The sequence below is a fragment of the Arachis ipaensis genome, chromosome B4 (assembly GCF_059453495.1).
Source record: "Arachis ipaensis isolate K30076 ecotype BB chromosome B4, ASM5945349v1, whole genome shotgun sequence".
NCBI lineage: Eukaryota > Viridiplantae > Streptophyta > Magnoliopsida > Fabales > Fabaceae > Arachis > Arachis ipaensis.
In genome coordinates, this window is record NC_142439.1 from 25162209 (window position 1) to 25306387 (window position 144179).

General features: G+C 34.9%; 9 protein-coding genes and 3 long non-coding RNA genes across 13 annotated transcripts; 9 read left to right on the plus strand and 3 right to left on the minus strand.

The window, feature by feature from the left end:
- Window positions 1-19502: 19502 nt before the first annotated feature.
- On the plus strand, window positions 19503-22929 carry LOC107636328 (ATP-dependent DNA helicase RRM3-like). Its single transcript, XM_016339847.1, has 6 exons — window positions 19503-20334; window positions 20448-20607; window positions 20766-21480; window positions 21619-22068; window positions 22658-22711; window positions 22828-22929. The coding sequence occupies exons 1-6, from the start codon at window positions 19503-19505 to the stop codon at window positions 22927-22929; spliced, it is 2313 nt and encodes a 770-aa protein (XP_016195333.1).
- Window positions 22930-25990: 3061 nt separating this feature from the next.
- LOC107642085 (uncharacterized) lies at window positions 25991-28804 on the plus strand. The gene is made up of 11 exons (XM_088483010.1): window positions 25991-26140; window positions 26341-26608; window positions 26706-26802; window positions 26936-27057; window positions 27170-27254; window positions 27364-27496; window positions 27628-27782; window positions 27929-28079; window positions 28171-28338; window positions 28432-28550; window positions 28750-28804. Exons 1-11 carry the CDS (start codon window positions 25991-25993, stop codon window positions 28802-28804), a joined length of 1503 nt encoding a protein of 500 aa, XP_088339136.1.
- Window positions 28805-46325: 17521 nt separating this feature from the next.
- LOC148566957 (uncharacterized) lies at window positions 46326-48670 on the plus strand. The gene is made up of 4 exons (XR_015880728.1): window positions 46326-46419; window positions 47322-47470; window positions 48227-48272; window positions 48509-48670. It is a non-coding gene; the product is annotated as an uncharacterized LOC148566957 (long non-coding RNA).
- Window positions 48671-50700: 2030 nt separating this feature from the next.
- Window positions 50701-53861, plus strand: LOC107638214 (uncharacterized). Of its 2 annotated transcripts, none has more exons than XR_001619762.3 (5): window positions 50701-51065; window positions 51416-51469; window positions 51969-52069; window positions 52473-52548; window positions 53384-53861. It is a non-coding gene; the product is annotated as an uncharacterized LOC107638214 (long non-coding RNA). The 2 variants fall into 2 exon arrangements; XR_015881420.1 differs by having other exon boundaries at window positions 51422-51469.
- A 12837-nt stretch (window positions 53862-66698) lies between these two features.
- Window positions 66699-67382, plus strand: LOC107637719 (uncharacterized). The gene has a single exon (XM_016341076.3). The coding sequence runs from the start codon at window positions 66779-66781 to the stop codon at window positions 67202-67204; it is 426 nt and encodes a 141-aa protein (XP_016196562.1). The 5' UTR covers window positions 66699-66778; the 3' UTR covers window positions 67205-67382.
- A 5409-nt stretch (window positions 67383-72791) lies between these two features.
- Window positions 72792-74882, plus strand: LOC148566958 (uncharacterized). The gene is made up of 2 exons (XM_088483542.1): window positions 72792-73695; window positions 73780-74882. Exons 1-2 carry the CDS (start codon window positions 72792-72794, stop codon window positions 74880-74882), a joined length of 2007 nt encoding a protein of 668 aa, XP_088339668.1.
- A 53-nt stretch (window positions 74883-74935) lies between these two features.
- Window positions 74936-76755, plus strand: LOC148566959 (uncharacterized). Its single transcript, XM_088483545.1, has 3 exons — window positions 74936-75835; window positions 75933-76121; window positions 76216-76755. The coding sequence occupies exons 1-3, from the start codon at window positions 74936-74938 to the stop codon at window positions 76753-76755; spliced, it is 1629 nt and encodes a 542-aa protein (XP_088339671.1).
- Window positions 76756-78423: 1668 nt separating this feature from the next.
- LOC110271465 (serine/threonine-protein phosphatase 7 long form homolog) lies at window positions 78424-84505 on the plus strand. Its single transcript, XM_021122389.2, has 4 exons — window positions 78424-78501; window positions 83010-83725; window positions 83810-83900; window positions 84020-84505. The coding sequence occupies exons 1-4, from the start codon at window positions 78424-78426 to the stop codon at window positions 84503-84505; spliced, it is 1371 nt and encodes a 456-aa protein (XP_020978048.2).
- A 1421-nt stretch (window positions 84506-85926) lies between these two features.
- LOC148566960 (uncharacterized) lies at window positions 85927-89054 on the minus strand. Its single transcript, XM_088485756.1, has 3 exons — window positions 88466-89054; window positions 86851-87843; window positions 85927-86750 (listed from the first exon to the last, which is right to left on the minus strand). The coding sequence occupies exons 1-3, from the start codon at window positions 89052-89054 to the stop codon at window positions 85927-85929; spliced, it is 2406 nt and encodes an 801-aa protein (XP_088341882.1).
- Window positions 89055-99726: 10672 nt separating this feature from the next.
- LOC148566961 (uncharacterized) lies at window positions 99727-100720 on the minus strand. The gene is made up of 4 exons (XR_015880742.1): window positions 100494-100720; window positions 100301-100398; window positions 100027-100124; window positions 99727-99948 (listed from the first exon to the last, which is right to left on the minus strand). It is a non-coding gene; the product is annotated as an uncharacterized LOC148566961 (long non-coding RNA).
- Window positions 100721-123591: 22871 nt separating this feature from the next.
- LOC107636326 (uncharacterized) lies at window positions 123592-124038 on the minus strand. Its single transcript, XM_016339845.1, has one exon. The coding sequence runs from the start codon at window positions 124036-124038 to the stop codon at window positions 123592-123594; it is 447 nt and encodes a 148-aa protein (XP_016195331.1).
- A 10092-nt stretch (window positions 124039-134130) lies between these two features.
- Window positions 134131-135130, plus strand: LOC148566962 (uncharacterized). Its single transcript, XM_088484499.1, has 2 exons — window positions 134131-134583; window positions 134939-135130. The coding sequence occupies exons 1-2, from the start codon at window positions 134131-134133 to the stop codon at window positions 135128-135130; spliced, it is 645 nt and encodes a 214-aa protein (XP_088340625.1).
- Window positions 135131-144179: the final 9049 nt, after the last annotated feature.

The following is a 144179-nucleotide window of genomic DNA, read 5'->3' on the forward strand; positions in this document are numbered from 1 at the left end:
TGAGTTACCACTATAGGTAGTTTCCTTCTTTTCCATACTCTTCTACATTTTATTTTGATTAATAGGTTGTTGTAGTGTGTTTTCATTAGTTTAGATTGTTGTTAAAGAAGGTTACTTGAAGTGCAAGTTGTGTTTGTTTTGTTTTTGTAAATTTTTCAAAAACTTAAAGATTTTGTTAAATTTGAATTTTGGTTGCTTTAGGATGTTTATAGCTTAGGAGAGTGTTAAATTCTGTGCTTAGGCTTCTAAAAAAAAAAGAGAAGAAAAGGGGGTGAAGGGCGCGCGCGCTCGCCGTACGCGCACGCGTCCATAAGCGGATGCAGCCCCTATAGATTTTCCAGAGAGTTGGGCCTCTCTTGTGCAAATGTTGAGCTTTTAGCCCAACTCGTCCCTGCAACGTTAAGGGGAAACACGCGAGCGCGTACATCGCGCCCGCGCACACCTACACCAGATGGCCAAGCACACGGATGCATGCATTGCGCGGACGCGTCCTTCAGCGGCTGGCCCCAGCCCATACTTCGTCCAGAGAGTTATGCTGGTGCTGGGCTAGCACTGAGCCCTCAGCCCAACTCTTCGTACGCGCGCGCACACATTACGCGTGCGCGTCCTTGCTAGTTCCACAAGTCACGCCTGAGTGCACATTACGCTCCCACGTCCATCCCCAAAAATCTTCAATGCACGCGGACGCGCACGGTGCGCGCCCGCGTCGATAATAAAATAGGATAACCCTAAGGCGCGATGAACAATCGCGCAGACGCACCATCAACCCACCTTTCTTCTCCTTCCACCCCTTTCACCCCCATCCCACCTCTGACCACCGCGTCGGCGCGCCTCCGCCGCCATCGCCTCCTACCCTTCTTCCTCCTCCCTCACCCCGTTTTCTCTCTCTCTCTCTCATTCCTCTTTTCTCACTCCCTCGCTCTCTCTGTCTTCTCTCAACCGCCACCGCACCGGCCCCTGCTGCGCCGCCGTGGGGTCGCTGCCGCCACCACCTGAGGTGGGAACTGCATTTCCGTCCTCCCAGCCTCACTACTGCCTACCCCCCCATTCCATTCCTGCATATTCCTGGTCTGCTCCCAGGTAGCTCCCCTGTGCCCCCTTATTTCACTCTTTCTTCGTTCTTAGTTTACTGTTGATTTATTGTTAATTAGAATTTAATTTTCTTTTCGTTACATGTTAGGATAGCTAGAGATATCTGCTGTTAGGTAGTTAGGTTCTGGATAGAGGATTCTAGGCCTGATTTTTTGTGCCATATTTGTTTACCTATCTGAGCTTATTTTGCTTGATTGCTGCGTGATATTGATTGCTTTGCTGAGTGATAATTGCGCCTGTTGCATTTCATATTCTGTAATCCTTTTGCTGCTGCCTGGCTTTGCGACTTCCATTGGGCGCACGACCATTATTTTTTCTGCTACTATTTGGTTATGCCTCTTGCTTCTTAGATTCATGTGACTCTCCTACTGATTAGTTGTTGTCCGGAAACGTCCTCATTACTGCCGAAATGCTGCCCAATTTTCTAGAATTGCTTTGCTTTCAAACATCTTGCTTATGATTGAACTTGTTGGCTTTGAAATTGCTTATTCACCAAGCTACATCAAGTTCAATTCTTAGGTATCCTTGGGTCAGTTTTTCCATATTTCATACATTTTCTATGACTTACTTTCAACCATCCCTTGTTTACACTTTTCAAGTTAGTTGAATGTCTTATTCTTGTGCTTCACTCCCTATTCAATCTAACTTGTAATTTTGTGCACATGGTTCTTGCATTGCAATTAGTTGATGAATTCTACTTGTGTAACTTTTTAACCTTGCCATATCAACTATTGCAAAGAATTGATTGATGACTTGTTTTCAATTAATTGCATCATTCGCAATTTCATATTTCATCATCAATGACTGCACTTCCCTCATGAGTGTGAACGTGCTTGTGTACACATTTTGCTATTCTCTTTCAATTAAGCCGTTTTCCATCATATCACTAACTACGAATCTCATTTTTTTAACTCACTAACTAGTTTAACTTCCTAACTTCAATTTTCATTTTATTTAACTGTTTAACCATTCTTTTGAGTTATGATGGTGAATGTGCCTAATAGACTCACTTCATGACTATCCCATTGCTTGCTTGTTATCTCTCTACTTGGTTAAGTGCTTATATATCCTATTTGATTTTCAGGATGGCCAATAGAGGAATAGAAAAGTCCACCACCTCCAAAAAGAGAAAGAAATCTCAAGCTCTTACACTTTCCCCTTATGTCAATTATGCCAAGAATCCGATTAATAAGGTGGATAAGGAGAATCAGCTGAAACCACCCACCGATACATACATGTTCCCAAATCTCTACTGTGAGCTCCGTCTTCCCACCTATCGGAAGACGGGCCTGAATATTGAGAATAAATTGGCCTTACCCGATGACCTGAAGGAACCCATTGAGGCCCGCATTCAGGGATTGGGCCTTGGCTTTATTGATAGGGATTTGGGCCGGATCAACACTTCCTGGGTCAAGGAGTTTTATTGTAACTTCTTTCAAGAGACCCTGGAGTCAGTGCACCTGCGGGGTGGGCAGATTTTGATCCTTGAGGCAGACATTGAGAGTGTTTTACAGTGCTTACCTCGAACTGGTGATATTTGTGCATATCAGGAGGCAGAGACTGCCATAAACACTATGACTTTTGATTATGAAGCGCTGAAGAGCGTCATTGCCACACCGGACGCCTCTTGGGTCATGGAGTCCACCAACATCAGGCCCAAGGGGATGTTATTCACCTATCTGACTAAGGAGGCTAGGACCTGGCAGTAGATATTCGCGCACTATGTCCTGCCTACTACACATTTTTCTGAGATCCCGATGGATATGCTTCTTCTGATTGGCTGTGTCATGGAAGGGAAGGAAGTATATTTCTCCCGGCTGATCAGGAGAAGCATGTGGCGCGCTCACATCCGTGGCCTTTTGCCATTTCTCACCATGATCATTAGGATGATTGAGTTAGCTGGCGCCCCATGGAGGGATGATGATGCGATTCCACCGCCCCAGACGAAGATGAGAAGGAAGTTACTATCCCATGGGGCGGGTGAGTGCACGAGAAGCCCCCTTCTAGGCGCCGCTCTCGAGCTCGAGTAGTAGTCGAGGCAGCTAGACCCTCATCTTCCACAGCAGCAGCAGGACCATTGATGAGCGGATAATTTATACGCTTTTTGGCACTGTTTTTAGTATATTTTTAGTATATTTTAGTTACTTTTTATTATATTTTTATTAGTTTTTATTTAAAATTCACTTTTCTGGACTTTACTATGAGTTTGTGTGTTTTTCTGTGATTTCAGGTATTTTCTGGCTGAAATTGAGGGACCTGAGCAAAAATCTGATTCAGAGGCTGAAAAAGGACTGCAGATGCTGTTGGATTCTGACCTTCCTGCACTCGAAGTGGATTTTCTGGAGCTACAGAAGCCCAATTGGCACGCTCTTAATTGCGTTGGAAAGTAGATATCTTGGGCTTTCCAGCAATATATAATAGTCCATACTTTACTCAAGATTTGATGGCCCAAACCGGCGTTCCAAGTCAGCTTAAGAATTCTGGCGTTTAACGCCAGAACTGGCATAAAAGCTGGAGTTAAACGCCCAAACTGGCACAAAAGCTAGCGTTTAACTCCAAGAAAAGTCTCTACACATGAAAACTTCAATGCTCAGCCCAAGCACACACAAAGTGGGCCCCGAAAGTGGATTTTTACACTAAACACCCTAGCTTACTCATTTTCTGTAACCCTAGGTCACTAGTTTACTATAAAAACTACTTTTAGTGATTCATCTTGTACCTTGTGATATTCTACACGTTTCATATTGTATCTTCTATGGTATAAGTATCTAAACCCCATTGTTGGGGGTGAGGAGCTCTGCTGTTCTTCATGAATTAATGCAATTACTACTGTTTTCCATTCTATCATGCTTGCTTCTATTCTAAGATATTCATTCACACTTCAACCTGATGAATGTGATGATCCATGACACTCATCATCATTCTCACCTATGAACGCGTGCTTGACAACCACCTCCGTTCTATCTTAGATTGAATGCATATCTCTTAGCCTTATGATTCAGATCAGAGTCTTCGTGGTATAAGCTAGAATTATTGGCGGCCATTCCTGAGATCCGGAACGTCTAAACCTTGTCTGTGGTATTCTGAGTAGAATCTAGGAAGGGATGACTGTGACGAGCTTCAAACTCGCGAGTGTTGGGCGTAGTTACAGACGCAAAAGGATCAATGGATTCTATTCCGACATGATCGTGAACCGACAGATGATTAGCCGTGCGGTGACAGCGCATTTGGAACATTTTCACTGAGAGGACGGGAAGTAGCTATTGACAACGGTGATGGCCAACTTAAAGCTTGCCATGGAAGGAGCCTTGCGTGCATGAAGAAGAAGATAGTAGGAAAGCAGAGATTCAGAAGACAAAGCATCTCCAAAGCCTCAACCTGTTCTTCATTACTGCATAACAAGTATTTATTTCATGTTCTTTTACTTTTTACAATTAAATCTGAGAATTGTTAATATCCTAACTAAGAGTTACAAGATAACCATAGCTTGCTTCAAGCCGACAATCTCCGTGGGATCGACCCTTACTCACGTAAGGTATTACTTGGACGACCCAGTGCACTTTCTGGTTAGTTGTGCGGAGTTGCAAAAGTGTGATTGTAATTTTGTGCACCAAGCTTTTGGCGCCGTTGCCGGGGATTGTTCGAGTTTGGACAACTGACGGTTATTCTTGTTGCTTAGATTAGGAATATTTTATTTTTGTTGGTTTAGAGTCTTTTATTTGAGTTTAGTTTTATATTTTAAGTTTGGTGTCAATTGCATGATTTTATTTTCTTTTAATTTTTTGAAATTGCATGTCCTTAGTTCGTTCTTGATCTTTAAAAATTCTAAGTTTGGTGTCTTCTTTGTGTTTTCCTTTAAATTTTCGAAAAGTTGTGTTTGATTTTCTAAAAATTTTAAGTTTGGTGTGTTTTGTGCTTTTATTTACTAAAAATTTTTCAAAAATTTGTTCTTGGTGTTCATCTTGATCTTCAAAGTGTTCTTGCTATTCATCTTGACATTCAAAGTTTCTTGTTGTTCCCTTTGTTTTTATCTAAAATTTCTACGTTTAGTGTCATTTTGTTGTTTTTCTCTTTCCTCATTAAAATTCAAAAATCAAAAAAATATCTTTTCCTTATTTTACTCATAATTTTCAAAATTTGGCATTAAAGTAGTCAAAGATTTTCAAAATCATATCTTTTCTTTTTAGTCAAGTCAAAATTCCAATTTCAAAAATTGATCTTTTCAAATCTTTTTCAAAAATCAAATCTTTTTAATTTCTTCAATCATATCTTTTCAATCACATCTTTATTTTTTTTTAAATTGCAATCATATCTTCTCAATCATATCTTTTTCAACATAATTTTCAATCATATCTTTTTTATTGCTAATTTCAAAATCTTTTTAATTAAATTAATTAATTTAGTTTTCAATTTGCTTTTATTTTCTTTTCTTTTTTTTCGAAATTTTATTTTATTTTCCATTTATTTTATTCTATTTTAATTTTGGTCACTTTAATTAAATAAATAAAAATAAAAATATAATTTATTTGCAATTCATATCAATTCCCTTTTCTCCCTCATGGACATAAGTGGAAATGAACAGTCCAGAAGGACTTTGGGGTCATATGCTAACCCCATTACAGCTGCATATGGGAGTAGCATTCGTATACCTCCCATCAAAGCAAGCAGCTTTGAGCTAAATCCTCAGCTCATTATCATGGTACAGCAAAATTGCCAGTATTCCGGTCTTCCACAAGAAGAACCTACTGAGTTTCTAGCACAATTCTTACAAATTGCTGACACAGTTCGTGATAAAGAAGTGGATCAGGATGTCTACAGATTATTATTATTTCCATTTGCTGTAAAAGATCAAGCTAAGAGGTGGTTAAATAACTAACCTACAGCAAGCATAAAAACATGGAGACAGTTGACAGACAAGTTCCTGAATCAATTTTACCCTTCAAAAAGGATGACACAGCTAAGGCTAGACATCCAAGGCTTTAAACAAGAGGATCATGAATCCCTTTATAATGCCTGGAAAAGGTACATAGGGATGCTAAGGAAATGGCCATCTGAAATGTTTTCAGAGTGGGTACAGTTAGACATCTTCTACTATGGGCTTACAGAAAGAGCTCAAATGTCCCTAGACCACTTTGCTGGTGGATCTATACACATGAGAAAGACAATTGAAGAAGCTCAAGAACTCATAGATACAGTTGCTAGAAATCAACATCTGTACTCAAGCAGTGAGCCCTCCATAAAAGAAGAAGTTATGACAGTAACTACTGATCATAATCCTCAAGAACATATTGTTGAACTTAATCAGCAATTACTCCATATGACAAAACAATTAGCAGAATTTAAAGAGATACTCCAAGACACTAAAAATTCTAACAAAAATATAGAAGCACAATTGAATCAGACAAGACAACAGCTATCTAAACAGATAACAGAAGAATGCCAAGCTGTCCAACTAAGGAGCGGGAAGACATTGAATAATTCAGTTCAAGGTAGCAAAAAGTCAAACAAGGAACAAATGACAGAGGATGATCAAACCACTGCCCAAAATCCCTCTGAGGACAGCAAGAGCCCATAGAGGAATAATTATGGCGTTCAAACGCCAGAAAAGGGAGAAAAGTTGGCGTTAAACGCCCATTCCTTGCCCAGTGCTGGCGTTCAAACGCCAATGAGGGATCAGACACCTGCAAGTGCTGATGGCAATCCCTCTAAAAAGGCTTCTCCAACCACCTCTGTAGGAAATAAACCTGCAGCAACCAAGGTTGAGGAATACAAAGCAAAGATGCCTTATCCTCAGAAACTCCGCCAAGCGGAACAGGATAAACAATTTGCCCGCTTTGCAGACTATCTCAGGACTCTTGAAATAAAGATCCCGTTTGCAGAGGCACTTGAGCAAATACCCTCTTATGCTAAGTTCATGAAAGAGATCTTAAGTCATAAGAAGGATTGGAGAGAAACTGAAAAAGTGTTTCTCACTGAAGAATGCAGTGCAGTCATTCTGAAAAGCTTACCAGAAAAGCTTCAAGATCCAAGAAGCTTTATGATACCATGCACATTAGAGGGTGCTTGTACCAAGACAGCTCTATGTGACCTTGGAGCAAGTATCAACCTAATACCTGCATCCACTATCAGAAAGCTTGGGTTGACTGAAGAAGTCAAACCAACCTGGATATGTCTTCAACTTGCTGATGGCTCCATTAAATATCCATCAGGCATAATTGAGGATATGATTGTCAAGGTTGGGCCATTTACCTTTTCCACTGACTTTGTAGTGCTGGAAATGGAAGAGCACAAGAGTGCATCTCTCATTCTAGGAAGACCTTTCCTAGCAACTGGACGAACTCTTATTGATGTACAAAAAGGGGAAGCGACCCTGAGAGTCAATGAGGATGAGTTCAAGTTGAATGCTGTCAAAGCTATGCAGCATCCAGACACATCAAATGACTGCATGAGCACTGATATTATTGACTCTTTAGTGGAAGAGATCAATATGACTGAGAATCTTGAATCAGAGCTAGAGGACATCTTTAAAGATGTTCAGCCTGATCTGGAGGAACCAGAGGAAATAAAAGAACCTCTAAAAATCCCTCAGGAAGAGGAGAAACCTCCTAAACCCGAGCTCAAACCACTACTACCATCCCTGAAATATGCATTTTTGGGAGAGGGTGACACTTTTCCAGTGATCATAAGCTCTGCTTTAGATCCACAGGAAGAGAAAGCACTAATTCAAGTGCTAAGGACACATAAGATAGCTCTTGGGTAGTCCATAAGTGATCTTAAGGGCATTAGCCCAGCAAGATGCATGCACAAGATCCTATTGGAGGATGATGCTAAGCCAGTGGTTCAACCACAGAGGCGGCTAAATCCAGCCATGAAGGAGGTGGTGCAGAAAGAGGTCACTAAGTTACTAGAGGCGGGGATTATTTATCCTATTTCTGATAGTCCCTGGGTGAGCCCTGTCCAAGTTGTCCCCAAGAAGGGAGGCATGACAGTGGTTCATAATAAAAAATGAACTGGTTCCCACAAGGACAGTTACAGGGTAGCGCATGTGTATTGATTACAGAAGGCTCAATACAGCCACCAGAAAGGATCATTTTCCTTTACCATTCATAAACCAAATGCTAGAGAGACTAGCAGGTCATGACTATTACTGCTTTTTGGATGGCTATTTAGGTTACAACCAAATTGCAGTAGATCCTCAGGACCAAGAGAAAACAGCATTCACATGTCCATCTGGAGTATTTGCCTACAGAAGAATGCCTTTTGGTCTGTGCAATGCACCTACAACCTTTCAGAGGTGCATGCTCTCTATCTTCTCTGATATGGTAGAGAAGTTCCTGGAAGTCTTCAGGGATGACTTCTCAGTATTTGGAGACTCATTCAGCTCCTGTCTTGATCATCTAGCACTTGTCCTGAAAAGGTGCCAAGAGAGTAACCTGGTCTTAAACTGGGAAAAATGTCACTTTATGGTGACTGAAGGAATTGTCCTTGGGCACAAAATTTCAAGCAAGGGAATAGAGGTGGATCAAGCCAAGGTAGAAGTAATTGAAAAATTACCACCACCTGCCAATGTTAAGGCAATCAGAAGCTTTCTGGGGCATGCAGGATTCTATAGGAGGTTCATAAAGGATTTTTCAAAAATTGCAAAACCTCTGAGCAACCTGCTAGCTGCTGACACGCCATTTGTGTTTGACACAGAGTGTCTGCAGGCGTTTGAGACCCTGAAAGCTAAGCTGGTCACAGCACCAGTCATCTCTGCACCAGACTGGACATTACCATTCGAACTAATGTGTGATGCCAGTGACCATGCCATTGGTGCAGTGTTGGGACACAGGCATAACAAGCTTCTGCACGTCATTTACTATGCCAGTCATGTTCTAAATGACGCACAGAAGAATTACACAACCACAGGAAAAGAACTGCTTGCAGTGGTGTATGCCATTGACAAATTTAGATCCTATTTAGTAGGATCAAAAGTGATTGTGTACACTGACCATGTTGCTCTTAAATATCTACTTACAAAGCAGGATTCAAAACCCAGGCTCATAAGATGGGTGTTGCTTCTGCAAGAGTTTGATATAGAAATAAGAGACAGAAAAGGGACAGAGAACCAGGTAGCTGATCACCTGTCCCGGATAGAACCAGTAGCTGGGGCGTCCCTCCCTTCTACTGAGATCTCTGAAACCTTTCTGGATGAGCAACTCTTTGCCATTCAGGAAGCACCATGGTTTACAGACAATGCAAATTATAAAGCTGTGAGGTTCATACACCAGGAGTACAGTAGGGTGCAAAAAAAAAAACTAATTTCTAATGCAAAGTACTACTTATGGGATGAACCATATCTCTTTAAGAGATGTGCAGACGGGATGATCCGCAGATGCGTCCCTAGAGAGGAGGCACAGAAGATCCTGTGGCATTGCCATGGATCACAGTATGGAGGACATTTCGGAAGTGAGCGCACAGCCACTAAAGTCCTCCAATGTGGCTTCGACTGGCCTACTCTCTATAGAGATGCCTGAGAGTTTATGCGTAACTGTGACAGTTGCCAAGGAGCTGGTAACTTGCCTCATGGTTACGCAATGCCTCAACAAGGAATCTTAGAGATTGAGTTGTTTGATGTATGGGTTATTGACTTCATGGGTCCTTTCCCACCATCATACTCAAACACTTACATTCTGGTGGCAGTAGACTACGTATCTAAATGGGTAGAAGCAATTGCCACACCCACTAATGATACTAAGACTGTGCTGAAGTTCCTCCAGAAACATATTTTTAGCAGATTCGGTGTTCCCAGAGTACTAATCAGTGATGGAGGCACTCATTTCTGCAATAAACAGCTTTACTCTGCTGTGGTGAGATATGGAATTAGCCACAAAGTGGCAACTCCGTATCATCCACAGACAAATGGGCAGGCTGAAGTCTCTAACAGAGAGCTAAAAAGAATCCTGGAATGGACTGTAATTGCCCGTAGAAAGGATTGGGCAAAGAGCTTGGATGATGCTCTGTGGGCATATAGAACAACATTCAAGACTCCTATAGGAACCTCTCCATACCAGCTTGTGTATGGTAAGGCCTGTCATCTGCCCGTGGAACTGGAACATAAAGCCTACTGGGCAACCAGATTCCTAAACATGGATGCTAAGTTAGCTGGTGAGAAAAGATTGCTCCAGCTAAATGAGCTAGAGGAGTTCAGACTCAATGCTTTTGAAAATGCAAAAATTTATAAGGAAAAAGCAAAAAAGTGGCATGACAAGAAATTGTCATCCAGAGTCTTTGAGCCAGGACAAAAAGTTCTGCTGCTCAACTCTAGGCTCAGATTATTCCCCGGGAAATTAAAATCCCGGTGGAGGGGACCATATGTGATTACAGGAGTGTCACCATATGGTTATGTTGAGCTTCAAGATATTGATTCTGACAAAAAGTTTATTGTTAATGGACAGAGAATCAAACATTATCTTGAAAGCAATTTTGAGCAAGAATGCTCAAAACTGAGGCTTGAATGAAGCTCAGTAAAGGTCCAACTAAAGACAATAAAGAAGCGCTTGCTGGGAGGCAACCCAGCCATTAGCAAGTTATTTGTTTTAATTAATACTTGTAGAAGTTTGACATACATTTTTTTCAAAGGTTAATCATCAAAATTGAAGGAATTCACAGAGTTACAGAAGGATTCAGTGCAAAAAGCAGAGAAAAGGAGTTTGCTGACAAGAAAACGCCAGTAAAAGGCATTTTGGGCGTTAAACGCCAGAATGGGTACCATTCTGGGCGTTTAACGCCAGAATTGCAGCATCCTGGGCATTCAGAAAAACGCCCAATGATAAAGGGGTTTCTGGCGTTTAACGCTAGCCAGGGTACCTGGCAGGGCATTAAACGCCCACAATGGCCAACAATTAGGCGTTAAACGCCAGAATGGATACCATTCTGGGCGTTTAACGCCAGAAAGGCAGGGGGAGGAGATTTTGTTTCCAACTTCAAATTTTTTCAAATTTTCATGTTTTGACCCATAATTTTCTGCATAAACATGTTTCAAACTTTCATCATTCACCCTCAATTTTCAAAAATTCAACAATTTTCTAAATCTCTTTTCAATTTTCTTTCAAATCCTTCTCAAATCTTCTTAAAAAACTCAATTATCTTCTTAATTTCTTTCCAAATCTTTTTCAACTCATCACACTTTAACCTCTTTATATCTTTTTCAATTGAAAATCTCATCTTTTTCATATCATGATTTTATTTTCTTCCACCAATCATATCTCTATGGAATATCTCTTTCAAAATTTTCGAAATCCCTCCGCTCCTCTTATAAATACACATTCGGCCATCCCCTCCTCTCCACCATTCGAATTTGCCTCTTCTCCTCTCTCTCCCCTTTCCCTTCTTTTGCTTGAGGACAAGCAAAACTCTAAGTTTGGTGTGTTTTTCCGTGATCACTGAGCTAAGACTCATCAAGATCATGGCACCTAAGGGAAAACAAACCAAATCAAGAGGCAAGAAAGAGAATACTCCAAAGAGTCTTTGGAATCAAGAGAGGTTCCTAACCAAAGAACATGCAGACCATTACCACAAAATAATGGGTCTGAGGTCAGTGATCCCGGAAGTTAAATTCAATCTGAAAGAAGATGAATATCCGGAGATCCAAGAGCAAATTCGAAATAGAGGATGGGAAATTCTAGCTAATCTTGAAACAAAGGTTGGAAGAAACATGGTTCAGGAATTCTACTCAAATCTGTGGCTAACAGATAAGCAGAGAATAACTGGAACCGCCTTTCACACCTACTGAAACATGGTCAGAGGAAGGCTTATTTACTTCCATCTGGACAAAATAAGAGAAGTCTTCAAACTGTCTCAACTACAAGATGATCCAGAATCCTTTAATAAGAGAATGGTGAGAGTAGATAAGGGGTTGGATCAAGTTCTAGAGGACATATGCCTCCCTGGAACTAAGTGGATAACCAATTCAAAAGGTGTCCCAAACCAACTCAAGAGGGGAGATCTCAAACCAGTTGCAAGAGGCTGGCTGGACTTCATTGGGTGTTCTATATTGCCCACTAGCAACCGCTCGGAGGTCACTGTCAAAAGAGCAGTGATGATTCATTGTATTATGCTTGGAAAAGAAGTGGAGATTCATCATCTGATTTCCTGTGAGATTTACACAATTGCAAACAAGAACTCCACTGAAGCCAAACTGGCCTACCCAAGCTTAATTTCTCTGCTATGTAAAGATGCTGGGGTGAGGATGGGAGTAGATGAATTCATCCCAATCGAACACCCAATCACCAAGAAGTCAATGGAAGGACAAGTGCAAGACAACTCCATCAAAAGGAGGGCGCAGGAGTTCCTCCCAGAAATTCCTGAAATTGACTACTGGACCCGCCTAGAAGCATCTGTTACCAAGATGCAAGAAGCTATGGAACAACTTAAGGAAGAACAGCAGAATCAGAACTGCATGCTTTGCAAACTGCTGAAGGAATAGGAGAAGCAGGGGCGTGAGCTACAGGAGCTGAAGCGCCAGAAGCTCTCCCTTGAAGGAGCAAGCACCCCACAGATTGAGGGAGCATCCACTTCTCAAAATCAAGGTTGTTGAGTCCTAACTCTGTGATAACCTTTATTATTAAGAGTCTATTTTAAGAGTCATTTATTTTTCTGCTTTTAATTTTCTGTCTTCTATTATTATGGGTCTGCTCTTATATTTATTTTTTAGTCTTATTTTTATTCCATAATCAATAAAAATTTAAAGTTTGTGTCTTAAAGCTATGAATGTCATATGAATCCATCACCTTTCTTAAATAAAAAGTGTTTTTAATTGAAAAAGAAAAAGAAGTACACGAATTTCGAATTTTAAAACAGTTTAATTATTTTGATGTGGTGGCAATACTCTTGTTTTCTGAATGAATGCTTGAACAGTGCATATTTTTTAATTTGTTGTTTATGAATGTTAAAATTGTTGGCTCTTGAAAGAATGATGGAAAAGGAGAAATGTTATTGATAATCTGAAAAATCATAAAATTGATTCTTGAAGCAAGAAAAAGCAGTGAATAGAAAAAAAAAAAGAGATGATGATATGCGAAAAAAAAGCAAAAAAAAAAAAATTAAAAGCAAGCAGAAAAAGCCAATAGCCCTTTAAACCAAAAGGCAATGGTAATAAAAAGGATCCAAGGCTTTGAGCATCAGTGGATAGGAGGGCCCACAAGAATGAAATCCTGGCCTAAGCGGCTAAACCAAGCTGTCCCTAACTATGTGCTTGTGGCGTGAAGGTGTCAAGTGAAGACTTGAGACTGAGCGGTTAAAGTCGTGGTCCAAGGTAAAAAGAGTGTGCTTAAGAGCTCTGGACACCTCTAATTGGGGACTCTAGCAAAGCTGAGTCACAATCTGAAAAGGTTCACCCAGTTATGTGTCTGTGGCATTTATGTATCCGGTGGTAATACTGGAAAACAAAATGCTTAGGGTCACGGCCAAGACTCATAAAGTAGCTGTGTTCAAGAATCAACATACTTAACTAGGAGAATCAATAACACTATCTGGATTCTGAGTTCCTATAGAAGCCAATCATTCTGAACTTCAAAGGATAAAGTGAGATGCCAAAATTGTTCAGAGGCAAAAAGCTAAAAGCCCCGCTCATCTAATTAATATTGATCTTCATAGACGTTTTTGGAATTCATTGTATATTCTCTTCTTTTTATCCTATTTGATTTTCAGTTGCTTGGGAACAAGCAACAATTTAAGTTTGGTGTTGTGATGAGCGGATAATTTATACGCTTTTTGGCACTGTTTTTAGTATGTTTTTAGTATATTTTAGTTAGTTTTTATTATATTTTATTAGTTTTTATTTAAAATTCACTTTTCTGGACTTTACTATGAGTTTGTGTATTTTTCTGTAATTTCAGGTATTTTCTGGCTGAAATTGAGGGAATTGAGCAAAAATCTGATTCAGAGGCTGAAAAAGGACTGCAGATGCTGTTGGATTCTGACCTCCCTGCACTCGAAGTGAATTTTTTGGAGCTACAGAAGCCCAATTGGTGCGCTCTTAATTGCGTTGAAAAGTAGATATCCTGGGCTTTCCAGCAATATATAATAGTCCATACTTTGCTCAAGATTTGATGGCCCAAACCGGCGTTCCAAGTCAGCTTAAGAATTCTGGCGTTTAATGCCAGAACTGGCATAAAAGCTGGAGTTAAACACCCAAACTGGCACAAAAGCTGGCGTTTAACTCCAAGAAAAGTCTCTACACATAAAAACTTCAATTCTCAGCCCAAGCACACACAAAGTGGGCCCCGAAAGTGGATTTTTACACTAAACACCCTAGCTTACTCATTTTTTGTAACCCTAGGTCACTAGTTTACTATAAAAACTACTTTTAGTGATTCATCTTGTACCTCGTGATATTCTACACGTTTCATATTGTATCTTCTACGGCATGAGTCTCTAAACCCCATTGTTGGGGGTGAGGAGCTCTGCTGTTCTTCATGAATTAATGCAATTACTACTATTTTCCATTCTATCACGCTTGCTTCTATTCTAAGATATTCATTCGTACTTCAACCTGATGAATGTGATGATCCGTGACACTCATCATCATTCTCACCTATGAACGCGTGCCTGACAACCACCTCCGTTCTACCTTAGATTGAATGCATATCTCTTAGCCTCATGATTCATATCAGAGTCTTCGTGGTATAAGCTAGAATTATTGGCGGCCATTCCTGAGATTCGGAACGTCTAAACCTTGTCTGTGGTATTCTAAGTAGGATCTGGGAAGGGATGACTGTGACGAGCTTCAAACTCGCGAGTGTTGGGCGTAGTGACAGACGTAAAAGGATCAATAGATCCTATTCCGACATGATCGAGAACCGACAGATGATTAGCCGTGCGGTGACAGCGCATTTGGAACATTTTCACTGTGAGGACGGGAAGTAGCCATTGACAACGGTGATGCCCAACTTAAAGCTTGCCATGGAAGGAGCCTTGCGTGCATGAAGAAGAAGATAGTAGGAAAGCAGAGATTCAGAAGACAAAGCATCTCCAAAGCCTCAACCTGTTCTTCATTACTGCATAACAAGTATTTATTTCATGTTCTTTTACTTTTTACAATTAAATCTGAGAATTGTTAATATCCTAACTAAGAGTTACAAAATAACCATAGCTTGCTTCAAGCCGACAATCTCCGTGGGATCGACCCTTACTCACGTAAGGTATTACTTGGACGACCCAGTGTACTTGCTGGTTAGTTGTGTGGAGTTGCAAAAGTGTGATTGTAATTTCGTGCACCTCAGCCAACCTACTTACTGGTTCAGCGTCTTTTTCGGTTCATGGAGCGCAGCCAGCGTCAGATCATGCGTCGCCTGGATCGGATTGACCAGATGTTTGTGGCCTAGGGCCTTGAGCTGCCCCCTCTCCCGGAGTCCCCCGGTTCAGATGTGGTGACCCACGAGGAGGAGCATGCGGATTTACATGATGAGGATACTCATGAGGAGGAGCCGGTTCATGTGGAGGCACCATCCCAGACCCAGGCTACTCAGGAGACACCTCAGCCACAGCCCCAGCCAGAGCCGGCCGGCGTACCTCTCCCTGAGCCTGAGGATTAGCATCGGGGACAATGCTTAATCTTAAGTGTGGGGAGGTTGCCGTTGGCACCATTAGTGGATCGGTGAACATTTTGGCATATTTCCTAGTTATATTCTCCTAGTTATCTTGTTTTTCACACTGTTGTATATATTGGCTGTTTTGGATACTTTTGCCTTAGTTGTTGCATACTTTGTCATTTTGGATGATGGATTTTATACTTTAGTTGGATTTTTCTTATATAGTTATCTTTTAGCTTATGGTTGTGATTAGAAATTGTTTTAGAATTGTTAAGACCTAGTTAACCCTTTTCATATAAAACCTGTTTTGATTGAAAAGAAAAGGGTGAACTAAGGAATTTTGATAAACTCTTAATCATAACATTGCATTAATAAGCTTAGTCAAAATGATGAAAATGAAATTTTCAAAAGAATCTATCTATAGAGCACACCCCAATTGATTGAAAATTTTTGTAACTTGCTTGAATTCATACTTTGTGAAGCATGTAGTGAGCCAAGAACACAAGCATGTGAGATTTGAGCCTATTGATGTGGTTACATTTTATAACCACCCATTTTCCATTCTTATGTGTGATTATCTCTTCCTATAATTGTGATCCTTGGTTTGCTTGATTCTATATGTCCATTTATTCCCTGTATTCATGCATTTATATGATTGAGGCCATTATTTCAATTAGCTCACTTACCCAAATAGTCTACCTTCTAGCATCCATTGTTAGCCAACTTTGAGCCTACGTTTGACCCACTTGTTCTTAATTTAGCACATTACAAGCTTAAAGCGAAAAACAATAAATATCCTAATTTGGGTCTTTGATTAGCTTAGGCTAGAGTGTGTGTATCATTCAAGTGTGGGAACCTTGGGACATTGATTGAATAAAAAGGGTAGTTTTGTATTTTGTTGTAAATATTGGGAATTGGGTACATGCTCATGTATTGATTAAATATATAGACCTTATGCATTGATGTTCTTGTTTATAGAAAAACAAAATGAGAAAAAAAACAAAAGAAAAAGAAAAGAAAAAGAAAAATAGCATGAAAAAGAAAAGAAAAGAAAAAAAAGTATATAAAAAAAAAGAAAGAAAAAGAAAAAGAAAAGGAATAAAAAGGGGACAAAATGCCCAAAAAACAAAGTAAAGCTCAATAAAATTAATACACAAGTGTTGCGAAATGAAAAGGAATACATGAGTATGTGAAAAAGTGAAAAAAATGGGTAGTTAGGTTAGATTAGAATTTCTATAGGTCATTGTATAGATTAGGTGGGAAGGTCTAGGTAATCAAAGATTCAAATCTCTAGCCCACTTAACCATATATGATCCTACCTTGACCCTAACCCCATTACAACCTATGAGAAAGACCTCACGATGAATGAATGCATATATTGAATGATTGTTGATTGTTAGATGAAGAACAAACTTTGGAAAACATGATTAGGGGAGAATTGAGTAAATCAACCCCTAAACACTTGAGTGAATAGAGCGGATACACACCCGGTGAGGGTTCGACTGCTCAAGTTACATGTATTCACCACTATCATCTATGTTCATGCAAGTTTGTAAATTCCTATGGTAATTCAATACAATTGTGGGTTGGATTCAACTTCCATTGTTTGAGCCCTTTGTGCTTACATGTATTCTTTTGGAATTTGATTTCTTTTGACCAAGCATTAGCATTCATATAGTTAGTTGCATTCATTTGGATCATTGCATATAGGTAGTTTAATTGCATTGAATAAATGTCATACCCCTTGCTTCATTCTTGGTTAAGCATGAGGACATGCTTGGTTTAAGTGTGGGGAGGTTGATAAACCCGCTTCGTAGGGTTTATCTTGTGTTGCATTTAGAGCATTTTGATAACCTTTCCTCACATTTATCCAATGAAATAGCATGGTTTTGTGATTGTCTCCATACTTGTGCTTAGATGTGAAAATATGCTTTTTAGACCTTTAATTTGATAATTTTGATTTGCCTTTTATTCCACTAGATGCCTTGATGTGTTTGCTAGTGATTTCAGGTTGAAAAGGGCTAGGAAGAGATCAAAGGAGTGAAAGGAAAGCATACAACATGGAGAAATCATGAAAAGCCAAAAGTTTGGAAAACCCCATGGGCGCGCACGCGCACTATGCGCTTACGCGCAGATGGCGAAATTCCCCAGGGGCGCGCGTGCACTGTGCGCGCACGCGCCGATGACCACACGTGATTTTTAAAGAGGAAAACGTGCCTGGCGATTTTGGAGGGTTTCCAACCCCATTTGGAGCTGAGCTTTTGGCAGGAAAGAGACTAAAAAAAAGACCAAAGAATGAAGGGGGAGGGGGATTATCAAACACAAGACACATTAGGCTAGTGGAGTTCTTTAGTTTTTAAAGAGAGGAGCTCTCACTTCTCTCTAGGATTAGAATTAGGATTAGGTTTAGTTCAATAATTTAGAGCTAGGGTTTCAATTCATACTTTCCTCTTCTTCTACCTTTCAATTCTATGTTGTTACATTCATCATTCTTCTATTGTTGTTATTTCTTTCTTCTATTTTGTTTGTAGATCTACTCTTGTTCATTCTATTTTCTTTTAATGCAATTTGAGGTAATTCATGTAGATCTTGTTTTCTTTGATTGTTGTTATTAATTCCTTGCAATAATTAGTTGTTAGATTTCATTGTTGTTATCAATTTACTTTGCTTTACTTTTATGCCTTCCAAGTATTTGATAAAATATTTGGTTGGATTTTAGAGTAGATTTTGTTCCTCTTGGCCTAGGTAGAGTAATTAGTGACGCTTGAGTTATCTAATTCCCTTGTTGATTGATAATTAGAAGTTGCTAATTGATTTGGATACCACTAAAGCTAGTCTTTCCCTTGGGAGTTGGCTAGGACTTGTGGAATCAAGTTGATTCATCCACTTGACTTTTCTACATATTTAGAGGTTAACTAAGTGGTAGCAATGGATAATTGTGGTCACAATTGAGGAGGATAACTAGGATAGGACTTCTAATTCTCATAACCTTGCTAAGAGCTTTCTAGTTGTTAGTTTACTTTCATTGCCATTTACTTTTCATGTTTAAAACCTCAAAACCCCAAACATAGCTCCATAACCAATAACAAGACACTCTATTGCAATTCCAAGGGAGAACGACCCGAGGTTCAATACTTCGGTTTATAAATTTAGGGGTTTGTTACTTGTGACAAACAATCTTTTGTATGAAAGGATTATTGTTGGTTTAGAAACTATACTTACAACGAGAATTCATTTATGAATTCTAGATCACACAAAAGTCCTTTCATCAATATCTCTTGCCGTTTTTTTCATGCTAAGTTGAAATGCCTGCTAAGTGATCTCAAGGAAGGTGTGTTTTTTGGTCCACTTAGTACAGGTATGTTATTTCTATCTTGGCATTTCAATTTTTGTTTGTTGTGCTCGGACATGTTGTTGTCTGGGTTCTTAATGATGCTTTTGTATTTTTTAGGTATGTATACTATTGAGTTCCAAAAAAGAGGTCTACCACATGCACACATGTTACTATGGCTTAACGGGAAAAGCAACTTACAAAGTGTTGAAATTGTTGATGAATTCATCTGTGCCGAGCTACCCAATCCCCTTAAATTTCCAGCTCTTTATAATGTCGTCACCAAGTACATGATCCATGGTCCCTGCGGTCGATTTAGACCGAGTTCTCCTTGCAAGAAAGATGATAAGTGCTCAAAATTTTATCCGAAAAGATTCGTTGATCAAATGAGCTTTGATGAAGATGGCTATCCGATATATAGACGTCGTAATATGGGTGTGACAGTGAAGATCAACGACGTTGATATTGACAACAGATTTGTTGTGCCTTAAAATCAACTGCTGTTAATGAAATATCAAGCTCACATAAATCTTGAGTTCTGTAACAAGTCAAACGTCATCAAGTATCTTTTTAAGTATATCAATAAGGGTTCGGATCGGGTGACTGCAACTGTTGGAGAAACATATCATGTTGGTGAATCTTCTCAGGTGGTTGATGAGATCAAGCAGTATTACGATTGTCGTTATTTATCACCGTCTGAATCCATGTGGAGAATTTTTGCTTATGATATTCATCATAGATGGCCGTCAGTACAGAGGTTGACTTTTCATTTGCCGAACCAGCAACATGTTGTATTCGATGATGCTGATATCATTACTCATGTTTATTTGCGCAACAAAGATTTACTGACAATGTTTACGAGTTGGATGATGGCTAAAAGGCGGTTCCCGGATGGGTGGTCTTTAACATATGTTGAATATCCGGGAAAATTTGTGTATTGTTCAAACAGTAGGGAGTGGAAGCCGAGACAGAGGGGATTCTCAATTGCAAGATTGAGTTTTGCTCATCCGTCATCTGGTGAACTTTTCTATATGCGGATGCTTTTGAATGTGCATAGAGGTTGTACCAGTTTTCGAAGTATAAGAACCGTGAATGGTGTTACTTATGATACATTTCAGGAGGCATGTTCTGCCATGGGATTCTTGATAGATGATAAGGAGTATATTTTTGCTATTAAGGAAGTCGCCGAGGTAGCGTCTGCTGCACAACTAAGGCGGCTTTTTGTGATGTTGTTGCTATCTGGTTCCATGGGAAGGCCTCTGTCAGTTTGGAAACAAACTTGGGCTTATTTGTCTGATGATATTCTTTATCGCAGAAGGCATGAGCTGCAATATCCTGGTAAGAATTTTGTTCATTGTGATTTTATTATATGACAAGCAGGCACACACGGACACAGACAGTGCAGACATTATATTATCGTGCTAATATTTATTAATTATCGTTAAACGTAGATCTAACAATGAGTCAGGATGAGTTGCAAACATTTTGTTTATTGGAGATTGAGAAACTATTGCAGAGTAATGGAAAATCATTGAGAAATTATGCTGGCATGCCAGTTCCTAATAAATCTTTAGTGTCTCAATTTAGCAACTTGATGTTGCTGCGTGAGTTGTAGTATGACAATGTTTCTTTGACTCGTGAGCATGATGCAAATGTCTTAAAGTTAAATGAAGAACAGAGGGTGGTCTACAATAAAATTATTGATTGCGTCGGCATGGATTCTTTTTTGTGTATGGGTTTGGTGGCACTAGAAAAACTTTTTTATACAGGGTTTTGTCGGCTAGATTGCGATCTGAGAAAAGGATTGTTATAAACGTTGCTTCTAGTGGTATTGCTTCTCTGTTGTTACCTGGTGGTAAGACGGCGCATTCTATGTTCAATATTCCTGTTGAGCTGACTGAAGATACTGTTTGTCGGATTAAGAAGGATAGTGCAAAAGCTGAGGTAGTCCGATTGGCCGATTTGATTATTTGGGATGAGGCACCGATGACTAATAAGTTGGCATTTGAAGCACTCGATAGGACGTTACGTGATATAATGGTTTCGGTCTCTGATAGGAATAAAGATTTACCTTTTGGTGGGAAGGTGGTCATTCTCGGTGGTGATTTCAGGCAGGTCTTACCAGTTATTCCGAAAGGTTCTCGTGTTGAGATTGTGATGGCTTCAATAAATTCTTCTGTCCTTTGGAAATATTGCAAAGTTTTGTGTCTGACGAAAAATATGAGGTTAACAATGGGATTGGAACAATCAACTCCTCAGGAGTTAAGGTCATTTTCAGATTGGATACTTCAAGTCGTAGAAGGTCGATGTAGAACAGTGGTCAGTGATAAACTTTTTGTTGATATTCCTTCTGATCTAATAATTCCTGTCTTGGAGAATCCAGTGGAAGATATTGTAAATACAATCTATCCGAATTTGGTTCAGAATTTTCGTGATCCAAGTTTTTTCCAGGATAGGGCAATTTTGGCTCCGACTGTCGACAATGTTTAAGAGATAAACAATTATATAGTTGACTTGTTGCCCGGGGAGGAGAAAAATTATCTCATTGCTGATTCGATATATGGTAGTGATGTCTATTCTGATGTTGATGTTGATTGGATAAATGTTGAATTCTTGAATCAGATTAGGTGTTCTAGTCTACCTAATCATTCGTTGAAGTTGAAAATAGGCATGCCTATTATTTTGTTGAGGAATATTGATCCAGCTGGGGGTTTGTGTAATGGGACTCGACTTGTTGTGCGAGATTTAGGGAGAAATGTGATCGGTGCGGATATTGTTTCTGGTAGCAATGTTGGGGATAAAGTTTTTATTAGTAGAATGAATATGATTCCCAGTGATACGGTTATACCGTTTAAATTCCAACACCGTCAGTTCCCGGTTTCTCTATCATTTGCGATGACAATAAACAAGAGCCAGGGTCAGACATTATTAACAGTCGGTTTATTCTTGCGTCGTCCTGTGTTTTGTCACGGTCAACTTTATGTAGCTGTTTCCCAAGTTAGGAATAGAAATGGTCTTAAGATTTTACTTTGTGATGATGGATTAGTTGATCCTATCAGGACTGAGAACGTTGTATTTACGGAAGTTTTTGATAAGATATAATGTAGTTTCTTCTTATACATTCCAATCTTATCTGTGTAATTTATAGTTTTGTTTTGGTGTATGTTTTCTTTAAAGAGGGACAGTTTCTTTGGGATATGTGTAAAATCGTCTCAACCATTTTGTGTGCACTAGATGCACCAATTTTTATGAACGTTAGATTCTATTAAATGAAAATCAAAGGATGTTATGAAAGAAGAGTATTCATACGATTTATAAATATAGAATATATTACTATATATTAGCATATGCGTGGTTTCATCTTCGATGTGGAGAGCTATCGGCGTTTCAGGCCCGTAGACATCCAAGCTGGACGTTCTTCTCCAGCGTGGATTCTCCTCATGAAGGGTGCATGTGATCCTCTTTGCTTTCGTCGTCAGTTGTCTTTTCTCGCGATTCCTTCACGCAAGCCCCTTTTTTCGCGGATTTAGTTGATTAGGTAATCATCAAATTGGACCCAAGCCCCTTTGTTTTCATCTCCTGATCTGCTTTCCTCTGCCCTACCAAACGTTGTCTACAGGCTCTGTTTCTTCGGTCTTTGGTTCCTTGTCATTCATTGCAGGTTAAGGATTTTCCCATAGAGTCTCAAATAGAAGATTTGCAACCAATCAATCAGGTACACTCTTCTGGCCCTTTTACTTCCAAACCTATTTTCGTCTTCATCTTTTTCCTTTTTGTTCATTGTCTATATCCTTGTGATGAAATTTTGTATCTCTTAGACTGTTAATCCAGGTTTTACTGTCTAGGGTTTGTGAATCTGCTAATTTGCGAATTGTCTATCTGGCTTCGTATGTTTCTGGGTTCATGTTCTTTTTTACATCCTTTGGAAGTTGATGTTAATTTGAATATGGTCTATCAATTGGATTCATCTTCTTCATCTTCATTGTTTGCAATTTCGTGTTAATTTGATTATCATTTCTCCTTTTGTTAGTTGTTGAGTTTTTTTTTTGTATGTGGTTTGTCTATTTTATCAATGTTTTGGTTTTTATAATGATTAGAAAGATGAAATTTCTACTTATGTTTTCTTATATTTATGGATCATGGTTTGCTTTTGTCAATCATTGTCTAGGTATCGGGTTTCTACCTAATCTACTTCCTCAGCAGTAATGTGATTGGCAGAGTTTTTCCAACAAAGTGAGTTTATGGATCCACCCTTTCCTATTCGAGTTTTGCATTTCGATTTTCCTTCTCATTCAATAATCCATTTAAATTGTTTGTTATATTGTTTAATTTAATTTTTTTAATAAAAACTATTTTATATTTCATCTGTTGCATTTCGTAGACATAAAGTTGTTTGCGCTGAGTTTAATAGCTTCATTGAGAAAGGAATGGGTGTTGTGACACCAAGTTGGCATCATGGTCCTTTGTTATCTTTCCCTAAAAATGTCTTCTGCACATATATTGATGTTCTTCCATATATTATGTGTCTTCTTGAAAATATTAAATTTTATTAAAAAATTTGATTATTTACTTTTTTAATTCTAATATTATTTTTTCCAAAAAAATAGAAAGAAATTATAATGTTAATATATTAATAAAAATAAAATATGACCATCTTATTAATGAAAAATAATTATTTATCTTCTTATAGCAAGAAAAGTCATATGATACCAATGCAAATTTTATTTTAATGTTATAAACAAAAAATTATTTTAATCTTAATTAGACTCGATCCATACAATTTTATTTTATTTTTTATTTCTAACATATATATTTAGGTAATATATATTATTAGTAGTAACTTTTTTATAATGTATCTATCAATTATTCTTGCTGCCTTTTGTCTTTTTTTTTTATTATTATTTTGGTTTTAATATTTAGTAAAAATTTTAATTTGATGTCTAAAGTTTTAAATGTTTTGTTTTAGTTCAAAATAATTTTGTACGAATTTAAGTATTGTTATAGTATTGTTACTTAAAGTACTTAATTATGCACTAAGATATTATGTATCTATTACAGTCTATCAATGTTCTTCTTTTATATTAACATTTGATCTCTATGTAATATAATCTAATGGTCTATACAAATATGGCATACTCTATAAGTACATAATTGTTGTTCTGATTTAAGATATACCCTCTTGTTTAATGAATACAATTGATGGTTCATATTTTACTTTGATTTTTTTCGTTTAAAAAAGTCAGTTTTTAAATACAGCTATTTTATCGACTATCAAAAAGTTAATTGGCTATGACCCAGTTTGGGTAAGCAACTTTTTCTTTTGATAAAATAACTTAAATAATAAATGACTATATTAAAAGTAACTTATAAATAGGTTATTTTGTGTTTGGATTTTTAACTCTAAAAGTGCTTATTTTATAGAAATGTGATGAAAAGTAAATGTATTATTAGAGAAGTCACTTTTTTTAACTTCTCTATAAGTTCCTAAATTGCTTTTTAGAAAGTTGCAATTTGGTTTTGAAAATTGCATCAGACATTAATATTACTGCTTTTCATAAGTTAAAAGCTAAAAAAAGTTGCTTCTAAAGTTTTGCAAACGGGCCCTATATCTTTATGAAAATATTAAATTTTATTCAAAAACTTGATTATTTACTTTTTAAATCTGATATTGTTTTTTCCAAATAAAATATATTGTTACTATTTTATATTTTATTCTTCTGAATTTATCCAAATCTCAATTTATTTTATTTTGTTCTTTCTTAGTTAAAATGTATCTGTTTTAATAGATGAACCAGATTTTTATTTTTAAAAAAATTCAATTTAAACTATCTTTTTTAATACATTGAATTTGCATAAAATAAAAAAGTTAAATATATAAAATTATTGATTTTCTTTTTTTTTTTACAGTCTAAAAAATACTTCGTTGCAGTTATTTGTTTTGATTAATATAATCATCTCAGTTAAATGATAAACTTAATTAAAGTGAGGTTATTCTAATTTATTTTCAGCAAAATCTTCACTTTTGGTTGATTAGGGATCCTAAAAGACGTTTCTACCTCACCCCATCTCCTCTATCCCTAACCCAATCTCCATCCGTTGCATGATGTCCGCACCCCCATCCTCGACTGGGATTTTGGCTTCCGTCGTCGGTTCTGGCCACATGCAGAGAAGCTATGGCTATCTCTGCGATTCGATTCGATCCCACCATGAGGGTGTTGTTCTCTTTGTTGTGTCTGTTCCCTCTCCCCAGGGTTGCTCTGTCTCTCTCTGTCGAGCATACCTCATTCTCCATCTCGATTTCTCGGTTTTCGATAGCAGATGTTGCCACTGCGGTTCAAGAGGTATATGTGGGCTATGGTTCCATTCTCCCCCTGTTCAATCTCTTTCTTGATTCCTTCTCCAGTTTCAATTTCTTTTTTGTGTTAATTGTTGCTGTTTTCTGGATCTATCATTTAATTTTGAGTTGTTTGATTTCTGATTTAATCATGGTGATTGTTACTTGTTTTTGTAAATCAATGGTTCTCTCCTATGTTTGTGCTGTTGGTGTTTCTGTGAAATAATTTACTTCTTGGGGGGTTTGCTCATTATAAATTATATAATTTTCTTTCTGCTATTGGACTGAAGTTAACTGTAGTGTTTGGTATAGTTGACTAATGAAATTCTGTTTTTGCTTTATTGTGAATTGTCAAATCAACTATATCGGGTAGGTATTTGGTAATTTGCAACAGGCCTCTTCCCATATTGTTTTTGCTCTTTTCCCATGAGTATTTGCTTACTTGTGATATCTTCCTAAATGATGTGTGTAGCCATATCAATCTATATATGCCTATTAGTCTATCTCTGCCCTATATGTGAAGCTTACATTGTAAGCTTTAGTGTTTCTTAAATTTGGGAGTTTATAACTCCAACTCATTTGTTTATCTTCTCATCTTAGTTCTGAGTTCTTCTCTGTATATTTTTTACTTTTGGTGTTCTTATCCTACATATTTTTGGAATGAATAACCGTGTTGATCTGGTGGAGAAAATCACTCCATGGAGAGAATCATGGAAAGTGCATGTTAAAGTTGTGAAGTTGTGGTACCACAAGAATCCTGCTTTGGATCCTTCTCAAAATCTGTTGCATATGGTCTTAATGGATGAGAAAGTGAGTTTTATTTTATGTTAGCATTTCCTTAGGTTGTTGCGAGTTTTCTTTTTTTTTTTTGTTTTTTTAATATGCAGAAGGGAAGGTTGGAAACTGATATGTTTTTGTTGTTTTATTTTCTTAATCAAGTGTTGTTATGCTGTTTGGATAGCTAAATAAGTTAATAAATTCAAAATATGAAGCATTTTTTTCAACTGCAGTTACACAAGATCCAGGCCACCATTAGAGATCAGCTTATATTAAAATTTTCCGTGTCTCTAAATGAAGGAGATGTGTACTTGATGACCCATTTTACAGTTGTACCAAACACTGCTTTGAACAGAGTGACGAAACATCGGTTTAGACTTTTGTTCCAATACAACACCTCTGTTGTTTCTGTGGTATCTCCAAGGATACCTCATTCCGGTCTGTGTTTTGCATCAATAGATGAAATTGATCAAATGACAAAGGAACATAATTTCCTTATTGGTTCGTACAACTTTCTTGCTCTTCCCTTTTACTATCATAGTATTATGTTTTAAAAAGTGTGGTTTCTGATTCAAATTTGTATTAATCTAATTATTAGACTTTGTTGGGATCATTACTGGTGTTCGAAAAGAAAGAGATGTGGCATCATATGGGAAGCTGGTCAAAGCAGTGGTGGTAGAAGTCTTTGCTGATGGATAATATCTCTCTAACTGTCTCCTATATCAGTAGTTATCTTCTATTAATTCTATTTTTTTCTTCCAGTCTTTATGTTTATAAGAATAAATATATAATTAGATCCTTCTGATCTTTTGAAACTTATCTGTTCAACAAAAGGGTACAATGCAATGTGTTTGGAAATGCTTGTGATCTGTTAGAATATGATAAATTACAAAAATATCCAAGATCTCCGCTGGTTGTCCTCGAGTCTTTTAAAATCAAAGTAATTAAAGGTTAGTTTCACCCATATTCAGCGAATTTTTACTCAAATATTTAGTGTTCTATTTTTTGACCTTTTAATCTAAATATGGTTTGAGGCTAATAGAATAGGATTCTTTCATGCAGGTGGGGTAATCCTACAGAATGTGATAAATGTCTCTAGGTTATTCATTAATTCTGACATTCCTGAGTCTGTTGAGTTCCTAAGCAGGTTAGTTGTGATCAAAATATTGAAAACCTAGAAGCTTCCATGCTTATTTTGTTGGTATTCATGTATATGTTTTGTGTTATGAAGATTAGTTATTGTATCTTGTGTGTAGATTTAGTGTAGCCAGTTATGGATTCTCAAGACTTGTGACCAATGACCTTGGATACTTAGTTTCTAAAGTTGATGGTGATTATTTCAATCCCAAAGAGATCACTAATATTCAAGATCTTCATTCAGATAATGGGGTACTATTTTAGATTGGAAAAGTCTTCATTTAATACTTAAACTTGAATTTCTTAAACATGTGTCTTGGGTTTTGTAATCTGGTTTGTTAATGATTATTGTATAGTATATCATTGTTTTTAAAATTTTACAGGATTCTCATTACTTTGTTATTGGGACAATTAAGGAAGTTATGGATGAACCAGATTGGTGGTACTACACATGTATGTGTGGTCATGCTGTTGTTGAGCATGAGGATCTCTACCTTTGTGATGCTTGTGGTTCATGTGTTGAACATATTATGGTCAAGTGAGCTTCATATGTAACTTTATTTTGGAATAGATTAATTAATAATCTTATGGATTTTTTGTTAGTTCTTTGTTATGCTCCACTCTATGTGTTGTTAAGCAGATTTCTTGGTTTTAGTTATCATTCTTGGTTGTTAATTGTGTTAGATATGGGATTCAGGTAAAGATTCAGGATGGTGGGTGTACTGGTTTGTTTGTTCTGCTTGATAATGCGGCAACAAAACTATTTGAAAGAACCTGTTCTGAAGCATTTCTCAGGATAGAAGAAGAATTTCCTGTTGATCCTAGTGTGCTTGCAGTATGAGCTCTTTCATACCAAACCTCATTTAATCTTTATTATTTATATTTTGTGTTCAAGTTTATTGATTCTTTTATATTAAACTCCTAAGGTCTGTCGGTCATATTCTCCACAAATGTTTGATGATGCTGTTGGAGAGGAGAAAGTTTTCAAGGTTGAAATTGATTCTGCAGTTGATCCAGATTACTCCAGCTGCTTTAAAATTGTAAATGTCTTTAGTCATAATCCGAAATCAGTTGTAGCCGATGATTATATCAATGTATGATTCCTCACCTTATGTTACAACATGTTCATGCAATTGTTTTTTTCTCAATCAATGCATTTGATACTTATTCTAACCAACTTATCCCAGGCAATGCTTTATGGTCCCATTTTTCCACCAATCTATGACAGCTACTTGCAGTATGCAACTGGCGAAGATTACAAGACTCAAGTAGTGTGTGATAATGCTATTCAATTAGAAACTATTGAAGATATTATCACTAATCTTATTTCACTGAACCGCTGTTATTCTGATGTTGAGAATGTATTTTTTTTCTCATTTGCAATAAAATCTCTTAGATCATTTATTTTTGTTAATCTTGTTATATCATAACTCGAAAAGTTAGTAAATGATAGTTTTGTAAATTTTTTGAAATTTTAAATGCTGTAATCCTTTTTTCTTTGCTGCAGGGTGGTTTCGTTTTTATTCTGGGAACTATATCATCTGTCTTGAAGAATCATAAGTGGTGGTTCTCAACTTGTTTATGTGGTTCTCTTGTGTCAACTAATAAAAATATTTTATCATGTGATCTATGTCAGCTTCAATGCATTGATGCTGTCCGAAGGTGTTTTGTTCTTTCATTTTATTCTATTTTGGTAACTAATTATTATTTCAATGTTAACTCAAATTTTCATTGTTTTCTCATGCTTTGGAAGGTTCTGCTTAAAGGTTGTGATGTCTCATTCAAATGGAAACAATATATTTGTTCTTAAAGATCATGAAGTTGTCCAAATAATAAAGACAAGATGCTCGAGCTTTTTGGATAATCACCCAGAGTTGAATCAGGTTGTCATCCAATTGTGGTTTTAATTAGTATATAAATATAGATATAGTAAATTTGTTTCTTTTGAAATTCCTAGAGAAAACATAAATTATTATTGATGTATTTGTTAAGTATTTTGTTTTGTTTTTTTGTTTTTTATTTTTTTTTTTGGCTTTTTAGGGATCTTATTGCAAAGTTGTTCCATTGAAACTCATTTCAAGTCTTTTGCACAAAAAAGTTGTCTTCATGGTTGATGCTAGGCCTGTAGGTTATGAGATGAATCGATCTGTGTATATTGTTCAACAAATCTGGGATGATGCCTCTGTTATTAATGTTTTTGAGGCTGCTACTGAGATGAATGAGCATAAGATTTGTTGTATATTTTTTATAATTTGTTCAATTATTAGTGTTTAAAAATATCAATAACTAAGAGGATTTCAATTTTCTTCAGATTCATGTTCTGGTTGATTCTATGCATGAAGTTGAAGATGCTTTTAGCCAATGTAGAAGCGATCATGAGGCTGTGGAGGATCTGCATGCTTTTTAGTTTAATGTGTTCACATACTACTTGAAATTGTTGTTTGATTTGTGATCTTTAGTGTCTGTTGAATTCTAATATGGATATAATTGTGATATTTATGTATTTAATGAAAGTTCTTTTTAATTACAAGAAAAGAAAATATTCGTTTATTTGATCAATTTCAAATGAACTGGCTCAATAATTAATTAATTATTACTCTGTTTATAAAAACAAGAAAAAATTATAATCGGCCAAAAAGATATAGATGCTGGTTAATAAAATGCTTTATAGTTACATTTTTAAATGTATTCAAGCTAAAGTTAAATTTAATTGTTATTAAAAAATATATATCTTGTTGTCATTTAAAAATTTATAAGATTTCAAATTGAAATATAAATATTTAAGCCAGTGCTGGTTGGCTAACTCCAAATACAGAATTGATGCTGTAGAAGAACTCTGGTGTTCATGAAAGGATTTTTTTTATGAGAATGCAGTCAAAAGACAAAATATATCGTAGTTACAACAAGTCTATTATCTTTTATTTAAATTATCCTCAACGTGTACGTAATAACATGGAAAATTAAAATACAAGTATATTTAAAGAATTATTTGTATTTATTTTTTGTCAATTTATTAAAAAAATAATTAAACTTTAAACTTATTGGTGTACTCTTTTCATGCTCACCTAAAAGATCTTATATAATGTTTATTGAATTGTAGTGTAAATTTTTTTTCATGGTATTTGAACCAAAAAAAAAAAAAAGAAAATCTTATTTTAATAAAAAACTCATAATATGTCTTTAAAACAAAATAATAATTTTTAAATATTCTTTTATAATAATATATAAATCTAATTAATATACATATATATACAATTTTAGTTAGTTTGCTTAGTGAGGTGAACGTCGTATCATTATCATAGGGTAGCGGTGTCGGTGGCGTGGTCGTCATGGTAGGGTGTTTTTGCATCAGCCGTCTCATCAATCACTAAAGCTATAATACAAAATAATATATATTTTAAATATTCTTATATATAACATAAAAACTTCTATTATTGTATTTACATTTAATATGATAATTTTGTTTTAGACAAAACAAAATTTATTTAAATTTTCATATTATATACCTAATATATATTTAATATTAATTTTTTTAAAGATTCTAATATATCTTTTTTTCATAATTTAGTACATAGATTTTCAATTTTTTTTCGTATATTATTTATTTTAGTTTTAAACACCAGTAATTTCTTTTGTTGTACAGATATGTTGATTTTAATATTTTTATACTATTTTATTTTTGTTTTGGACTTCAAGCTAATATTTGAAACTTATAAAAGAATTTAAAACATAAAAAAAATGCTTCATCTAATTAAGAGGTTAGGTTTTTAACCCAGATCATTCAAATAAGATATAGTAAATAAATAGTTCAGATTTAACCAATTAACAAAATGTACAGCACTCCATACTTAATAAGGAGTATTTAACGATGAGCTTTCATTGTTGTTGATTTTATTTGATTTTAATTACAATAGTATTGGATTAATAAAATATAATTATAATAATCTTCGAATGTTTAATATTGGTTTATTTTGGTTTCATTACTTTGTTCGTTGCTCAATGGGTGTTATGGAACATCAATAGTCATCTTCCTCATAACTTTCTCCTTCCTTACCGAGACCTCAGCCCTATCTTTCTCTTTTCTCCTTTTGCTAGCTGTTGCCACTCTCGCGTTCCTGCCTCTTTCTTCTCTGTGGTTGTTGTGACCCCGATTGGTCGCTCAGCATCCTCAACCCGTTTTCTTTATCCCCATGCAGTTCGTGTTTCTGGATCGTTTCTTGGATTATCTGAGTTTTCTCTCCGTCGGAAAACTGTGCATCAAGGTTACCCACTTCGGTCGACATTTTCGGTCCCAAACGTCTCCTCGGAACAGTATTCCTATCATCATCATGCTCTTTGTGATTTGTTTCCTTTTGTTTAAAATAGAATTCTAATTTACTAATTTTTATACTGTAATCTGTTGATAGATGAAGATGTATAAGAGATCAATTGAGAATGGAGGTGGTTTTGGATCTGAAATTGCAACCGGGTTCCACTGAAAATTGACATGGGGTCTGAAAATTTACAACAAATTTAAGTAAATAATTTTTCTTCTGAGCTATTTGTGTAGAAACTATGTTCAATTGTGATCGGTTTTTTTTTTATTTTTCTTACCAGCTGTTTTAGGTCATTTGTTTTCTTTGTGAGTGTAGGAGAGAAGGGATTCAAGTGGGAAGCATGCAAGGGACTATACCATTTATACAGGGGCTCTTGGGACAATATACTTCTTTTCATTTGTACAGTTTTTTCCGTGTTTGGTCTCAGGAAAATGGTGTCCTTAAAATCTATGGTGATAAGAATCAAACTAGGATGTCAACATTTCTTCAATTGAAATATCTCCAAAGCCTTTTGTTATTGGGAGCTCTACTATATTTAAAAGATAACAATTTGAAAAAGGGATATCATTTTTTAAGTTCATTTCTGTTTCAGGTTAAAAACAAAATTATGGACCACAAAACAAGTGATTTGTTGATTTTGAATTAGTCTGGGTTGGTTTGAAATTTATCTTTTTTTTTGGATGTAGTTTTTACTTTCTTTTTCAGCTCTCTTGGAGTTTCAGCTGAGCTCTTGGGGATGATTGATAAAAGTTTGTAGCTTTTATTTTATTTTTATTTGGGTGAATCTTGATCATGTGTTCTATCTCACCACTCATATTGGTGGGGAACAGTATAATTATATAGTCAAAGATATCATGAATCAATAGGTATGGTTGGTTTATAGATAGATAGATAGATAGATGTATATAGATTCATAGATAGGTTGATATGACATAGCTATATATAGAGGTATGAGTATATGTAATTTAATTAAGTATGGACACATTGAAAGTCATATGTCAATTAATCAATCAATCTATGCGAGGACTTCAACAGAAACGTATTCTACAAGCTTTGCGTTACAGGGTTGCTCATTTCTCTGCTATAAGTAGTGATGAGGTGATGGAGTATTGTGCTGATCTCTCAGAAGGTATCACTTGTTCCTTACTTGGTTCTCTTCTCTTGCATTCCCTTCCATTGAGATAAGACTCAGATCCGACACTTTTCTCTTGCCAACATTTTGCTTTCTGTTTTTTTCATCTACATTCTTTCATCTCTACTATTTATAAGATGAGTCTTGCTATTGATGCTCTTGGAAAAATCTCTCCATGGAAGGAAGCTTGGAGTATTGAGGCTAAGATCTTGACCATTTGGGAAGATGCTATGATTGTTGATGAAAATATGCAGAAACTCTTACACATGGTCTTGATGGATAAGCAGGTGAATATGTGTGTGTGTGTCTGTGTGTGTATGTGCGCGTATGTTCTATCAAAAACTCATTTTTTAGTTAACTAAATTCTGTTTTTTAAAATTCTATATGTGATCATTTTTAGCATGTAATGTCTGATGGTATAATATTTATAAAGGCTGAGGTGTTTTTTTTCCTGTTTTTTTTTCTTTCAGCACCACAAAATCCAAGCAACTTTTGAGGATGATTTTATTGCAACTTTTTTTTATCAGTTAAAAGAAGGAGAAGTGTTCATTATTTCCGATTTCAAAGTGATACCTAATCGTGGATTGGTCAGGGTTACAAGACATCGATTTCGCATCATTTTCAAGTGTAGTACTTCTGTTGTTGCTGCTATAAGTACAGTCATACCCAACCCTGGTTTAAGTGTAACTTATATGGACCAGATTCTTCAGAAGTGCGTTGATTATGAGTACTTAATAGGTAAGTTTTACTTTTTGAAATATGAACCATTATAAAGGTGTTTTAAATTGAAATTAATAAAAGTTCAAACAAATGTCTCATGGTATTCTATCTGAGGGTTTAATCTTGTCTTCTATAATTTTACTAAACAGATTTCGTTAGGGTCCTTTGTGGATTGAAAAAGAGAAGGGATGTTGAGTGTAATGGAAAGATATTGAAAGTTCTGACCCTTGAAGTTTTTGCTGATGGGTATCCATTATGTTTCTGTTTCTCATCCTTTTTTTAAATTACCTTGTGTTTGTTTTTCTTGTTTTTTTACTGCTCTTGAATTATTCTATTCTTGTCCATCCTTTCTTATAATCATTACCCAGGAAGAAAATCTCCTGCAATTTTGTTGGTGCTTGTCCTGCTCTTATAGACATGAATACTTTGAAAAGGTACCAGAGACCACCTGTTGTAATTCTGCAATCTTTCAAGATCAAAGTTAATGGAGGTGAAGAGTTGTCCATGTTGCACATGTCTCAGTTTGATTTGTTTAAATATTTTTTTATACCAACGAATACTTTCTTTATGAATTAATTTCTTCTTATTGTCTTTTCTAATTTGTAGATAAATTCAGTCTCCAAAATGTCATCAATATTTCCCGAGTTTTGATCAACCCTGATATGTAGGAAACTGTGAATTTTCTGACTCAGTTAGTTTTATTCAGTTTTCTTTAAGTTTTGCCTCTCTAAACTCGAAATTTGTGCCTCCCTCTCTATCACTCACTCACTCTCTATCTCTTTCTGTTTCTCTCTTTCTCTTTGTGTCCCTCTAAAACTCTCTTCCTGAAATTCTTTTATCCTAATATTAATTTTTTTTTTTGTTTTAAATAGATATGGTATTGCGAGCCACCATTTCAGTAGACTCCGTAGTAATGAGGTTGGGGATTTAGTATGTGTAATTGATGATGAATCTTTTGATTGAAAGCTAATACGCACTATTGATAATCTTAAGGCAAACAATGAGGTGCACACTATTAGTTTTTTAACATGTTTTAGTGCTATGTAAGAAGTACTCATGTTAATTGATTTTTGAAAATTGTAGACATCCCTTGCCGATTCAATTCATAATTTTTTTTCTAATAGGATGGACAATTCTTTGTGGTTGGAAAAATTAAGGAGATTGTTGAAGATCCGGAGTGGTATTTTTTTTCTTGTGTTTGCGGTCATCCTATTGTAGGTGATGATAATGTGTTCCATTGTCAGCTATGCAGCAGAGAGGTTCAGCATTTTATGATAAGGTAAATCCAGGTTATGATTTACAAATTTTCTTTCGTGTGTTCTGATTCAATAATATAAATAGCCTTCATGTATCAGCCTCTTCTTGGACTCAGAAATAGGTGAATCTCATATTTACTTTCTTTGTTATAGTTACAGGATTAAGATACTTGTTGAAGACGGTACTTCTTGTGGAATGTTTGTCTTGTTAGACAGCCCAGCCACTAAGCTATTAGGGAGAACCTGTTCTGATGTGTTTTTGTTGTTAGAAGATGAAATCGATGTATGGTTTATCCATTTATATTTTATTGCTGTATACTCTATGAATAAGTATTTCTTATATTTTATTTTTGTCCAATAATTAGTGATCACTTTTCAATATCTATGGCAGAGAATTGAGCACCGATACTGTCCATAATTTTTTTCATAAACTCCTTGGAAAAGAAATTATTTTCAAAGTTCAAGCAAAGAGGATTAGCACTCAGGGTTATTGTGGTACCTTTAAAGTCATCAATGTCATTAGTGATGCATGATTTTTCAACAAACTTCAGGTTGATCAGTGCATCAAGGTTAGTGCTCTTTCTTTATATTAGATATGGATGAATTGGAGGAATCATTTTTATATATAGTTTGTCGATCCCCATTTTCTAATTATTTGGCTGTTGTTTTGAATGGTTTCCTTTACATGCCAAGATGATTTTGCCTCATACTTTATAAAATTAGTTGCGTTTAATAATTCATGTTTTCTTTCCAAATTTTAAGGATGTTAGTTCTGATTCGGCCTTTAGCCCAATATTTGAAGACTTCTCTCGGTATGGACAACTTAGAAGTTATGATAACCAAGTCATATCTGGTGTTCCAATACAACTGCATGGCATTAAAGAGATGCTTGCTGGCATTCTTTGTGCTATGATATATTCTTCTGCATCAAGAAATGTTAGTATTTATGTTTTTGTTTTCAACCATCTGAACTGTGTTTCAAAATGTGTAGTATGATAAAAAAATGTATCATAATATACCAATTATTGTTTCTCTACAGGATCAAATTTGTTTTTTGATCGGTGAGATTATTGATGTGCTGAAACATCAGAAGTGGTGGTACTACTATTGTTTGTGTAATGCACATGTTTCTCATATTGGGAATGTATTTTATTGTTATCTGTGTAGAGTTGAGTGTGTTGATGCCATAAGAAGGTATCTATTTTATCTCTCGGAGTTGTTGGTACCAGTTTTCTTTTTGCTTTATGGCATCTTCTGCACATGTTTCTCATCGTATATTTTTTTTTCTTTACATTATTTAGGTATCGGATCAAAATTATTGTTTCCCATTCAAATGGCAGCAATATTTTCATACTTGAGGATGATGAGGTGATGCAAGTACTCAAAAAGAGTTATTCAGACTTTTTGATAGACGAAAGAAAATCCTCCCAAGTAATCATTTTGGTTTTAATTTAATTTAGTTGTCCTTCTTTTCGGTTTAATATTTATGGTTCAGGTATGTCAATTTTGCTAATGTACCTTCTCTTTTTTTTTTGTTTTTTCTTAGTCAACCGATGATTACACTGTTCCGAATGGGATGATTTCTCAGTTGATGAACAAGAAAATTGTGTTCATAGTGGATCCTAGACCTGTTGGGTATGAATTGAATACATCTCTTCACGTTGTTCGTGCAGTATGTGATGATGTTGAAATTGTGAAGTTTTTGGAGGACTCCAGCCATGATAATCAACAGCAGGTGATAAGATTATTAAGTGAATCTGATGTTGAGTTAGTCAAGTTTGTTTCTAATCAGGTCAACCTGAATTGGCTATATTGTTCTGTGTTTTCCATGTGTCATGTGTTAATGGTTACTGATGTTATTCCTTTTTTGTTCAATTTAGAAATTTGATCTGGATCCCTTTGTTCCTCGTTTTCCTTTTGAATTTAAGAATCCAGTTCAGTTTCACTCCAATGCAAGCATTCAGTGTTCATCGAGCTCAAGTCCTACAGTGGGTCAGGCTTCACCCATTTCTGTTCTCAACTGGAATTGTTGGGTATTTGTTGACCTAATTCACTTTGATTCTTTATCTCTTTTTAAACTATGTGAACAGTGATAGATATATTCCTACATATGTATCGCTTAAATTTTTTTACTTTATTTGTTTAATATTTGTTTTATTACTCTTCAAAGTTTCATCATACCTGGTTTCTTTCTCATCTTTTTTTATTTATTTTTTTTTTTGTGGCTTCTTCATTCGTTGTTCTTATATTTTGATGTGTTATCTGTAGACTGTTAACCATGATTTTCATGCAAGAATCTCATCCTCACAAGGTTCGAATTTATTTGGGAGTCATCAGCCTCTCACTATTAGGGAAGTGCTTCGGAGTGCTTTTGGATAATGTGAAAATACTGTCAAGGCTGTTGAAAGGATGGATGAGTGTAGTGGCTAATGAATTTGTTACATTACAATATATATAGATATCTATAATATAATTCCAACTATGTAAAGAATTGTCAGAACTTTGCTTAGTTGTGTTAAGTAGTTGGAAAATTGGTAAAATCTGTTGTCAATATATCTATTTTGGTATGTAATATCAAGTCATTTCTGGAGTTGTGATGTTTATGAAACTTATTGTACTCTTTCATATATTTAAATTTCTATGTGTGGGTATGTTTCTCTGTGTTATTGAATAAACCATGGTTATTATATATAGATGAAGAACTGAAGATTGATGGTTTAGAAGTTATAGTAAACACTCGTTGCAAGTATAGTTACTAAACCAAGTAATCAACCTTTCTTACAAACGTTTTGGTTGTCACAAGTAACAAACTCCTAAATAAATTGTAACCGAAGTATTTAAACCTCAGGTCGTCTTCTCAAGGAATTGCAGGGAGGTATGTTCTTATTATTGGCTATGAGTTTTGTAAATTGGGGGTTTTGAAGTAAGGAACAAGTAATTTAAATAACAAATAAAATAAATAAATAACTGTAAAATAAACTCTTGGCAAGGTATGAAAATTAGAAGTCCTATCCTAGTTATCCTTATCAATTGTGATGAGAATTGAATTTTTCTCCCACTTTGTTAACCTCTAACTATGAAGGTAAGTTAAGTGGATGAATTAATTTTGATTCCTCAGGTCCTAGTCTTTCCTTGGGAAATGCTAGAGTTATTGGAATTCAAATTAATTCTTAAAGAATTCTAATTTTTAGTCAACAATGAGTTTGATAACTCAAGTGTCTCCAATGACTCAACCAAAGCCAAAAGGAAAAAATTCAAATTATTTATATCATAAATAAAAGAGAGCGATCATAAATCTGAATTACCTCAAATTGCATTAAGTAAAGAAAATCAATCTAAATATAAAGAGTTCATAAACTAAATTGATAAAATAAATAAAAGGAACATTGAACCTGAGAAGAAGTTGAAATCCTAAATCCTTTAAGAGGAATCCTAATCCTAAATCCTAAGAGAGAGGAGAGAACCTCTCTCTCTAAACACTACATCTAAATCCTAAAATTGTGTATTGTGAGCTTATTCGATGAATGGATGCATTCCCCCACTTTATAGCCTCTAATCTGTGTGTTCTGGGCTGAAAACTGGGTCAAAAATAGCCCAGACATCACTCCCAGTAAATTCTGTTATGTTCAGGTCGCGGGAAAGCGACGCGGAGGCGTCGTCCATGTGTTCGCGCGATTGTAATTCGCAGATGCGACACGGGCGCGTCATTCACACGTTCGCGTCGCCTAACTTCGGGGCAGCTATGACAAATTATATATTGTTGTGAAGCCCCTAACGTTAGCTTTCCAACGCAACTGGAACTGCATCATTTGGACCTTTGTAGCTCAAGTTATGACCGTTTGAGTGCAGAGAGGTCAGGCTGGACAGCTTTAGCAGTTCCTTCAACTTCTTGTATTCCTTTCACTTTTGCATGCTTCCTTTCCATCCTCTGAGCCATTCCTGCCCTGTAATCCCTGAAATCACTTAACACACATATCAAGGCATCTAATGGTAATAAGAGAGGATTTAAACATAGGGAACTTAAGGTCAAAGAAGCATATTTTCAATCAAAGCACATAATTAGGAAGGCAAATGTAAAACCATGCAAATAGTATGAATAAGTGGGTAAAGAGTTGATAAAAACTACTCAATTGAGCACAAGATAAACCATAAAATAGTGGTTTATCAACCTCCCACACTTAAACATTAGCATGTCCTCATGCTAAGCTCAAGAGAAGCTATAAAAGAGTGAAGAGGAATGATAGAATGTATGAAATGCAACCTATCTATATGAATGCAACTACATGCAAAATGTTTCTACCTACTTGGTTAAAAATAAATAAGCTCTTCAAGACAAACATAAATCAGATTTCACTAATTCAAATCATACAATAAAAAGCAAATAAACTTGTAAGAAGATAGCTCATGAAAGCAGGGAACATAGAATTAAGCACTGAACCCTTACTGGTAGTGTATATGCACTCTAATCTCTCAAGTGTATAGGGTAATCACTCTACTCTTCTCTAATCATGCTTTCTAAACTTTGTTCTTCATCTAACCAATCAACAATATTTAATGTACCAATACAAACATCATGAGATCTTTTCAGGGTTGTAATGGGGCTGAGGTAAAGGTAAGGATGCATGTATGGCCAAGTGAGCTAAAATATGAATCTTTGACTAACCTAAGCTCTTACCTAACACACACATTATGTAACTTTAAAATCATACCTAGCTACCCATAATTCCCACTTTTGTATTACATGCTCATGTATCAACTTTTCTTTTTTTTATTTATCACATATGCATTGATCTTTCATTAACTTAACACTGGGGTAATTTTGTCCCCTTATTTATTTATTTATTTATTGAATATTTTTTTCTCTTTTTTTATTTTTTTTATTTTTTATTTTTTTATTTTTTTATTTTTATAGAAAAATAAACATAACTTATCAATGCACATGAATTTTTTATTTTTCTAGTCTCACATGAGTAGGTACCCAAATTTCCAATATTTTATCAGAGTAAAAACATAACACATTCCCTTATTAACCCATGTTCCCACAGTTTCCCCACACTTAGTTGATGCACAATCCCTATCTTAAGCTAACCAAAGATTCAATTGGGATATTTAATTGTTTTTCTGCTTAAGGCTAGTGATGTGGTAAAATATAGAATAAATGGGGGTTTACAAGGCTCAAAGTGGCTGACAAGGATGATTTAAAGGGTAGGCTTATTTGGGATAAGTGAGCTAAACAAGTAATGGCCTTAATCATATGCAAGCATATAAATACACTAAATATTGGACATATAGAATGGAACAAAGCAAAGATTGCAATCATAAAGAAGAAAACACACAAGAATAAAAATTTATGGTTAAATAATGTAACCATATAAATAAGCTCAAAATCTCACAGGTTGTGTGTTCTTAGCTTTTTTAACTATGTTCCAAATACAACTTCAAACAAATTTAACACAAAAATTTTGATTTTAAATTAGTGAAATTTTTTCAAAAAATAGGATCTTGAAAAGAAACTTATTATTTCTAAACCAAGCAGTAGCTAAATGCATAAAATCATGCAATGAAACATGCAAATGTAACAATGTACTAAATAAAATATTGGTGTTGAGAAGAAAATAACTAACCCATGGAGATCGGTATCAACCTCCCCACACTTAAAGATTGCACCGTCCTCGGTGCATGCTGAGATGTGCAGGTGGACGGGTTGTTCCAATTGATGCTTTTCTTCAAGGATTGTGCAGATGGACTTGTTTGTCTCCCCTTTTAGAAGTTTCTCCCTTTTTTCGTCTTCGGTGGCCAGCCTAAAAGAAGAGAAAAAGAAGAAAAGTAACCCAAAAGATAGAAAATAAATAAAATATGGGTATTAATGCCAGATGATAAGGGTCTCATTTACATGGAAGCTTTAACATGTTCGTGAGAAAACAATAGAAGCACATGGCATATCAGTGGTGCAGAAATTGCAACAAAGGGGAGGAGTGTGGGTAATAAAAATATCAATATAAGTTAATGTCAATGCAAATGAAGTGCAAGTATCATAAAAGATTGGCATTGGCAGATAATTAATATCATCCCACAGTGTAAAACAAGTCACTAAGCACCAAAGTAATTCAAGAAAAGATGCAACAGTTGAATAAGAACATTTAACACCAATGGTAAAATAATAAATTTAGAAAAGAAAAATAAAAATATGCACAAAATTAAAATGCAATGAAAGAAATATGCAAATAAATTAAGTAAAATAGAATGAAGGTGAAAAAGGATGAGAAGTTAAAAAGATGAAGAGAAAGAAAGTAAGAAAGGAGAGAGAAAGACATTTGGATTTGGGGAAGAAAAGATAAGATATTTTGGCTGATCTGAATATTCTGTGCGCCGCATGCGACGCGGACGCGTGAGTGACGCGGTCGCGTGGTGCGCGATAAGGTCAGGTGACGCAGACGCGTGGGTCACGCGATCACGTGGCATGATTTGTGCGATTGGCGCGAAGGCAGCCTCGCGGTCGCGCAACTCTCTGTTTAAATCTCATTTTGCCAAAAATTTGGGTGACGCGGTCGCGTGGTTGACGCGATCGCGTGGATGGCCATATTTTGAAAATGACGCGGACGCGTGGGGCACGCGTTCGCGTGGTAAGGCTTGTGCTTCTAGCACCGTTCCAGTCCCATTCCGGCCCAACTTACTGCCTTACACTCTTTTACATCGATTTCACAGAGTCACGCGTTCGCATGGGTGACGCGGACGCGTGGGAGGCATTTTTCCCACATGACGCGGACGCGTCAGCGACGCGGTCGCGTGGATCAATTTGTGCCAAAGGCACGCCTCCAGCCACGCTCTCGCATGACTCTCTGTTCACTTTTCTTTTCTTCCAAACGCACTGGTGACGCGGACGCGTCAGCGACGCTGCCGCGTCGCGTGCGTGTTTTTTTTTTATAATGCAGTATGCAGAATGCAATGCTAATATGAATGTTATGCAAAACTCCAGGTTCAATATAATAAAATAAAATAAAACTCGAAAACAAATAAAACTAAATAAAAAAATGAAAAAAGAGCGATCATACCATGGTGGGTTGTATCCCACCTAGCACTTTTAGTTAAAGTCCTTAAGTTGGACATTGGGTGAGCTCCCTGTTATGGTGGCTTATGCTTGTATTCATCCAGGAATCCCCACCAGTGTTTGTGCTTCTAGTAACTTCCGGGGTCCCAAACTAGGCGCAGAAAGCCTTCAAGCAAGTTGAAGCAAGTGATAAGGCCCCAAGAGTGTTGATTTCTAGACTGAATTCCGGGGTCCCAGACCTTGCTTTTGCACCCGTCTTCTTGTTGATCATTATGATTCCATCCGGGTGGCACGCAATTTGAATTCTCACTAAAGCGGCCAAACAACTTCCTAGACCCATTCAGTTGAGCTTTACACCAACCTTTGCGTTTAAATTTAAAGCTTCCAACCATAATGAACCTTGCAGGACAATTCTTACCACTGACCATCTTCCTCTTACTCTTTATGCCACAAAGAGCTCTAAGTTGACCATCTGTCTCCAGTAGCCCATATTCAAGTGGAATTAGAAAGCTAAGGGATATGAATTTTACCCACTTGAATGTTGTGAAGGATGATGGCAACTTAGGGGGAGGGGTCTCCAATAACTTCGGCAAGGTGATTTCAAGCTCCATTCCCCAGGGCTCTTCTTTAACAGCTTCCACCTCTTTGCAAGCTTCTTCAATTTCAACCTCTTCCTCTTGGTAGCTATCTTCCAATTCAATCTCTTCTTCATTGTTCACCAAGAGTGTGGGAGGTTGTGCTTTTTCTTCTTCCATCTCCATGTCAAGTTCAATGGGAGAGGATTCAATTGCGGATAAGAATTCATCAATGATTGAATCCATCTCTTGATCAACCTCTTCAAAGTCTTCAACCATGATATGTCTTGGAGGTTGTACACCCTCTTCAACATCAATTTTAAACGTCTTTGAAGGAGGCTCTATGTCTTGACTTTCCCAAGGAGGTTCAGCATCTCCTAAGTCTTCAACCACTTCTTCTTCTTCAATAATTCCGGCTTCTTCCACTTGTTCCAGTACAAATTCATGCTCCTTGTTGTCCACCGGAGTTTCTAATGTTTCCTTCATGCTACGTTCTTCATTAGATTGTCCACATGAAGCCATGGGGGTTCCTTGAATGTCCGACGTCGGGAAGCTAATTGATTTATCGCTTGATTCAATTGGTGAAGGGTTGCATGAAATCTTTCCACTGTTTCCTTGTGACGATCCTTTGATTCTTGTTGTGCTCGGCTATCATAAGTAGGATCATAGTGCTCTTGGATTGATGGATATGGAGATGGTGAATATTGAGGTGGTGGTTTTGGGCGTGGTTCATATGGTGGTTGGTGTGGTGGATAAGGATTAGGGTTATATGGTGGTGTTTGGTGGTAAGGGGCTTGTGAGTATGGTGGTTCAAAGTTGTGTTGAGGAGATGATTTATTGGCATATGATGGAGCTTGCTGGTAACTACAAGGGGGTCCACCATATCTATTGTCTTGGTATGCATTGTAGGATGGTCGTTGTCCATGGTATTTTGGAAGGTGATGTTGCCGAAAGGGTTGATCAGATCCTCGTGGCTCCTTCCATCTCTGATTGTTTTGACCTCAATGCATGTCCCTGTTATAATTTCCATTCCTTGCAACAACATTGGAACCAAACTCAAAGCGAGAGGGGTGAGAACTCATAATAGTAAATAAAAATTAAAAACGAAAATAAAAACAAATTTTAAATTAAAAGGTTATTTAAATTTTGAATTTGAAAATTAAATTTTTGAAATTTGAATTTTGAAATTTGAAATTTGAACATTTTTAAATTGAATTTTGAAAATTTTTAAATTTGAATTTTGAAATTTGATTTTTGAAATAAGATAAGATAACTAAATTTTTTAAAATTTTTTGAAAAAAAATTTTTTTTTTAATAACTAAATAAAAACCAATAACCTCTTAATTTATGAAAAAAAAAGCAAAAAAATAAAAACAAAAATAAAAACAAATAAACAAGCAAAAAGCAAATATTTACAATAACCAACAACGTTTGCAATTCCCCGGCAATGGCGCCATTTTGAAGAACTGAAGATCGATGGTTTAGAAGTTATAGTAAACACTCGTTGCAAGTATAGTTACTAAACCAAGCAATCAACCTTTCTTACAAATGTTTTGGTTGTCACAAGTAACAAACCCCTAAATAAATTGTAACTGAAGTATTTAAATCTCGAGTCGTCTTTTCAAGGAATTGCAGGGAGGTATGTTCTTATTATTGGCTATGAGTTTTGTAAATTGGGGGTTTTGAAGTAAGGAACAAGTAATTTAAATGACAAGTAAAATAAATAAATAACTGTAAAATAAACTCTTGGCAAGGTATGAAAATTAGAAGTCCTATCCTAGTTATCCTTATCAATTGTGATGAGAATTGGATTTTTCTCCCACTTTGTTAACCTCTAACTATGAAGGTAAGTTAAGTGGATGAATTAATTTTGATTCCTCAGGTCCTAGTCTTTCCTTGGGAACTGCTAGAGTTATTGAAATTCAAATTAATTCTTGAAGAATTCCAATTTTCAGTCAACAATGAGTTTGATAACTCAAGTGTCTCCAATGACTCAACCAAAGCCAAAAGGGAAAAATTCAAATTATTTATATCATAAATAAAAGAGAGCGATCATAAATCTGAATTACCTCAAATTGCATTAAGTAAAGAAAATCAATCTAAACATAAAGAGTTCATAAACTAAATTGATAAAATAAATAAAAGGAACATTGAACCTGAGAAGAAATTGAAATCCTAAATCCTTTAAGAGGAATCCTAATCCTAAATCCTAAGAGAGAGGAGAGAATATCTCTCTCTAAAAACTACATCTAAATCCTAAAATTGTGTATTGTGAGCTTATTCGATAAATGGATGCATTCTCCCACTTTATAGCCTCTAATCTGTGTGTTCTGGGTTGAAAACTGGGTCAAAAACAGCCCAGAAATCGCTCCCAGTAATTTCTGTTATGTTCAGGTCACGGGAAAGCGACGCGGAGGCGTCGTCCATGCGTTCGCACGGATTGCAATTCGCAGATGCGACGCAGGCGCGTCATTCACGCGTTCGCATCACCTAACTTCGGGGCAGCTATGGAAAATTATATATCGTTGTGAAGCCCCAAGTGTTAGCTTTCCAACGCAACTGGAACTGCATCATTTGGACCTCTGTAGCTCAAGTTATGACTGTTTGAGTGCAGAGAGGTCAGGCTGGACAGCTTTAGCAGTTCCTTCAACTTCTTGTATTCCTTCCACTTTTGCATGCTTCCTTTCCATCCTCTGAGCCATTCCTGCCCTATAATCCCTGAAATCACTTAACACACATATCAATGCATCTAATGGTAATAAGAGAGGATTTAAACATAGGGAACTTAAGGCCAAAGAAGCATGTTTTCAATCAAAGCACATAATTAGGAAGGCAAATGTAAAACCATGCAAATAATATGAATAAGTGGGTAAAGAGTTGATAAAAACCACTCAATTGAGCACAAGATAAACCATAAAATAGTGGTTTATCAATAGACATGTGCTTTGTTTGGTATATATATATATATATGATATCTTTTTTTTTTCCTTACAAGTTATTTAAATGTATGCAATAATATAAATAATGAACCCCAAAATCATTGAAAAAATGTATTTCTTTTCAATTGTGTTATAATTTGTACTTATTTCTACTTCCCTTTTTTATACAAAGAAAATTTTTTTTTCTATTAATAGAATGAAAATTGAAACATTCTAAATAACTATCACTCTTACATAAATTATTTTACTGAGTTTTAAAAAATAAAAAATATGTCTGTGTGTGTTTTCTTGTATTGTGACATTCTTTTTATGATTTCTTTCTTCCCTTTTTATCGAAAAAAATATATTTCCGCTTAATACATTTATAAATAATTAGTAAAAAAAATATTACTTTATGCATTTATAAATAACAATATATATATATATATATTAAAAAAATAATGAGTCAAATATATGTTAAACAAAATACAGACAGAATACAAAAAATAAAAAATTAAAAGAAAGAAGAAGAAGAAAAAAGAGAAAAAAGATTTATAAGAAAAATAAAAAAAAAGGATTTGAAACAGTAAAATGTAAATTTAGTAGTATACATTCCATTAATTTTTTTCATAAATTAAAAAATCATTTAACTTTTTTAATTTGGTCAAATTTAAAAAATGTGAAAAGTTTATATGTGAACAATTTGTTTCTATTCCATTATGCAAACTTTTTCGGTCACATATAATCTTTTCATGCTCACATTAATGGATTACATGCTCATATATAATCTTTTCACACTTTTTAAATTTGACCAAGTTAAAAAGGTTAAATGATTTTTGAATTTTTTAAAAAAAATTCATGGGATGTATATTACTAAATTTCTTTACTGTTTCTCATATTTTTTTAATTTTTTTTAAATCTTTTTTCTCTTTTTTCTTCTTCTTCTTTCTTTTAATTTTTTGTTTTTTTATTCTATCTCTATTTTGTTTAACATATATTTGACTCATTATTTTTTTAATATGTATGCATTTTGTTATATATTTTTTTTGTTATTTATAAATGCATAAAGTAATATTAGATGCATATTCCCTTTTTTTTTTTTGTTTAACATATTCCCTTTTTGAAACCATAACGCTTTGGCTCCTCGACACTCTTTGGCCCGGGGGGATCAGTCACAAGCTTCAATGGAGCCACCTCAATGTCACTATGAGTTCATGCTCTTTCTCTCTCTGTATCAAAAGCCTAGACTTTCTCTCTCTAGGAATCTTTTATTATCCCCCTTCTTTCATGTCTGGTTTTTTATTTTCTTTGCAAATCTATGGTTGATTTTCTCGCGTTCTGCGTTGGGCTCGATTTTGGCAGCTTGTGCAATCGTTTGTGTATGGTGTGGTGAATTTGGATACTGATTTTTAGGTGGAATTGTGCCGCGTTTTCGATCTTCTGCGTTTTGGGGATAAATTTGAGATTTACGAGTGATTTTAGGTTTTTGGGATGAGGTTAGTTGAGGGGTAAGTTGGGGGAAGGAGGTAGTAATTGGGGAATTTTTGTCTGTTCTATTTCGTCTCATTTCGATTAGAAGTGGGATATTTTTTAAGAGTTAAGTGAAATTGTGCATAATATTAGATTCTTGGGTTTCGTTGTGGTTTCCTCTTCTCTGTCTCTTAGTGCTTCATTAGGTGTCTCTTAGGTATAACTGTGTGCTTTTTGGGTTTCTGATGTACATGGATGAGAGTTTGAATTATTGCCATCCCGGTTGAAGTTAAGCTTGAGCACTTTCATATAACTATAACTTCGATATGCACTGTAAAGGAAATCCAGGAGAAAGCTTTTTTAGTGCAGATGTTTTAAAGTTAGTAGATTATAACGTTATGTGTAATGAGTAGATATTTTCTTCTCTTTAAATTTTATTTCCTGTGGATATGGATCCCTTGGAACAAATGGTGGGTTTTGATTATTATGTGTTTACAATCTTTGATGCTTTTATCTTCTGATTGTTAGTTAATCATGTGTTTTCAGAATAAATTTTATGCTTATTAGTTTGTAGGAATTCATCATTAACATTAATTAAACCTATGTTAGTATGTTTTCTAACTTATTTTTCTAATTATATAGGAAGGTGTTTCTCCTCTGTGATATTAAACATCACATGTCAATTGGTTTACTCATCCACCAAGAATCATGATTTTGAGCTGATTCTTTGATTAATGGGGTCTTCTCTTCTGATGGAGGCAGCAGGCTTGCTAGCAGCGCCCATGATAATAGTTTCTCTCTCTCTCTCTCTCTCTCTCTCTCTCTCTCTCTCTCTCTCTCTCTCTCTCTCTCATGTTTCCTTTAGTAATCAAAGTTATGTTATCTTTGGTATGGTAGGATAAAAATTGACTTATGTTCATATGTTTTCAGGAAGTTAATTAGTAAACTGATAAAGTAAGACTTTAATCAACCTCCTTCATGATTTTCTAATCTAGGTTCAGGTTGAAAGAAAATTATCCATGAGAAAAAAAGTGATTAGTTGATTTTGAATTAGTGTGGGTTCGTCTCAAATTTGTCTTTTTTTTTGGGTTTTGGTTTTATTTTGTTTTTCAAATTTCTTGAAGTTTTAGCCGAGCTCTTTTGCATGAGTGATAAAAGTTTATATTTTTTATTTTATTTTTATTTGGGTCAATCTTCATAATTGATGTGTTTAAATGAATTTTCTAGAGAAAATATTCTGATTCATTTCCAAATTGGGTTCTCGAATATTATGCTCTTGCTGGATCCATTTCCTATTAGTGTGATTTTGCAATTTGTGAGGCTTCATTTGGTTTGCAGCATGATATATTTTGCAGTGTGGTTCTTATTGTTTTCATTTCCCATTATTTGCCGATTGCATTATATAAAATTCACTTTTCATCGGTATTGAAGTTTCATTCTGGTTTTACTTATGTGGTGGAGAAAGATTCCTATGATCTTACCTTTGCTTTGACACTCTGGTTAACAGTTGATAACATGGTACTGACATAGACATCTTTGTATTTCAGGCACCACCCGTGATACTGTTCTCTTTTGCCAGTGCACGACTCGCAGGTAATTTTCTTGATCGTTGTTTAGCATGATTTATATATTCTTACACACTGGTTTGGTATCGGTTCAAGGTTGAGCCACTTTTGAATTTCTAAGTAAAGTTTCACAGAGACACAATAAGGTCTGTTCAAAAGTAAAGAAAGATCTGATTGTATGCTTATTAGTTTGTAGGAATTCATCATTAACATTAATTAAACCTATGTTAGTATGTTTTCTAACTTCTTCTTCTAATTATGTAGGAAGGTGTTTCCCCTCTGTGATATTAAACATCACAGGTCAATTGGTTTACTCATGCACTAAGAATCATGGTTTTTACCTGATTCTTTGTCTAATCGGGTCTTCTCTTCTTATGGAGGCAGCAGTCTTGCTCGCAGCGCCGATGATAATATTCTCTCTCTCTCTCTCTCTCTCTCTCTCTCGTAGGACAAAAATCCACTTATCTTCATATGTTTTCAGGAAGTTGGTAAAGTTTTAAAGTAAGACTTTAATGAACCTCCTTAATGATTTTCTAATCTAGGTTCAGGTTGAAAGAAAATTATCGATGAGAAAAAAGTTATTAGTTGATTTGAATTGTTGTGGGTTGGTCTCAAATTTGTCCTTTTTTTGGGTGTAGGATTTATTTTGTTTTTCAAATGTCTTGAAGTTTCAGCTAACCTCTTTTGCGTGATTGATAAAAGTTTGTGTTTTTTATTTGATTTTTATCTGGGTCAATCTTCATAATTGATGGGTTTAAATGAATTTTCTAGAGAAAACTTTCTTATTTATTTTTGAATTGGCTTCTCGAAAATTATGCTCTTGTTGGATCCATTACCTATTAGTGTCATTTTGCCATTTGTGGGCCTTCGTTCGGTTTGCAGCATCATATATTTTGAAGTGTGGTCCTTACTGTTTTCATTTTCCATTATTTGCAGATTGCATTATATAAAATTCATTTTTCATAGGTATTAAAGTTTCATTCTGGTTTTACTTATGTGGTGGAGAAAGATTCCTAGGATTTTACCTTTGCTTTGATACTCTGGTTACAAGTTGATAACATGGTACTGACATAGACATCTCTCGAGAAAGATTCCTAGGATGTTACCTTTGCTTTGATAAGGTCTGTTCAAAAGTAAAGAAAAATCTAATTGTTGGTAATTTGGGTAATAATTTTTAACTAAAATACTTTTCATTGTGGTCTATAGATTTTATTTGAATCATTAAGAAGTAAGTGTTGATTTTTTCAAGCTATAATTATGGTGAATATTAGTTGGTTCTAATTATCTTTGAGGTGATTAAAATTTTATAAAAATCTGTTAATCTTATTCCGTTCAAGATTATATCAAAACAATATCTAATTAAAAAGAGAGAAGTTGAGAATAGAAAAGGTCAGTTTTTTATTACTTGAACTCAAGATTATTAATTAAGTCTTATTAAAAAGAATTTGAATACCAAAATTAGTAACAATAATCAAAATTTTTTTTAACATGTATCGTATATTCTTACAGAGTAGTTTGCTATTGGTTCAAGGTTGAGGCACGTTTAACCTTTTTAGAAAATTTTTACATGAACACAATAATATCTGTTCAAAAGTGAAGAAAGAACTGATTGTTGGTGATTTTAGTCATAATTTTTAAGTAAAATATTTTTCATTCTGGTTTATAAATTTCATTTGAATCATTAAAAAGTAAATATTAATTTTTCAAACTATAATTATGGTGAATATTAGTTGGTTCTAATTTTCTTTGAGTTGATTAGAATTTTATAAAAATGTCTTATTGTTATTCTACTATAAGATTATATAAAAAAAATATCTAATTAAAAAGAGATTACAAGTTGAGAATAGAAAAGGTCAGTTTTTTATTACTTGAACTCAAGATCATTAATTAAGTCCTATTAAAAACACTTTTAGTACCAAATTTGTTAAGAATAATCAGCTTTTTGTTTTAACATCTATCATATTTATGAAGGAGCAAATATTTTAAAAAAAAAATAAATATATCCGTAATTATTTTTTATCTAATTTTCATAATTTGTATCTTAATGATTTTTGTGTCACGTAAAATTTTTATTAATAATTTAGTTTTTTATTGTTTTTTTTTTTTAGCATTTTGTGATTTTTCGTCATTTTTATGCGCATTAACAATAGAAAAACAATTGAAAAAAATGTGAACATTACTTAAAGTTTAGGATACATCAAATTTATTAATATAAAAAACTCAGAAATAAATAAAGAAAATAATTCATGATATATTTTTTCAAGATTTAACCCTTCTTTTTAATTGTGATAAATACTAAAAAAAATTAAGTGCTTCTTAAGAATTCGAATACTAAAAGTTTTTATCATCATTAGTAATTAATTCTTCATAATGGTCCAGTATAATCTTTTTTTAAAAAAAAATTAACTATCTTTTATTTTTGTGTTCTTTTAATTTTTTTTTAGGTATAAGAAGATCAACAGTAAACACCAGCAAAGAGTAAAAATCCAAAGGTCACGACCCACTCTTTCCACCTTTCCCCCAGCGAAAAAAAAAAAGAAAGAAACGCGACAACAACATACTTACTGAACCTCCTTCGTCTTTCTCTGTATCCTTTCACCTCGCTCAACCCGAAAAGTCTACCACCGGACTTTCTCATATTCAAAAGCCCATATCCTCCTACAAGGTACCAACCTGTCCTCATCTGCGGTGGCTCCCAGTGCTTCCAATCCGTGCGACAGACCAGTGTTGCTCGGTGACTCGGCGGATACTTCATTATCTTCAGGTTTTGACAGATCGAGACACTAAACTTCAGCCAAGTAACAACGGAGGTGCTGTTAAGGTAAATCCTTTAAAAACTAAAAATCAAGCATCAATTTCAGCTTTTGCTCTAATGGTTGCACTGGTAACTAAGTTTTCTGTTTTGTATTTTTTCTTTTCATTTTCTTTTCAGTTTTGCTAGCTTTCTTTGCCTTTAAACTTTTATTTTTTTTGGACATGCATGTATTATTCAGTGAAAGTTTAGCTGCAAATTTAAAGGGAAAGAAAGAAACAGTTGATTTTCAACACATGACATGTCTCATGCTTCCTTGAGCGCAACATCTGATTCTTATCAAGTTGTTTTTGTTCATGCTTTCTGTTAGCATGATTTTAATTTTACATTGAATTTTTTTTTTTTGTGTTCTCTACAAGGATCAGTTATTTTGGAAAGTACCCCAACTATTAATCCCAATTTCATATTCTCAGGTATGGCTTTATTCTTTTAGGTTTTGTAAACTCTTCCTCAGCTTAAAAAATATAATCATTGTTTACATATTTTATCGATTATTTTAAAATATAAAAAAGATTTTTTTGAAACCAGTTTTATCATATTTATTGATTTTTGAATATTCATTCTGGTCTTTTATATTTTAATATTGATCTAATTTTTGTATATTTTCTTTTTTTCATATCGTTTGTAATGCATATTCTAATTAACAAATTCACAATTCATGATTGTTTGTTTAAATTATTATTAGTAGTAGTGGTTAGCTTTCTGAAACTTCTCAACATTATAATTAGCATTAGTAGAAATTTAGTTTACTAGAATAAATAACCATATTTTTGTTCATCTATTTCTTCTTTTGTTTATCAATGGTTGCTGTTTGTTCTTTATGTTTCTGGATTCAATTTTATCACTTATTTTTATTGAATTTCTTGAAATCTTATATTAGGGTTTACTTTATTATAATACTCTCTTTTGCAGTAAGAGACAAGATCTTTTCTCTGTTCTTAAATCTTCATACAAAGTCTCTCTATCTGATAAGGCTGAATCGCGATGGATGCAAATAGAGAAGATCCAAACAGGTATGGTACTGACCATTAAAGAAGATGTTTTCTTTGCTGCATTTTCAATTCGATTGAAGTCTCATTTACTTTTCCATTCAATATATTTCAGATTAACTTTTGAAAATGTTAATGTCAATTAAATATCGATGTTATGCCATCTATAATTTTTTTTTAATTCTTTCTCAGATATTTTTCATGTTGTAATTTAATTTTATTGGCTTCTCATATATATGTAGGCCAGATTTCAGAAGTTGTTGTAATCTGTAAAATATGTTGTGTAGTAGTTTTCCAACATGGTCTCTTGCGTATTTTTCATTAATGTGCTTTTAATTTGTTACTTTTTTTTTGTATACTTAGTTAGTTGGTTTCTTGGTTAAAAGTCTCAGTCTTAAATTCTAATCGCACCGTTATGTGCTAATAGGAGGTTTTTAGCAACCCAGCAATACTGGCCCAATGGAAAAGAACTGGTTTTTAGATTTCGGCTTTTCAGTAAGCAGGTAACGAAATATATTATGGAATATTATATCATGCATGTTAACCGATTAAATAGGTGGGTTAAATCTTTAACTTCGAATGGTTTGTTTTTAATTTATATTCAGTTAGTGGTCTTTTCTACTTTCCTCCTCTTGATAGTTTCTTTTCCCTGTTAGATGAGTTTGATTAGCTAATTCTGTGTTCCTGATCTTTCTAATCTCAAATGGGTGTAGACTACAACAACTCTAAAAAGATTAGTTTTGATAAATTATCAATGCCCATTCAAAATAAATAATATAATGTTTACTAATCATACATATATTGATACTGACTTTAAAGATTCAACATTTATTAATACCTGAAAAGATGATTCGAAGTTCATGTACATGATTTGGTTTCAGAATCCATCCAAATAACAGAAATTTGTTTTTCATTGTTGAAATCTCTCAGTTTTCTCTTTGATTCTTAATAAGCTTGATGGCCAATGTGTAGTTTTGGGCAGTAGTATTAATCTCAATTAATTAGATTCCTGATTTGACTTTATGTTCTTTAATTTTTTATTTTCTGCATGTCTGAGAGTGATTGCTTTGCCCCTTTGTCACTTTTCTATGGATATTTTGTTTAAATTTATTGAGCTGTTTACTGAACTAGAATCTTCTCAATTATTTATGCTAAAGCTTTCTTCTCATTATAATGTTAGTTCATTTACGTGATTATTGTTCTCTTGTGTTGTTCAGTTGGTAATAATGGTAGATTTAAAATACCTCTCTTTGCTAAATAATTAGGTAAAATTATGTGAAGCTTTTTTAGCATGTTTTGTTACATATGAATTAACTTTGAGAAGAAATTTGAATATAGGGTGACAAAGCTCTTCCCCCAACTTTTGTTTCAACTCATGGGGAACGATTAAGGCCAATGTTCTATGTCATTGACGAGTTAGATAATTGTTTAGTGCTGGAAGTGATAAGAAAGAATGATTAGTTGCTCATAACTGACTCCTCATTTGAACAGATTAGAACTTTCTATCTTATCGATAGAGGGGCATCTGTTCAATTTAGGTATGTTGGTTTTGGAATTTTTTTATTTCATTGTGGGATAAGGACAACCAACCCATCCAAGTTCACCTTGATCATGACTGCTATGTTCCTGAGCTAATGGACCCAGAGACACTTGATAATGTATCAAGAGTGTTCCACATAAAGTATACCAGGATGGATGAGGACTCATCAGCTGATGTGATTGTTCTATCTGGGTCTGAACCATCGGATGATCAGTTTTCATCAGATGGTGATGAAGACAATGATCAAGATGGGGCACTGGTAGGGGATAATCCACATAATCCGATAGATTTGTCAATGAACAAAGTAACACGATAAATGAATTGGTTGATCCTAGGTAATGCTAGATGTAACTTTTTTCCTTGTGTTTTGGATTTTAATATCATGGGATAGCTTGCTATTTTTTAGTGTGGTGACTAACATATTCATATTATCCTGAATTAGATATACTCCACAGGTTTCTTATGAAAAGAACATCACAGCTTCAGATCTCGGACAATCTAGATTGGTAACTTGATCTCAAAAGAGTGTTTTCTTTTTTTTTTTTTCCTGCAAGCTTATTGGATGTTCTTCCTAAATCTGTTATTCATTGTGTATGAAAATATTATGTTTATGTTAACTATGAATTATTCATTGCAGTATTTGGCTTCAAAATTTACTGCGTATCTTAAACAATCTGGAGAAGGTTCGATTTGGACGATCACTGGTCCAAATTCCAATGTAGGGAAGAATGTGTTCTTTTTTCACTTACTGAATAGTGGAGGAAGACGTGGAGAATGGAAATTTGGGGTCGGATGGAGTGAATGTTGTAGAATATACAATTTAAAAGAGGGTGATATCATTACTTTGAAACCCAGCTCGATAGCTAACCGCCAGATAGAGTTATCGATTCAGCGACGTTAGGCCTCCTATGTATAACTCTATTTGATGGATATTTTGAATTATATGTTAAGTTGTCTTGGACATATTTTATTTTTTGTTTAATAAATAAATTTATATATGTTGTATATATTTTGTTTTGCTATCAGTAGGTATCTTGACGTTATGTGTTTTTAAGATAATACGTAATAGTAAACTACATCTTTGTTGGACTTCTTTTTTCTGTTTTTTTAGTGTCTAACAATTGTTTGAATATTTTATTATCTTTTATTATCTTACAAAATATGTTATACTATTTATTGACATATTGAATAATTGTTGTATTCTAATTTTTTATTTTAGTGTAGTGATAATTTTGTAATTATCCAAAATTAATACAACATATCTATTTTTATACAATACATTTTAGTTATATTCTTAGTATTTTTCTTTTAAAAAGGTTTAAATCTCGTGAATTCCGTGCATTGCACGGGTTATCACACTAGTATGTATGACTGTATGTGTTGCTTATTTGTTATGACACTAATGAATTTAATTAAAGTTACATTTTTACTTATTTACTGGTATTCACGATATGGAAGTTACATGTTGAGTTGAGTTGATTTTGTGATGCATGGAAGGAACCATGTCATTATTAGACATCTACCACCATGATTCAATTAATTCAATTTAGGTAAGGATGATGATTTGATTATTTCAACATAAAATATTGTGCATTATAGTTGTTGAATCTTCAAGTCATCACATGGATCAAATGGGAGATTGTAATTTATTTTATTAAAATAATCATGTTGGACACGTATTAACATCCTGTAAGCATGCAAGATGCATGTTGAATTACATTTTTTACACATCTATAATATTGTAATATACTTTAAATATCAATATTTAAAGAAAATACTATTTTTATCTCCACATTAAAAAATTTTCTATTATTATGTGGATAGGAAGTTAGAAAATTTTAGTTTATAAATTTAAACTAATTTTAATTAACAATGTATTTATCTAAAAATAAAAATATTTTTTAATTAAAAATAATTAAATAATATTATTTAAATTAAAAGACTGACCAAAGACTAAAATTTAAAGAATAAGTAGTATTTTTGTATCTAAAATAAACATCATACGATGTGATAAGAATAATCCAAGTGTCTACAAAAATACGATTGATTAATTTTTTTAACTAATTTCATATTCAATACTAATAACTTAATTATAATTAAGTAATAAAATAACTTAATTATATTTTATAATTAAGTAATTAAATAATTTAATGTAATTAAGTATTATAATTAAGTAACAAACTAATTTAATTAAAAAAAGCTGAATTTTACAGAAGTAATCATAAAATAATATTAATTAATAATATTCTAATATAATTAAATTTTCAATAAAAAAATGAACTTCATCTATAATTAATCACCTTTTATTGTTCACTCTTAAGTATTACTCCTTTATCTAAAGGATCTAAATAAATAAACATGTCAACTAATTAAATAAAAAAAGTTAAACTAACTAATTAAAACAAGGACAATTTACGAAAATAAAACATTTGAGTTATAAAATTATCGAAATACAATTTTTGCAGTTTGGATACGAAAATGCAACTTTCTACGAAACTATGTAAACCGTAAAAGGAGTCCCACGAATTTAAAATACACGTAAACCGCCGGAGGACCACGGTTTACGTTGATCACGCATTTGGGAAAAAACTGTGGTAGGGATTCCATGGTTTCTGTGAGGATGCAAAATATGAACGGGTCCAACGGTTTATGCATGCTCCGAGTTCTAAATGTATTCGTTGTTATGAAGATGCTTTCGGTAATTGAAGTTAATTTTTACACACAAGTTTTAGTGTGTTTGAATTACCGTTTACAAACGAGAGAGTTTGTATAAAATTAAGGGTAAAATATATTTTATAATTATGTTTGATTTACTTGTGTTGATGGTTGTTATTATGAAATTGTTGTTGAATCGGTCTTAAATAGATCTTATTAGTTAATTTTATAATAAAATTAATATTTACTTACTAAAATAAAAATAACATATAAAAATAGACAAAATATATTTTTAAAAGAATATTTAATCAAATATGTTACATTTTTTATTAACGTGAAAATGTTACTTTAGTATTTTTTACATCGTACTCTTATTTTAGTACTCTCAATAATCTTATTTTTAATATTATTTTGAAATCCAACGTGTATGATTTTATTATTATTTATAATTAATTTTTTATTTAATTTATCTTTTTTAATGGAATCATTATTTATATTATAGAAAACTATACTAAAACATAGTATACGAAAATTACAATTATAAAAGAGAGTACTAAAAATAATAAAAAAATTAAATATTTATTTTATAGTAATTGAAACAAATTTAAAAATTTTTGATGATCTTTTTGATATAATATATTTTTAGTATTTTTAATATTCTTTTTTAATATGCTATAATTTTTTTATTATTATTATTTACAGTTAATTTTCTAGCCTAGTTGCTAAGAAAAAGAAAAAGCAAAATTGACTTAACTACTAACAACTTAAATATTATAGAAATCAGACCAAAAGGCCAACTAAAAAGGTATGCCTTCAACAATCCAATTATGCACTCTGAATTATTTGTCCATTTTGAATTTGGTTTTAGCATAAGTTTTCTCATGCTATTTTTCAATGCATCCCTTCTTTTCTTTCTTTACACATGGCTAACATTGTGTCCGGAGACTGGATTTTTTGGGCTTTGCAACAATAGGGTGGATGCAATTGATTTTTACACAGACGAAATCGTTAAACTTTCAAAAGAAGCTAATATTACCAAGCCTTCTTGTACAATTTCATGTACTTCATAATTTCTTGTTTACTTGGTGGATCACATAATCTTGTGCCATTATTGTAAACATTTAATAATATTTCTCCATTTCATAATTTGATTGTAAACTTATTCTAAGTTGGTATATGTAGTGGGATTCGGTGCATACATAAATCGTAGAAGGAGTCTAACATTTTTATGTATATTTTGCATCTTCATAGAAATCGTAGAATTTCTACCACGGTTTCTTCCTAAATATGTGATCAACGTAAACCGTGAAATCTTCCAGCGATTTACGTGTATTTTAAATTTGTGGGACCCCTTCTACGGTTTATATAGTTTTATAAAAAATTGTATTTTGGTAATTTTAGAACTCAAATATTTTATTTTCATAAATTATTCTTAAAACAAGTTAAACACGACTAATATGTCTAACATGTACTCTAATTACTTAAATTGATTTTCTCTAATATGACAACTGATTAATTAAAACAAATTAATCTAACATATCATTATTCTAATAACATATTTTCTAGTTAATTAAATTAAATTATTTCAACATATCAATTAAAACTAAATAAATTAAAATATTCTAACATATTAATTAATTAATTAAAATAAAAAATAGACAAACGGTAAGGTCCCACATCGGTTGGGGAGAGGAACGAAGCATGCCTTATAAGGGTGTGATACCTCTCCCTAGAACGCGTTTTGACGAGTGAGTGTGGGGGCTTCGGCTATCATTCCTATCGTTAAAGACAAAACTGTGAGACCTTGTGTACCAAAATGAAAAATATCGTGCTAGCGGATGGTCTGAGCTTTTACACAAACCAACTCCAAAATCTAATACTTCAATTATGTGTTATGTCACATTTAGTCTATTAATATTTCCTGAGCATACTAAATCCCAATGAAACTATATATACTTTCAGAAAAATATCTTAAGTAAAGAAAGTATTTTTTAGTGTTCGGAGCATAAAAAAAAAGATTTCGTGATGGAAGGTCTAGATTGTTCCAAGCCAAAAATTGTTAGTATTATTAGGTTTGACCCATGATTTAATGTATTTGTGAACCAGCAGATAGTTTAGTCGGACCGACGATTTTATGTCCCTTTCTTTTTGAGATATTTAGTTTAGTGGCTTGAGTAATTGTTGGGACTTAAAGAACTTTAATAATCTAAAAATAGTTTAGTTGTTTTGGGCTTTAAAGAGATATAATAATGATAATAATAATAATATTATAATATTAAAAAAAATATTTTTATATTATTATTATAATTTTAATAAAAAAGAAGAAAAACATGCTTCTTCTCTTCATCTTTCTCTCTTCTTCGTTCACAATGACATTGCTTCCATTTTTTCAGCTTCAAACAAAGAAAAGGCAATAATTTTTGGAACTCTACTTTTTTTTTTCTCCAAAGTTCGAATCTTTTGTCCTTGTCATGTCAATTCAAGCAAAAGTCGAACCTGGGCTACCCCCAATTGTCTCATCAACCAGTAACAAAAGCTTGGAGACGATGAGCATTCCTGAACCAGCAGATAGTTTAGTGTATTTGTGAACCAGCAGATAGTTTAGTCGGACCGACGATTTTATGTCCCTTTCTTTTTGAGATATTTAGTTTAGTGGCTTGAGTAATTGTTGGGACTTAAAGAACTTTAATAATCTAAAAATAGTTTAGTTGTTTTGGGCTTTAAAGAGATATAATAATGATAATAATAATAATATTATAATATTAAAAAAAATATTTTTATATTATTATTATAATTTTAATAAAAAAGAAGAAAAACATGCTTCTTCTCTTCATCTTTCTCTCTTCCTCGTTCACAATGACATTGCTTCCATTTTTTCAGCTTCAAACAAAGAAAAGGCAATAATTTTTGGAACTCTACTTTTTTTTTTCTCCAAAGTTCGAATCTTTTGTCCTTGTCATGTCAATTCAAGCAAAAGTCGAACCTGGGCTACCCCCAATTGTCTCATCAACCAGTAACAAAAGCTTGGAGACGATGAGCATTCCTGAACCAGCAGATAGTTTAGTGTATTTGTGAACCAGCAGATAGTTTAGTCGGACCGACGATTTTATGTCCCTTTCTTTTTGAGATATTTAGTTTAGTGGCTTGAGTAATTGTTGGGACTTAAAGAACTTTAATAATCTAAAAATAGTTTAGTTGTTTTGGGCTTTAAAGAGATATAATAATGATAATAATAATAATATTATAATATTAAAAAAAATATTTTTATATTATTATTATAATTTTAATAAAAAAGAAGAAAAACATGCTTCTTCTCTTCATCTTTCTCTCTTCCTCGTTCACAATGACATTGCTTCCATTTTTTCAGCTTCAAACAAAGAAAAGGCAATAATTTTTGGAACTCTACTTTTTTTTTTCTCCAAAGTTCGAATCTTTTGTCCTTGTCATGTCAATTCAAGCAAAAGTCGAACCTGGGCTACCCCCAATTGTCTCATCAACCAGTAACAAAAGCTTGGAGACGATGAGCATTCCTGAACCAGCAGATAGTTTAGTGTATTTGTGAACCAGCAGATAGTTTAGTCGGACCGACGATTTTATGTCCCTTTCTTTTTGAGATATTTAGTTTAGTGGCTTGAGTAATTGTTGGGACTTAAAGAACTTTAATAATCTAAAAATAGTTTAGTTGTTTTGGGCTTTAAAGAGATATAATAATGATAATAATAATAATATTATAATATTAAAAAAAATATTTTTATATTATTATTATAATTTTAATAAAAAAGAAGAAAAACATGCTTCTTCTCTTCATCTTTCTCTCTTCCTCGTTCACAATGACATTGCTTCCATTTTTTCAGCTTCAAACAAAGAAAAGGCAATAATTTTTGGAACTCTACTTTTTTTTTTCTCCAAAGTTCGAATCTTTTGTCCTTGTCATGTCAATTCAAGCAAAAGTCGAACCTGGGCTACCCCCAATTGTCTCATCAACCAGTAACAAAAGCTTGGAGACGATGAGCATTCCTGAACTCATTAAAATTCTTCGAGTTAAGTGGCAAAAAGAAGATTATGACAGAGTTGAAGAGGTTTTGATAACAAGAGAAAAAAAAAAACCTAAAACCTAAGTTGGTCAACTTGAAGAGAAGTTTCAATTTCAAAGTCTAGCTACAATTGATGTTAAGGATAAATTGAAGAAGAAAGTGCAACAGTATGAAAAGGCATAGGAGCTTTATGAGACGTTGTTTAAGGGGGTGAAGAAAACTGGGTTAGGACAAAGAAATCATTGAGAATTTGAGGAAGAAGAACAAAGAGTTAGAGTGCGAAAATCTGAAGTTGTTGGAGTTGAAAAAAAAGGGTTAATACTCAAATTCATTTCTGAAAGATCACGCGATCTTCATTTTCATTCTCGAATGGTTTTTTTAATCAAATTAGTCGCTGAAAAATAAAATATAAGTCAAATTAGTCCTTCCGTCAGTTGGATGATGACGTGGCACGTCACATGACAGGTCAGTGACACGTGGCACGCCACGTGGTAGGTCAGTGACTTGACATGTTAAAAAAAATTTTATAATCAAAATAGTTTTTGAAAATCCAGACGTAAATCATTTTCATTCCTCAAATTTTAAAAATTAGTCAAACTAGTCCTTATATAATTTTTTTATAATATTAAATTTACAATATTTTTTTATACTACTAATTTTAATATTATTTTGTAAACCTTAATAAACAAAATTCTCTTTATATAAAATAATAAAAATAATTAAATTTTTATAAAGTTGTTTTGTCATTTGTATTTTAAAATTTTATATTTTTATATTGTAATTTTTTATGTGAATTTTTTTTTATTTAAATGTGTTTATCAAATTATTGTTGATTATATATTTAAAAATTTAATATTTTAAATTTTACTAAATAATATAGTAATTATTTTAAATTTTAAATCTTTTAAATTTTTTAAAATTATAATTTTTATTATTGTTTAATTTATATAGTAAAACTCAATAATTGAAAAAATGATTTATGGAATCACTTTTTGAATCTTAATATTCTAATATAATTTTTTAAATATTTCATTTAAAACTAAAGAAACTTTATTTTAATACAAAGCATATCTATTTATATAATGTACTAGTGCTGACTAGCATGTATTATGCATAGGTATAATGTTTTCTATTTTATTTTATCTCATTGATTTGTGAAATTAAAAGAAAAATTATATAATCTATCTCAAACATATGAAATAGTGGTATAACTTTGTTTAGGTTAACATACATAAATTTTGATTTTGAGCATATAACTTTGTTTAGGTTAATAAATACATACATTTCAATTTTATATATATTCCAGCAAAATGTAATAATGTAAGAAAAAAATTTTAGAATAGAAAAGAATAAGAGAGATTTTGAGAAGAATTAAAGGAGAGAGATAATTTTATTGAAAAAATTTTTAAGAAGAAAAGATACAATTACTAATGTTTTGTTTGTCAATTACATTTCTATTAAAATTAGTAGTATAAAAAAATATTTCAAATTTAATATTATGAAAAAAAATAAAAAAAATTATATAAGGACTAGTTTGACTAATTTTTAAAATTTGAGGGATGAAAATGACTTATGTCTGGACTTTCAAGGACTATTTTGACTATAAAAAACTTTTTTATATGTCAAGTGACACGTCATCATCCAACTGACGGAATGACTAATTTGGCTTATATTTTATTTTTCAAGGACTAATTTGATTAAAAAAATCATTCGAAGATGAAAATGAAGATCGCGTTTCAGAGACGAATTTAAGTATTAACCCTGGAAAAAAAATGAGGTTGATGGCAATACTTTTGAGTTGAATGATAAGAATGGGAAGTTGGTGAGTGAAAAATTGAAGGCTAGTTTTAAGTTTCTGGAATTACTTGATAGGGTTATGAAATTGGAGGAAAGTACAAAATTTTTTATGAGTAATGGAAACTTAGAAATTGATATGTCTAGCATTGACGTATAGTAAATAACAAAGTATACCCCAAATGTTATTTTTTATTATTTGTGAACTAATTTCTATATTTTTTTATTAATTGGTCCTTCAAAGTTTAAAAGATACTTTTCTCACAAAAAAAATTTTACTTTCAGTACTAACCTAAAAGGTGTGACCAAACTTTTTAAAATTTACAAAATCTCTTAAATGAACAAACTTTTTCTCTGCACCTATATATAGTCTGAGGAATTGTCTATGGTGGAGAAAGTATCTTCCAGTTCTTTAAGATCTAAAACAAATATTCTAAATGTGTGGTCATCGTTTGCCTCGTACAGGAATTGTTATTATCAAGGTTTTGAAAATTGGACCAGATCGGTCGGTTCGACTGAGTTAATCGAGAACCAGTTAGTTAGCCAGTTTGGTCAATGCTTAAAACTGGTCTGCAAAAAACTGGTAAAAAACTGGTCGAACCGGTGATTAACCAGTAAACCGAATGAACTGGCCAGTTTTTTTTTGAAGTCCGATTGTCCCCTTCAACATCAAACGTCGTCGTTTTGGTTTAATTAAAAAAAAAAACAAAAACAAAACGTGTAGCCCAAATGCCCCCAATCCCCTCTTCCTTCTCTCACTCTCAGTGTCACCAACATACCAAAATCAAAATCCCTAATTCAAAGGTTCTTTGGAGAGCAGTGGAAGAGTGAGCGGAGCGCTTGTCGGAGCACGGCAGCGGCGGAGGAAGGAAGCGGTGGAGCTGTGGTTGAAGTGCATGGCTCCCCGAGCTTCTCTGCTTCTCTCTTCTCTCTCACTCTCAGTCTCACCAAAATGGCAAAATTCTCCAATCTATCTCGCTATTAGTCTCAGACGCCGCCAGTCTTCTCTGTCGTCCCCGTCATCAGCCGCCTCTTTCTCGTCGTAAAAAATGCCTCTGTCTCCGAGACATCTCTCCTGTGTCTGTGTCGAGCACCTCTCTATCTGAAGTGCGAACGTACCTGTGCCGCCGTTGGCTCTTCGCCGTCGCCCGTGAGTTCTTCAATCTTCGTCGTCCCTCAACATCTTTGTGGTCTTGTTTATTTTCACTGATTTCTTTCCTTTTTCACTTTAGTTTTTTATTTGTTTCCTCTGTTGTGTTTGTTAATTTTATTTATTTTGATTTCTGAGTTGCTTCACTTGTTTATTGCTGATTTGTTTGATTCTCAGTTGATGGTGTTATGATGCATTACTTTACTACATTGTTTATGTTGAAATTTTTTCTAGTTTTGAGTTGTTTATGACTTTATGCTATCATTCTTATTTTGAATTGTTTGAGTTTATGCTGATTTTTTCTGATTTGGTGATTCTGCTTCTTGTTCTTTCTGATTCTGAGTTGATGTGCTGTGGTAGAGTATGAAATTTGTGTAAATTCTGAGGTGAATATGCTTCTTTTATTTTAATTTTTGTTAGTTACAAAATATGATGGTCGAAGTAATTTGTTAATTTTTAACTATAGTTTTAAATTTTATTAACCTAAAATTTATTAAATTTAAATATTTAAAATTATATATTAAATTTTTAATAATTTTAATATATATTTAGTTAAACCGGTTGAATTTCGGCTAAACCTCAATTAAACCTTTAAACCATTAAATCAGTCATTCTACCGGTTCATTGACCGGTCCGATTCTCACAACCTTAGTTATTATATCTACCTTAGCCCCAAAATTTTACTAATAAAAAATCGGTACCGATTTGACAAAGCATATAAACCATGTTTTTTTTATTTATAATAAACTATGATTTTGATTGCAATTATATGAAGTTACTAGTGAGTTGTTTATTGGGTTTGAATGAGTTTTGTTAATACAAAATATCTGTTATATACTTTATTATATATTATTAATTTTATAATAAAAATATATCATATAATACTTTTTAATTGTAATTAATTTTTTTAAATTAAAAAATTCTTTTTTTTTTCTTCTAACTTTTTCTCTTTATCACCTATTTTTATTTTATTTTTTAATTTTGATATTATAAAAATAATATTTTATAATATTATTAAAGTATAATGTGTTTAATTAGGATGTAAAGGATACAAATTTAATTAACAAATTTATCATTTAAACCACAAATCTAATCTTCATATATTTGTGTACTTGAATTTTTTAAATTTTTATAATATACAAATCTAACATTTAGATTTAGGAAAAATTATTGTAGAGGACCATTAGGAATATTTAATTATTAAAAAGGACTTTTAATATTAAAATTATTAAGAAGGACCAAATTTTTTTATAATATTTAAGAAGAAGAACCAAATCTTTCTATAAAGAAACAAATATATCTTTAATTATTTTTTAATTATTTTTTATAATTTTTCCTTAAATAATAAAAATTACTAAAATAATAATAAAAAATAAAATTTTAATAACAGTTTTACTAAATATTATTTTTTAAAATTAGTCATTTAAAATTTTAAATTAATAATTATTCTTCAGATACTTATACAATAATACTTATTTCGTGTTATGTATTATAGTAAATTGAGTTTATGAACTGATTCAATTTATCATGTATTTTCTATAATAATAAATTGAATTGGATTGATTAGATTTATTAAAGAATTTAGTGCAGATATAATTTTTCACTTATTTTAATAAATTGAAATGGCCTAATTCGATTTATTTAGATATTTTATCTTATTAATAAATTAAATTTATCTAATTTAATTTATATAGATATATTTAAAACAGATGTGTAATCAAATAATTTTATGTAGGATATCTGTATAATTTTAATCTCTATTTATTAACGTAAATTACCTTTAAATTTATATCATATTTTATTATTATAATTCAATGGCTAAATTAACATAAATGCTATACCCCAAAGAAAATATAAAATGCAGGGTCTCTAAAAATTATACTCTTTATGTTGATAAATTTTATTTCTCTTAAAATTTTAATAATTTTTATTAATAATTTTTATTTATTTTTTTATTTTTGTGATCTTTAGCCAAGAAGAAAAATAAAGCTAAAAGATCAGAAAAGTAAATAAATAAATAAATAAATAATAAAAATTACTAAAATTTTAGAAAAAATTGTTAATATAAAAATTATAAAAAAAAATAAAAAATAATTAAAGATATATTTATCTTTTTATAAAAAAATTTAGTTGTTCTTCTTTAATATTATAAAAAAATTTGGTCCTTCTTAATAATTTTAATATTAAAGATCCTTTTTAATAATTAAATCTTCTTAACGGTCCTTTACAATAATTTTCCCTTAGACTTATGTATAACGGTGCATACAAATCTAATTTTGATCCTTTAAGCACCACAAAATACTTTTTCCATTCAAAAACTCTCTATAGTCTGAATATGTATCTCGAATATTAAGACTCGAAAACCACTAAAAACTTATCCCGGGTGCATAGTTTTATTTTCGGTATTTATTTCATATCCCAAAATGTACCCAAAATCTGTAACATAAAGCAACATATCTCGATGATTGGACGTCCGGAATATATTTTTGTTGTGATATGAATTTTAGTATTCGGGAGGTAGGTATCACATAACGTATATAAATAAATATTTGACAATTTACACATTTTAATAAAAGTTATATCTTATTATTTAAATAAAAAATCCAAAACTAAATAGTGTTATTTATGTTCTATGAATAGTATAATATGAAAACTATTGGAGGAATAATAACTTACACTAATATATATTTAATATGAAAAATTTTAAAATCGAATAAATGCGGGCCAAAATTTCGAAATAAATTAGACTATATTTACAACAACTACACTCACATTTTTGTGTTTAACAAAAGTTTCTTCCTTTTTTTTTCGGCACATGTAAAATTACTATGCACAAACGTATTTTTATCTACCTTCTCTTTCAGAATTTTCCGGATAAACAGACATTAAAAAAAAAAAAAAACACACAAAAGAAGCTCAAGTATTTACCCATTTTTTTAATAATTACAAAATACATATAGCATTGTAATAATCATGAAATAGCCGGTGGGGTGGCCATCGCCCCCTTTTACTCTACTAACGAACTACTCCATTAGATAAACCAACTCTTGGATCTGTCCAACCCCCCTTCTTCCAAACATCTATCCTACAAAGTACAAATTAAATATTCTTTAAATTAAACAAGAAACCAGAAAACACTTTATCCTAGTAATAATATCTTTTTATTATTATTACGTAGAATAAAGCATCAGATCAGAAGTTGGTCATCCTACGTTTGAATATTTGTGTTCATCAATAAGAATATCTCTTACAAGTTACATATAGGAAACCAACCACCTCGTATCAACATCAATAAAGAAACATATATAATAAAAAACGATTTATTCAAAAATAGGAAGGTGAGCTAACAAAAACAATTAGTTCTCCAAACTTGAGTTATATGTTGAATAATTGAAATTTAAACATGTTATGTGTCCGCATATCACACTCTCTAGCAAGCCCTATATAAGACCATGCACCATCCTTTGGCTTCTCATCCAATGCAATCATAATCCAAAAGCAAATTAAATTAAATAACTTACACACACATACCTATATCCCATTCTCAGTTCATTGAAATCATGGCATCATCATCAAGAAGATCCATCATGGATTCATTCCTTGTTGCTCTCATCACCTTGTCAAGCATGAGCATGAGCCTAGCAGCTCGCCATCTCTTGCAAACAAGTGCAATACCGAATTTGCCCCCTGGCATCAATATTCCAACCTTGCCAAAACCAACAGCAACATTGCCACCTCTGCCCTCAATTCCAACATTGCCCTCAATTCAGGGCAACCTTCCTCCATTGCCCACCATTGTACCATCACTGCCACAGCCATCATCATCGCTACCGAAGCCGGTGACGACTTTGCCTCCTCTTCCTGCTGGCATCCCTACCATCCCAACAACAGTCCCACAGATGAGCCTTCCACCATTGCCAAACATGCCCTCAATCCCGACCAGCATTCCCTTCTTCTCCCCACCACCTTCACCTTCTGCCCATTAATTCAAATCTTCCATTTCTTACATGCAATATGGATGGTATTCCTTACGCATGGGGCTATGCATGTGAGAGTATTAGAATTTTATGATTGATGTTATCATTATTGTTATATCTTTGTTGTTTAATTTGGTGTAAGAAACACTATGTTCCTCTTTTTAATTTCATGAGTTTATTATATTGATATTGCTTTTGTACTTTTCTCTTATACATCATTAATTATATTTAGATTATGGCTTTATTATCATGAAATTATTATGATGATGTCTTCTCCTTTCAACTATTCAGATATTCTTTATTGATTAAATATGCCTTCCTATATTTGCTTATGATTTATGTTTCATCATTAAATGTTTGCAACCTATATTCATTGGGTCAATTATTTTAGAGTGAACATCTAAATTGATTGTATTATCAAGAAATTTTAGATAAACAATTTAATTTGTTCATTAATAATTTTTTATCATCTAGAAGTCTTTAAAAATTATTCTTGTCAAGCAAAAATTTTCTTAGATTAAGAGACTCCATAAATAATAATTTTATGGAATAAGTATTGTTTTGTTCCCTAACGTTGAGGGTTAGAATCGAAACCGTTCTGATGTAATTTTTGATTTAGAATCGTCCTTAATGTTGTATTACATTTTAAAATCGTCCTTTCTAATAATTTTTTTTTCTAAATGACAAAAATACCCTTTTTTTATAAAACGTCTTTTTTATTAAAAAAAAGATAAAATAAAATAAAAAGAAAAGATACGAGGGGAAGGGGGAGGGGGACGCCGCCAGCGAAGTTTGGAGCCGCCGTCGCTGTTGCCATCGCGAGCCAGGGAGAGAGCTTCTGCTTCTGCATCGCTGCTCCTCACCGCCGCGTTCTCGCCGCTACTCCTCGCCGCGTTCTCGCCGCCTCTGCTTCTTGCTTTGACTTCTATTTCTGCTTTCTCCTCTGCTTCTGCTATAACCAACTTCCTTTTTCCTCCTTCATTTCTTATTGACCAGTATTCTTCATACCTAGTTAGATCATTCTCAAGTTTTGTTAAGGTATCTCCTACTGTTTCTCTACAAACAAAGACAACTATTTGGAAAATACCATAAACTTGTAAAACCATTCAATGATGTTTTGTTTTGAATACAGGATTTGCATAAATTGGGAGATCTTCAGATTGTTGTGTTTGATATTTACAAGTCTCTCTGTGACCTTGTTCAATCCCCTTCAAAATTTGGTAAGATTGGAATACAATAATCTCATACATGGCATTCATGTCTTGCTGAAAAATCATGTTGTGTAATCTTTTAATTAACCCGTCTAATTTAAAATGTTCAACATAGGTTTTGCGGAAGCAAGGAAAGGCTGTTGTGGTATTGGGATAGTTGAGACAACATCCTTATTGTGCAATCCAAAATCACTAGGAGTTTGCTCCGATGCAACTCTGTTTCAGATTATGGGATTCATAAGTGTGACATTGGAAATGGATTTGGCGATTTTGGTGGTTTTTTTGGTGATGTAAGTTTGCCTAACTTTTGTGTCAACTATCATGTGCGCTGTGATTTTTATAAACATCTTCGTCCTCTCAATTTGTTGGTTTTGATCTTGTTCTTATTTTTGAATTTTTGGATTGCTGTTGTTTTTCTTTTATTTTTGGATTTCTTGTTTCTTCCTAATTTTTAGTCTTGTTCTTATATCACTACAACATTTTTGGCCTAAGATAACCCTTATTCGAAGCAACATTTAAGAAATGTTGTCTTAGATAGAAAAAGACAACATTTTTAACAAGTTGTCTTTGAGTAAGGCAAAGATAACAAAATTTTTAGCCACCCACCAAAATAGTTGTCTTTGATATCTAAAACAACACCTAAAAAATATTGCATTATACAAAATTTAAGACAACATTTTATAAGAGTTATAAAAAAAATTAGATAAATAACATTTATAAAAGTTGCCTAAAATTATTCATAACTAAAAATTTTAGAGAAAAACTTTTAATTATATTCCAACTAATTATTTTTCCAATCAAATAACTTAGGGAAAAAAAAGGTAAGGAAGAAATGTGCTTCAGTTCATCACTACCATAAGCTAGCCCTACCCTTCGAAAGCAATCCCAAACATCAACACACCCTTCACGATCGCAGCTCTCCTCCATGTACGACAGCAATGCTCTCCTCCATGGGCAACGGCGCGGTGCTCCCTTCCACGAGCGTCGATGCAGTGCTCTCCTCCACGGGTGTCGGCGCGGTCATCTTCTCCACGGCGACGGCGCGGGCGCTCTTCGTTTTGTGCCAAACCACCACCGTCGAGAAACCCCTCTCCCTTCTCTTCTCCTTCTTCCTCTTCTTCCTCTCTCTCACCTCCTCCTTTTCACGAGCTCTGACAACTCTACACGCAGCTGTAATCCCCCTCCTCCTCCTCTGCGTATTGGTAAGAAATGTCTAAACTTTACTATAGGAATAAAATTTCTGAATGCATTGATTCTGAATTTTAGTATGGAAATGGAATTTCTGAATGCTTTAATTCTGAATTTTAGTATGGAAATGTTCTGAATTTTAGTACGGGAATGAAATTTTTGAATGCATTGATTCTGAATTTTACTATGGGAATGGAATTTTTGAATGCATTGATTTTGAATTTTTGGGGCTTTTTGATAGTTCTGATTTTGGGGATTTTATTTCATTTTTTCTGAATTTTTTATGGTTCTGATTGTTGCTTCTTAGGGTTTTCTTTTTTATTTTGCATTTTGATTTTGATTTTGCGTCATTTTTTATAAGCATACATTCGACAAGATTCCTTTCATTGCTTAATGCCTATGAATATAAAACCATCATTTCTAGGGTTTTTACTTCCTGTTTTGAGGGAGTCTAATGGAGAAGGAGAAGAAAAACCTTCTTTTGTGTTCTTTCTTCTTTAATTTTCGACTTTATAACTGAAATTTACGCTTTACTTGAGCTTTTCACTCTTTTTTTGTTGTTGCTTTTCAATTTCGGTGGCAATTTGTGGTTCTGTTGACTTTTTTATTCATGTGATGAATTTCAGTGGCAATTTGCATAATATTGTTGGTAATTTAGACTTGCTTAAAGGGTTTGAACTGAATTATAAATTCAACCCAAAAATACACCCTTAATGGCTGTTTGGGCAATAATTCCAACTATGCTGAGTTTAACTGCACTCTTATATTTGCAACAATTTTGAAGTTTATTAAAAATAATCTTCCAGCTGTCACTATATACACTTCCCATTGGGATAAAAAGAAAAGCCTTTCTTCCTAGCAATGGTGTTATAATCAGGAATTTTTTTTCTCTGAGATTTTTGTCAGTGGTTGAACTCTAAAGAGCACATTGAATCGTGATTGAGTTAACTTATAGCACATTGAATCGCTAGTCTATTGGTCTGGCAACACGGCGACCACCCCTCAGTTGCAACCTCCTCACCTCTGTCTTCTTGTTACTCTATTCTTCAGTTTTCAGGTTTTTGGAAAAACTCATTTTGCTGTTCTCTGATTTAATTCATTACATTTTAGTTAGATTTTAATTTTTACTTAGTAATTTTATTTAGTCAATTTTATTTTTGCTGATTAGGTTAATTTAGATTAAAATTAGGATTTTCTTATCAATATTTGTCTTAGTTCATAGTTAATTAAGCATGCTATTATGATTCTTGAGTCTGAAATTTTAATTTGTTTGGACTGGCTTGATTGATATTTTGTTGAATTTCAGGTTTTTCACTGCTTTTCCAATGAGGTGCGATTCTCTACACTGGTTGTTGCTGATTCGGCAATTTCTGGTTTTCCACATTGATTCTGGTACTTTTCCCCTTTGATTTCTTCATTTTTAATGTAAATTACAGAATAATTAATTTTCATAATTCGCTGAGTTAACTATTTCATATAGAATCGATTATTGTTTTTTGTTTGTTTGTTCTGTTGGCCACTTTGATTAAGTTAAATAATTCATAGAGAATAATGTAAATTTTATTCTTTACTCCTTTATAGAGAAATATTGCCACTTTGTTAATTGTTATTGATTTTAATTTGTTAATGGTTAATTATTAGTACTGCTGCCAAGGTAGTTAGAATCGCGAGTTAACTTGCAAAATCATATGTGTTTGCGTTTCTATTCCTCCATTTCATAACGTTCTTGCTCTGCGTCTCAGAGAAGTAGTGTTCGCATAGAATCGACGAGTAAGCACACCAAATCGCCAGAATCGCATCTATGGTGGTGACTGATATCCAAGGTAGCAGGGTGGCGAGAAGTTACTGTCCATGCCCCAATTCAAAACCAAACTCAAATCCAAGCCGCAATCCTTTGAGAAGAAGGCTTGAACCGTAGGTTTATGTATGTTAAGCTTTATGTCTCCATTTTTTTCAGGACAATAGGTAACTGATTAACTGGTTATATAGATTTTATATTCCCTTGTTTGCTTTGTAACAATTTCTCTGATGTCTTTGATGAAGAGTAGTTCATTAATTCTTTAGCTAATGATGTAAAATTATTAACAAGCTACTTAAAACACTATTTCATGCTACCAACATGGTGATCCAGTTCAAAAGCTGGTCTGGTATGGAAATACTATAGGTAAAGTCATAACATTCAGAGAAATTGATGCTAGAATTTAGGTGCCTAAGTTAAATAATGTGACTAGTAATTATATGATGATGTATGTGAGAATAGTATTAGGCACCTCATAGATCATATATTCATATGGTTGAATTATCATGTATCAATATATGGTAATAAGCATCTTTATTTTTTTAGGTAGTGGCTTTTCTTTTCTTTTCTTTTTTTCTTCTTTCATTTATTCTGTGTGATATCTTTAAGCTCTTTCAGTAGGATTCAAGTTAAAGGGAAAAGAACAAGAAAGAAGGAACAAAAAGAGCAGTTTGTGACACTATTAAAATTTTAGTTTTCAAGGTGTCTGTTTTTTTTTCTTTAGTTTTCTTTTGAGTGCTATTTGATGTCATATATATCATTATTGTTGTCTGAGGTAATGACCAAATCAGTACCCGAAAGATTAAAACGCTGACATTGCGGTACCTGACTATTGTTAACGACAAAATGGTACCTGGATGATTTTAAAATCTGACAAACGTATCCATAACCTGGCCGGACCTAAGCTCCGGTGAGGAGAATGCCTACGTGATCACCGGATTATGCTGACATATCATGTTTTAATTGAGTTGTCATTTCTAATTAATTAAATTGCTAGCCTAGGTGGAAATTAGGTTAATTGGAATTCAATTTTCCCCTAAACCATTAGTCTTTGCCCTAATCCCAAATCAAACAAGTGTTGTTACTGCTGGGTGAGTTACTGTGACTTAGTGTTTCACTAAGAGTAAAACTGAAGGGTCACGTAAAGAGAGAGAGACGTTGCCCTGGTTACTTGGCGCGAAGAAGAACGAAGAGGATTTGAGAGACATTGTCGAAGTCGTAGCGTTAACAGGGAGGGGTTGGTAGTGGCATCATCACAACCCCAGTCTTCGCAAGGAAGAACGCTACGTAGAGGTAAGTTCACCTTCACTCCATCCTCTCATTTACGTGCCTTCTGTCGACAGCATTATTATCATGTTGATTGTTTTATTCATTGTATCTTTCCTCTACGATTTTTTAGATGGATCGTCTAGTTACCTTTGTTTATCATCACATGGGTGCCTTGAAAAGGGGTGTTGACGGTAATGTGATATACGACGGGGGTTTAGTAACTGAGATACACAGGGTGAATGTGGAGACATGTAACATGTTCTTTGTCGAGGGTTTATTTTTAGACTTGGGTTACCCTGGATACAGTGAGGTGTACTGGCTAGAACCTGGTTTAGAGTTAGGTAAGGGTCTTAGAGTGCTTAGGACAGATGCTGAAGTCATGAGAATGTGTGAGAGTGCGATGAAGAATGACAACACTGTACACCTATATTTTGATCACCCCATTGACGCAAACCCTGAAATCATAGATGAAGAAGTCTTTTCTGATGGTAGTAGTGATAGTGTGGTTGAAGTCAATCCAGATGGTGATAGTGTGAAGGAGGATGAAGTTACTAATAAGGTTGACGGTCATGCTAATGAGACGGAGAATGAAGGTGTGAATGAGACCAGTGGTGAGGTTAATGAATTGGAGATGGGGTTGAGTGTGGCTGTGAAGGAGAATATGAATGACGGTGTACCTGAGGCAACTGTTGATGTTAACGAGTCGAACAAAGGTGAGAGTGGTGCAGGGGAAGAAGCTGCCAATGACGGGAATGCGGAGAAGGACACTGAAGGAGCATCAGCTCCGAAAAAACCGGCTAAGAAGGTTAGAAAGAGACATCCAAGACCAGCCCCTAGTGGTTTACCCCGAGAAAGAAGAGCTGCCGAGAATGAGGGTGTAAATGAGAGTAACCATGGAGAAGCTGAAGCTGGGAATGAACCCACCGAGGAGACCAATGCTGATGATGTTGCTGGTCTCAATGGAGGTTCTGAATTTCGAGAACCTTTCGTGGATGAGGAAAGGGTAGAGGACCCTGTTACAGAAAACCCAACAGGTAAATTAGTTTTTTAATTTAGTTAGAGTAGATGTGAATAGAAATTGCTTCAATTCTCATGTATCTCAACTGACTTTACAGCAGATAATGTAACACAAACTAGTGGGAGGGATAATACAAGGAGAAATCATCCAAGGCCTCAACCATCTGGGCAAAGAATTGTACCTGGAAATGAGGATGAAGCACCAAGGGTAGAGGTGCCTAACCCGAATAGAGAAGATGGTGATAGTGAACCTGAGATGTACCAATATGAATTCGAAGAACTCTGTAGCCCCCCTGCAACTGATGACGAAGAGGAAACTGTATTTCCTCAACATAATCCCAACACGCCATATGGAAAAATAACTCTGGAGTTGAATATGGAGTTTGAGACCATGGAGCAGTTCAAAGCAGCAGTGCAGAAGTACAACATACAAATTGGGAGACAGGTGTTCTACCTTAGGAATGAGAGGAAGAGGTGTAGGGTGATCTGCTATGATCCAGACTGCCCTTGGTTGTGCTACTGTGCCAGGACCAACTACCCAGCATCCTTTCAGATAAAGACATTTGTGGATGAGCATACGTGCCCCAGGAGTAACAAAAGTAAATCTGTTTCATGTGCTTGGGTTGCTGAGGAACTGGTCCCAAAGCTGAGGATCCATCCCAACATGCTGCAGAGAGAGGCACAGGAATGGTTTAAAGTGGAGTATGACATCTCAGTCAACGAGAGGATGATGTATAAGGCTATGGTCAAAGCCAAGGAAGTTATCGAGGGAACAGAGAAAGATCAATACCTAAGGCTCAGAGACTACCTTAACGAAATCATGAAGGCAAATCCTGGTTCAAGAGCCAACATGGGGACTACTCCACATCCAGAGGGGTTGCCTAAGTTCAGAAACTTGTACATCTATTTGGCTGCTTGCAAAAATGGCTTTAGAGCAGGGTGTAGGCCATTTATTGTTTTGGATGGAACGTTTCTGAAAGGGTACTTTGGAGGGCAATTATTAACAGCAGTTGGTCAGGATGCGAACAATCAGCTGTTTCCAATAGCGTATGGGGTTGTTGATGCAGAAACTAGGGAAAATTGGAGATTCTTTTTGGAGGAGTTGCACACAGACATTGGGGACTTCAATGAGAATGGCTGGGTTTTTATGTCAGACCAGCAAAAGGTGATGTGGACTATCTTAATGTTTTTTGAGTTCCTGTAAGTATACATAAATTAGTTTTCAAATGTCCTCTAATTCATTGTGGTTACCATTCAATGCAGGGTTTAATCCCAGCATTACAGGACGTCATGCCAGGGGTGAAGCACAGATTCTGTTGTATGCATATGTGGAGAAATCTGAACAAGAGATGGAAGGATAAGGAACTTAAGGCAACATTTTGGCAATGTGCAAAGGCAACTACTGATCAGGAATTTAATGATGCAATGGGAGCTGTGAAACGGATCAACAAACAGGCTTGGGAGTATTTGTCAAAGTTTGAACAAGAACAGTGGTCGAGATCAAGGTTTTCAGACTGGCCAAAGGTAGACAGTTTGACAAGCAACAACTGTGAATCATTTAACTCAACAATTGTGGGACTTCGGGGGAAGAGCATTTTGACAATGCTTGAGGAGCTTAGGTTCTACATCATGAAGACAATGGCAACTCACAAAGACTCACTGATGGCTTATACTGGACAAATAGCCCCTGCACAGGTCAGTAGGTTAGAGAAAGAAAAAAGACAAGCCAATTACTGGGAAGCACAATGGTGTGGTGATGATGAGCACAATCAGTTTGAAGTAACAAAATGGCAGCATAGAGTCAGAGTCAATACACGAGAGAGGACATGCTCATGCAGAAAATGGCAGCTCACTGGACTACCATGCTGTCATGGGATTGCAGCAATCCAAAGAAAGAATGAGAAACCTGAAGACTATGTCCATCACAAACTCACTATCGAGGCTTATAATAGAACTTATATGTTTCACATTAATAGCATACCGAGTCAGGAGTACTGGGAGCATCACGAAGGGCTGCCATGTCTGCCCCCTCCATACAAGAGGCCTATTGGCAGACCTACAAAGAAGAGAAGAAAGGATAGCACTGAGCAAAGTTCTGGCAGCCAATACAAGGCCAAGAGAAGATATGGACAGATAACATGCCAAACCTGCAAAAGGGTGAGCAAAACAAAATCCATTACTTAAATGCATTTACTTTACCTTATAGCAGAACTTTATTAATGCTGCTTCTCCTATCTCATGTGTTTTTTGCAAGGCTGGACATAATGGCAGAACTTGTCCTGACAAAGGAAGTGGAGCAGCAGCTGAAGAACCAGATCTTGATGAGGATGAAGCTAGGGAGCAAGAAGCTAACTGGGAGGAGACCATGGAGGCTGCACACGCTGCATATGTTGCAGATGAGGAAGAGCTCACTCAAAACCATCCACAAACTCAGCCTGATCATGTAAATGTTAGTGATTTATTTTACCTTGTTGTACTAAACTGTTGGATCTGTCTCCATAGAAGATTTGATTTAATGAATGCACAAACTGATGCAGAATAACATCAATGATGGCAACACTACAGCAAGTGCTTCAGCCCCTAATGTAGCCACCATACCAGCAGCAACCAACCCATGTGCTCCACCAGCTAGCTCAGAACCATCACCAGCACCAAAGAGGAGAGGCAGACCATCTTTTGTTAGGGGCAATACAGTTCCACCAAGAGGAATGGGCAGCACCACTCGAAGAGGAATGGCAGCCACTACAACAACTCCAACCCCAGCACAAAATGCAGCAGCTGCACCACCACCCCCTGCTCAACCTAGTCTTGTCAGCCCTGAAATTCGGTCTAGATCCCAAATTCCTGCATCTCCATCCAATGTTGGGCCTCAGCCTCAAGGTCCATTACCTAGGCCCAGTCTTCAGGCCCAACCTACAGCACCATTTAGGCCCCCAACTGTGACTAGGGAGACCATGGCAGCAGCAAGCCCAGCCACCCAGAGCAGGTTCACAGGCTTCATGCCCACCCCATCCTTGAAGAAGAAAAAGCCATCCGGACCACCACCATCAAAGCCATCAAGAAATGACAAGAAATGAGCTTAGATTCTTGGGTTTTTTAGTTTGTTGTTATTTGCATTTTGGACATGATTTACTTAAAATGCACCCAACTGCCATTATGGCATGTAAGTGCTAACCTAGTGTTTCTGTGTTTTGTTACTGTGATCTTGGGTCTGTAGCAGGTACTATGAACATGTGTCATTTTGGTTGTCTTATTTGGGGCCTGAACTTTGTTACTCTAAATAGTTAATGGTTATAACTGGATGTTATTTTGGTGTTTTATTCAGTTTATGTTTACAAAACTAATTGACATGGCTTACATAAACTCCATGTATATTGGTTAAATCACCACAACAACAACTCAAACAAAGCAAAACAAGAACACAGCATACATTAATTTATCTCAATTACATTGAGGACAAGATTACAAAATTCCAATCTCTGACTGTTATACTATTATAATCTACAATGTCTACCTACTTAGCCACCATAAACATAATCAAAGCCACATTTAACCCAATCAAAATACACATAAAAATTAGGCACAACTCAACCCTCTTCAGATTCTCCTTCATGTCATTCACCACAGACAGTACCATCATTATCCTTTGAATTTCCTGGCCATCCCCACAGTCAACATTGATTCTGCCTTTCTTTTTGGGTTCTGATTTGCCTAGCATATTACTGTTCTCTGAAGAAACTTCTCCTTCCACACATTCCGCTTGTATTTCATCCAACCATTGGAAATACCCGCAACGCATTTCTGTGTTCTGGCACAACACGAAGAGTTCAAACATCAGAGAACAATCAAAATCTAAAAATGAATGAGAACAGACGATAAACCAAGAAGGGATATTACTCTACTTCCTCACATATTCATCACACTTCCAATCTTACCTTCCATAGAGGGCAGCGTAGAAACCATCTATCAGGGTTGCTACTTGTCTTCGACTTCAACGGAACCACTGGAAGGGGACAAAAGCAACAGCCATCGTAACTTTTACTCACAATGCCTGAAGCACCATCCACGTCGCAGGCTTGCATCGAGGGCTGCCTTCTCAGCGTTGCATATTTTCCACGAGCCCTTGCAGAATGCATCTTCCAATCTTGGATCCCCTACTGCGAATGAAGGAACAGAGAGCGTTGTTGATTTGGGATTAGGGCAAAGACTAATGGTTTAGGGGAAAATTGAATTCCAATTAACCTAATTTCCACCTAGGCTAGCAATTTAATTAATTAGAAATGACAACTCAATTAAAACATGATATGTCAGCATAATCCGGTGACCACGTAGGCATTCTCCTCACCGGAGCTTAGGTCCGGCCAGGTTATGGATACGTTTGTCAGATTTTAAAATCATCCAGGTACCATTTTGTCGTTAACAATAGTCAGGTACTGCAATGTCAGCATTTTAATCTTTCGGGTACTGATTTGGTCATTATCTCTTGTTGTCTTGTTGGTAGATGCTGATGTAATATGTGGTGGAGCTTGGGAATTCTGGCCGCTAGAGCTTATGGCTTGCCTCAATTTCGACTGCAAATATTTTTATGGGGTGTTAAACCTTCTGAGGTATTCTAATGTTTTTGTTGTAGTATCTTTCAAAATACAGTTATCATGGTTATTTACATAAAAAGAAAATATTATTTTCATTCTTATATTTTAGTGTTGAATTTCAAATTTGAGTTAAATTATTATTGTTCTTTCTACATGGTTCCAAAGCTGTCTCAATTCCCTCTTCCAACTCATGATGTTATTGTCAGGGGTGTTATTCTTTTAGAATTCGAGGTATGTGCAAGTTTTACATAGGACTTATGTAACTGTGTTTTGAATGGTAAGCTAATTTTTTAGAGGAGTTTATTAGTCATGGCATGGTGATTAATTGGCATGTTCATTGATTTCAACCAGCCATAGGTTTGTTGGTAGTTATTTACTATTAAATTGTTTGGAGTTAGAAAATCTATTTTATAATTTGAATGCTAAATGGATGATTAAGTCTCATTTTTTCTATTTTTTAATTTAAAAAAGTATTGCAAAATCTCGAATTATAATATATTGAAGCCCTTAAAAAAATTTATTTACTTGCATATAAATACAGTTGCACATGATGAAGGTCACCATATTACAATGGAAAAAAATAACTTATATTGGAAGATGCTACTTCTGACCTTTCTCTGGTATATTTTAATTTTTTATTCATCCTTTTATTGCCTTTATGTTTTATGATAATTTGGTTGTTGATGAATGTTATTACCCTATTCATATTGAGAATGATGAAAGTCGTTTCATTTGGTCCTTATATTGTGTTACATTTACACTATATCGTTGTTTTCTTTAGTATTGAATATGGTTTTATTCTTTGATTGGTATTTTATATGATACGAAGATGTTTAGCTTAATAGGTTACTTGTTGTTTGGTCACTGGTGAATATGGTTGAACTGCAAACATGTGGAGAGAATTATGAAGGCTCAGGCCTTGAGAGATAACGGTGTGACTGGCTACATATCTAGTAAGAAGACTATGGAGATCAACCCTGACATATATAGGCATTATGGATAGTACGAAGACTATGGAGATCAACTTTGACATACATCGGCATTATGGAAGAACTGACGAAGAGAACGGAAGCTAAGCTGATGAAATTAGGCATTTATTTGTTTTTTTTTTTTGTTTAGTTATTATGTGTATTTTTATTTGAATTGGCAACTGTGAGTATATGTATTTAAAATTTATTTAGTTGGATTTGAAACAACTTTTTGATTTAATATATATGCAATATATTAGTTTATTAGCTTATCTTTTCTTTCTATTTATCAAATTTAGTTTAAATAATTAAATTTTATTAAAGTATGCTGTATATCTTTTTAAAAAGACAATTCTAAATAAATTTAGATAAATGTTGCTTTAGATATCTGAAAAGGCAATACCAAAAAACTTAGATAAGTGTTGCTTTAGGTCTATGAAAAAAGTAACTTAAAAAAATTTGAATAAGTGTTGTTTTAAGTATATCAAAAGGCAACTTAAAACAAATCTGAACAAGTGTTGCTTTATGTATTAGAAAATACAACTCATAAAAAGTGTTGCCATAAATTCTTATCTAAAACGTTGTGTTTGGGTCCTCTAAGGCAACCCTTTTATGGAGTTGCTTTTTTTGTAGAAAAGGCAACGTTTTTTTAAGGTTGCCATAAAAAGGGTTCCCTTTGATACACAAAAGCGTTGCCTTAGACCAAAGGTAACGGCCGTATAGCCAACCCCCCAAAAAGCGTTGCGTTTTGTCGGAAAGTGTTGCCTTTGATAAAAGGCAACACTTTTCCTTATTATAGGCAACGTTTTTTAAGGGTTGTCTCAGCCTGAATTTGTTGTAGTGTATTTGATTTCTTACTAATTAAATTTATAGATTTTTTATTTTTGTAATTGAAGATGAATTTAGGTATTTTTAATTCTTGTAATTGGATTTTGTTAACTGTATTTAAAAATTTGAAAATTTGAGTTTTGTTAATGGAAGAAGAAGAACAAGAAGAATGAAATGGTGGGAAAAAGGGTAGTTTTGTTATTTATAAAAAAATTTTATTGGAAATGACGATTTTAAAATGAAATGCAACATTAAGGACGATTCTAAATAAAAAATTATATCAGGGACGGTTTCGATTCTGACCCTCAACATTAGGGATCAAAACAATACTTATCCCTAATTTTATTTTTTACAAAATACACAAATTCAAACAAGCATTTATTTTTATTGCCCATCCTAAAAAGAAATTCTTTATAAAAAATTGTATTAGAGATATAATTATTTATGTATTTTATCTTACTTGTTTAAATTTTTGAAGATGTGGTTTATGAAGGAGAATGAGTCACTAAACAGTTTTTTCACTTTTGTCCTACAAATTCATATTTAAAAAAAAATTAAGTTTAACATAAATTTAAAATTTTTACACGGGGGCTGATTTTTTGTATATGTATTACTTAGTATGATAGTTGTTATGACAATGATTAATGAATGTTAAATCACGATGAGTTATACTATGTGTACATTAAAATTAGTCATTAAAGTTAGCTACGGTATAAAATACATGTTGGAGTACAAATACACATTGAAAATAAATTAAATCACACATATATGTATTTATATATAAATATATTAGTGACTGATTTTAGTATACAAATAGCATTTTTATGATACAAATAGCATTTTTAAATCATATCATAATACCGTTATGAGAATGTGGCCTGGCCGTTTGAAATTAAAATTTGTTGACAATTGAATTTTTTTAAATACATAAATTTGATAAATTTTAACAAATAACACTCATGATAACTCTCGCAAGATTGTGGTTTGACAATTTAAAATGAAAATTTGTAGATGAACAAATTTGTTAAATGTGTTCGATAAATATTATCCAATATAACACACATGATGATCCTTGTGGATTATGGCTGAACTCTTTAAATTGAAAATCTATTGATAGTTGTATTCTTAGCTTGAACACATGAATTTGATCAATGTTAGCAAGTAACACTATCATCCTATATGCCGCTTTTTAATTTTCATATGGGTCCATGAATCGTGCTTTGCGTGGATATGTGATAGGTGGGTGCTAAACATTTTTGTGGTGTCAGTGAGAAAAGTAATCGGACCCTGCGTGTTGAGTGTGAGTGGCAACACGGACCGTGCGTGTTAGGAGACATTAGCCACTCGGACCCTGCGATATCTGAACTCCAAACGGACCGTCCGATTTGCACCAAGGCAAACGCACGGTCCGATTTCTTCAGTTGAATGGACACGCGGCGCGCAGGGGTGGCTAGCAGAAGCGGTGCCCTGAAAAGCAAAGGAAGCCAGCTAACCTACTCTCTCCATCCGAATTAACCCATTATTTCACTCTCAACCAATTTCACTCCCAACTCCTTCTTCTTCCTTTCACCTTTCACCATCTAAAAGCCAGGCCTTCAATCAAGAAGAACATGCCGAAGAAAAATAAATATAAAGATGTTGATCGGGTTGAGCTTCACATTATTCATTATCTTAGCCATTCTGATTATGTAAGTGATATTTTTAATTTTTGTAAATTTTTTATATTTATAATTATTATTATTAAGAATATAATTACTATATTTATTATTAGAAATGCAGCTTAGAAACGTAAATAAAATGATTATTAAGATATGTCCATAATTGTTATATTTTTTTAAAAGTTTGGCTGAAAATTTTTTCTGTAAATCTTTCATTATAAATATTGTTATTAAGAAAATTTGTTATTACTAGCTTGCATATTATTATAGCAAAATGTAAAGAGAACGTTGGTGGTAGTTAATTTTTTTCAGAGAGAATGTAAAATTTTTTGTAATTTTTGAATTAAATTTTATGACTATCTGATTTATATTTATGTAGGGTAGGGTAAGTGTTAGTTTTGGATTTTAGAAATTTTGTTATATTTATAGTTGTTATTGTTAGAAATATAATTATTTTGATTATTGTTATAAATGCAAGTTATAAATAAAATTAGAATGATTATTAGGATATTTCTGTATTTATTAGATGTTTAAAAATATTAGTGTGAAATATTTTTCTAATTTGTTATTGTGAATATTATTATTAGAAAATTTATTATTACTATTATGGTTGTTGGTTTGTTGTTATTAGAAAAATGTAAACAGAGGCGGTAATTAAATGTTAAGAGACAATGTAACATTTTTTTTAATTGGTTATTAAAATTTATTATTATCTGATTTATGCAGGGTATGTTAGTGTGACTTTTAGAATTTGAATTTTTTTATATTTATATTTATAATTATTATTGTTAGAAATATAATTATTATGATTATTGTTAGAAACGCATGTAAGAAATATAAATAGAATGATTATTAGGATATTTCCGTATATGTTAGAAATTTTTTTAATATTAGTCTGAAATTTTGGTATTTTTGATTATATTATATGAGGATTATAATTGGAAAAAACCGTGTAAATTTATTAAGATTTTCTTAGAAAATTTAAGATTTTGTTACTGTAACTGTTATGGATGAATGATAGTTGAGGAAATAATGTTTTAAATGATAGTAAATCAGTAATTACTATAAGATGTTATGGTAGATGTTGTAACTTCAGAATTTTGATTAAAAATTTTTGCGTTGATAATTATTTTCATTAGTTGTGAGTTTTGAATAAAATTAAGGCTTAATAATTAATTTTAGTAGTAAGAATAATTAGTGTTAAAAGCATTTAGTTAAATGATTCATGATAGTCATATGCTAATTGTTAATGAGCTGAGTATGAATTTGTTATCTTTTTTTGTAGAAATTAAGAATGTTGACCTGTAACCATCCACTTCCTCCCAACCGGTACAACGATAGCGCGGAGGACCTTTTACGACTTACCGGTTTCTACCATGCATCGCAAATTGGTGTAGTGCAGTGTCAAAAAGCATTAGTGAATGCTCTGATTGAACGTTGGCACCCGGAAACACATACGTTCCACCTTCCCATTGGTGAATGTGCCGTGAGTCTTGAAGATGTGGCTCTAATTCTTGGTCTTCCTACCGATGGTCTTCCAGTCACGGGGATGACCATGAGTAGTTTTGAAGCGTTGGAGGCGGAGTGTTTGATTCAATTTGGAGTTGCACCTCTTAAGTCAGATTGTAGAGGTAGTTGCATAAGACTTACGTGGCTGCGAAATCTAAAGGAAAATTTAGAGTTGACTGATGATATCAGTATACAGAGGTATGTGAGATGCCATATTATGTTGCTGATAGGGACTATCTTGTTTGGGGATAAGTCTGGGGCAGGTGTCCATTGGAAATTTCTACCCTTGTTGCGTGATGTTGTTAGTATTGGACAGTATAGTTGGGGCTCGGCATCCCTAGCACACCTCTACAGGGCATTATGTCGTGCATCTCGTTATAACTGCAAAGAAATAGATGGTCCACTAACACTGCTACTCTGTTGGGCTTGGATGAGGCTGCCATATCTATCGCCGCTACCTAGGGAACCCCGAAGTTTTCCACTAGCAAACAGGTAATAATTTGAGAATATATGCCGTTATGTTGATTTTTAAGATTCATTTAATGGTAGTTGAGCTAATTCAATATATCATATTAGGTGGCGGAACTGGGAGCGTGGTGACCGACGATATAGATATCTGAAGTTAGACCACTTTAGGAAGGCATTTGACGAACTTCAGGAAGGACAGGTGTGTTTTAATTAAAGAAGTATTAGTTTCCGGTTTAGGTTCTGAGACATAATTATAAAGCATTGTTTTTGAAGTTGGCATTGTGGATTGTGTTCATTATGTTCCTTTATTTTTTCCAGTTTGTTTGGGTTGCTTATGCTGTGGATCGGGTGGACCCGAACATCATTCCGCCTGAAATCTACATGCAATCGGTTGTCTGGAGCGCTACAGTTCCTTTGGTTTCATTTGAATGTATCGAGTGGCATGCTACCGATAGGTTTAGGCGACAGTTTGGTCTTGTTCAAGGACAACCTAATCAGGAACGAAATCTAGAGAAGGCGCATGGAGAAGTCCTGACTGGTCCCAAGAATCTCAATTGGGCCACTGCATCGACTCATTCAGTTTGGGTGATGCATTGGTCAAACAGGTATAACTACGTGCTATCTGAGCTACCGATGCCTTCACACAATGCGTTAGATTGTTACATGCGTTGGTACCGATTAAGATTTGGGGACCACTTGAACTTGTCAAATCTTGTTGGTCAAGATAATGATGAAGATGATCAGGAAGTTGATGAGGGCGATCAGGATATGGATGAGGATAATCAGGAAGGATTTGGATGCTGACAATGAAGGACAGGAGCCACGCTCGCCGCATATGTTACCTCCAAACCCAATTCCAGTGGAACAACCTCAGTCCTCAAGCCAGTATGTGCCTCAGACACAGTTCCCCCCATCAGTTCCATTAAGTCAACAATATTGAGGAACCTCACAGTTTGATGCAGGAGAAGGAGGTTCTTTTAGCCAGTTGCTTGGGTTCATGTCTGGAGATCCTGGACTATCACAATATGGCCATCAGCCTGAGTTCATGGCAGGTAGGTATTCATTGGATGCGAGGTACCCGGGCCATACCTCGTCGGTTGCTTCTGGGGGGTTTGTGTCGGTTGACTCTAGTAGGAGTGACGGTGGACGAGGAGCCTTTTTTACTCAGAACCCTAACCGTGTTTCCATGGGACTCATCGAGGAAAATGCTAACACTCTCGAGAAAGAGACCGATGCGTATCTCGTAGATGACGAGGAGGATGATATAGAGGATATCGATGAGGATGAGGAATCTCGTAATGATGGTATTATGATGTTTACTTTTACTTTACATGTTCGATTAGTTATTATTTTTTGGTTCATAATTGGCATCTCTGTTTGATATTTACTTAATAATATGTGGTATATGTGTTGATTTGATTAACTGATGTACTTAATTTTACTAGTTTTTTACAACTTGTATACAGGTCAGGAACGCACTCCGGATGAAACATCCAAAGGATACAATCTTAGGGTTGATCCACCACGTCGCAGCGCTAATCGTTACACTCCATCCGTCTTGAAAAAGGCGGCCAAGAAATGCAAGAATTTTGTCAAGGATGTGAAGTGGGCCATCAGAAAGTAGTTGTGGTTTAGATTATTAACTTACGTATTAAGCACGTGTTGGTGATTATGACTTAGAGTAACTTGTATTATAGTAACATGTATTTGTTGGACTTTATGAATTACTGAGCTGGACTATGCTAAGAGTTCTAATGTATGTTTAGAGTATTTATGTTCAGTTATTATTGATCTATGGTCTGTATCTTGGGTACATAAGATCTGAGAATATTTCTATAGATATCAGCTTAATATACCTCATTCGGAAGATTGAGATCACATTATAACAAGTTACAGGTATCCTGGATGTACAGCTTGTGGAAATAGGTCCAGACCGGCCGGTTCATATAAAAAAACTTGTGAACCGGACCGGCCGGTTCAATTTTGTTTATTAATACATACCTGTAGTCTATATTAAAATAACAGATATGAACTACCGAGTAAGTTATAAAAACTCAGACATTACAACTATTTTAAACCAAAAACAAATTAGGATGGTTACACAATGTTACATAGTGGTTAGGTTTCGAGTGATATCCCACAAAGTTTCATACACGTCGTCAAGTTATCTCAAATGCACAACCCATGCCAAACTAGATACGTGCTACACCTATCATACTGTGAACCTACTGAGCATCTCCGTCGGCATTTGTACCACCTGACCGACGGCATCTGCTACGACTATGTCCCTCAGCTCCACATAGCGTACATCGCCTAGGACGACGTAACATTCGCGTGTCCATCTCATTCAAGAAGCGCATCATCCTGGGACGACCTTTCGAGACGCGTCTCAGATATGGATTCGGTACGAAGCGAGGACCGTGGTACGCAGGCCATGTCGTCGGGTTATCTAGCGGCCTAAATCTCGCTCGATACACCCGCCGAATTTGCTCCATCTTATACACATCATGCACATACAGTTTCCAATCCAGTCGCTGATTGGCGCAACATGCGAACACATGTCTGCATGGGATCCGGTCCACCTGGAACTCACCGCAGTCACATCGTAGGCCACGTAGATCGACTGCAAACTCTAGTCCACTTGGCATCTCACGCACCTCAAATACCTCATTCTGCCGGTCAAAGCAACTGACCTGAATATTTCCTGAAGCAATTTGGTTTGCACGCAACTTGGAGGTCACGACATCGGAGAACACATGGCCAGCATTAATCCGCGCTTCTGCCTCCAATCTCTTTCTGGTGAACAGCTCGTTTAGCCTGTAGAATGTTGCCTTGACAAGAGCAGTAACAGGAAGATTCCGTGCACCCTTCAACACTGAATTGATACATTCCACTAGATTCGTTGTCATGTGACCCCATCGGTAACCACCATCAAATGCCAATACATACTGTTCGCGAGGAATTCGGTTTAACCAGTTTGTGTATGCTTCGCCCCGTTCCCGGAGTCGCTGGTAACGCACTTCGTACTCTCGCACCGTCCTCGAATATCCTAGAGGATAGCAACAAAAAAAACGAGTAATTGTAGATGTCAAAACAAATATTGACGGTTATGTCTGCTAATAAGTTACTTAAATTTAGTAAATAGTTACCAATGTTGACGACCAATTTTTGGAGGTATGGTGCCTTGAATTTACGCAAAAAATTCGACTCAATATGCCTGATGCAGAACATATGAAAAGCTCTAGGAGGTGACCAAGCTCCGTTACTGCGTTCCACTGCTGCATTGATAGATTCGTGTCGGTCGGATATTAGACCCACACCATCCCGAGTGACAACATGTTGACGAAGGTTACTAAGGAAGAAGTGCCAAGCATCAGAAGTCTCTCCCTCCACAATAGCGAACGCAATTGGGACGATGTTGTTGTTGCCATCCTGTGAAACTGCCACCAGTAGACAACCCTTATACTTTCCATACAAGTGAGTCCCATCCACCTGGACAATTGGCTTACAATGTCTGAATGCCCTAATACAGGGGTAATAACTCCAAAATACTCGATGCAGTACTTGAATATCACGCACCACCTCATCGCCTTGATATGCAGGCATTGTCTCAAAATGGACAACAGCTGATGGCTCCTTATGACACATGGCCTGGAACCATATAGGCAACGCTTCAAAAGATGCCTCCCAACCACCAAATATTTTTTCTACTGCCCTTTGCTTAGCCAACCATGCTTTCCGGTAACTGACGGTGTAGTTGAACTTCGATTGCACTTCTGCTATAACCGACTTTACCTTCAAGGAGGGGTCAGCCTCAACCAAAGGCTTTATCACCTCCGCAATTGTGATAGAATCCAGTTTCGAATGATCCTGTGAAATGGTGGCTCTGGTACAGGTGTGACTACCATTATACCTCCTTATAACCCAACAGTACTTCCTGCTGATCATGCTAACCCTGATAAGCCAATCACAGCCGGACCCATACTGTGTACATTTCGCATAAAATGTCAATGGCTCAGACTCATACACCCGGTAGTCAACGCTTCGTCGTATGGTGTAATCCTTTATCGCCTTAATAACAGCTTCCCTGGAACTGAACTCCATACCCACGACAAACTCACCATCTGCGACCATAGGAACCTCTGCAATTGAAAACCAGCATAGGAAAAATCAAATAAAGACACAGAGATTTAAAAACCAAAAATATGAGCAATTCTACAGTCACCGCCTCTAGCATGATATAAATCCGAGTCTAACAACATGTTATTGTGTCACTCTAATTAAAACAAGAACAACAGCAGAGAATATTTATTACGGGCCAGACATGCCGGTTCGACAACCAAGCCAAATGAACCGGAACCTAACCGATTCGGTTCACTGGGTTTTAACCATTAACAGGATGTTTCAACTGCGAGTGGTAACTAGAGACTAACGTAATAGTTACTAATCATGTTCGACAGAATCTACTTATTACCTAATAAGTACTTATACTATACATATATAAGTGAAAAAAATTAATTCTTCTTATAAAACACAAACATTTCAACCTCGTTATTTAACATTCCTGCTATTTTTTAATTTGTTATTTCCATAGCACCAGCGGTTGAACCAGTGACTCAGTCACCTGAACTGCTCGACCGCCGGTTCGATGCTAAGAAATATGACATCAATGAATGGTTATATAATGGCAACTAATTTCTAATTTATTCATAACTATATCAATATTTGACTAAAAAAAAAAATCAAACACGACGTCTTACGTACCTGCAGTCATATATTCCGGAAACTCCGGAGCATGCATGGCTTCCAAGTCCAAAACTCGCATGAATGATGGCTCCTCAAACGGCACTTCGTTTGCAAGTGCATTTGCCACCTCTGTCACATCTGGAGCCGTATTTCCATCACCTTGATCTTCATCTCCATCTGGACCAACAAACTCGTAGTTACTTTCGAACTCTTCTTCACTGTCACTATTATAATCTTCCCTTACAATATTCCGGTCAGCCTCCGATTGTTCAAACTCAACATACAACTCGATGAACGCGATCTGAGCCCGATTTTCAATATACATTGAAAACATCTCTTGCATGCTCGCCTCGTCCGTCACATATTTGGTTTGAAACTGGATGAATCCACCAAACATCTGTATGGGATATCTATAGAGAATACAGGATATCTTTCTTGCCCTCTCAGAATCAATCTTTTCACAGATCACACCTTTGAGCTCTTCAAATGAGATGATAAAAGGAATAACAACATCTAACGGATTTTCACAAATAAATTTTATTCCTTCAGATGTTTGTAGTAAAATCTGACCAAAATAATATACCTTTAATAACACTCTATCACTCATTTTTGTGAATCTCCCAAAAAAATATAGAAACAACTAATGAAGATACGAGAAAGAACAGAAGAAGGGCAGCCGCTCAAGCTCGGGGACGAAGACACGAGTGAGTAATGAGTTCACTTTCTACTTTTATATAAACCACTTATCACAACTCGCACCCTTCGACTAGGTTAACATGTTTAAAATAATCTAAAAAATCCAATCGGACCATGCGACTTGTGCTCGCAGTTAACCAAAACAATTTCCATATGTAGACAAAACGGAGGGTCCGATTTCTTCTCAATATTTTACCATAGAAATCGGACCATGGGCCTTGCACTAAACGTAGGGTCCGATTACGTGCATCCCATATTTGGTTTGCCTAAGCCATGCAAATTGGACCGTGAGATTTCTGATGCAAAATTCAGAAACAAAGAAAACCCACGGTCCGATTTCTTAACTGTGACACTGCAAAAGTTCTGTCCCACATTTACGTCTAGCACACCTACCTTCCATATCCAAGAAAAGCACACACTTAGTTTCCATTTCGATAAAAATCAGCCCCTATATGCAAAGACACACGCGACCTCTTTATGAAGGCACATTATCATGCATTCTCCTTTGAGAAACGTGCAATGCATTGTTTCAATTCTGAGAAGAATTTTGTTAGGGAGACAATGAAAAATTTTGACAATGTGTACAATGGGTTAGTTATTTAGCCCAATAGGAATAAATAATAAAAATTTCTCTACAGATTATCCTAAATTCAAAAACTCTCATTCAGTTATTTCACATCAAATTTTAAAATTTTCAATTTTAAATTTTCAAAAAATCCAATTAATTATTTCAAAAAAATAACCATCCAAAATTCTAATTTACCAAAATATTTCACTCCAATACTCTCTTCTTTTTCAATCGGCGGCCATCCGGCCAAGGATTCGATGGTCCCAGAACGTTTGGACCATTAAATGGTCCCATAACAAAATATGTTTTTAAAGTTTTTTTAACAACTACTACATAGTCGGCACCAGATTCGATGGTCTCAGAACGTTTGGACCATTAAATGGTCCCATAACAAAACATGTTTTTTAAGTTTTTCAATAACTACTAAATAGTCCATTTTTAATTTTAATTACAAATTAACCCCATATATTTTATTTAATCATAAAAACTATTTTTTATTTTATAAATTATTATTTTATTATTCATCTACATTTTCTATTAATCGTAATAAATATTTTGCAATCTTAATCGATCATAATTTTATCATTGATCTCTTACATACATATTGGATTGGAAAAATCGTGTTCGTTAGAAATTCAATCGATTGGATGCACAAATCAATCGATTGAATTTTGCATGGCATGTGGGGTTTTTCTTATTCAATCGATTGCTCATATCACCCAATCGATTTAAGTCTTCAAAGCAACATAGATTTCACAATTCAATCGATTGGTTGTGTTACCCAATCGATTGAATTGTGTAATGCGTTATATGTTACGTTTCTCTAATTTTTTCTGATCGTGATTATAAATTATTATTTTATTATTCATCTATCTTATCTTTAAAATTCTATCTTCAATTTTTAAGTTTTTATTTTGATTTAGATACTCTAATCTTATCTTTTCTTTAATATTAAGATTATAAATTGGTGAATAATCTATCAACAATTACTCAATCCAACCATTATAATCGTTTATCAATCTGATTGATTATCAATTTTTTCATTGTTTTTGTTCATTGTTTATCCATCTACTTAATATCCAATTTTTCTTTATTATTTATCCGTCTCTTTAATATCCAATATTTGTTCATCATTAATTGATAATCACGGTTGGTGAAAGAGATCCAATCGATTTTTTCACGGTAGTGTTTAGAAAACAATCCATTGTTTTGATTACAAAATCAAGATTAGTCTCTAATTTTGCAATTCTTTGTTTTGATTATTTATTCATGCAATTGATTGTATAATGAAAAAATATTTTTTTAATCTTTTAGTAATGGATTTTTTCTGAAATAAAATAAAAAATTATTATTTTCCAAAATTCAATTTTTCAACTTTAATTTCCCAAATACGAATTTTTTTTTATGTAGAGCAAGGCGAACTTCACTTCAAATTCTAAAAAATAGCTAACTCAAATTATTAATCTTCACAATAGACAATGGCAACCATTACACAAGAGTACACATGAATAAGTCTTATTTTTATTGAAAAAATATTTTTTTTAATTTATAATGAAAAAAAATTCTTGTTAAATACGGTTTATTCCCGTGTATCTATGTATTTCTCAAGTTGCTTTGAATAAAGAAACCCCACATGCCATGGAAAAACTAATCAATTGAATAAAGAAACCCCACATGTCGTGAAAAATTCAATCGATTGTGTATCAATTCCAATCGATTGAATTTCTAACAAACATGATTTTTCCAATCCAATACATATGTAACAGATCAATGATAAAATTACGATCGATTAAGATTGCAAAATATTTATTACGATTAATGGAAGATCTAATTTATTATTATTTTAGTTTTTTATTATTAATAAACATGATAGATGAATAATAAAATAATAATTTATAAAATAAAAAATAGATTTTATAATTAAATAATATATAAAAGATTAATTTATAATTAAAATTAAATAAGAACTATTTAGCAGTTATTAAAAAACTTAAAAAATATGTTTTGTTATAGGACCATTTAATGGTCTAAACGTTCTGGGACTATCGAATCCGGTGCCTACATAGTCTTTTAACTAATTTTAATTACAAATTAACCCCATATATTTTATTTAATTATAAAAACTGTTTTTTATTTTATAAATTATTATTTTATCAATCATCTATTATGTTTATTAACAATCAAAAACAAAAACAATAACAAATTAGATCTTCCATTGATCGTAATAAAGCTTTTGGCTTTCCAATGGATTAAAAGTTTATATTTGATCCGTGACGTTCCTGATGAACCATAAAATCGTGTTTCCTTAAAAACCAATCGATTGGATTATAGTTTATCACAAAACAATCGATTGAAAATTGCAAGGCAGCATGATTTTCGCATAAATCAATCGATTGGTCATATGACCCAATCGATTGAACGATGAATAAAAAGTGGATTTTTGTAATTCAATCGATTGTTTATACCCTCCAATCGATTGAATGCTTGAAAACAAACTGAGGTCTCACAATTCAATCGATTGGTTGTGCAACCCAATCGATTAAAATGTGTAGTACGCCTATTTCAATCTTGTTATCGTTTTTAGAAATTATCTTGTTATTCATCTATCTTATCTTTTAAATACTATCTTCCATTTTTAAGGTTTTATTTTGATTTAGATACTCTAATCTTATCTTTTCCTTAATATTAACATTATAAATTGGTGAATAATCAATCACCAATTATTCAATCCCACCATTGAAATCGTGTATCATTCTCTTTGATTATAAAATTTTTTATTGTTTTTCTTTCGAACATCCATCTACTCAATATCCAATTTTTTTTTATTTTTTATCCGTCTATTTAATATCCACTATTTGTTCAACGTTAATTGACAATCACCATTGCAGCAATCATCAAAGGTCCAATCAATTTTTTCATTGTAGTGTTCAGAAAAGAATCCATCATTTTGATTACAAAATCGAGGTCAGTGAATAGAATCTCTAATTTTGCAATTATTCTTTCGATACTTTATTCGTGAAATTGATTGTGTAATGAAAAAATATTTTTTTATCTTTTATTAATTCACAGACATTGAAAAATACTAAAAAGTAAATAGATGTTATTATTTTTTATTATTAATTAGCTAGCAATCAGGGACGGACCTAGAGGGGGCGAGTAGTGGCCTGGACCCCCAAAATTTTAAGAAACTATACTTATATATAAGATTTGTGTTTAAAAAATAAAAGAATATTATGTAATTTAATAATTTTATATGTATTATTTTTCACTATGTAATAGATCTATGTCTTAATTGTTTAATTCACTAATATTTTTACCTAACTAATTTAATATCATACCCTCAAGTCTTTGTACCTTTCAAATTAGTTTTTATATAATAATTTCTATATTTATTTTTTAAAAAAATCATTTGTTTTTTTATATTAATATATTTAACATTCATATTTTTATATTAATAATAACTTAAGTAGTTATGTTTTGGTAATCACATTATGTACTGTAGATATTATTTTCTTATAAAAAATATTAATTCTTCTTCTATATTTACGTTGGTAAAAGAAAAATTTTATAAAGATATCGTATATCTTGTATTCTATAAGGGTACCGTGTCTTTCAAATAATTAATAATTTATAATTTATTTTCAAATTTTTTAAAACTTTTGAAAGAATGAATTTTAATTAATAAGATATGGGATAATTTTTAGCAAATCTCGTTATAAATTATTGGTATTTTATAAATTTATAATGTACAATTGATATTGTTATATTTTATTTATGTAATTATCATATTAAAAATAAAATTGTGGAAAAAATTATAATTATATGTATCTTAATAAATCTGTTAAAAAAACTAACTCCAATAACTATATGCTAATTATTTTTATAAATTAAAAAATTATATAAAAATTGGCACCTCCATGTTAAAATCTCTGGATCCGTCCCTGCTAGCAATATTAGAATCTATCTATTTTATATAATGTTATAAGACGGAGTGTACTGCTTTTTTTTTCATTGGACATTTTTAAGATGTCAGGTATATTTACGGATACTGAGATGAATGAGCAATACCAGGAGGACGATGACTTTAACCAACAAGAAGAGCTAGTAAGTGACCAAGATATGATGGATGAACAGAATGAATTCGAACAAGATTTCGGAGATGAATTTACTGAGGGAGCATATTTTTTTGAATCTGATCAGTCAGAAGATATCCTTGAAGCTGCTTATGCGGTTGACTCCGTGCAAGACATTACAACTTTGAAATTTAGTGAAATTTTGCGGAGAAAATTGGCAAATATCACTTTTCTACTTTGCAGCTTGCATTTGATTTTTATCTGAAGTACTCAAAGTCGAAGGGCTTTAGTGCAAAGAAGAGCAAGACCTTCAAGAATAGTATTGGCGAGATTTACAAACAAAAGTTTGTATGTCATAGGCAAGGATTCAGGGAGGAGAAATATTACATGATGGAAATATTACAAACTACTGATACATATATTTGGCTCCTGCGTCAACTCATGTTTGCAATGAAGGGCAAGACCCTGACCTCAATAATAACTTATGGGGCCATGGCGATTAGGAATGCAGTAAGAGATGTATTTCCCGAACTCAGACATAGATTATGCGCTTGGCACCTTATTCGAAATGCAACTAGCAATGTTGAAAATCCATCGTTTACATCTAAATTCAGAAAAATCATGTTGGGAGACTACGAGATTCCCGTGTTTAAGCATAAGTGGGTTCAGCTTATTGAAGAATTTGGCCTTGAGGATAAGCCGTGGGTGATCAACATGTACAAAGAGAAGCATATATGGGCTACTGCATATATAAGAGGAAAATTCTTTGCTGGCTTTAGAACTACCTCAAGATGTGAAGGTTTACACTCAGTTGTGGCAAGGTATGTGGGGTCGCGGTATGATTTGACAAGTTTTGTAGAGCATTTTCAAAGGTGTGTTGCACACTTGCGCTTTAAAGAATTTAATGCGGATTATGAATCTACACGTAGGGTGCCCGTCATGCAGACTTGTATAGAGCTACTAGAGAGATATGCTGCTGAGTTATACACTCATGAGATTTTTTTTGTTTCGGCCATTTCTCTCTAGAGCTGGATCAATGCGGGTTCTAAACATAGAGAATAACGATGATTGCATAAAGTACATTGTGTGTAAGTATGGGAGGCCCGATTTTATGTGGACCGTTGATTTTCGTCAAGAAGAAATGATCTTCATGTGTACTTGTTTAAGAATGGAGTCATTTGGAATTCCCTGCGAACATATCGTGAAAGTTCTGGTTGACAAAGACATTTGTGAGATTCCCCGGTCATTGGTATTGGATAGATGGACAAAAAAGGTTAAATCAGCACTCAATGATCCAAGTGGGTTCACCAGGGATGCTGTTGTTATTAGTCGTCAAAGTGCCTTGATGAAATTTTCTAAACAATTGGCTGTTGTTGCTGCTAAAGTACTAGAGAGATATGAAGAGACACGTGACCTAATTATGGGATTGTACTCATCTTACAAGGCTGCAGACGAAGGCACTAATCAACCTCAGTCAGGTGTAGCTAAAAGTAGCAATCCGTATGTACATCAAAGCGATGTAGGCTCAGGACAACCATCTAGGAAGAAGCGGCAACGTTGTAGTATTTGTCAAATGGAAGGACATAAGAAGACATGTCCTTGGCAAAAGGACATTGACAACAACGTTATTGAAGATGAAGCTAATGGTTCGGATGATGGCGACGTATATCCAGAACCGACGGCTGAGTTAGATAGTGATAACTAGCCACCTCCATATACATAATATTTTTGCAGAGAAAATCAGTTCCATATTTATATTTATTTATTTTTTTGCACTATATTAATGAAATTTTATATATTCTTCTAATAGTCGTGCGTATGCTTTTTAGATGAAATAATTGTCAAATAAATATCGGTTTGCGAAAAGGGTAAAAAATCGGTCAAACCGGCAATGTAAACGGTCTGGTCCAGTATTTAAAACCGTCAGATTGAAAACCGTTGAAAACTGTTGAACCGGTCGGTTTGACCGGACCGTGATATCCGACCGGTTCTTATAAAGGATGCCGGTTTGATTAAAAACAACACCAAATGCGTAACGCGTCAACCCCCCTTCCCCTAACTCCCCCCCCCATTCGTTCCTCATTCAGAATCAGAATCAGAAAAACAAATCTTCAAAGTCTATAAATTAGGGTTCTACCGGCGTCGTCCGTTGTTGTCGGTGCCTCCGCGGCCTCTTCCTTCCCTCTGACTAAAATTAATTTAAATACGAAAAAAAAGTGTTATCACTTAAACTTTTTTTTCACCTTGTCTCTCATTGACTAGGGGTGTTCAAAACCTATCCAGACCGAACAAAACCAACCAACCGAACCAAAAAAATCGAAAACCGAATAAACCGAAAATCGAAAAAACCAAAAAATTATGTTTTGCTATTTTTTTGCGGTTCGGTTCGGTTTTCGGTTTTGCCACTAAAAACCTGAATCGAACTGAACCGAACCGGTCAAATAGAAAACCTAAAATAACTATTAGACCATTACCCCACCCCACCCCCATCACTCATCAGATAACCTAATCCCCTAACATCCCTAACTCCTAACCTAGCGCAGCCACACTCTCACATAAGCCCCATTACCCAAGCCCCTCACAAACCCGCCTCCCAACGCCTTGCAGCTCCTCCTAATTCCGCCGAACCAGCGCCTCCTAGCTCCTCCCATCAGCGCCTCCCAGCTCCTCCCATCAGCACCTCCAAGCAGTGCCGGACCAGCCACCCAGCAACGACATTCAGCCTCTCCTAGCAACGTGAACTAGCAAACCCAACGCCTCCCAGCAGCGCCAGACCAGCCACCTAGAAGCGACGTTCAACCCCTCCCAGTAGCGCAAACCGGCAAACCCAGCCACCCAGTAGTGACGTTCAGGTATTAATTTGAATGATTTTTGTTCTATAATCAGTGTATTTTTGTTCGAATTTTCGGTAATTGTTAATAATTTTATTTTGTTTGAATAATTTCTATTCTAACTTCTACGTTCAGTGTATTTTTGTTTGAATTTCTAGTCATGGTTAATAATTTTATTTTGTTTGAATTTACTATTTTGTTTGAATTTCTGTTCTAACTTCAAAGTATTTGTAATTGCTATTAATTTTGTTTTGTTGTTCAATGTATAATTTCAGTGATATTTGTTGCTGATTGTTCTTCATTATTTAATTTAATTCTTGTTGATTTATTGAAATTGCTTCTGATTATGGTTCATTTATTTGTTGTTGATTTACTGAAATTGCTCTGATTGTTGTTCTGTTGTTAACTATTCAGTATTCAATGTTCAGTGTTCAAGCTCAAAGGAAGTCCCTAACATAGAAAGCTCTTCCCTAAGCCTTAGGTTTTGTTTTTTTTTTTTGTTCTGATTCTATTTTATTTAGTTTTGGTTCAGTCTTATTGATTCTAATTTGTAGTAAACACTTGGTTGGCTTGTTCTTGATTCTATGGTTGAGTTGTTGATTCTGATTTTATTTTTTAACTTAGAACTTTTTGTTCTGTTTTGATTTAGGGTAATTTTGACTTAGAGTTGATTCTAAACTTTTTGTTTACTCAATGATAATACAGGAAAGGAGAAAGGAGAAGGTGAAAGAGAAAGAATTTGTGGAATTGGTGCACCACATGAAAATTTTTGAAATTAGTTTGGTTGTATTTTTTATTCATTTTGGTTCTATTTCTGATCCAGTCCCTTTTTGCATTTCTTTTTGCTTCTTGATTTTTCTGAGTCAGGTTCATTATCTAATTTGAATTTGTGGTTTGGTGTTCTAATTTATGTTGCTTTAATTTTTTGAAGACAGAGTTTTAAATCACCTGATATATATACATCGTATAGAAGTAGTGATTGATTGATAATAGTTGTTACTTTCCACCACCCTTATTCTTATTGCTATGATTTAGTCAATTTCTTTACAGCTTAAGTTTTTCATACTATGATTCATATGTTCGTATTATGGCTTAATTTGATTAGGTAAGAATGGATAGAATTTTACATTTTTCAAATGATTGAAAAAATCGAATCGAACCGAACCAAACCGATTTTCTGCAGCGTGTACGTATTCATTATCATTATTGCAAATTAAAAGCTTATTAATTGGGTTTTGAATTTTGACCTTCCATAAACATGCTTATTTAAAATATATATTATTAATCATGTTTGTATTTTTTTATTGAAGATAATTCATGAGCCACGAAGTGTTCACATACAGAATATAAATATATTGCAATTGCAATCTATTCCCACTCGTGGTCAATGGGTAGCATTGTTGAGTGGACAATGGTATAAAAACGAAGACTTTGATGATTCGAAATAAATTATCTAAAAATGGATACTCTGACTTTTAAGAAAGTATCTCTTTTCACACTACAATATATAGTAATCATGATTTATTGTTTTTATGGTTACTGTTATCTAGATTTATTTTTCTATTAGCAATATATATAATTTTAATTAAAATTAGTTAGTCACATTAATAATTATTTAATATATGGTTATAATTAATTTTATAATAGAAATACATAAAAATACATAAAATTAATTATCTAATAGAAGGTATTTATTAAGTAGTTAATCTTTGTATTTTTTATAACCAAAATAAGAAAAAAATTCTAACTCTTTGTCTAGAGAGATATTGCATGGTGTTTTTTTCTTCTCGTCAACATTTAATAGAGATGTCAAATCTTGATCAAATGAAAACTACAAAATAGAATGCAAACAAATAAAAAGATCTGGAATTTTTTTTACATAAATTAATTACATAAAATAAAATATAATTCACAAGACATAATATTTGTATGCCATTGTTGCTGAAATAATAAATGAAAATAATATTACTTCATCAAAATAATATGATTTTTTTAAACTAAAATATCTATATAGTGCATAGAAATAGAGAAAAATTGTAAAAGCCACAAAACGATAAATATCTATTTAAGAAGACCATTGAAAAATAATTAAAGAAGTACATCCATCAAACATAACAAATAAATAGGCAATAACCAAAGTATTAAGTTTTATCTAGATTACTACTATAATCTTTACATCTCATGGTTTGTGTGCATATTCCAAAACTCATTGGTCGATACTATAATTTATGACTTCTTATGGTTGATCCGACTCCGGAGTAAATGCACAGCGGTTATCATGCGAATATCGTGATCCTCAAGCTGCAATTTATTCACTATAAATTAGTACAAAAAATGGTAAGTAAATATTAGAGAGTTGTTTTATAAATGCACACCTTATTGTTACCATTTGGTTTAAACTCAAAAGTCATATCCATCCACTTCATCACCCAAGTTGCAGAGTTCAAGCTTGAACTACATTGAGGTATATCTTCTGGCTTCGTAATTTTGTAGTCATGAAATTGTTTATTATACTCTTGAATGCCATCATCTTTGTAAAAGTTCGACTTGATGACTTGCTCCAGTACATTTAACTAGTTAGATAATAAAAACAAAATATCAGCAAATAAGCTTAGTAAAATTTTTTCAAATCCTTACTAGTGCCTTGATAACACGTTCACGATAGTGAATTCTGTCATCATTAAAATGGGTGTCCAAGTGATAGATTGTGCAATCGCAAACTGAGATTACCATTAGATACCAGTGGTCACCTTCTTGAATAGGAATATATATCTAGACCATAAAATTTGCTCGTGAGTTATGTTTGTTAATGATGAAAAACTACATCCAACCATGAATATCCAAATAAAAAATCTTACAAATTTTAAATCAGGAGTAGGTTGCATAAATTTATAAATATAGTGTTCTATCTTCTTTAAATTTATCTTGCTGAAGACATCCACTTAATTCATTAATGCAAACCAATATAACTGTTAGTACATGATAAAGCATGATTTTAGTACATGATAAAGCATGGTTCTATATCAGCATTACATTTATAACTTATAATCAGTAAAATTATCTTGTTATGGGTTATATAACATACCTCAAATCTTGGTGGAAGTTGCCACGTTGTCTTGAAACTTACATCAGATTGGTCATCAGTGCATCTCAATGCCGCTAATTCAAGAATCTGAACCATAATCCAAATATAGTACTCGTTTGTGTGAAAAATCAAATGTAAATTAATGAATAGATTATTTGTGTATCTTATCAGTAATGGGTCTGTCAGGTATGAAATGTTCAAAGTCTGATCTAGTTGCTCTGATTGTATCTGTTACCATAAGTTCTTCCCTGTATCAGTTAAAAACCAAAAACACATTAGATTGGTCATCATTCATCGACAACAAATATAATATCATATTAACTTACGATGGATCCAACGAGGCTGAAAATGCATATGCACAGGCCTTTATCTGATCTTCCAAAAGACGCATGGTTGGAGTTGGCATAAATTTACAATGCATTGACTACGAATGTTTGATACAAAAGTATTAGCAATACACAACTATATGGTTAATTAGCAATACTCACAAGAGACTAGATAATTAAAGATTGGTGTCTAAGTGGTAATTACGTCCGTAATGGAAAAGAAATAAACAGGTCTTCTATAGCCACTTGTGGATTGGCTCAGTTCATAAGATACCTTGGATTTATTGGATGATTTGGACTCAATCTTTGGCTTTCTAATTCTGCTTGGGGATTGAACGGTAATTTTTTCTGTATCCCCATAGTGGTCTTACCCTAAGAAAAAAATAGATTCAGTAAATTCTTATTATCATTTTAAGAATATAAAAGTAAAAAATATGAGTTGTTGTCCATTAATGCACATGCATTACCTTTGATATATTTTTCTTTTTTGTTGCGGCTCTTATAGTTGGGGATACCGGGTTGTCCATATTGATCTCAATTTTGAACGCATCATCGTGAATAAAAGACCTCTTGTCTAGTTCGATAAGATCATCCTCATCGTCTGATATAGCAGTATGAATATCAATAACCGAATTCTTAGCCTTCAATCTATTTCAGAATGGATTTTTCTTTTGTACAGAAAGCTTGGTCGAAGCCTCGAAATCATTGTTCAGACTGAGTTGTGAAATCATTATCTCAATGCGGCTTACAGATTCAAGGATTTTATCAATCTGTTCGTCCCGAGCCATGTTTACAACTCTCATTGACTGCAAACATTTTAGGTAAAATAATGTCATGTAAATGTAAAAATACAAAAAGAGTGAGAAAAAATGTTTATACTATATAGATTGTATGACATAATATAAATTGCATTACTGGTTATCAAATTAAATTACCTCCATGCTACGGAGGACCTCTTCCACTTTACTAGACAATTTTTCACTTTTATTTAGATCCTTGCTTTGAATAACACCATCATTGATAACTAGGTCATCCTGTAAAAAGAAAACATAAAAGATTAAATTACTCATAATACATTCTACTAAAATTTAAAAACCGATTACGTCTTACCTTAGCACTAGGAATTGTAGTTTCAATTTGATCACCAAGATCAACTGTGATAAGATCACAGTCTGTAGCCAGTGACATATTCTGTGTATTACATGCATCGTTGAGGACTAAATCTTCTTTAGGATGAATATCCATGATTATTATCAACGGAAGAATATTTTATGAGTAGATTTGGTTGAAAGGCAATTACTTAAACTAATTGGTCAACGTATAAAAAATTAGTCGGGTTGAGCACATATATATACACCAAAAAAAGATAATCAAATTAATTAATTCTATCTTATTTAAAATTTTTAAATTAAGTGAACAATCTAAAAAAATTTTATGTTATCTTATCTTTTGGTTAAAATCAAATACAAATCAAATTTTATCTTGATTGTTATTTACAATTTAACAAAGTAAATTATATTAATTCATAATTTTATATCTTATCTATAATTATTTTTAAGTAGCTAAATACTGAGATAATAGTAATAATGATAACATTAGACGAATCACTAATAATTAAATAAAAACACTGCTAAACTGGTTAATAGGCACTATACGTGTTCAAGCAAAGTGAACAATTTTAAAAATTTCTATGTTATCTTATCTTTTGGTTTAAAATCAAATAAGAATAAAATTTTATCTTGATTTTTATTTACAATTTAACAAAGTAAATTTTATTAATTCATATGATTATATCTTATCTATAATTATTTTTAACTAGATAAATACTCAAATAATAATAATAATAAGATTAGATGGATCGTTAATAATCAAATAAAAACAGTTTCAATACTAGTTGATAGGCACTAACAAAATAATCGAATGAAACATTAAGTAAGTGTACTTCAATCGATTACAATAACAATACAATCGATTGAATCAGTAATTGAGGATAATTCAATCGATTGCACTAACAACCCAATCGATTGAAACGGTAATTAAGAGTACTTCAATCGATTCATTAACAGTTCAATCGATTGAATCATTAACTGAGGATAATTCAATCGATTGCACTAACAAACCAATTGATTGAAATTTTAGTGTACTTCAATCGATTACAATAACAAAACAATCAATTGAAACAGTAATTAAGTATGCTTCAATCGATTGCACTAAAAAAATAATCGATTGAATCAGCAATTGAGTATACATCAATCGATTGCACAACCAAAACAATTGATTGTATCCATACAAACACATGATTGCAAGCATTTTTCAATCGATTGCTTTTCTAATGAAATCGATTGAATGCATCTTAATTGATATCAAGAACTGAGACATTTGCAGTAACCACTCCACATTAGGAATTGATTCGATTCAATTTCACCATCAAACGAAAAAGAATATCCAGAAGCTCAAAATATAAAAAAATTGGGGCATTAATAAATATAAATAACTAAATTCAATCCAGCAAAGCCATTAATGAAAAATAGCTGATAAAATCCAAAAGCTTTTTTTTTTAAAAGATACTACAAAAGAAAGGCAATAACATGAATGCAACATAAGCAGTAAATTCCTCAAGGTTTCCTTAAATATCAAATCCAATTCAACAAGTTGCAGAACTTAGCATGAATTAACTGATCTATTGCCCAATTTAGAATGTTAACAAAAAAAATACAGTAAATTTAGATCCTTTATTCAATGATTTACCCTAACCAAATTCATCAAATTTCTAAACATAAGTCTCAAACACAAGCAACCCCAATATCATACACACAATGACACATTCATAACTGATAAAAGAATTTCTTCATTCGTCGACAAAATTTCTTCATGGTCCAGGCCTTGGGATGATGCCCCTTGGGTTTGTGATGCCTAGATTAGTGTATAGAAGATCAATTGCTTCTCCTTGACGATTGATAGCTTCAGTTTGCCTGTCTTGATGCTGCCTCATATCAGTAAATTGCTCCTCCATATATACTCTCATGCTTCGTAATTCATCCATCAAATCTCGCATTGATGGCGAAGGAGGGGGTGGTGATGGGGATTCCTGTGATTGTGCTTGCACCTCAGGGTCTTGTGGTTGTCCTTGGATCTGAGGTTCTTGGGCATCCGGATCTCTTCCCATCTGTCTTAGAGTGCTGTCATCAATCTTGGCTACATTACTCAAGGAGACACTTTTCTCTTCACCCCAGTCAATTCCAAGCCAGGTGAAAATCTTGGTCCAATGGCAAGCATATCCTAAACCAACACTTGATTTTCCTTTCTTCATTTCAAGCATATGATGAACCATAAAATAAAGCCAGTTTATCTCCTTTCCAGTCACCATAGCCCAAAGCACTAGAATATCTTCGTTAAACAAGATTCCATGGTTATGTTTTCTTGGAATCAACATGTATGAAAACAAATACATCAATATACGCTGTACCCAATCCACTGCAACTTATATTACCTCTAGCATCCATATATGGATTTTCATACTGTAGACTCTAGAAACCAACCAATCTATTATATTCACCCCATTCCTCATCTACCGCAATACCTCCAGTAAATTTTGCCCCGTGATAAACTAAATTCCATTGTTCAGCTAATTCTTCCAAAGTAACTCTATAATGTTGTGACCCTAAATCAAACTCAATCAGCGACATTACCTCACCCTCTTCATCAGGTTCAGGAACAACATAATTTAAAGTACTATAAATAGCCCTAACCAAGTGCGGGTAATAATCATCCTTAGTTTGTACAAAATCAGTTAAGTGATGTGTTTGCAAAGCATTCCACACCAAATTATAATGTCTATTATAAATGAACTCGGCTGTTATATACCTGGGAGGAACAATTGCCCTTGACTCAAACTTCTCCACATAGTTGTTTAATACCCTCGGAGACGGCAGCCACATTGCCATGTAATGGGATGAAGCAATTAGCCTAGTGGAGGCAGAGCTTTCTCCCTCAACCCAAGCTCTTTTGGCGTTCTCAGTTCTGGCCATTATGGGAATATTAGTTTGGTGGGTTTGGTAAGGATTTGGATGAGGGTTTATATTATGTATGTAGTTTGGCGTGGATGTTGGTGAGATTGGAGAAGAAGAAGTGGGAAGCTTTCTAGATTTTAGAAAGAGGAGAGAGGAACCAAAATGGTCTTCTTACGTTTCAAAACGGGGAGAGATTGGGTGTGAATACGCATGGTTTTCTGGTTTAATAGATAGCGTATTTCAAATTTCAATCGATTGGATTATATTACCAATCGATTGAATTTAGAACAAAAATCATTTACATCGCTTTCCAATCGATTGAATTCTCATGCCAATCGATTGAATTGGAATTCAGATACACAACCAATCGATTGAATTTGGTCAATCCATATTGTTTTGGTGAATTCAATCGATTGAGTAACAAAACCAATCGATTGAATTGTAAGACCTCAGGTTGTTTTCAAGCATTCAATCGATTAGAGAGTATAAACAATTGATTGAATTACAAAAATCCACTTTTTATTCATCGTTCAATCGATTGGGTCATATGACCAATCGATTGATTTATGTGAAAACCATGCTGCCTTGTAATTTTCAATCGATTGTTTTGTGATACACTGTAATCCAATCGATTGGTTTTCAAGGAAACACGATTTTATGGTTCATCACTAACGTCACGGATCAAATATAAACTTTTAATCCATTGGAATGGCCAAAAGCTTTATTACGATCAATGGAAGATCTAATTCGTTATTATTTTTGTTTTTGATTGTTAATAAACATAATAGATGATTGATAAAATAATAATTTATAAAACAAAAAATAGTTTTTATAATTAAGCAAAATATATGGGGTTAATTTGTAATTACTGATTAGTTAAAGGACTATGTAGCAGTTGTTAAAAAAACTTAAAAAATATGTTTTGTTATGGGACCATTTAATGGTCCAAACGTTCTGGGACCATCGAATCCGGTGCCCGGCCATCCCCACCTTCATCAATAATCATCCCACTACACATTCACTCACCTTAGCTTGCCACACACCACTCACCCTTAGTAAAAATAACCATCCACTTAAGAATAAAAATAATTATCTGCTTACCTAATGAATTGAACATCCAACATATTTTAATTATATATAACTAAACTCAATCCAGTTAAAATAATCATCTACATAAAATTTAAAATAACCATCCGCATACCTACTAAAATGACCATCCTAAATTAACCATTAAAATAGAAGAAGAAGGAGATGAATAAACGGAAGAAGCAACTATTATCATCCAACAATTTAATTTTTATTAAAAGAAGAAAAAAAATGTATAATTTGACACATGAGTCTTATGATTTGATGTAACCATAAAATGAAAAAATGAAAAAAAGAAAAGCTTGAACAGATGAGGAGAAGACGACGCCGGTAGATGTGAGGGAGCCATAATACTAATGCGACCGTGACTCGTTGCACGGTCACGCCTTTAACTGGCTGACGAAGGAGGTAGGAGACAGGCAGACGCAGGGCACGCACACCGTGCATGTTACTGACGCGGAGATAGGCCGGCGCTGAAAGACGAGCGCGCGCAATGGGTGAGCAATGCAGGACCGGGGCCGACCGAAGCAGCTGCTGCCAACGGGAGAAGACGCGCGCGAAGGAGGTTAGGCACTGCAGTTCTGATCGGCGCTGATGAAGGCTTCAAGTCACGCGGCGCCGCGGCGATGGATGTTGAGGGCTACGGCGGCTGGTGTCTGTGGCGGCGCAGCAGATGAGAGAGGATGGAGAGGGAGAGAGAGGGAGAGGAAGACTGATTAGAGGTGTTCGTGACTGTTTGAAATCCTTATTTATTTTGTATTTGGAATCCTTATTTTCTTTGTATTTAAAATTGAAAATAATTTTGTAATTAATTAATTTAATTATCATTTAATGTTAATTTTAAAAATATTTTTATTATACATATTGTACACTAATTACATTGGCTCCTCATATTTTCTATTATGAAAAGTCTCCATCCGTGCATCGTGCCTTGGATTAATTTAAGATGTCATTGTAAATTACTTCTTTCGCATAATTAAATGGAGTTCCTCTTCTAAAACTCATACATGCATCAATGTTACATCATAAAATGTATCATAATAGCATGAATTGAATTTCCTTAATTTGTCCATCAAAACCGATCATTAAAATACAAGGATTAAGACTAATTTTTAGAGTTATCCTTTGAAGATACTATTGAGTATTGATTATAGAAAGATGGCAATTTTTGTAGATTCTGAGGATGGGAAGCCTGGATATTTGATTTCATTGTTGAGAGAAATTGATTGATCCTGAGAGGATCGTTGAATATATCAGAAACAAATGTTAGAGGTTAGGCGATACCTTGAATATGGCATGCCAAATAATGGAGCACAGTTGATGAAATAATATGCGCCAAGTTTCAAAAAAGTTACCCTTGATTAAACTGATGAGCAACCGTGACAAAGATTAAGTGATTAAGTTATTCGCATATACTTTTATTTTTGTACTTTAAAACATGAAAATATTAAAAATGAGAAAAATGTAACTAGTAAATAATCAATAATCAATCAATCAAATGATATTAGATAGATATTATAAAATTCATTTGGATTTAGAGTAGAATTTATAAACTTGAAAAGAAGGATAATAATAATAATAATAATAATAATAATAATAATAATAATAATAATAATAATAATAATAATAATAAGTATGAAATATTAAATTTACCTGTAAAAGAGTAAAACTTTTGAATTGAATATTTTATGAAGCACGTGAGAGAGAAGAACGTAGGAAAGAAAGAGCTTAGGAGAGAGAGAAGCACGTAGGAAGGATTTTTTTTTGTTTATAAAATAAAATAATTAATTAATTCTCCAAAAAAAAATTTTCAGCTTTATTTTTAAGAATACGATTTTTTTTTGGGATTAAGAGCAAGTTTGTCGTACTCCCGGCGAACTCTATGATGACTTCGGCAGACTATATATACTGGTGGGACCATTTTTGTTTGTCCCTTTCTGCTTCTATTCTCCCTTCTAAATTTTCTCTTTTACTTTTTTCTGCCTTTTCGACATCCGTGAAGTTTAGTGTGGGCGATTTTCTCAGTTCCAGGTAGGGGTGGAAAAAGGCCAGGCGGCCTGCTAGGGGCCTGCAGCCTGGCCTGTGTTTAGCCTGGCCTGGCCTGGCCTGTTATAAAATAGGCACAGGCTCAGGCTCTTTTAAAAGTCTTAATACGTTAATAGGCCAGGCTCAGGCTCGCTAATTAGCCTTATTGGCCTGTCAGGCCTGCCTGGGCCTGTTAAAATATAATTAAATATATAAATAATATTTATTATAACAAAATTATGTGATATTTTAAATTTATTATATTTTATTATAAATATTTTTGTATATTTTAAATACATTAAAAATTTAAAATTTTTTATAAATATTAAATATATGACATATTACATATAAATATTTTTATTAAAAAATAATTTTTTTATTTTTGTAAGAAAAAAAAATTATCAGGCCTTTTAACAGGCTTCAGGCCAGGCCAGGCTGAATAACAGGCCAAGCCTAGTATCTTATAAAGAGCCTATAACAGGCTACAGGCCAGGTTCAGGCCAATTAACTGTATGACAGGCCAGGCCTGTTAAGAACAAAGCCTGGCCTGACCTGGCCTGTTTCCACCCCTAGTTCCAGGTTAGTAAATAATAGTCCATTTTTTTATGTTAATTAGAATTATGTGGTTTACTGTTTACATGTTAGATAAAATTGTTAGGTATAGATTGTTTGTTGGTTAGAATAACAGATTTATTGTTTACATGTTAGTTAGTTAGACGTACTTTTAAGTGTTATGTTAGGTAGATTATTTTATGTCACCGTCTTTTAGTATAGTGGCTGTCTATGAACATATTAAAGAATATAGGAAAGTATGTTATTAGAAAATTTAGTCAGAGCTATTAGATTGCGTTGCGAATTAGAAGGTAATTAATCGAATAATCAATTAGGTTAAGTTAGATAAGAAAGAAACGTGCGAAATAAAATTTAGGGTTGAGTTAGTTATAAATTAATTAGTAACATGACGACGTCCGTTAAATAGGGTAAGCTTAAAATTAGTAGGTTTATAAGCTATTTTTCATTTAGTTTATTTTTTAATAATCTAGTGTGTGATTTTATTTTATTAGATTGTGTTTCGATGGAGCAGCAGTTACTGGGTTATGAGCATGAGATGTATAGATTGGATCAGCTTAGCACATCGTTGGGAGGCTTGATCGGGTGGTATGATTTTTTAACCTTTTTTTTATTTTATTGTATTGAATAAAAAGTGGACTTGCTATTGTATTTATTCACGGTACCCTTTTTATTAAATCTTTTTTTTCCGTTTGGTAGGCGCCTCGAATCTTGCGCACTAGACGGAATTTGATGACACGGGTGCCGGAGCAGATTAGGCCATATCTGAGACAAGCCGGGTTTGAGTACGTCGCATATATGGTCGAGTTCGAGCATGATTGGTCTCTTGCCTCGGCGTTGATAGAGAGGTGGAGGCCTGAGTCCCATACATTTCATTTACCGTGCGGGGAGATGACTATCCCCCGCAGGATGTGGCCTACCAGTTGGGACTCAAGATTGACGGTGATCCTGTGAGTAGATGCATAGGTGGGTGGGAGCAGCACCACCAAGGACGAATGATAAACCACTATTTTATAGTTTATATTGTGTTTAATTGTGTGGTTTTGTCATGATCCTTACCCACTTATTCATCAATTTAGCATGCATTTAGACTTCCTTCCTAAATTCAGTATATGTTTGAAAATTGCTTCCTAGAGACTTTAATTATTTATTTTTAATTCTCCTTTATTCCATTCGATGCCGTGATCTGTGTGTCAAGTGTTTCAGGTTTTATAGGGCATGAATGAGATGGAGATTGGAGAGGAAGCTAGCAAAAATGGAAGGAACACAAGAATTGGAGGAGATAACCAGCGAGAAGTGACGCGGTCGCATGGCTCACGCGACCGCGCGAAGGAGCACAAATCGCAGTGACGCGGCCGCATGGCTTGCGCGGCCGCGCGGATTGGAAAGCGCAAGCGACGCGTCCGCATGGACGACGCGATCGCGTGACATGCGCGATCTGCAGAATTTGATGGGGGCGATTTTGGACCTTATTTCGGCCCAGTTTTCGACCCGGAACAGCAGACTAGAGTCAGAGAATATGCAGAAACAACAGATACATTCATTCAGTAGTTTTTAGATCTAGTTTTTGACTCTCTTAGGTTTTTCTCTCTAGTTTTTAGAATTTTAATTTTCAATTGGTCTTAGCATTGGAACAGTGAGAAGAGTCATTTCCTCATCAAGACTTCATCATTCTAGTTTGTTCTCTTAACTTGGTTTTATTCTTCCATGTTCATTGCTATGTTCAATTTTGTCATTCAGATACTTTTATGATTAATTAATGCAAGGACTATTTCTTTTTAATTCAATTCCAATAATCATGTCTTCTTTTAATTCCCTTTCATGTGCTATGGATTCTTTATTTACAATGCGTGAGTAGTTTCCTTACTTGATGGGGAGTTGATTAAAAAGGAACTCTTGAGTTGGAAGGATTGAAAGAAAATTTGTAATTGGGTTAAATGTTGGATCACCGACGCCAATCCCTTTGAACTAAGTGGGTTGCAACTTGTGAACAGATCTGGCATTCTCACTTGTTTGGCTTTCCCTTACCTAGTAAAGGATAACCAAACAGAACAACCATTAATTATAAATTAATCTTACAATCACACCATCAATGATAGAGATTCTAACTAATCAATTCCCAGTCAAGGCTTTTATTTATATTATTTAAAATTTCTCAATTTAAATTCCAATTTACTTAGCTCAACTTTTTGAAACATCTGATTAATAAAACAGCACACTTTTCTGCAACTCGTTGGGACACGACCTGGGACTTAAAACTCCCAGTAATTTTAATTTAAACTCTCTGTGACATATTTCTAAATTGATAGGCAGATTTTCGGTGAGTTAAGAACTATACTTGCAACGTAACCATTTTAATAAATTTTTAATTCACCAGCTTCTGCTTCCCATCAATTTTTGGCGCTGTTGCCGGGGAGTTGCAATAGAGTGCTAATTTTATTAATTAGAATTTATTTATTTGCATTTTATTTAACTTTGCTACTATGAGCTGCATGTTTCTTCCGTCAAATGACGCATTCACTTCCTGATCCGCGCTTGCTAATATTCGATCCTGAAATTGAAAGGACAATTTCACGAATAAGGCGAGAACAGCGTAGGTTAGCCCGCTCTGAGGGTGGATCTGAAAGTGAATATGAGGAAGAAACTAGCCCCCGTTCTACTGATTCGGTTGTTTTACGTGCAGAAAACATGGCAGCTAGAAGAGTTACCATTCAGGAGGAAGGAGCTCCTGATTTTACAATGCAACCGTTTCAAGCGTATCATCCAGCGGTAGCTACGGATTTTGAAATAAAGATCGCACTGCTAAATTTGATGCCCAAGTTTCATGGCCTACCTACTCAAGAGCCTATCAAGCACTTGAGAGATTTTCAGGCAGCCTGTTCTACTGTCAGGCGCGATGGCACTGATGAAACTTCAATTCTGCTGAAAGCTTTTCCGTTTTCTCTGGAGGAAAAAGCAAGAGAGTGGTACTACACTCAACCTCTAGCAAATGTATCCAACTGGGATACACTCAGAAAGGAGTTTCTGGAGAAATTCTTTCCATCTGAAGTTACTGATAAACTGAGGAAGGACATCTCTACAATTGTTCAGGATGACAATGAGACTCTCTTCAAATACTGGGAGCGCTTCAATAATCTTCTGGAAGCATGCCCCCACCACATGATTGACAAGATCGTGTTACTCAGCTATATCACACAAGGTATGAGGCCCCAAGATAAGACCACATTGGAAAGTGCCAGCAACGGGTCTATGAAGAAGTACAAGACCACTGATGAAGCTTGGCAATTGATCAGTGATTTAGCTGAATCTACTCGGAACCACAGACAGAAGCAAGGGCGTTCAAAAGCCATTGCAGAAGTATCTTCTGGCATAGAGACTGCTGCTCTAAATCGAAGCATCTGTGAGATGACCAACCTGCTGAAGCAAATGCAGTTGAATCAACAAGCTCAGCAAATTCAACCGCAGCAAAACCAACAACTAGTTCCACAAAGAATTTGTGAAATTTGTGCTGATTACAGCCATTACACTGATGAATTCCTGCAGCTCCAACAAGAAGACAACATGGAGGCATCCACTCACAACTTCTATGACCGCCCCAACCAAGGGTACAATCAAAGTGGAAATAATAACCATGGATGGCAGGACAATTCAAACCAGAATTGGAGAGACAACAATAATAGGGGAGGCAGAGATAATCAGGGAAATCAGAGGTGGAATAATAACAACAACAGGCAGCAAAATCAACCTTACCGAGCACCTTACCTGAGGCAAAACCAAGGACCACCGAACAATCAGCAGCAACCTTCTCAATTTACTCATTCTTCTGTATCTTCTAATGAAGATTTATTACAAGCTTTTGAGAAAAGACAACTGGCCATGGAAAATACCATGGTGAACAGTATTAACGCCAGTCTGAATAGTTTCACCTCTACTCTGCAAGCTCTTATGACACAGCTTGGTTCAGCACAAAATTCCAGTAAACAACCTTCAAGCACCACTGGAATCCCCTCTCAACCATTACCCAATCCAAAGGGAGGCATTAATGCCATCACCCTGAGGTCCGGAACCACACTGCAGAAGAGGAATCAGGAGGAACCAAGCTCACCATAATACGCCTCAGCTGAAGAGGTGGTAGAAATCGAAGATGTTGAAGAGGAAGAGGACATACAGGATATAGCTGAAGAAGAGATAGCTCAACCACAGGAAGAAGCACAAAAAGGTGCAGGCCCCACAGAAAATACTACTCCCATTCCATTTCCACAACTTGCAAGGAAGCCCAGGAAGCAGCTGGAACCTGATCCTAAAATGGTAGAAATATTCAAAAAAGTTGAGGTAACTGTTCCCCTTTTTGATGTTATTCAGCAGGTACCTAAATATGCAAAGTTTTTAAAAGACTTATGTATCCATAAAGACAAAATTAATGAATTAGAAACTATTCCTTTAGGTAGTTCTATATCTGCTTTAATGGGAGGATTACCTGAAAAATGTAGTGATCCAGGTCCTTGCATAGTTAGTTGTACTATTGGTGGTGTAGTAATTTATGATTGCATGTGTGATTTAGGAGCATGTGTCAGTATAATGCCTTTGTCTATATATGATGTTTTAAGGCTCCCTCCCTTAAAAAGGTTGGCAGCTCGTTTTGTGTTAGCAGATAAAAGCATTATTACATTGGCTGGAGTTGCTGAAGATGTTTTGGTGAACATTAAAGGGCTCACATTTCCCACTGATTTTTATATCTTGGAGATGCCCCATAATGATTCAGATAAGCCATCGTCAATCCTACTTGGAAGACCATTCCTGAAGACATCAAAATTCAAATTAGATGCTTTTTCAGGAACATACTCCTTTGAAATAGATGGCCGCATAGTGATCTTCAATCTGAATGGAGTCATTGACAACCCCCCAGAAGATCGTTCTATCTTCCAGTGTGATGTCATAGACGAAAGTGTGGCTGAAGTTCAAAAAGAAGAGTTTGAAGAGAGGCACATTGGACAAGGTCCAAGTGTGGGGACCCTCTTAACTGACAATGAGGACACTTCGCCATTTTCGCAAGCCCCAGATAATCCAGAGCCTGCCCATGATCAAAAGTTAGAATTAAAACCTCTCCTTCCACATCTCAAATATGCTTATCTCGAGGATGAGCAGAAGCTTCCGGTTATTATTGCAAGAGAACTGACTCCTCAACAAGAAGCGCAGCTACTTGATGTGCTGAGGAAGCATAAGAAGGCAATTGGGTGGAGTTTGGCAGACATAGTGGGAATTTACCCTCAAGTATGCGAGCACAGAATATTTTTAGAAGAGGGAGCAAGACCTGTCCGTCAACCCCAGAGAAGATTGAATCCCACCATCTTGGAAGTTTTCAAAAAGGAAGTGACCAGACTATTGGAGGCCGGTATCATATATCCCATTTCAGACAGTGAATGGGTAAGCCCAGTACAAGTGGTGCCCAAGAAATCTGGAGTCACTACAGTGAAGAATGAGCATGGAGAGCTCATAGCAACTAGAGTTCAGAATGCTTGGAGAGTCTGCATTGATTACAGGCGTCTCAACCAAGCTACTCGTAAGGATCACTACCCACTTTCATTCATTGATCAAATGCTGGATCGCCTGTCAGGTAAATCACATTATTGCTTTCTAGATGGTTACACAGGTTATTTCCAGATTCATATAGCTCCTGAGGATCAGGAAAAGACTACTTTTACATGTCCTTTTGGGACTTATGCTTATAAGAGAATGCCCTTTGCCTTGTGCAATGCACCAGCTACTTTCCAAAGGTGCATGATGAGCCTTTTCTCTGATCTTATTGAGGACTGTATAGAAGTTTTTATGGACGATTTTAGCGTTTATGGTGATTCTTTTAACCTTTGCTTAAATGGATTATCTAGAGTATTAGATAGATGTGTTAATACAAACCTTGTATTGAATTTTGAAAAATGCCACTTTATGGTAAAACAAGGGATTATATTAGGACATGTGGTATCTAATAATGGCATTTCTGTAGACCCAGCAAAGGTGAATGTTATTTCTAGTTTACCTTACCCCTCTTCTGTGAGGGAAGTCCGTTCGTTCCTTGGCTATGCAGGTTTCTACAGGAGATTTATTAAGGACTTTAGTAAGGTGGCACTTCCCTTATCCAGATTACTGCAAAAGGATATTGAGTTCGAGTTCAGTGAAGATTGCAAACAAGCATTTGATAAGCTGAAGACTGCTCTAACTCAAGCCCCAATTGTGAGAGGACCCGACTGGAGCCAGCCGTTTGAAATCATGTGCGATGCTTCCAACCATGCAGTAGGAGCAGCGCTGGCTCAGCGCGAACGTAAGGATCCTTTTGTTATTGCCTATGCGTCTAAGACTTTAGACACTGCCCAGTCCAATTATACCACTACTGAGAAAGAGCTTCTTGCTATTATTTTTGCTCTGGATAAATTCCGAGCTTATTTACTTGGTACTGGAGTAGTAGTGTATTCGGACCATGCAGCTCTAAAGTATTTATTAGATAAAAAGAAATCCAAACCAAGACTTATACGTTGAATACTGCTGTTACAAGAATTTGATTTAAAAATAAAGGATAGGAGTGGTAATCAAAATTTAGTAGCAGACCACTTGAGTCGCCTTGAACATATTAAGGATGATTCTACTCTTATAGATGATAATTTTCCTTTTGACAACCTGCAAGCAGTATCTGAGGTAGTCCCTTGGTATGCACCTGTTGCTAATTATTTAGTTAGCCACACATTTTCTCCACATTTTTCTAAACATCAAAGAGACAAGCTGAAAAGTGAGTCTAAATATTATACATGGGATGACCCATATTTATAGAGATGTGGCGCTAACCAGATAATTAGACGTTGTGTACCTCAATCAGAATTCCAGTCCATTTTAGAGGCCTGTCACTCATCTGAGAGTGGAGGACACTTTGGCCCTCAAAGAACAGCTAGAAAGATCTTAGACTACGGATTCTGGTGGCCTACTCTTTTTAGAGATGCCGCTGAGTTTTGTAAATCTTGTCACCCATGCCAGAAATTTGGTAACATATCCAAGAGGGATGAGATGCCTCAACAATATATGCTTTTCTGTGAAAATTTTGATGTCTGGGGCATTGACTTCATGGGTCTATTTCCAATTTCTAGTGGATATTTTTATATATTGTTAGCTGTGGATTATGTTTCCAAATGGATGGAAGCAATTCTTACCCACACTGATGATGCTAACACTGTTGTTTCCTTTGTGAGAAACCATATTATATGCCGCTTTGGGTCACCACGAGCGATCGTGAGCGATCAAGGCACCCATTTTTGTAACAGGAGACTAACAGGATTGATGAAGAAGTATGGGATAATCCATAAAGTTGCAACAGCTTACCATCCCCAAACTAATGGGCAAGCCGAGGTGTCAAACAGAGAAATTAAGCGTATCTTGCAAAAGATAGTGAAGCCTCATAGAAAAGACTGGAGCACCAGACTACAAGATGCACTGTGGGCATATAGAACAGCATACAAGACACCCATTGGGATGATCCCCTTCCGCTTGGTTTATGGAAAAGCTTGCCATCTCCCAGTTGAAATAGAACACAGAGCCTTCTTGGCAGTTAAGGAGTGCAACATGGGAATTGAGAATGCTGGAGCTGAAAGAAAGTTGCAACTGCAGGAACTGGAGAATCTTCGCCTGGAAGCTTATGAGAACTCCAGAATATACAAGGAAAAGATGAAAGTTGTGCATGATCAAAACATCAAGAAGAGAGAGTTCCAACCTGGAGATTTTGTTCTCCTTTACAAATCTCGACTGAGGCTCATGCCCGGTAAGTTGAGATCAAAATGGAAAGGTCCATACAGAGTGGAGAAGGCTGAACCGTACGGAGTCTATCACCTAAGCCATCCTTCAAGCTTTGAACTTATTAAGGTTAATGGACAACGCCTGAAGCTGTACCATGGTGAGAAGGTGCAGAAAAATAAGGAGCTTGAGATCTTCCGCCTGGAGGATCCCCACATCGCAGCAGATTGAGCTATTGGAGCGTCCAACTTACGGACGTAAAAGCAAAGTGCTTGGTGGGAGGCAACCCACCGCGGTATGATCGTTCTTTTCTCCACTTTTAGTTTTTCTTCTTTAATAACTCTTCTCTTTATTAGTGCCTTCGTGCTCTTTCAATTACATATCTTTCTCTTTAAAAAAAAAAAATTTCACCGCGCGACGTGATCGCACCAGCGACGCGTCCGCGTGGAAGGGGGAGTAAAGAAAAATAAAAATGAACAGAAAGTTACGCAGGAGCAGCGCTGGAGTCGTGCCAATGGCACAAATTACCCCATGCGACCGCCGCTGACGCGACCGCGTGCCCTGAATTTTTGACGTAACAGGGTGCACAGTCGCATTCTGTGCGAGAGTGATGCTGGATTGGTGCTAGAAGCACAATCCTTGTCACGCGATCACGTCGCTGACGCGGCCGCGTCCCCCATTTTATAACGCACACTCACGCGATCGCGTGACCCACGCGATCGCGTCACCCAATTTTGGCAATTAAAATGAATCGAACAGAGAGTTGTGCTAGAGCGAGGCTGCACTCGCGCCAGCAGCGCAACATAGGTCACGCGACCGCGTGACCGACGCGATCGCGTCCCATTCCCTGACGCGTGCCCACGTGAACGCGTGCCCACGCGAACGCGTGCCCCAGGCGGCCGCGTCGCATGCGCCGCACAGCTCAACTTAAATTGCCAAATTATCTTATCTTTCTCTCCTCCAAATCCTAATTTTTCTTTTCCCTCCTTCTTTCTTCTTTCCCCATTCCCCCTTCTATCTCACCTTTCACTCTTTATCTCTCTCACTACCATTACTAAGGTTTTACCTTCTTCTTCCTTCTTCTCCTTTCTATCATTCTTATTTTATTATGTATATATATTATTATTTTCTTTTTCTTTTCTTTTTCCTTTCAAATTTTTATTTTTCTTCTTCTTCTTTTCCTTTTACATGGTGTTAGAAACCTTTTGAGTCATCATCCCTCATTATATGCTTGTGGATTATTGCAAATCGTTTGACAATTATTTTTCTCCTATTTAAGGGATTGCTTGCATGTTTATCTTCATCTTTTCTATACCCTATTCACCATGTATGCTATATGTTTGTGAAAAAGCTCATGTGGCATTATGCACTTCTCTATGTTGCTATACTATTCAATGCTTGCTTTTCACAACTTTCCCTTATTATTTTATTAATTAAATTTAATTGTCAATACAAACGTGATAGTTTGTTACAAATGGTAATCTAAACTGGACATTGAATGTTTGATATATGCTACTCATGCCTTTGCCTGCATGCCAATAAACCTCTTGCATTCCATTGTCCTACATGCACTTGCTATATTTCCATTGATGAGCTTTTCACATGTAATCCGGACCATGTGTTAATGCCATTTATCTTTATTGTGCATTGACTATCACTTACAATACCCTCTTCCTTGCTCTATCTCTTTGAATATTTCCCTTCTATTCCCTTCTTTCAGGATGGCCACCAAGAAAGGAAAAGAGAAAGCTACTTCCAAACCACCAGCAAGAAGAGGAACTAAAAGAGCATTAGTGGCAGAGCCTTCTTCAACCGCGGTCAAGCCCTCAACAAAAAGAGTTAAGAGGATAATAAAGGTTGACGACAAGGAGAAAGCCTTTCCAGCAAAGGACACTGCGCGATTTCCCAATCGCTACTGTGAGCAGATGTTCCCTATCCTAGCAGAAAGGAACTATAACAATGAATACCTTCTTATCCTCCCATCCAATATTGCCTCCTTTGTTGAGCCGCAAATTAAACGAAGACAATGGGGTTTCTTACGGAGACAGCCGAGGCAGGTCAATCTCTCTTGGGTAGTTGAGTTCTACTCCAACTTCTACATACCGACCTTGCAGTCTGTTTATGTCCGGCAGAAGCAAGTCCCCATTACAGAAGAGGCCATTCAGCAAGCTCTGAGTCTTTCCCCTTTTCCAGCAGGAATGGACGCTTTTCAAGAAGCCACCCTTCAGTGCCAGAGATACCAATTTGACCGGGACTCCGTTCTCGGAGTCATCGCATTACCTGACAGCCGTTGGATCTACAGATACCACCGTACCCGCCCTAAGGGAATCTTAGCTTCCGCACTTACCTTGGAGGCTCGTGTATGGGCACAGATCATGTCCCATTACGTCTTTCCGAGCACTCATGAGTCCTCCTTCACTGCAGACATGGCTGTTCTACTATGGTGCATCCTTACAGACCAACCTCTGAATCTCTCAAGACATATCCGGCATGCTATGGAACACGTACAAATCGCGGACAACCTACCTTTTCCTGCCCTGATCTCAGATCTTGTCTCAGCAGCCGGAGTCTCCTACAGAGCTGGGGACACCAAAGCCATGCTTCCACGGGATGATCAATATGTCCCTAATGGGAAATACCTCAGACTTTCAGCAGCCACTACAAGCCAGCCTACTGAGCCAGTTGAAGATATTCCTTCTTCAACACCACAAGCATCTACCACTGAGAAATTGCTCCAACAGTTACTTGAAAAGTTGGATCGGCAAGAAAGCTAAGATGAGAGAGCGCCATAACAAGCACCGATTCACATACCTCAAGGAGCTGATCATGGGCAAATTCAAGGACTCAGACACTCCGGACTCCACTTCTTTTACCAGCACCGGGAGCCATGATGGTCCCGACTGTGGAGATACTGCCACCAGCCCACCCATGTTCCTGACAGATGGCACCGAGGACGGTGCAAAGCCTTAAGTGTGGGGAGGTCGGTCAGTACCTGACTTTCGGAGTAAATTCTCTTCTCTGGCACCAATAATTAGGACATTTTAGTTAGATTTTCTTTCTTTTATAGAATATAATAAATTGCATAGGTTAGAATAGTTGCATGCATGTTCTACTTGATTGAAAAGACAATAAGTTTCTTTTAAAAATCTATCTTTGGAATAAAATTTCACTAATTTTTCAAAATTTTTATGATAAATTTGCTCGAGTTGTATTTGGAACATGATGTTTAAGCTAAAGAACACACAACCTGTGAAAGATTTGAGCCTTTATGAATGGTTACATTATTTAACCATAATTATTTTATTCTTGTGTGTTTACTTCTCTATGATTGTAATCTATATTTTGTTTTATCTTTTATGTCCAATATTTATTATATTTACATGCTTGCACATGATTGAGGCCATTATTTGTTTAAACTCACTTATCCAAATCAAGCCTACCCTTCTCAATTACCCTTGTTAACCACTTTGAGCCTTTAATTCCCATTTGTTCGATATTTTACCACATTACTAACCTTGAGCCAAAAAACAATTATATATCCCAAATTGAATCTTTGGTTAGCTTAAGATAGAATTGTGTGTGCTAGTTAAGTATGGGAAATTGTGGGAACAAAAGTTGTTGAGGGAATGTGTCATGAAAATTTAAAGAAAATTTGGATACTCACTCATGTGAAAATATAAGAATGAAAAATCTATGTGCATTGATAAGCTTTATTTATTAAAAAAAAAAAGGTCAATAAATAAGGGGACAAAATTACCCCAATATTAAATTCAGAATTCAAAGATCAATGCACATATGATAGAATTAAAATACAAAGTTGAAACATGAGTATGGGTTGAAAAAGGGAATTATGGGTAGCTAAGCATGAATTTAAAAGTATATAGAATATATGTATATTAGGTGAGAGCTTAGGTTAATTAAAGATTCAATTTATAAAGCTCACTTAGCCATATGTATATCCTTACCTGCACCTTGGCCCCATTACAACCCTGAAAAGACCTCATAATGTTTGCATTGGTATATTAACTGTTGTTGATTGGTTAGGAGAAAAACAAAAGTTAGAAAACATGACTGGAGAAGAATAGAGTGATTACCCTATACACTAGAGATTAGAGCGTACATACATTATCAGTGAGGATTCAATGCTTAAATTTTCATGTTTCCTGCTTTCATAAGCTATCTTCTTGCACTTTTATCGGTTTTATTGTATAATGATAGAATTAGTGGAATTTGATTTGTAACTGTTTTGAAGGGCTTATTTACTTCTGATCAAGTGGACAATAACCATATATAGTTGCATTTATTTATATATGTAGGATTGCATTGCATTTCATGAGTTTCTACATGTTCATACTTATTTCCTTGTCTCCTTCAATTTAGCATGAGGACATGCTAATGTTTAAGTGTGGGGAGGTTGATAAACCACTATTTTATAGTTTATATTGTGTTTAATTGTGTGGTTTTGTCATGATCCTTACCCACTTATTCATCAATTTAGCATGCATTTAGACTTCCTTCCTAAATTCAGTATATGTTTGAAAATTGCTTCCTAGAGACTTTAATTATTTATTTTTAATTATCCTTTATTCCATTCGATGCCGTGATCTGTGTCAAGTGTTTCAGGCTTTATAGGGCATGAATGAGATGGAGATTGGAGAGGAAGCTAGCAAAAATGGAAGGAACACAAGAATTTGAGGAGATAACCAGCGAGAAGTGACGCGGTCGCATGGCTCACGCGACCGCGCGAAGGAGCACAAATCGCAGTGACGCGGCCGCATGGCTTGTGCGGCCGTGCGAATTGGAAAGCGCAAGCGACGCGGTAGCGTGGACGACGCGAACGCGTGGAGAGGAAAAAGCGCAAGCGACGCGTCCGCATGGACGACGCGATCGCGTGACATGCGCGATCTGCATAATCTGCAGAATTCGATGGGGGCGATTTTGGACCTTATTTCGGCCCATTTTTCGGCCCGGAACAGCAGACTAGAGTCAGAGAATATGCAGAAACAACAGATACATTCATTCAGTAGTTTTTAGATCTAGTTTTTGACTCTCTTAGGTTTTTCTCTCTAGTTTTTAGAATTTTAATTTTCAATTGGTCTTAGCATTGGAACAGCGAGAAGAGTTATTTCCTCATCAAGACTTCATCATTCTAGTTTGTTCTCTTAAGTTGGTTTTATTCTTCCATGTTCTTTGCTATGTTCAATTTTGTCATTCAGATACTTTTATGATTAATTAATGCAAGGACTATTTCTTTTTAATTCAATTCCAATAATCATGTCTTCTTTTAATTCCCTTTCATGTGCTATGGATTCTTTATTTACAATGCGTGAGTAGTTTCCTTACTTGATGGGGAGTTGATTAAAAAGGAACTCTTAAGTTGGAAGGATTGAAAGAAAATTTGTAATTGGGTTAAATGTTGGATTGCTATCCTGTCACCGACGCCAATCCCTTTGAACTAAGTGGGTTGCAACTTGTGAACAGATCTGGCATTCCCATTTGTTTGACTTTTCCTTACCTAGTAAAGGATAACCAAACAGAACAACCATTAATTATAAATTAATCTTACAATCACACCATCAATAATAGAGATTCTAACCAATCATTTCCCAGTCAAGGCTTTTATTTATATTATTTAAAATTTCTCAATTTAAATTCCAATTTACTTAGCTCAACTTTTTGAAACATCTGATTAATAAAACAGCACACTTTTCTGCAACTCGTTAGGAGACGACCTGGGACTTAAAACTCCCAGTAATTTTAATTTAAACTCTCTGTGACATATTTCTAAATTGATAGGCAGATTTTCGGTGAGTTAAGAACTATACTTGCAACGTAACTATTTTAATAAATTTTTAATTCACCAGCTTTTGCTTCCCATCAACGAACCATTGAGGAGTTATGCGAGAAGATACTAGGTGTTGTTCCCGGCCCAGAGGATAGACAGTCTCAGACGAAGTGGATTGTGAAGCTCACTTGGTTCCACAACACAGTTTGTGGAGAGCTAGAGCAGGATGCTACATAGGAGCACCTGATGAGGTATACGAGAGGATACATCATGCAATTGATAGGTGGTATCCTCTTCCACTCTCGGGTGCATATTAGGTGGCTTCCCCTGCTGGAGGACCTTGATGCGTGTGGCCGGTTGTCATGGGGTTCGGCTGTGCTGGCATGGTTGTACTGCCAGATGTGCCGGGCCACGTAGCATGGTTAGTGCAACTTGGGAGGATGCGTCAACTTGATGCTTTCTTGGGCCTACCATTGTATTCCGTTAGTACGGCCCGATGGGTTTGATGCTCGTTGCTTTCCCCTGGTCAAGAGCTATTATAAACACTTACCAAAGTTACTCAACTCATTATTAAATTTATTATTAATAATGAAGGATAAAATATTATTGTTGTTGGTTGTGTAGGTGGGTTCAGTATCGGCCGGACAATGCCACAGGCGAGAGCAGGCTGAGGCAGTACAGGCGTATGCTGAATGGGATTGGGATGATAAATGTAAGTGATTAATGTTTAATTTTAAGAAATTAATGTTTAGTTAACTTTTGTACCTGTTTCATATGATTATCTGAATTTTGTCGTGCATCTGTATTTTGTGAACAGGTTGAGTGGACTCCATAGACCCGCAGCTGGTTGGGCTTGTTCCACCGGTGATAGCAGAGGCGGATGCCTCGGCGGCGGTTGTATGTCCATTGTTGTGCTTCGCTATCGTCGAGTGGCATCAGGTGGATCGGGTAGTATGTCAGTTCAGTGGCCTGTAGCACATTCCCACTAGGCCACTGAACATTGACGACATGCACAGGCTGGATGGGAGATTCGGTCGCGACGAGTGGTTTCCGCAGCTGCTTGGTGGCTGGCATGAGATGTGGGACACTCGGGCCGACCATCGTCTGCCAATATATCATCATATAGACATGCGTCCGTCCCTCCCGTATATGACATGGAACCTGCAGTGGGCGCACACAGAGTTACGGTCTGGGTGACCAGCACTTAGTCCCTGCTAGGGTTGTGCCAAAGGACCTGCCCATACATCATCCACTTGCTCCAGACCTACATCAGCCAGAGGATGGTTACCTGTCGGAGCTCAGGCCAGCTGCCGGAGGAGGGAGAGGTAGGAGACGGGGGTGAGCCAGGGGAGAGGCAGATGCGGCGGAGGGCGCGGGAGGCAGGATCTCGAAGAGGTTCCCCGTCAGAGAGACCCTGACAGCCCGCCAGCTCACGGTGCCGAGGATGCACACCAGACAGTTGGATCATTGTCAGGACCCATGCCTGGTGACTACTTGTCTTTGAGGCCACCTGGGTCACATCACTCAGAGGCCGGGACAAGTCACCAGGGCTCGAGGCCAGAGCCGAGCATTCATTTTGACATCGGCACGTAGTTTCAGATACCTTTCAGCCCATCAGATCTCGGACCACAGCCCGACTACCAGCCCATATTGGATACGCAGGACATGATCGATGTCATGTTGATGATGCCGAACTGGATGATGGGTGCCCTGTAGGGAGGTGATGACGGATTTGGAGATATGTTGACGATGCCACAACAAACCCAGCCATTCTCACAAATGCACACTACACCACCTCAGTCTGCATACTTGCCACGCCGCATCGATACTGATCAGTCTAGCGGGTCATCGTCGACTGCGGATTATGCTACGATGAGGGATCAGATGAGTACTCCAGTGCCTGGCCCGGTCCCTCCACTTGGTCGTGGTTAGTGAGATGTCAGACCACCTCCCTGTGGCACAGGTAGGTGTCTCGATCCTAGGCCACACGGACGACATGCCGGCCCACGTGGTGGGAGGCGAGGGCGGGGTTAGTAGCATCTAGTTCTTTATGATTGTTGTATGAAATTATGATCGTTATACAAATTTTATAAATAGATTACTGATGATGAAAATAGTAGTTATGTATGATATTATATATCACTGCGTTATATATGACGGCGACATACAACTTTTTGAATGACTTATAACATTGTAGTTCATGCACAGAAATAATTTAGTTAACGACATATAACATTATAGTTCATGCAAACATTAATTTATTTAAAACAACTACAATTATCGTTGACTAGAAGATGCCCCTGCATCACCAAGAGGAGTTCAAGTCCTCCGCGTGTGCCCGCTTTGGCGGCACAATCCGCACCGCTTCTCGCCGTTATGCTCAACATCATCCATGTTCTTACGAATCCTGGAGCTCACTGGCCGACCTCTCTTCACTCTCATCGTCCGAGGGTTGGGACGGATTCGAGGACCGTCATACGATGGCCAGTCATCCACGTGTCCTATTGGTCGAAACTCTAATATGTAAATATTGAAGACCGATTCTATGCGGTACACAGGGTGAACAAACCGCCTCCAATCAAGCCTTGCATGAGAGCAAGCTGCAAGCACGTGACGACGAGGAATATAAAGAGCCTGAAAATACCCACAATCACACTTGCACTCATCAAGCAGCACCTGATAATTCTGTTGCCTGGATCTCGGAACTGCCACTAACTCTTCAACCGGGAAGTTTGTCCTGGACCGATCAAACTGGTAAACATTCATCGTGTTCACGTGCTTCGAGTTGAATTCTATAGCCTTCATCAATGTCTACGAGAATTTAGCCCCGACCTGAAGTTGGGCCAATGCCTCAGAACCCTTCCTTGCAAAAAGTTTACCCAAACGAAAATAACTTGACTTAACAAGAGCCGTGTCGGCAAATTGCGGGATCCCTTCATAACAGCATTAATGCACTCGGAGATATTGGTCGTCATGTGACCAAATCGCTGTCCCTCATCATCATATTGTGCCCACTGTGACCGTGGCATTTCTTCAAGCCAGTTTGTAATAGCTATATTTTCGACCCTCAGATGGCCATAATAATGAGCGAACTCACGATGCGACTTCAAGTACGCTGCATTAATAAGAACTTTCTTCAGGTCTTTGTTCCTAAAGTGGGTCATGAAGTTGGGTACAATGTGTCTTGTACAAAATGCTTGGAAGGCATGAGGAGGTTTCCATAAACTCCCTTCGGCATTCAATGCTCCATCAATGGACTTGTGTCTGTCTGAAATCACTAACACCCCTGGTTGTGGTGTAACATGCTCCCATAAGTACGAAAGAAAGATCGACCATGCCTCCTTTGTCTCACCCTCAACAACTGCGAATGCAACGGGTAGAATGTTTGCATTGTCGTCTTACGCTATGGCCATCAACAATGTTCCACCGTATTTACCATATAGGTGGGTGCCATCAATGGAGATAAGTAGCTTGTAATGCTTGAAGGCCTCAACACACGGTGAAAATGTCCAAAAGACTCGATGAAACATCACAGTGTCGGTAGAGGCAGGCCAGGACTGTGTCACTAGTTGCACCAAAGTACCTAAATGGACATACATTAGTCGGCTTTTTGTACACGGCTGAATTATTTAATAGCGAATAACTAAACCGGAAATAAATCTTACCTGGTAAGTACATCTGGATAGAAAATAACCAACGAGGAAGCTCGTTGTATGACTCCTTCCAATCGCCATATATTCTGGCGATGACTCTCTATTTTGGAAGCCAAACCTTTCTGTAGGACGCCATGTAACCAAAGTGATTCTCCACACCTCCTTGTAGAACCCTGATGCTGATTGTTGGATTGGCCTTGACCATCGTGAAAATGTGTTGTGCAATCACTTTCGAATCCAACCTACGATGATCTTTCCCCATCGAAGTTTACATGCAAGTATGAGGACCAGTGTATCTCCTAACCTCCCACCTTTCTTGCTTTCGGTGATATGATATAAGTATGCTCCAATTACAACCGGATCCGAACTGGATACATTGTGCATTGTACCTCCAATGGTCACTCTCTACTATTTTGTACTCAGTAGCCCTCCTGATGCTGTACTGCTTAACTGCCAACATGACTTCTTCCTTGTTCTCAAATTGTTGTCCAACCTCAAACTCCTTGCTTGGGTCTTCTTCAAGACCTCCTTGGGTAAACGACCAATCCGAAGCCATTGCATCAAGATTCAACCTAGTGAAATGATTCGGCCGGTCATATGGTTGAGAAATGGCAGGCTGTGTCAGAGCAATCTGTGTGTCACCGTAGTAGTTAATCTCCTCTTCCTCGTTACCATCATCAGGGATTTTGGGTGGTTCTTCGTCAGCATCGTCTCCATCATCGAGGTTGACTTCATACTGCTCCATCATCGAGTCTCTGATAGCAGAACCGTCATGACTTTCAAGACCGTCATCCATTAAGTCAACGTTACAAACTTCAACATTAGACCCCTCCTGACTACCCTTAGGTGGCATATTTAGATCCACTATCGTCCATCTGATAGTTTGTCTAACAACTCCACTCGTCGGACTATCATCGACAGTATCTACAGATGATCCTCGGCCATCAAAGTCAACAAGAAGCACGTATAATTCCAACAGATGAATATTGGTCCATCGGTTGTGCCACGACCTTATAAGCCGTACGTCCTCGTCGTCGCACAACCGGTACCTAATTCTAAACAATAGAAATATCGCTCACAACGATGGTCTGATAAATATACTAGTTACAGAAGACAAAGACAACGCAACTGTAATATACCTTTTCTAAAACAAATTGCCATCTAATTCGGTCGGATATCTGTAGTAAATTTTTTTCACCCTTTTTTATTCCTGTTGTTCGAGGGATGCAATATCACATTCTTCAAAGCTGTTAAACTGTTGACTTCTGGTGTCATATACGTAATTATTGGTTGGCCCGATCTAAAGACAATTGAACCTTCTTCATCATACACTATTTCACTATCGTAATGAATGGATAACAATGGGTTTCCTGACATCGTAGCTTTGTTAACGGTGAGGAAGAAAGTAATTAGAGAAATTGTGGCTGCTTGATCTCCAATAGGGCTGCTTTTATCTCCGAACTCATCATAGAGTTCGCCGGGAACAGCAAACTCTATATAAATTATAGAGTTCGCTAGGGGGTACGACGAACTTGCTCTTAATCCTAAAAAAAATTGTATTCTTGAAAATAAAGCTGAAAAATCTTTTCTGAGGAGTTAATTAATTATTTTATTTTATAAACAAAAATAATAAAATAACTACTTTATGAAATGAGTAATAAGTTAAAAAAATTCTAGTATTTAAAATTTAAATTAATTTTAATTATCAACATATTTATCTACAAAATAGGAATGTATTTTAATTAAAATTTAATTAAATAATATTATTAATATAATTAGATATTCTTTAAATATTGTCTTTTATTTAACCTTCAGAAAAGAGAGAAAATAAAAAATAAATAACTCTTTTTATTTTTTGAACAATTGATACATAAAAATGGATTTTTAAATTAAATAAATAATAATAAATTCTTAAAAAAATTCAATAAAAATTAAAAGTTAAAAAATAACTAATATTTTTTAATATTATTTGAATTAAAAAATTAATTAAAAACTGAAAATTAAGAGACACCAGACACCTAATATTTTTCTTTTCCTTGTTGTGTTCTTGATAAATATAGTTACACTGCACAAATGTGTCTCAGTATAAAAATGGATACGTAGTAAACCACATGTATGTGTATATCAAAAATAATAATTATACGCTAATTAGTGGTTATCTAATTATATAAATATATGTTATTTAATTTATTGTTACTCAGATTATGTTTTTTATTAATAATAGATGTAAGTTTATTTATTATAATTTGTTGAGTGTGAGTACATAAGGAGTACATAGTATATAAAGTGTAATAACTTTAGATATTTTTAAAGAAATTTTTCATTTTCTTCAACAATGAGAATAACTTATTTTTCTCTCTTTCTTAATATCTCTTTTGTTTCATCAACATGCACTCATTGCTGGATTCGAAGCAGGTAAAGCAGGAAACAAAAAAGAATTATCACTTTTCAGCCCACAATTTGGTATATACCGATGGGCGCTTAGTATGTTCTTTGAAGACGGATCCGTATTGAGGGTTGGAGTATTTATGGCATACGTGCTTTATACCTGTACAGGTCGATATCAAACTTGACAGTGAAAAAGTGCAATGTCCTATGCATTTTTTGGCGTTGGAGAACGTATATGCTCAGAGAGATAAGTTAAATCCTATAATGGATACGAGACCAACGGTTGAACAAGGGAGATTTTGTTAAATTTGACTCTATTATAAAAGTTTATGGTCTTGCATGTGAGGAAGATACAGAAAAATTTGAAGATGATGAAATATTTCTTGACAGTACTCCTTTACCATCTCCTCCTCCTATTAAACGAAAAGAAGAGTTAAAAAAAATCATGGGTGGAAACAATAGGGACTCTTTGATAAAAGACATGGAAAATGACTTGACATCGTATATTTGTATTCAAGTGTTTATGTTACAAAGTTATTTAATAGTTTGACTTTTTAATTGATGATTTAAAAGTGATTGTGAGGAACTATAGTGTACGCTTATGAGATAACATTCTCAGATTGTATGGTAAAAATGTTGACTTTTTTTGTTATGACACCAAATTGAAAGTAATCTTTGTATGAAATTTAGAAAAAAAATTTTCTTCAAAATATCTATCGAGTTATTACACTTTATATAATATGTACTTTTTATGTACTCTCACTAAAAAAATTATAATAAATAAACTTACATTTATTATTGATAAAAAAATAATTTAGGTAACATTTATTTTTAATATATATTTTATATTTTAAATATATTTTTATATTAATGATTAATTTTAGTAACAAATTTTAATATATATAATATAAATAAAAAAATATAACAAATTATCAATAGTGTTCTAGTATGTAAATATATTATAAATTAATACACGCAATGAATAACAATTCGAGTGTGCAATGTGTTCCTTATATTGTGTGTATAATGCGAGAAAAATAGCAAAATGAGAATTAAATAAAAATTTAATTATTATTGATTTGGTAACTTATATCATTTATAAATTTTGTTATATTTTAGTTTAATAGTAATTAAATTTTTATATTTTAATAAAAAATATTTAAAACATTAAAAATTAACTTAAATAATTTAAAATTATTTTATTTTATATTTTTTAATTACTTATAAAATAATTAAATAACATCAAATATATTAAATATATAATTATAAATATTATACATATAAAATTATAGACGATAAATCAAATAAAAGATAGTTTTAAATTATTATCTTCTTATCAATCATTTTTCGTTACAAATTTTTTCCCCCTTAGAAAAATGTCACAATAACAAGGTGTGGTTGGTGTATTTATGCAGCAAAAGAATTAGAATGGGTAAGTATGGTTTTGGTCCCTAAAGTTTTTTGCCAGAATCGAAATCGTTTCTCTTGTAATTTTTGAATTAAAATCGTCATTAACATTTTTTTTGTATTAAAATCGTCTTTTTTAATAAAATTTTTAATTTAATTCCTAAACTACCCCTATTTTAATAAAAAATAAAATTTAAAAAAATAATTAAAAAAACACGTTTTGGGGGAGGGGGCAAAGGAAACGCGTTGGTGGTGGGGGAAAGGAACCGCCGCCGCCACCATCGCCGGTCCGCCCACGAGCCGCCGCCGGAACCACGACCAGAGGAAGACGTCACCGTTCATGCATGCTCCTGCCACCGCGTTGGGGTGGGGGAAAGGAACCACCCAGCCGCCGCGGCCATTCACCTTCTACATCTGCTTCTTTGTGCTTGAATTTGTTGATTTGGCTTTGTGTTGGATTTGTTGATTTGTTGCTTTCTGTTTCTGCTTGTGTTAAATTTGTGTTGGATTTGTTGCTTTTTTGCTTTCTGTTTCTACTTCTCTGGTGGAGGTGGAGGTGGAGGTGGAGGTGGAGGTGGAGGTGAGGGGTGGGGGGAAGGAGAGACGGGGAGGAGTGGGGACGCGGGGTGGGGGTGGAGGTGCGGGGAAGGGAAGACGGGGAGGGGGGTGACGCGGGGTGGGGGTGGGGGTGCGGGGAAGGGAAAACGGGGAGGGGGAGGGGGAGGGAACGCGGGGTGGGGGTGGGGGGAAGGGGAGGCGGGGAGGGGGAGGGGGAAGGGGAAAGGGGGGAGGGGGACGGCGGCGGCGTTGGTGGTGGTGTTGGTGGTGCTGGTGGTGGTGTAGGTGTTGGTGGTGGTGTTGGTGGAGGTTGTGGCGGTGGTGTTGGTGTTGGTGGTGGTGGTGGTGGTGGTGGAGGAAGTAATTATGTTGGTAGTTGTGAGGGTATTTTTGTCCAAAAAAATAAAAAGGACGATTTTAATACGAAAAAAATGTTAAGGACGATTCTAAATCGAAAATTAGATGAGGGACGGTTTTGATTTTTACGCTCAACCTTAGGGACCAAAACAATACTTATCCCAATTAGAATCTATACTTGCAAATGGTGCCTGAGTTGGGGAAGCAACTGCAAGACACAGAGACAAACCATGCAAAAAAATAGATATGCTGGGATCATTTGAGTCCCAAATATATGCATAGGTGTATCTATCTAATTAATAATAATATATAATAGAGTAAAGTATTGTTTTTATCTCCAACGTTTGGGGTAAGTCTCAAAATTGTCCCTAACGTTTCAATCGTCTTATTTAAGTCCTTAACGATTCAAAATTGACTCAATGTTATCCTGCCGTTAGGGATCCGTTAACAGAATTGATGGCAGGACAAAATTGAAACGATTTTGAATCGTTAGGGACTTAAATAGGAAGAAAACATTAGGGACTAAAACGATACAAAGAAATAAATTTTAGTTTTATCCTTCAATAATATCAATTTTTTATTGTACATAATATTCAATTATTTTTTAATCACATATAAGTAAATTATATTTAATCACATTACCTTCATTCTAAATAAATTTTTCTATAATTTTAAACATAAAGTTATAAGTTAATATAAAAATATAAAAAAATTATTTAGAATGAAAGTAGTGTGATTAAGTGTAATTTACTTAGATGTAATTAAAAAATAATTGAATACTATATACAATAAAAAATTGATATTATTGAAGGATAAAACTAAAATTTATTTCTTCACAAGGTTTGGAGTCGATTTCTTCTATCGCTATACCCTTTCTTTGTATATATGTATGTATATATGTATGTATGTATATGCTTTACATTACAATATAATTATTGTTCACAAGATAGAAATGTTCAATAGGGATTTCTTGCCAAATGGTGCAACTAAATAATCATCATAGATCAGAAAACATAAATAGGAAAGCGGAATACCTTGTGTTGAGTTTGGAAAATTTATATTTAATTAAATAATGATCAAACATTATTAAAAATGTAAAGGAGGAAATTATTTAAATTATTAAGAATTTTATTTAATAATTTTCAATAGGTTGTTTGATGATTTTTGTTCAAGTGTACAGGAAAACAACCTAATTTTAATAGTGGGCCAAATTTCAATCAAGTCCATTTTTGAATATGAAACATTCAGTCTTGAGCAAAACTAATTAAATCAAGTGGATGAACAAAGAAAAAAAATCAAAGGAGCCCAAGTCCCTCAAAGCCCATCATAAATTGAAGAAAGAAACAAATGGCTCAAGGATTTCATGCAAGCTTCGGTTGCCTTGGTAACTGGAAATTAAAATCTAATTTGATTTAATCAAAAGGAAGCTTCCTCAAGAAGCCAAAAGTCTCACACGTTATTTTTTGTCTTGGAAAATGGAAGTGAGAATTCAATTGAGTTTAATTTGCTTTGAATGCTTCCTTCGAAAGTTTCTTTTTCTCTCTCCTCTCTCTCTTTGCTTTCGGTCACTTCAATCCATCAAAGAAGAAGATGGAAGAAAAAGTAAAGTCACAGAGAATAGCCAAGAAAGATATTTGCCATTGAAGGAATGATTTGAAGAAAAGCTTCAAGACTTTCGTTGCCAAAAGTAGAAGCAAATCTGCCTCTGTTAGGAAGAAGATCTAACTTGATAAAAGTTCATTTCCATTTTTGTTCATCAAAGAAAGAAGATAGCTTCTGAAGTCTCAAGTAGGAAGAAGCAAAAATGGAAAACCTGAAGCACTGGTGCGGAATTTATAACCCACAAACTAACCGGCAAGTGCACTGAGTCGTACCAAGTAATACCTCAGGTGAGTGAGTGTCAATCCCACGACGATTGATGGACTAAGCAACAATAGTTAAGTGATGTACTTTGTTAGACAAACAGAAAATAGTGTTGAGAGTTCAAATGCATCAAACAGTAATTTAGAGAATCAGAAAACAAGCAGTAAATTGATGTGAATAATATATGGAGAAATAGTTAAGGCTTCAGAGCTATCTATCTTCCTGATTCACTTTTCTTACTAACTATTTTAATCATGTAAGATTCTGTTCATGGCAAACTATATATGACTAAACCCTAATTCCTTAGACCTTTTTAGTCTCCTCTAACCTTCATCAACTGCCAATTCCTTGGTCACTTAATTCCAATTAGAGGGTGAAGTTCAATTCTAGTTTATGTGCCACAGAAACCCTAATTACCCAAATATAAGAAGATTATATGTCACGTATCCCGTTAAGTCCAGATAATTAGAAGTTTAGGAGAAATTGTTTTCAAGCTGTTGTTCAAGTAAAGAGCTTTTCCAAGTTATACAAGAACCCAATTAGAACAAGGGTCATACTTTCGTTCCACCCAGATTCATAAGATAAAGAATGAAAATAATTCTTGAAATAAAAATCAGTACATGAATTAAAATAGAAAAATAATATTATCAATCCATACAATAGATAGAGCTCCTAACCTTAACAATGGAGGTTTAGTTGCTCATGGTTCAGAGAGAAAACTAGGATTCAGAAAAACTGTAAATTACGGAATGAGGTAGAAGAGAAAAGAATAGCCCGAAGGGCTGCTTCTTTTTTCTTTTATATCTAATCCTAATTAATGTAAAAATATATTTCCTAAAACTAAATAATATCTTTTCCTAATTATAAATAAAATAAAATTTAATCAAAATTTGCAAAGCCTTCATGTGTAGTGCATCCTGGGACAAGTGGGGACCATTGGCTTCATTAAGGGTGGCGCCAAACTTGGAAGAATCCAAGTTTGGCATGAACTAGGCAGAGGGTTCTTCCTTGGAATTGTTGGGTGTGGTGCCAAACTTGGAAGGATCCAAGTTTGGCATGGAGGTTGTGCGTAGCATCCCTTAAGCTTTCTTGTTGTGGCGCCAAACTTGAAGTTCTTCAAGTTTGGCATGGAGGTGGCAGCATTGCTTTCTCTTGGGACTTCTTTGCCAACGCCAATCTCAAGTTTGGCGTGGAGTCTTGCGTGAAACTTCCCTTTGGAGCCCTTGAGTGGTGCCAAACTTGAGCTTTCTCAAGTTTGGCGTGGAAGAGGCTGAATGCATTCCTTGATCTTTCTAGGTTAGCACCAAACTTGAGGTTTCTCAAGTTTGGCTTCAACCTGGAAGCAAGCAATTCTCTCCACTCTTCATCCTTGGCGCCAAACTCGAGGTTTCTCAAGTTTGGCTTCAAATCCTTATTCTGCTGTGGCTTCGTTTCTTCACGATAATTCTGTCAAATTTGTCCAAAACGCTACCTAAAATACACAGAATTACACACAACTCAAAGTATCATTCATAGTGGCTAAAATACATTAAATCTTGATAAAACTTAGCAATTCAAATGTAAATTCACTAGGAAAAGATAGAAAAGATGCTCACGCATCAAGCACTCCTGGGTCAGAAGCCCATCAACGATTAGAATCCATTCTTGGGGCCAAAGTCAAGATCAATGGCCAAGATGGAAGAAGCTTGAAGAAAAGGGTTGAGAAAGATGAGGTAAGCTTGCATGCATCAGCCTCGGTTCTCTCATCTCTCTCTGTTCAAAGCTGCTGCTACTCAAGATAGGAGGGGAGATTGCTGGGTTAGGGTTTCAACTATGGAAGCTTCCCCTTCTATATTAACGGTGAATGGCCAAGGGTTGAGATCAAGGAGAGTAAGTGAAAGCACAGAGTTCTCATAGCTACCCGAGCTTCCTGAGTTCTTCTCCTTCAATGATGTTCATTTTGTTTTCTTTTTCTTAGTTTTGTCTGTCTGAGTCTCATGGTGAAAAAGGTAAACATGGTGAGGTTTGTAAGAAAAAGCCAGTGAGAGAAAAAAGACAGTGATCAAAATTAGAGAAAAAGTCATAGATGTCTCGGAGTTTCTTTGTACATCTTTCTGTTGTGTTTCATGATCCTGTGGAGATTCCCTTGCAAGTTGGGTTAGCACTTTGCAGTTGAAAGCTAGGTTTTGAGTCCTAGTCAAATTCAGATTGGGTGTAGAATCTGGATTTGTTCCAGATAGGAATGGGTAGTTCCTAGGAAAAATTTGGTGCTTGTAATGTTGTGAAAACATAGTGAAATTCCATCATTATTGTGATGGAGACTGGATGTAGGCTACATTGCACCTAGTAGCTGAACCAGGATATATCTGATATTATTTCTTCTTCCCTACTCCTTTCTCAGTTTCTGGTTATTAGGAGACAAAAACAAAAGTGTCTCTCAACTCGGCACGAGTCAAAACAAAAGTGTCTCTTAACTCGGCACGAGACAAAAATTGAAATATCTTCTGAAGTTTCTTTAAAAGGCAGAAATCAATATTCAGCAAAAAGGGGTTAAGATCCAACCTCCTCTTCTCTTAGCCAGTGATTACTATCAATTGGTATCTGAGCTTGGTCTTAAAGAGATCAAGCTTTGCAGCTTGGAGAAAAGATCCTGATGGAGATCAACTGTGGTTCAAATCTGGTGGCCTTTACTCTGATAGAAGGGCAATCAAGCAATAGACCCACATTCTTCAATGGAAAGAACTACAGATACTGGAAAGAAAGAATGAAAATTTTTGTTCAGTCAGTAGATTACAGGCTTTGGAAGATAATCCTAGAAGGTCCACAATTTCCAACCACAACAGGAGCTGATGGTGTGGTTGTTCCCAAAGTTGAGGCTGATTGGAATGAAGATGACAGAAAGAAAATAGAGCTCAATGCCAAAGCTGTCAACTTGCTCAACTGTGCTGTTAGCTTCGAAGAATACCGACGGGTATCAAGATGCACAACAGCAAAGGAAATATGGGACAAGTTCCAAGTTACTCATGAAGGCACAACCCAAGTCAAAAGATCCAGAATAGACATGCTAAACAGGAAATACGAAATATTCTCAATGAAGGAAGGACAAACGAATCATGAAATATTTAAAAAATTCAACATTATCATCACTGGCTTGGATGCTATGGGAATCAGACATTCAGAATCTGTGCTTGTGAGGAAAATATTGAGATGTCTCGCTAAAGAGTGGGAAATCAAGGCGATAGTAATAGCTCAGAGTAGTGGCATTGATGAAATGACCTATGATGATCTGAGTGAAAACTTATTTGAAAAAAGATACCAAAAAGAAAAGAGTTGCTCTCAAATTCGTCACTGAATCTTTGGATGATGAATTTAGCGATGATTTATCTAACGATGATTTTGTTTTGTTTGCTAAGAAATTCAGGAGAATAATGAAGTAAAAGGAACGAAACAAAGGAGGCAGTTCAAGAAAACCTAAGAGGGACTTAAGCAATGTCATTTGCCACAACTGTAAAGAAGCTGGGCATTACAAGTTTGACTGCCCAAAGCTGAAGAAAGAAGACAAGCCGAAAAGAGAAAAGAAGAAGGGACTCATGGCGTCTTGGAAAGACTTGGAAAATGACTCTAAAGATGAAGATGAATCTGAGACTAAATGAAAAAATCAGATGCTTCTTAAATGAAAACTGTGATCTTGAATCTCAAGTTACCATTCTAAAAGCAGAAAATGATTTTCTCAAAGATAAATTAAGGAAAGTCGAAACTGCTGTTGATCTTGTTGAAGAAAATAAGCAGCTAAAGACTAAAATTAAGAGTAGTTAATACCATCATTCTGTGATTGCAAATCTAAATTATTTTGAGGAAAATGAAAGGTTGCATAAAGAGGTAAAAAGATTGAAAGAAGATCTGACTAAATTTGTTTCATGTTCAGAAAATTTAAATAATCTTTTGGCCAGTCAAAAACCTCTTGAAAAAGCTGGGTTGGATTTTCATAAAAATTCAAAAACTATTTTTGAAAATTTCCCATTAGCTAATATGGCTTCCACTTCGGATGACATTATATTTCAAAATCCAACCAACCTGAAAAAGAAAAGTAACCTAAAAGGTTTTGTAGATTATGCAATCGGGATGGTCACTTTCCTATTCAATGTTTCATAAGTGAAAGAATGGTTGGAGATAAAATTTATAAGATTGTTGGAAACTATAATGGCTTGGGACAAATAAGATGGTTTGACATAAAAGGATCCAAAAAGATTTGGATACCTAAGGTCACTTAAGCTTTTTATAGGTTTGCCTAGCATCCAAGAGAAAAGACAACATGTGGTATATGGATAGTGGATGCTCTAGGCATATGACCGGAAAGTCAACATTCTTCATCAAGCTTGATGAATATGATGGAGGATTTGTTACTTCTGGTGACAATGGAAAAGGAAAAATTGTGGCTATAGGTAAAGTGGGTAAGAATTTTTATTCTTTTATAAATGATGTCTTGATTGTTGATGGTTTGAAGCATAATCTTCTAAGCATTAGCCAACTTTGTGATCTTGGATACTTAGTTATTTTTAGAAGATTGGATTGCTTAGTTGTTTGTGAAAAATCAGGTGATATTTTGTTTGAGGCAAAAAGATGCAACAATGTGTATGGACTTACTCTAGAGGATTTAAAAGATCAAAATGTAACATGTTTTACCTCTATTGAATCTGAAAAATGGCTTTGGTATAAGAAATTAGGACATATAAGCATGTATCAAATTTCTAAGCTTGTCAAGAAAAATTTGGTTAGAGGAATTCCAAATATCAAATTTGATAAAGATATTACTTGTGAAGCTTGTCAATTAGGCAAACAAGTAAAATCTTCTTTTAAAACCAAAAATGGAATTTCTACTAAAAGACCATTAGAGATGTTGCATATTAATCTTTTTGGTCCCACTAGAACTCAAAGTTTGGGAGGTAAACACTATGGTTTGGTAGTGGTTGATGACTATTCAAGATATGGTTGGGTTCTTTTCTTGGCTCATAAAAATGATGCTTTTCATGCCTTTTCTTCACTTTGAAAAAAGACTCAAAACGAAAAGGATTTACAAATTGCCCACATTAGAAGTGATCACGAAAAAGAATTTGAAAATCAAAATTTTGAAAACTTTTGTGATGATTTTGGAATTGCTCATAACTTCTCATGCCCGAGAACACCTCAACAAAATGGGGTTGTTGAAAGAAGGAATAGAAGCCTTCAAGAAATGACAAGGACAATGCTTTGTGAAAATGATGTTCCAAAATTTCTGTGGGACAAAGCTGTAAATACAGCTTGTTATATCCTAAATAGAACAATCATAAGAAAAGGCTTGAAGAAAATCCCATATGAGCTTTGGAAAGGAACTCCTCCTAATGTCAAGTACTTTCATGTTTTTGGATGCAAATATTTTGTACTTAACAATAAAGAAAATCTTAGTAAATTTGATCTAAAATCATATGAATGAATGTTTGTAGGGTACTCAACCACTAGCAAAGCATACATATAGAGTTTACCTTAAAGAACATAGAACTATTGAGGAGTCCATGCATGTATCTTTTTGTGATACTAACTCTATACCTAGTGCTATCTTAGATGATGATGATGCAGGAAGTGAAACTGAAGCAAGACCTCATCAAGATCAAACAAATTCCAAATCTGTCCCAGATGCTGAAATTGTTAGTCCAGAAACTTCTCCTCAGAACGGTGGAGACATTTTCATTTTGTCTCCTGACCAAGTCAGAGAATCCAGAACAGAGAGCTCAACTGAAACTTGTCAAGGCAAAATCTCCTCTCAAAAGTCTCATGAATGAAAATTTTTGAAGGATTACCCTCATGAATTCATCATTGGTGATCCTTCACAAGGCATAACCACAAGATCCTCAAGAAAGAAGCAAGCGGATGCAAGCAACGTTGCCTTCTTGTCCCAAATGGAACCTCTCAATGTAAAGCAAGCTCTAGAAGACCCCTCATGGGTGAAAGCCATGGAAGATGAGCTGTCCCAATTTGAGAAAAACAAGGTTTGGACACTTGTACCGTACACCAATGGTAAGAAGGTAACCGGTACTAAGTAGATATTCAAAAACAAATTGGGTGAGGATGGTTGTGTTGTTCGTAATAAGGCTAGATTAGTGGCCCAAGATTACGATCAAGAGGAAGGCATTGACTTTGATGAGTCATTTTCTCCGGTAGCAAGAATGGAAGCAATTCGGTTGCTTATTGCCTATGCTGCCCATAAAGATTTTAAAATATTTCAAATGGATGTCAAATATGCCTTTCTTAATGGTTTTATAGATAGGAAAGTATTTGTGGCTCAACCCCCCCGGTTTTGAAAACAAAGATTTTTCAAATCATGTTTTTAAACTATCAAAGGCTTTTTATGGCCTTAGGCAAGCACCTAGAGCTTGGTATGAAAGGCTTAGTGCCTTCTTGTTGGAAAATAATTTTCAAAGGGGTACTACCGATACTACTTTGTTTATAAAAGAATCTAATGATGATATCTTACTTGTCCAAGTTTATGTGGATGACATTGTGTTTGAATCGGCCAATGAATCCTTATGTGAAGAGTTTGGAAAACTAATGACTAGTGAGTTTGAAATGAGTTTGATGGGAGAATTAACTTTCTTTCTTGGTCTTCTAATCAAACAAACTCCTAGTGGTATCTTTATTCACCAAGAAAAATATGCCAAAGAGTTAATCAAGAAATTTGGTTTAGAAAATTCCAAACCAATGGAAACCCCAATAAATCCAAACACTAAACTTGAGAATGATGAAAAAGGCAAAGATGTGGATGAAACAAGGTATAGAGGAATGATAGGATCACTTGTGTATCTTACATCCTCTAGGCCGGATATTGTTCAAAGTGTAGGTGAGTGTTCTAGATTTCAATCTCACCCAAAAGAATCCCATCTTTCGTTCGTTAAGAGAATCATTCAATACATTAAAGGCACATGTGATCTTGGCTTGTGGTATCCAAAGTCTAATGAGTTTTGTGTAGTAGGGTTTTGTGACGCAGATTATGTGGGAGACCGAGTGGATAGAAGAAGCACTTCCGAAATGTGCTGCTTCCTTAGAAGTTCCCTCAACATGTGGTCAAGCAAGAAACAAGCCACTGTTGCACTATCCACGGCTGAAGCCGAATAAATATCCGCGGCTGCTTGTTGCTCTCAACTCTTATGGCTTAAAACTTAATTGGAAGATTACAAATTGAAAATCAAAAGTATACCTTTGTTTTGTGACAATATGAGTGCAATAAACATTTCAAAAAATCTTGTACTGCACTCTAGAACCAAGCACATTGAAGTACGATATCATTTTATTAGGGAACATGTGCAAAAGAGTACTATTGATATCCAATTTGTAAAATCCGAAGAGCAACTTGCTGACATTTTCACTAAACCACTGTGTGAAGACAGATTTTGTTCATTGAGAAATAGTTTAGGGATGATAGACTTAAGTTCTGTTGAATAAATGTTGTATTTCATGCCTCTGTGTGTTTTTGTCTCGTAGGCAGCAGGGAGACAAATCTGAGCAAGTGATAAATATTTCATAAAAAGGAAGACAAGAAATCTGGTACTTTGGACCTGAGCCATTTCAACCACCTCTGGACCTATTCCATGATATGGGCTCTTTATTGTTTTGGTATCATATTGTTAAAAAAAATAAAATTAAAAATAAAAGGGGGTTTCACATCATATTTTTTAAAAAAGGCTTTGTCAAATCATACCTTCTTACGTCATAACTTCTGACTACTTTTCATGGAGAGTCTTTTCGGTTGTCATGTTTTTAATTTTAAATTAATTTTGAAAACCGTTTTCATTAAAGGCTTTTGTTTTTAAAGGAGAAAGTTTCCCTATGCATTAATGGTGGTCATTTACTCATAACCTCTCTCTCCACTTTCCTTACTCTTCGCCACTTCCTTCATATTCTCTGTTTTTATTTCTTTTCTTTCAAGATGAGAAAGAAACTTCCCACAAGAAGGAGTAACCGAACATCAATCCCTCCCAAAAATCCTCCATCCTCCAAACAGCCTCAATCTCATACTCACATTCACATACACTCACACTCATCTTCTTCACCCTCTTCACATTCCTCTAAGTCTATAGCGCGTAAAGTTATATATCCAAAGGGTTCAACTCCAAGAAAGGAAGCGGCCTCATCTCAAAAGAAAGGTTCAAAGGGAAACGAGACAATGCACGAAGATGATGACTCTCCATCTCCTCCTCCACATCACTCTCCACCACCACGGCGCTCCACCCCTCATCCCTCGGGTTGCTCTGCCCCCTCTCAGCGTTTAAGGCGCTCTACTCTTCACAACACCAAAGAACCCCCGAATCTTGACTCCCTAGACTTCAAGAATAAGTTTGGTAAAAGTCATTCTCACTATGACCCTCATCGTTTCATCTCCTGTGCAGCATATGAGTTTCATTCTCAAGTCTTGGTAAATCGAAAATTATTTGCCTCTTTTGTTGTTGATTTAGAAGCACTTGCTGAAAAAAGAATTGATTTTAAAACAAAATTTCATGATTTAAAATGGACACCCATTTTCAAAATCAGAAAACCGGTTTATCCTAACTTGGTATGTGAGTTTTATGCAAACCTGATTTTTCATGAGGGTGAACTCTATTCTTATATTAAAAATACTCATCTTACTCTGAGTCATGAACCCATCAGTGCTGCCCTAGGATATGAGGATGAGGGGGCTAGGGCCTTCATGTAAGGAAAATGGGATCACCATGTTGGTATTTCCCTTCAAGACACCCTGGCTCGTGTGTGTAAAAATGTTTCTTCTTTGGATGGTACCACACTCACCCACAAAGCCCTCGGACCTATTAGGGCTCTACTACACCGAATCATTACCCACATAATCATGCCACAAAGTGGTTCTATCAAAGGGTAACTGTTTGTGACACACTTGTGCTATATGCTCTTTTGAATTCTGCTCCTATTTCATTTGCATATCTCATGATTAGGCACATGTGGGATTGTGTTCGAAGTGACAAAAAATGTATTCTGTCTTATGGCATGTTTTTGACTTGTGTGTTTGAGTACTTTAATATTGATCTCAGTAATGAGTCTGTGGAGAATAGGATTTCTATGATCAAGTGTGGAGGTGTACCCGAATCTGCTAAAGAAAAAAGGGCCAAAGGTTCAAAGGCATCTGTGTTTTCTGAAAGTGAAGATGAAAGTCTCCTGTCTGCTGAAACCTCTGATAAACATCGGTTCTCAGAAATGGTAAAGGATGTCGTCACATAATTCTCCAAGATGTCCAATCTTATGGTAAAATCTTACAAAGACGTTAGAAAGCATGCGTTTGAAAATGAGAAAGCTTGGACTAAATCTCATGAACGAGTGAATTTGCTTCTTAAACATTTGGAATCTGTTGATAAGGACATGGCCAATTCTGAAGGAGAAGAAGACATTCTTGAATCTGAATCCAACTCTTCTATTTATTTTGCTATCTTTCAACTTGTTTCAGTTGAACACTTTTTTTTTTTTTTGGATGACTGTACTCAATACTTAACTTTGATACTGTTTATGCTTTAATTATTATGAAATGCATTTTTCTAGTCTCTTTTATTTGCAGGTGTCCCTCTTTGATGACAAAAGAGGGAGAAAAACAAACAACAAAAAGGAAGAAAAAGGGCTAAATTAAAATTATTTTGTTTCAACAATTGGCTACCCTAATTTGATGCATTCTGTTTCATATTTTATGCTCTATTTTTGTTCTGTTTTAATCTTTATTTTGAGCACTTTAAGTTAATAGATTAACTTGAGCCTTGATTATTGATAAACTTATTTGCTCAAGTGCATTTGTGCTGACTAGATCGTGGAAGTTTATTAAAGTGTTTGCTAAATTTTTTTGAAAATCTGGCTCTGTTTTAAAGGTTCTATTTTTTTGAAAATTTTATCTTCTGGAACTCTTTTGAGTTTGTATACAGATTTTGCTTCCTTAAATATTTGGTTGAATCAGTTTTAATAATGTTTGTCATCAAGAGAGAGATTGTTGAGTTTGAAAAACTTATATTTAATTAAATGATGATCAAACATTATTAAAATATAAAGTAAGAAATTATTTAAATTATTAAGAATTTTATTTAATAATTTTCAATTGGTTGTTTGATGATTTTTATTCAAGTGTGCAGGAAAACAACCTATTTTCAATAGTGGGCCAAATTTCAATCAAGCCCATTTTTGAATATGAAACATTTATCTTTGGGCAAAACTAATTAAATCAAGTGGCTGAATAAAGAAAGGAAACCAAAGGAGCCCAAGTCTCTCAAAACCCATCATAAATTAAACAAAGAAATAAATGGCCCAAGAATTTCATGCAAGCTTCAGTTGTCTTGGTAACTGAAAATTAACATCTAACAAATGTAATAACTCGTGCCATGCACGTGATAAAATTGAAATTATAATTTTAAATTATTTTATTAAAATTAATTTGAATTGTAATAATTTAATTAATAAATAAGTAATATAATGTGCATTATTCATTTTTTTTTAAAATATGGTATTAAATGTATTAAGAAGAAAGTAGGTATTAAGTATATAAGAATTATGTTTGAATTAAGAATTCTCTAAATGAAATTATCCCGTTTAAAATATTTAAATTATGATTTCAATCATAAATTATAATTATGATTTAAAAAAATTTCGTCGATATGATATTACATTTTTTTCCACTTTACTATCAATATATTGATATTGCAAGTCTAAATTACAATATTTTACTGAATCTTGACTAAAAAAGAAAATAGTTATGTAACACCCTAACTCTTAGCACGTCATGATCGTACTAAAAATAAGGTATTACTAATCTACTTTTCTTATTTACTATTTAATATTAAGCCTTTAGTTCGATATCGCGTTTCAATTTTTAAGAAAATGCCTGAAAAGTTTGCTTTTACTAATTAAAATCATATATCAAAGATCCTCAAGCAATACTAATCACATAGTTATTAATAATAATAAATATCATACAACAGAATTCAAATAAAACTCAGTTACAACTCCTATCCCTCTATATAGAATAAAATCTTAAATAATAAGGGCGAGGGAATTCTATGAAAGCAACTCAACACATAAATTTAACTCAAATAAGGCTAATATTCGCCCGCGACTTCAAACTGAATCTTTGAACCTGTGTCACTGAAAGGGGAAAATATTTTGGGGTGAGAACAAACCACGCGTTCTCAGTAGGAATGGGAATGCCGTAGAGTAATGAAATAAAATACAAATAATTAATTTTACTAAATAAAGCTATATTTTTATCAAACATTTTGAAAATACTTTTTACTATTACTTTATATAATTAATTATCTTCTTTAAATTCCCGAACTTAAGATAAATCTCAATTACAACCTCAGTTCTCAGTCACCTCAATACACAAACTAATAGCATAGGAAACAGATCAGCACACAAACAAATAGCAACAAGATAAATAGCACAATCACATAGAGACAAGATAAGTAAACACAATCAAATGCAAATGTGCAAACAATGATGATGCATGTTTAGTCCTATCGCAGGTAATGAGCTCATTTGTCGGTTTCGACCTGCACCCGACGCAATCCGACTCGCAAGTCAGATAAAGCATTCCAGCGGCATAACCTCTGCAAGTTTCTACTTCTTGCAGGCGCTGATTCTCCAATTGAAGTATGCCGAACATGACCTCTGCAAGTACTTGCAGGCGCTGATTCTCCAGCTGAAGCATGTGCCACTTTCTCCTAGAAGCCATTCCATACACACGGGCATCCCCGCACAATCATTCACACATAAAGCCCACGGCTTAACATTTTCACATTAGCACCCTAACTAGTTACTTTCCATCACCCTCTCGTGACCTTTTATTCATTTCATAATCACAGGTATCGTGTTCTCTTTCCTCTTTCCTTCTTTCTCTTAACAAACCGAACTCAAATAATAACTTGAAACAAAATCTATTCTAAAAAAAACTGAATTGTAAAACCTTATAATTTCTTAATAAATCAAGCTAAAAATAAAATTTTCTGTAATAAATCGAAATCAAATAGTTTTCAATAATTAGAACGTTTTCTTTAAAGCTAGCCACTTTTATTTTAATAAAATTAAGAGATTTTTTAAAATAACAATGACTTTTCGTATATTTTTACAAAAATTGGACAGCATCTTCCTTTAAAATTAGACTTCATCACCCGTTCCGGGTCCCAACCGAACCATTCTCAACTCTTTTTCAATCGTTTCCAATAACTCAATTCAATACCAACAAATCAAACCAAGACCAATCTCACCAGTTAATCACTCACAACAAAACCAGTCATAATCACAGCCACAATTCAACCAATTTCGTCACATTCAATTATATTCACAATCACCAACAATCTCAATTTCATCAATTTTCATCAATTAATCAAACGAGACATTTATAAATTATTTGCAGTTACTCACTAAACATTAATGGCATTCGTAAATTAAAACAGTTAATTTCAAAATAAAACCCCCTACCTCCATACGGAACCAAAATAACAAAAGCTCCGGAGAAACTTTCTAATCGAGCTGCTGAAAAGAAAAGTGTCAGAAATCGCCTGCGTCTCCTAGAACTCCAATTGGCTGAACTCAAAGAAAAGAGGAGCTACGTCACCATCAATTTCTACCGGACAAAAATAACGCCAACGTGTAGAGGAGGAGAATACGAACATTTTTACCGGATTAGATTTT

Excerpts from the sequence above, each read along its gene's own strand:
- LOC148566959 (XM_088483545.1), top strand. The coding sequence starts at position 74,936 with ATGCAGGGTTTAATCCCAGCATTACAGGACGTCATGCCAGGGGTGAAG. Across the intron at positions 75,836-75,932 it reads CATGCCAAACCTGCAAAAGG|GCTGGACATAATGGCAGAAC; the intron begins GTGAGCAAAACA and ends GTTTTTTGCAAG. Across the intron at positions 76,122-76,215 it reads CACAAACTCAGCCTGATCAT|AATAACATCAATGATGGCAA; the intron begins GTAAATGTTAGT and ends AAACTGATGCAG.
- LOC107636326 (XM_016339845.1), bottom strand. The coding sequence starts at position 124,038 with ATGAATGTTTACCAGTTTGATCGGTCCAGGACAAACTTCCCGGTTGAA.
- LOC148566962 (XM_088484499.1), top strand. The coding sequence starts at position 134,131 with ATGGAGATCAACTGTGGTTCAAATCTGGTGGCCTTTACTCTGATAGAA. Across the intron at positions 134,584-134,938 it reads TCTCAATGAAGGAAGGACAA|TCAAGAAAACCTAAGAGGGA; the intron begins ACGAATCATGAA and ends AAAGGAGGCAGT.
- LOC110271465 (XM_021122389.2), top strand. The coding sequence starts at position 78,424 with ATGGTTCCAAAGCTGTCTCAATTCCCTCTTCCAACTCATGATGTTATT. Across the intron at positions 83,726-83,809 it reads AGTTTTCCACTAGCAAACAG|GTGGCGGAACTGGGAGCGTG; the intron begins GTAATAATTTGA and ends ATATCATATTAG. Across the intron at positions 83,901-84,019 it reads ACGAACTTCAGGAAGGACAG|TTTGTTTGGGTTGCTTATGC; the intron begins GTGTGTTTTAAT and ends TATTTTTTCCAG.
- LOC148566960 (XM_088485756.1), bottom strand. The coding sequence starts at position 89,054 with ATGAGTGATAGAGTGTTATTAAAGGTATATTATTTTGGTCAGATTTTA. Across the intron at positions 87,844-88,465 it reads TCCGGAATATATGACTGCAG|AGGTTCCTATGGTCGCAGAT; the intron begins GTACGTAAGACG and ends TTTCAATTGCAG. Across the intron at positions 86,751-86,850 it reads AAAATTGGTCGTCAACATTG|GATATTCGAGGACGGTGCGA; the intron begins GTAACTATTTAC and ends GCTATCCTCTAG.
- LOC107637719 (XM_016341076.3), top strand. The coding sequence starts at position 66,779 with ATGGCATCATCATCAAGAAGATCCATCATGGATTCATTCCTTGTTGCT.
- LOC107636328 (XM_016339847.1), top strand. The coding sequence starts at position 19,503 with ATGAAATATCAAGCTCACATAAATCTTGAGTTCTGTAACAAGTCAAAC. Across the intron at positions 20,608-20,765 it reads TTGATGTTGCTGCGTGAGTT|GGTTTTGTCGGCTAGATTGC; the intron begins GTAGTATGACAA and ends TTTTTTATACAG. Across the intron at positions 22,712-22,827 it reads ATTTGCAACCAATCAATCAG|GTTTTACTGTCTAGGGTTTG; the intron begins GTACACTCTTCT and ends CTGTTAATCCAG.
- LOC107642085 (XM_088483010.1), top strand. The coding sequence starts at position 25,991 with ATGAATAACCGTGTTGATCTGGTGGAGAAAATCACTCCATGGAGAGAA. Across the intron at positions 27,255-27,363 it reads TCTGTTGAGTTCCTAAGCAG|ATTTAGTGTAGCCAGTTATG; the intron begins GTTAGTTGTGAT and ends TCTTGTGTGTAG. Across the intron at positions 28,551-28,749 it reads ATTCAATTAGAAACTATTGA|AGGGTGGTTTCGTTTTTATT; the intron begins AGATATTATCAC and ends TTTCTTTGCTGC.
- LOC148566958 (XM_088483542.1), top strand. The coding sequence starts at position 72,792 with ATGGATCGTCTAGTTACCTTTGTTTATCATCACATGGGTGCCTTGAAA. Across the intron at positions 73,696-73,779 it reads TGTTACAGAAAACCCAACAG|ATAATGTAACACAAACTAGT; the intron begins GTAAATTAGTTT and ends ACTTTACAGCAG.